Source organism: Pongo abelii, chromosome 3 (genome assembly GCF_028885655.2).
Source record: "Pongo abelii isolate AG06213 chromosome 3, NHGRI_mPonAbe1-v2.0_pri, whole genome shotgun sequence".
Taxonomy (NCBI): Eukaryota; Metazoa; Chordata; class Mammalia; order Primates; family Hominidae; genus Pongo; species Pongo abelii.
Genome location: NC_071988.2, coordinates 129,279,709 through 129,403,726, shown reverse-complemented (window position 1 = coordinate 129,403,726; position 124,018 = coordinate 129,279,709). Strand labels below are relative to the sequence as shown.

General features: G+C 39.5%; 1 protein-coding gene across 4 annotated transcripts; it reads left to right on the top strand.

The window, feature by feature from the left end:
* Nucleotides 1-4,256: 4,256 nt before the first annotated feature.
* On the top strand, nucleotides 4,257-119,490 carry PAPSS1 (3'-phosphoadenosine 5'-phosphosulfate synthase 1). Of its 4 annotated transcripts, none has more exons than XM_054554239.1 (13): nucleotides 4,257-4,383; nucleotides 5,457-5,720; nucleotides 24,473-24,587; nucleotides 31,750-31,985; nucleotides 38,612-38,750; nucleotides 43,672-43,790; nucleotides 67,927-68,040; nucleotides 70,991-71,102; nucleotides 73,101-73,306; nucleotides 74,383-74,518; nucleotides 83,395-83,663; nucleotides 97,685-97,914; nucleotides 118,769-119,490. In XM_054554239.1, exons 2-13 carry the CDS (start codon nucleotides 5,661-5,663, stop codon nucleotides 118,905-118,907), a joined length of 1,875 nt encoding a protein of 624 aa, XP_054410214.1. In that variant the 5' UTR covers nucleotides 4,257-4,383; nucleotides 5,457-5,660; the 3' UTR covers nucleotides 118,908-119,490. The 4 variants fall into 4 exon arrangements, with proteins under 4 accessions (XP_054410214.1, XP_009238518.2, XP_002815085.1 ...); XM_009240243.4 differs by having other exon boundaries at nucleotides 5,457-5,993; XM_009240242.4 differs by lacking the exon at nucleotides 4,257-4,383 and adding an exon at nucleotides 7,437-7,491 and having other exon boundaries at nucleotides 5,610-5,720.
* The last annotated feature ends 4,528 nt before the right edge of the window (nucleotides 119,491-124,018 follow it).

The following is a 124,018-nucleotide window of genomic DNA, read 5'->3' as shown; positions in this document are numbered from 1 at the left end:
CCGAAAGGCTGCCAGTTTTCGGTGGCGTCCAGAATAGAAGAAGGCTTTGCAACAGGTCCAGGCTGCTGTGCAAGCTGCTCTGCCACTTGGGCCATATGACCCGGCAGGTCCAATGGTACTTGAGATGGCAGTGGCAGATACAGAGGCTGTTTGGGGCCATTGGTAGGTCTCATAGGTGAATCACAGTGGAGGCCTCTAGGATTTTGGAGCAAAGCCCTGACATCTTCTCCAGATAACTACTCTTCTTTTGAGAGACAGCTTGTGGCCTGTTACTGGGCTTTGGTGGAAACTGAATGTTTGACTATGGGTCATTAAGTCATTATGTGACCTGAACTGCCTATCATGAACTGTGTGCTTTCTGACCCATCTAGCCATAAAGTGGGTCATGCACAGCAGCATTCCATCAACAAATGGAAGTGGTGTATTTGTCATCGGGCTTGAGCAGGTCCTGAAGGCACAAGTAAGTTTCATGAGGAAGTGGCTCAAATGCCCATGGTCCCTACTCCTGCCACCCTGCCTTCTCTCCCCCAGCCTGCACCAATGGCCTCATGGGGTGTTCCCTATGATCAGTTGACAGAGGAAGAGAAAATCAGGGCCTGGTTCATAGATGGTTCTGCATGATATGCAGGCACCACCTGAAAGTGGACAGCTGCAGCACTACAGCCCATTTCTAGGACATCCCTGAAGGACAGCAGTGAAGGAAAATCTTCCCAGTGGGCAGAACTTTGAGCAGCGCACCTGGCTGCGCACTTTGCATGGAAGGAGAAATGGCCAGATGTGCAATAATATACTGATTCATGGGCTGTAGCCAATGGTTTGGCTTGATGGTCAGGGACTTGGAAGAAGCATGATTGGAAAATTGGTGACAAAGAAATCTGGGGAAGAGGTATGTGGATAGACCTCTCTGAGTGGTCAAAAACTGTGAAGATACTTATATCCCATGTGAGTGCTCACCAACAGGTGACCTCAGTGGAGGGGGATTTTAATAATCAAGGGGATAGGATGACCCATTCTGTTAACAGCACTCAGCCTCTTTCCCCAGTCACCCCTGTCATTGTCCAATGGGCCCATGAACAAAGCAGCCATGATGGCAGGGATGGAGGCTATGCATGGGATCAGCAACATGGACTTCCACTCATGAAGGCTGACCTGGCTATGGCCACCAATGAGTGCCCAACTTGCCAGCAGCAGAGACCAATACTGAGCCCACGATATGGCACCATTCCTCAGGAGATCAGCCAGCTACCTGGTGGCAGGTTGATTATATTGGACCTCTTGCATCATGGAAAGGGCAGAGGTTTGTCCTCACTGGAATCGACACTTACTCTGGATATGGGTTTGCCTATCCTGCATGCAATGCTTCTGCCAAGACCACCATCTGTGGACTCACGGAATGCCTTATCCACCATTATGGTATTCCACACAGCATTGCCTCTGACCAAGGCACTCACTTTACCACTAAAGAAGTGTGGCAGTGGGTTCATGCTCATGGAATTCACTGGTCTTACCACATTCCTCATCATCCTGAAGCAGCCGGGTTGACAGAACGGTGGAACGACCTTTTGAAATCACAACTACAATGCCAACTAGGTGACAATAGTGTGCAGGGCTGGGGCAAAGATCTCCAGAAGACCGTGTATGCTCTGAATCAGCATCCAATATATGGTACTGTTTCTCCCGTAGCCAGGATTCACGGGTCAAGGAATCAAGGGGTGGAAGTGGAAGCGGCACCACTCACCATCACCCCTAGTGATCCACTAGCAACATTTTTGCTTCCTGTTCCTATGGCATTACATTCTGCTGGCCTAGAGGTCTTAGTTCCAGAGGGAGAAACGCTGTCACCAGGAGACAAAACAATTCCATTAAACTATAAGTTAAGATTGCCACCTCGACACTTTGGGCTCCTCCTACCTCTAAGTTAACAGACTAAGAAGGGAGTTACAATGTTAGCTGGGGTGACTGACCCAGACTATCAAGACGAAATCAGTCTACTACTCCACAGTGGAGGCAAGGAAGAGTACACATGGAACACAGGAGATCCCTTAGGTCGTCTCTTAGTATCACCCTGTGATTAAGGTCAATGGGAAACTACAACAGCCCAATCCAGGCAGGACTACAAATGGCCCAGACCCTTCAGAAATGGAGGTTTGGGTCACTCCACCAGGAAAAAAAACCCCACCACCTGTTCAGGGACTTGCTGAAGGCAAAGGGAATACAGAATGGGTAGTAGAAAAAGGTAGTCATCGATACCAGCTATGAGCACATGACCAGCTGCAGAAACAAGGACTGTAATTGTCATGAGTATTTCCTCCTTCTTTTGTTAAAAACATGTTTGTGCATGTATACACTTGTACTAAGAAAATATCTTCATTTTATTTCCTTTTCCTTTATCATGTGATATAAGATTCACTGACTTCATATCAGCATTTAAGTATTGTTAACTTTATGTAATAGTATGTGAGTTGGGGACTGCATTTCCAGTTGTACAAAGGACAGTTCAGTTATGTTAGACATAATTATGACCTTATTATTGTCTTATTTGAAGATTATGAATGATCTCAGGAGATGTGTATGGGTTCAAGTTATCAAGGGGTGGACTTGTGATGGTTAATACTGAGTGTCAACTTGATTGGATTGAAGGATGCAATATTGATCATGGGAGTGTCTGTCAGGTTGTTACCCAAGGAGATTAACATTTGAGTCAGGGGGCTGGGGAAGGCAGATCCACCCTTAATTGAGTGAGCACCATCTAAACCGCTAACAGGGAATATAAAGCAGGCAGAAAAACGTGAAGAGGCAAGATAGGCCTAGCCTCCCAGCCTACATCTTTCTCTCGTGCTGGATGCTCCCTGCCCTTGAACATCGGACTCCAAGTTGTTCAGTTTTGGGACTTAGACTGGCTCTCCTTGCTCCTCAGCTTGGAGGCAGCCTATTGTAGGACCTTGTGATTGTGTAAGTTGATACTTAATAAACTCCCATTCATATGTATATATCCTATTAGTTCTGTCCCTCTAAGGGAACCCTGACTAATACAGAGGATCAGTGTCTTTATCCATTATTTCAGTAGAAAATGAAAAGTGGTGATATTAAAATTATATCATTTCTTCTTTATTTATTAATGGTACTTCTATAAAGGGAAACTTCTCCTTGTCAACTTTTTGGGTCCCAGACAGTCCAGGGAAAGCAGAGTAAATGCTTAATTCATCCCCTTTATTTACCAGTTTTCAAAATAATGAGTTGGTTTCCTAGCATTCTCTAAGAGGGACAATAAATTTTTTAAAAATCATCATCATTACAAACACCTAGATTTAAACATATTTGATATGTTTTAATATTTTGTAGTTCTAGTCCATTTAGTGCTTTAACTCTCCCATCTTTGACATGGAAAAATTTCTTTAAATTGGTATCTGAGTCCTTTTGACATAATCCAAGTAGCTTTTGATAGTTTTTTGTTATGTTTCCCGTTAGATGTTTCTGGCTCATTTGCATGACCCATATCTGGAATCATGAATTTGGATGGACAGTATCAATGTAAACTTATGATATATTTTACCTTAAAAAAAAGTCTTTTACTAGAAATAAGGTCGAACTCACAGCAGTGAGCACTCCTAGAGCCAGAGCGTTATATCTAAATACCATTTCCCTCTAATAAGAACCAGAACTCAGAGAAATGGCTAACTTCAGATGTGGCCCTATTTTCTCATATGACGCTTGAGATCTTCTTCCAAGCTCATTCTTGTTATTGGCAGAATTTGGAATTATATTGAAATTCAGTTCTATGTATGAACCCCAGATTGAAAATTCCCTAGAAGAAGCTGAAGGGAACCATTCACATTTTAAGTAGTCGAGTAACAAGATCAGATTTCTGTTTCAGAAATACCGCTCTGACAGCAGGTGCAAGAATGGGGTGTGTGGCAGGGGTGTGGAGAGTGGCTGCACAGCTGGGAGGATGTCCAGTGAAAGGGCTTAGTGATAACTCAGGCTGGATATAGGGGAGGCCTAATTTAAGACAGTAGCAGTGGGGTAAATAGATGGAGGGCTGATTTGCTAGTCACTAACAGGCAGCAGCCTCAGGTCTTGGTGATGGGGGCTGATTTGCTAGTCACTGACAGGCAGCAGCAGCAGCCTCAGATCTTGGTGATGGGGGCTGATTTGCTAGGCACTAACAGGCAGCAGACTCAGGTCTTGGTGATGGGCGGGGTCGGGGGCGGAAGGCGGCTGTGTCACAGAGGGGCAGAGCTGCAAGCAACTCTCTTGGTGCCAGGGGCAAGCTGCGGAAAAGAGAACTCAAGAGTTATGGGGAGTGTGGGGAAGATAACTCCTGGAGGAAACTGTGTCATGCCCCCAGCCCATCCTCCTACGAACTAGCCCTGGAATAATTAGGTGAATTTGAAAATATCCTCCGTAGGCGGGAGTTCTATTCGGGGTTACCTGCGGCCTCCCCGGTCCTGGATTTCAGTCCTCTATGTATTTCCTGAGTAGCTCTCAATAATACAGAAGCCCCTTTCCGGTGTAGGTCGGTAAGAAGCACTGCACAGAAATCTGATGCGAAGTGAGGTCTCCTAGCGGAGAGGGAGGCACCTTATAAGTAATCACTAATCCAGGTTGAGATATTAATTATTGATGTAAATTGATATTAATGATATAAAAATCGAGCTTTTATATCTTTTTAAAAACTGTGTCTTGAGGCCAGGCGCTGTCGCTCACGTCTGTAATCCCAGCACTTTGGGAAGCTGAGGCGGGTGGATCATGAGGTCAGGAATTCGAGACCAGCCTGGCCAACATAGTGAAACCCCGTCTCTACGAAAAATACAAAAATTAGCTGGGCGTGGTGGCACACGCCTGTAGTCCCAGCTACTCGGGAGGCTGAGGCAGGAGAATCGCTTGAACCCGGGAGGCAGAGGTTGCGGTAAGCCGAGATCCTATCGCTGCACTCCAGCCTGGGCGACAGAGCAAGACTCCGTCTCAAAAAAAAAAAAAAAAAAATTGTGTCTTGAGTAGAATTTTAATGTGGTGAATGAGCTGTTCAGTAAATCAATTCTTCCCTTTGCAAAGCTGTAAAACATTTAAAACATTTGGCCAGGGTGACATGGGCATAGAAGGGGCAGACAGAAGGCCGGCAGCCAGGTCTGTGGAGGAGTAGCCAGAGGTGCAGGAGGCCGCATCAGCGTCCTCCCAATCAGCCTCTGCTGAGGGAGTGCCGCGCGCGGCGAGCCGCGCACTCCCCTTGCCTCTCTCCCGGCGGCTGGTACTCGCTCTTAGAGATCTGCGATAGCTCAGAGCTAGGCTCGGTGCCGCAGAGGCACGTGAGGTTCCACGACTGCATTCCAGGCCCCGCCCCTTCATCGGTATCCGGAAGGAGGAGCGCCGTGCGCGCTCGCGCCCGCGCGAGCGCTGAAGCTCCGCCCCCAGCTCCTACCTCCGGTTCTATCCCGGCGTTTCGCCCTTCCCCACAGACCTCTGCCCCGGACGCATTTCCGAGGCGCGCCGCATGCGCCGCGCAACCCAGGCCACGAGCACGGGCGCGTGCGCAAGTCAGCGCGCGCCCGCCCCGACGCGAGGAGGCCCCGCCCTCCAGCCCCGCCCCGCTCGCTGGCCTGCCCTCCTCCTGCTACCCTCCCGGCGCAGAGAACGCCGGCTCCTCAGCGCGTTCTGCGGTCATGGAGATCCCCGGGAGCCTGTGCAAGAAAGTCAAGCTGAGCAATAACGCGCAGAACTGGGTAAGCTGGGAAGGAAGGCGAGACGGCGAGGAGCGGAGGGGCTGTGGGAGCAGCTGGTTCCGGAGCCGCCGCCTCTCTCCCGCCTCCTCCGCATCCTTCCAGGAGCGCGGAGGTGGGTTCCGGGGCCGCGGCGCCTCCTGGCTGGGGCCGTGGGTGGTTGCGAGGCAGAGGGGCGCGGCGCAGGGTGGGGGTCTCGCCCTAGCTTGGCGCAGCGTGCGGACCGAGCCACCGTTCGTGGGAAGAACGCGCCCCCTCCCCAGCGCCTCCGCTCAGGTAAGACCCCCAGGAAAATCCTTCAAACGTGAGCTGGCGCCCGCTGAAACCTCCGGGTGCTGAAACCTGCGGCTGCAGAAACAGGAGCTTCCTGCATCCCTTGGAGTGGCCTGAAGATCTGCAGAGGAGGCGGAGGCGGGCGCCTTCGACGCGTTCTTGGTTTTTCTTGGCTCTGCCAGTGCGGTTGGCCCAGGTTTGGGTCCATCTCCCTGTCTTTCCATTTCTGAGTTTCAGTGTGAAGGGAGAGTACCCAACAATGTGGTCATTCATGAGTTGAGACTGCCCTGAACTGAGGTTCTTTGTGTCTCTGTGTTAAATCGGAATGTTTAACAAGTAGGAGTTTGAAAGACTCCATTCCTGGTGACAGTCAGGTATGGGACCAGTCCTTTATAACGTTTAGTAACGACTGCCAGTTGACTTTGTAAAGTGCTGTGTCCTCATAATGTTGCTTAGTTCCTTAATTTCTCTGTGATGAGAAAGAGCCTTATGTTCCTTTGTAAGTGTGTAGCAGGGAAGGGCCCACCTTTGGAGTCTGGAAAGGCACTGGTTTTAAGTTTAGATGGAAATGTTATTGCACAGTCCAATGGAATAATAAGGTTTAAATGCAGTGTCTCCCAAAACGTTACTTGCCCTAGATGAATCAAAGAAAAAAAAAAAAACGAGCTATTTCAGGCAAATGTTCTTTGGAAGTCATTAATTTACCACATCTGTTATTGTTATCATGAATTGTTTACCGATTCCTCTCTCCTTTTATTTAACTCTATAGATGGTAAGGAGGGGAAGGAAATTTAAAAGATGAATTAGAACAGTGGAAAGAGCACTGGACTCCTGGCCTGGTCTCTCATCCCAGCTTTGCCACTTACTAGCTGTGTGATCTTGAGGAGAGTCACTTTACTTATTCGAACCTCAGTTGACTTAAGGGTATAATAGTATGTACTTCACGAGATTGTTCTGATGAACAAAGACGACAGATCATGAATTTGAATGTGCGGTGAAACCACTGCCTTGAAACTCAGACTCAGTTTCGCTTCTGTTACCTTAAGGTATTTCATGGTTAGAGAAATAAGGTTGGCTTACTTGAGGTATTTACAGATAATTTCTGTTACATTGTCCATTTATTTACTCATTTATTTATTGACATTTGCCACATGGTGCGTATTCTATGTAGAGACTTGTGCTAGATATGGTGGTGAAAAATGTGGGACTTACTGCTTGCCTTCTGGTAGTTCATGGTTTGTGTTGGGGTTGTGACATTTGCCAAGTGGTGAATATGTCTTTGTGGTCCACAGTGAGTGGCGTAAGACAGAAGTTTTATTGCAATTTAGAGAGATTAGTTTCGCCTGGGCGTTTTGGGAGGGTTTATGGAGGTTTTCAGATTTCAGAGTCAGAGGGGAACTGCGTGGATAAGTGTTGGGAATAAAAATTACTATTTTTTTACTCCAGGAACATTGACGAAACTTGTTTGACTGCTCTGGAGAGTTTTTGTTGGGAAGTGGAGGTAAGGTTCAATAGGGAGGCTGGGGCTTCGTGATGCTCTTGTGTTTGGCTGCAGAGAAGACTTGATTCTATGGGGGATTTTTGATGGGGCTAGAATTTTAAATTTTCTGATCCTTGTAAATTTTTTCTCTCCCTCATGGAACACCCATCATCTCTTCTCTCTCATATTTAAATCATCTTAATAGGCACAAGTGTGAAGAACCCATATTCCTTTAAAATTCCTATCACAGGATAAAATTGGTAATCCAGGAAGAATGTTCCGCTGAAAAAATGTAGACCCTGGTAGGACCCAGATGGGGAAGCCCTGGAGACCAGACAAGGTTATAGTAAGGTTTAAATGAATTAATAGATTTGAAGCCTGCCTGGCACATGAGCACTATTTATGTTCTTGTTAATTCATCCAGTGTGAGGGGCTGAAGGGCTGGGGTAAGGTGGCAGTGGGACTAGAGGAGTAGCTGCATTAAAAACATTTAAGGAAGAGTAGAGAGGACCGACTAGATTTAGGGGATGAAAAAGGGAGAAATGTTAAAAGATGATCCTGAAGTTTTGGTCTGGGAAGTGAGGAGAAAGGTTGTTACCTGTGTGGAAATTGGGAAGTAGGTTGGGCACGGGGGTAAGGGTGATATTAGTTAAACACAAAGGAGAGTTTAGTGTGTGCTAGGAACAGTTTGAAATGTTTTACCTATATTAGCCCATTGAGTTTTTGTTACATTTCTGAGGGTGAATATCATGAGAGACAGTAGTTAAAAGCAGGACCCTGGAGCTGACTGCCTGGGCTGAAATCTGGACTCCACTATTTATTAACTATGTAACTTTTGGTTGGTCACTTAATTTCTCTATGCCTCTATCTGCTTATCTATAAAATGAGAATGATAGCCTCACAGGGATATTGTGACAATTAGAGTTAGCTCTTACTGTTATCATCCTCTATTACCATTAGCATTTCCATTTTATAGATGACAAAACTGAGGCACAGAGATGTCATGGAGCTTGTTAGTGCTGGACCCATTTTAAACCTGTTGCATTTGAGGGACAGGCTTAGTAGAGATAGTCTGTAGAGGAAATATGAGCCATGTATATAATTCAACATTTACTAGATACCACATTAAAAAGTAAAAAGTAACAGTGAAATAAATTTCAATCATATATTTAACCGACTATATTCCAAATACTATCATTTCAGTATGTTTTTCAATGTTAATATAAGTTCAACACTATCATAATTAATAAAGAGTTATAAAAATCTGGAGTTTTTTTTTTACAGTTAGTACACATTTCACTTCATACTATCCACTTTTCAAATAGTAGGGCATGTGGATAACATAGTTACAGAAATTGAGTTGTGCTGAGGTTAGAAGTAAAGGTTTCATGGTTAAATTTGAGTTAAAGAATATAAGGAAAGTAAATGTGAGACCAGATACTAAGCTTTGGGTAATAGCTCCTGTTAAGGATTAGGTAAAGGAAGTGTACTCGTGGGAGACAATAGGCAAAGAGATGGGAAAATGTAGTCTTACAGCTCTGGGAAATGGTTAGAATTACAGGAAGTTAAAGTTGTCCATATACCTGTGGGAATAGTAAAGAAAAACCAAGAAATTGACTTGCTGTTGGAGCTGCCTCTTACTTCAGTCTGATAAAGCATCAGATATAATGAATATCATTTTCTATCCAATTGAGTCTTTCTCCAATGGGACCAGTTTTCATCTGGCCTTGGGGATGTGTTAGTTGGGCTGAGGGAAATTTGGGACACTCAGTTCAGGCCCAGGTGTCATTCACCCATTTTGTAGAATCATATTGGGCTGAATCCCTTGTTGGACCTGCCTTACAGTGGAGTAGTGTTCTAAAAGAAGCGTTTGAAACCGGGCGTGACATTAAGAAGCATATGCAGTCTCTGGTTTGCTTTTCCATTTACCTTTCACAACTCCCTAAATTTCCATAGCTCCAGCGCAACTTTCCATCCATATCATACATCCTCATGGTTTTACACAAGCCTTTCCTTTACACATCCCTCCCTGGGATGCCTGTTACCCTTTGTCAGGGGCTGAAATGTTCAGAGCCTTGGACGGTTTTACTTTTAACAAATGTGTGGCCCTCATAGGTACATATGTTCACTTGCTCCTGGGCTGAATTGTTTGTGCTCTTCTGCATTATGTTGCATTCTCTCTGCTATTATGTATCTTGTAATCATATTTCATTGTAGATGTTTTGTATCTACACCGAGCTTTTCCTGATATAACAATTGGGGATAAGGGGCAGGATGCAAAGTAGCTCGGTAGCTCTGATACTGAAATCCTTAGATAATTCATTAGTATCTTACAAAAGCTTAAGTAACGGAATAAGCTCCATATATATGTGGGAGGATTCAGATTTCGGTTTTGTCACTTACCATCTGGGTGATCTTGGGAACATTATTTAACCCCTTCATCTCTCAGTATCCTCATCTGTAATGAGATAATAAAACATGCCTCATAGTGAGGCTAATGGTGCATATCATATGCGGTTATAGTGAGGTTTAAAGAAGTTAATATATTTATAAAACTATGGTTCCTGGCACATAAGTACTATTCTTGTTCTTATTATTTATTAGCTCCTCAAATATTTAACACTTACTTTGTATGGGCCTTTGTTCCAGGTCCTGAGGATGCAGTGGTAAAAAGACAGAAAAGTGTCCTGTTTCATGGATATTACATTCTACCTGGGAGACAGTTAATTAAACCAAATAAATGAATGAAATAATTCTCCCTTTTACCAATTCTGTCTTTCCCAAACAGCTTGTCTCCTTATATGTGGATGTTTTTCGTAGAAGGCCAGCAGCACATTCTGGATTTAGCTGAATACTCAGATGATACAAAAATGAAATAAGAACACAGAAGTGGAACACATAGCCAAACAAGAGGCCAGTGTACTTGTCCTTCAGAGGATTGGCCTCGGTGTGGTCAGGGGCAGGCATTGGTCTTTTATTTCCCCCACCCTCAGGTTTAACAGAATTGATCTTTCTACCCTGGGAAGATGATACTAAAAAAATTGCCTGATGAAAAGGGAAACTTAAACTTCTACCAATAACAGCAATAAGACGAACGATAGCGAGGTCTAGATCTGTGTTGTCCAGTTCACGATTCACTTGTGGCAACTGAAATTTAATGAACATTAAGAAAGTAAAAAATTCCGTTTGTTAGTTGCAGTAACCACATTTCAAGAGCTGCGTATGTGGTTAGTGGCCACAGGAATTGGACAGCACAGTATAGAACATTTTCATCATCTCGGGAAGCTCTGTTGGACAGTGCAGATCTAGATGAAGCTTTGTGATGGCTGCCATTTTTTTTTTTCCTACTTATCTGTGTGTTTATGTATTCGGGTATTTTTACTCTGTTCCCAAGAACAGGAAATTTCCAGAGTCAGTGGATACTTTGAAATTTTAGTTTTGGGCAGTTTTGCACCCTGGCTTCTGGTAGCGTGTCCAGCAGTATTAGCCTCCCCTTAGTGTAGTTACTTCTTCAGATTTGAAGTGTCAATATGCTTCCCAGCCTGAGTGTGTTACATTGAATTTTGAGGAGTAGTTCTCTACTCCAGTGGTTCTCAATCATGTGAGATTTTACCAGCCCTAGGGGGCATTTGGCAATTCTGGAGACATTTTTGGCTATTCTGCTTGTGTATGGAGGGGGATAATTCTTCTAACATCTATTGGAAAAGATTTCTTGAAAAACCTAAATTTCTAAAAAAAACACTTAAATCTGAAATGCAAATGTAAAATCCAATTGAAAAATCCAATTGATGTGGCATTTTTTTCCCCCATCAGCCTGGAAGTTGCCATTTCTTACTCTGAGATGGATCAGTTACTCATAGCATACCAATAACAAGACAGGAAAACCCCAATCCTGAATTGTTTTGAAATCAGGTTAAGTAATTAGTTCAAATGGAGGGAGTGATTTTTCTTTTTGGTATTAAGCAGTAGTAAAGAGAATGTTCTCAGGGAGACTATTGCAGTGGCTATAGAGACTTCTGCAATGGAGTTTTGCCGTATGGGAGAGAGATTGGGCTCAGTTCCAAATACACTAAGGAAAAGTGGGAATTTATGGTGAGGGAGCAGAGTGGGGGTCGGTGGATGGAAAATTACTAAGAGGAAACATTAAGAATTAGGGAGTATTCTGACTAAAACGATTTAACAGGGTTCTTGCTGAAGGCAGGCCGGCCAAGGTGATCAGACATCATCGGGGGATGGTGCAGCTTGAAGAGTTTGGTCAGCTATCGAGGATGGGGGATTTCTGCTAAAATTGGACTCTTGAAGACGTGCCAAGGATAGGGCCCAGTTGAAAAAGGGTTCAGAAGGAGCCTGCCTGGTTTGATCAAGGAGAGAAATCTTGTCGGTGGTAATCGTTTCTGTGACATATCTTTTCCTAAAGACACAGTTGTTAAATTTTAACTGAATAATGATAGTGGAAATACCAGACATTATGTAGAGAAATTCAGTGTCTGTCTTTGGATGAATGCAGCCATTGTGCAGGCTGTTTTCTCATTGTTCTTGCTAGTTACTTCGGTGCTTGCATACCTTCCCTCTGCCTTTGTCTTTCATATTTTTTTTCTTTTTTTTTTTTTGTTTGAGACAGAGTCTTGCTCTGTTGCCAGACTAGAGTGCAGTGGTACGACCTTGGCTCACTGCACCCTCCACCTCACTGGCTCAGGTGATTCTTCTGCCTCAGCCTCCTGAGTAGCTGGGACTACAGGTGTGCACCACCATGCCCAGCTAATTTTTGTATTTTTGGTAGAGACGAGATTTTACCATGTTGGTCAGGATAGTCTCGATCTCTTGACCTCGTGATCTGCCCACCTCGACCTCCCAAAGTGCTGGGATTACAGGCGTGAGTCACCATGCCCGGCCTGTCTTTCATATTTTTAAGTGTACAATTCAGTGGTTTTTAGTATAGCCAGAGTTGTACAGCCATCACCAGAATCTAATTTTAGAACATTTACATGTCCCCAGAAAGAAACCTTATACCCATTAGTAGTCATTCCCCAGGCTCTACATTTTCTCCTAGCCCCGACAACCAATAATGTACTTTCTGTCTCTATGGATTATGCTATTGTGGGCTTTCCTAGAAATGAAATTATATAATCTATGGCCTTTTGTATCTGGCTTTTGTCACCTAGGATAATGTTTTCAAGCTTCATCCGTGTTACAACATGTATCAACTAGCCTGGCCAACATGGTGAAACCTCGTCTCTACTAAAAATACAAAAAAAAATTAGCCATGCATGGTGGCATGTGCCTGTAATCCCAGCTACTCAGGAGGCTGAGGCAGGAGAATCGCTTGAACCAGGAGGCAAAGGTTGCAGTGAGCTGAGATCATGCCACTGCACTCCAGCCTGGGCAACAGAGCAAGACTCTGTTTTGTATTTTTTTTTTAATAGTTCGTTCATTATATGGTTGAAGAAAATCCCATTGTATGGATAATAACACATCTTTTTTTTTTTTTTCTTTCCTGAGACGGAGTTTCGCTCTGTCGCCTGGCTGGAGTGCAGTGGCGCAATCTTGGCTCACTGCAACCTCCACATCCCTGGTTCAAGCTATTCTCCTGCCTCAACCTCGCGAGTAGCTGGGAATACAGGCACGTGTCACCATGCCCAGCTAATTTTTGCGTTTTGAGCAGAGATGGGGTTTCGCAATGTTGGCCAGGATAGTCTCAATCTCTTGACCTCGTGATCCACCCGCCTCCGCCTCCCAAAGTGCTGGGATTACAGGGATGAGCCACCACGCCCGGCCACATCTTCTTTATTCATCAGTTGGTAGACATTTAGGTTGTTCCTACTTTTTGGCTATCATGAATAAATGCTATGAACATTTGTGCATAAGTTTTTGTGGTTAGTCTTATGTGGTTTTAATAGTTAATTTCAACCTTTGAGGTGGACATTAGTGTATTTTGGCTGCCCAGTCTCTGAACCTCCCTTGTATGTGTGGTGAATGTCTCACTGTGTTTGTGTTAGGAGACAGGGTTTGTTACAGATTAATGATTTCTTTATTTACCTATGTATAACTAGTTCTTTTTATGAAATGTTTTTGTTTTTATTGTGTCCTGAGTGTCTAGAAAGGATCAAACAACAAATAATGAATGAACAGATAGTCCCAGGCCCATTCTGACTTCTAGGAGTGTCTTAGGGCCGGAATTCGCAGCTGGAGGTAATGGAATGGAGGGCCCTTCTGTTAAAGGTACTGATATAAAAACCTGTTAAATATTGAAAAGTTCTTTAATCTTTAACAGAATAGTTGGAGAGCTGTAATGTGTATGCAGAGTGTATGCATGACAGATGGTAGTGATGAGATAAGCATGCTGGTAACTTAGTCCTGATTCAGGACGTCTGTGGTAGGGCCTGAGATTTCCTTCCTAACAAGCAGCCAGGCCATGCCAGTGTTGCCACACAGCATATTTTGTAGTAGCAAAGTTTTAAGAGTAGCCTTTTCAAGTTGTTTTCTCAACATCCTCCAGGGATGTATGATCTTCACTTGCTTTTTATCATTGACTTATTAATATTTAAAATATTAATTTCAGTTATCAGTTAACTCTGTGAACTAAAGGTTTTAATTATCAAGAACTCTGTGAACTAAAGATTTCTTTTCATTTTATTCTACAGTCTCTCATTTATCCATATTGTTACGATCTCTACAGTTTTATCCATATTGTGTCTAGGGACATAAAAGAAATGTGCCTGTTACCATTTCAGGGATTTCTCATTGGAGGAATACACTGTTTATCAGTTTAGGGTGGGTGGTAGGATGGATGAAAGATGTTGAAGTCCAGAATTATGCTTAGTATTTGGTATATGCTTTGTGTCTTTATACATTTCACTTAAAAATGCACAATTCTTTATAAAATGATGAAAAGTTCACAAAATCTGAAATTCTCTAAGTAGCGTCACAGAGAAGTTGATTTTCCTTATAGGCAAGTGGATAAAATAACAAAATGGCCATGTGGAAATTAAGATGGGTCAAAAAGGGCCACTTGTGTTGTTGATGAGGATGGAAGTTTGTAGTATGTATAGAAAATGCATACCACAAATATCAGAGGACATGCAATATTAGCCTAGTGACAGGATTGTTAGTCATTTAGTTCTAAATGTAGTAAGTATTAAATGGCCTTGCAATGAATTGTTCCATTTCTGCTAGATTTAAGATTTCCAAATATCAGTCATCATTTCATTTGCAAGTTACACAGAGAGAACAAACCATACTTTAAAATAAATGTCTTGTATCTAACTTTTATGAGTACTGACTAGTAACAAAGGAGGTTGGGCATTGTGGAAAATATGGATAATTGTAATTCATTGTAAAGAACATGGCTGTGCTTGGGTCAAGGATAGGCCGAGGCAAACGTCCAGAATGACTCAGCGAGTTTACAGCGCAGGTATATAACTCCACTTGTTATCACAGCCATGTAGCCATAACATAAGAAGGCTCATCATTTGGCTCTAAGCCACTATTGTCTGTAAAAGGTGTAATTGCCCTGCTGACATTGTCTGGGTGCGCTTGCACCCAGAGGAGAGAGAGAGCCAGAGCTGTCCATCTTTGCAGATGGACAGGAGTGAGCCAGGACACAGCTCGGCTTGCTCACACCCAGAGAGAGAGAGAGAGAGATTTAAGCTGCTGACCCTGAAGGGAGAGCTGGCCGCGTAGCTATGTGTGGGAGCTGCTGGACTAAGCAGTCAAGACAAGGCAAGCAGTGTGAGAGAGCTAATGTGAGTGAGCTGCTGATGAGAGAGCTGCTGAGTAAAACTACCTTTCACCTGCCTGTGCCCCTGAGTGTTCTTTTAGCTATCTGCTGATCCACTTACTCCCTTCGGACCCCAGCATGAGCTGGAACCTGACCCCAAGCAGGACACTCATAGTCCTTGACCTACTTTCCTAAGGAAATAATATATAGGCACAAGAAGACACCTAAATGTGTTAATGGTACATAAATAACAAAAGAATGATATGGGCAGTAAATGTTATAGGGACTTCCTAGGTACACATACTTACACTGAGCCAGATATATATATATATATATATTTTTTTTTTTTTCTACAAAGCACCCAGACTATTAAGTAAGAAGCAGTAAGCTTGGTTTCTCTCTCCTGTGTATGGAAACTAGGGCACAGAAGACTCAGTATAGAAATGTACTTTAAAAAAAAATTCCAACCCAGAAAGCCAAGAATAGAAATTTAGAGGTGGAAGGAAGTAACTCATTCTCAACCCTTAATGAGTCATTAATGTCATGTTTCCTCAGCAGAATTATAGAAAGGATTTGACTGAAGTGGGTGCAGAAGGAAGGAAAGGGGAAGTAGAAGAATATTACATGTATAAGTGGCTGTGGAGTCTAAAAATTCAGGCATAAGTCTACCACTTTGCAATTCTGTAACCACCCAATGCGTTCATTTTGCCTGCTGCCCAGAGGCAAATTTATCAAGACAGAGTAATTGCAATAGAGAAAGAGTTTAATTCATGCAGAGCCAGCTGAACAGGAGACTTTTATTATTGAACAAATCAGCCTTCCTCAAAATTTAGAGGCCAGGGCTTTTTAAGGATAGTTTGGTTGGCAAGGCAATGGGTGCAGCCAGTTCGTTGGGGATGTAATCATAGGGGTGTGGAAGATAGTCCTAGTGTGTTAAGTCTGCTTCTGGTTGGGAGCACACAGGTGGTTGGTGGGTCCAGGTGGAGCCATTGAGAGTCAGAAATGCAAAAACCTGAAAAGACATCTCAAAAGGCCAATCTTAGGTTCTGCAATAGCGATGTCATCTGCAGGAGTAACTGGGGAAGTTGAAAATCTTGTGACTTCTGGAACAGTGGCTGGTAATCATTTATGTTTATACCTTGGGAGAATTCAGGCTCCTCTCGTCTCCTAACCTGGTGGTCTTTTATTAGCTTTAAAAGATGGTTTACTTTTGGGGAAGTACTGTTATCATTTAAACTAAAAACTAAATTTCTCCCAAAGTTAGCTTGACCCAAACCCAGCAATACCTAAGGGCAATTTGGAGGTTAAAGGCAAGATGGGAGTTGGTTAGAGCAGAACTTTTTCACTGTTAACAATTTTCTCACTTATAATTTTTGCAAAGGCTGTTTCAATTTCAGTAGTTTTATAAAAGTGCTCTTTGATTTACTTTGAAAAACTGGGAGGTAGGACAGTGTGGCAATTTTTTTAAGTTTATTTTTTAATATGAAAAATATTGTTAAAAACTTTAGCTGAATTAAATTTAAAAGAGTTTGAGCAAAGAACAATTCGTGAATCAGGCAGCCTCCTAAGCCAGAGTAGGCTCAGAGGCTCCAGTGCAGCTGTGTGATGGAAGATTTATGGACAGAAAAAGGAAAGTGGCGTACAGAAAATGGAAGTGAGATCCAGAAACAACTGGATTGGTTATAGCTCAGCATTTGGCTTATTTGAACATGGTTTGAACAGTTGGCCACATTTGATTGGCCAAAACTCAGTCATTGGCACAAGGGTGGCTACAGTCTGTTTATGTCTCCAGCTAGGTTACAGTTTACTACATATGGAGAAACCTTTAGGCTGAACTTAAAATATATAAAAGAGGTAGCTGTAGGCTTAACTTGATTTAACAACATACATAAACCAAAAAAATCTCCTTATATCCAGAGTACTATGTTTGCTGCCAGAATCTTTTTAAATGTAGGAGGCAAGAAACTGAGGGAGCATTCTTTTTAGAGATTAAAACAGACGGTCTCTACTTATCCTGTCTGTATCTTTTCTCAACCATATTCTCAGCAGTTGATAGCTTGACAGATAATTTTTATGCATTCTAGCTTGATTTGATAAGAAAAGCGGAAGATATTTACAGAGCCCAAATCAATTAAAATTCATTAGATATATGTTTCTTCTTGTCTATAAAGAGTGAAGTAACTTGGAAAAATCCTCAAACAAAATGACCAAGCCAAACAGGTTCTACCAGTATAGGCAGCAAAATGTGTATAGCACCCTCGCAATTCCCTTTTAGCAGAGACTTTAGCTCCCTTTTCCTCCTTAGCCAGTATCGATGGGAGCTAAAGCTAAAGAGGTGCCACTGCTTCTCAAGATATACAAATGTCTACTTCTGAAGCCCTCTTTTTTAAGTTCTTGGAAACGTAGAGCTGGTAAGTTGTATTTGCTTCATCAGTTTATTGAAAAGAAATGAATCTAGAGACTCATTACAATTTTTTGTAAGTGATTATTAAATATATAAAAGTATTTTATTGGAAATAAAGTATTAATAATTATTGTGTAAATAATTATTGTTAATGAGATGAGTAGATGGGAAGGGGTGCAGCTTTTGTGGCATACCTATTAAAAAGAATTGTCAAATTGTCCCTTTGGTCCCAGAGGATTTTTCAGGTAATGGTAATGATGATAATAAGATTCAGATGTGTGGGAGATGGCATTTCTACTGTACAGGATTGTGAAGGGGAAGGTAGGAAAAGAGATCCTTAATCTCATGGAAGTTGAAGATTTGGATAGAAATCTAATTCCTTAAAAATCAAATCTGTGTCTTGGTGGAGGTCAGCAAAATGACAGAATGGGACTTCCCAGTGCTTGTCTTCCCACAGAAACATTAATTGAACAACTATTCTTGCACAAAAATACTTTAATAAGAGCTAAGGAAACCAGGTGAGAGATGATCGCACCTGGATGTAGCAGAGAAATCAGAAAAAACACATTGAAGAGAGTAGAAAGAACAGTTTTACATGACCTATATCACTGCCCCCAGCCTGCAACCTCAGGCAGCACAATGTGGAGAAAGATACCCTTTGCTTAGGGGAGGGAGAGGGCAGTGAGCATAAGATTTTGCCTCGGAACCCAACACCAGGCCCCCCCCCCCCCCAGTGAAACCCAGTGCCAGGCAGGCCCCCATAGCCCCAGACTCCAGGATGGTACCCATGGATTGAGCCTCCAAGCCTACCCTGGTACTAAGCAGGATTCTGCAGCCCAAGGTTCCAGCTCCTTCAACCCCCACCACCAGGCCAGACCCAATTGATTCAAGTTTTAGACTTGTCTTAGGGCCAGGCTGGCCCCAGTGGCCCTGGGCTCAGAGCTACCTTTAGTACCAGGCTGGCTCCCACAGGCAGGCACCTGTGGATACAGGCTTCAAGCAGTCCCAGCTTCAGGCCCTCTCCAGGTTTCAGACCAGCTGAGAGCCAGGTTGGCCCACACAGCCCTGGGCTTCAGGTCTGCCCCAGTACAAGGCCATTCCCTGTGGCCTTACCCTCCAGGCTGGCTACTGCAACCCCATATTTAAGAGACCCAAGGTTTCAGGACCATCCCAATACATCCCAGCACTGTACCAGCTCCCATTGACCCAGGCTGTAGGACCATTTCTGTGGACCCAGGTTCCAGGCTAGCACCCATATGCTGAGCATCTAGGTCAGCCCCCATGGCTTCAGGGCAGGTCCTGTGATTCTAGGTAGGCTTCAGACCAACCACTGTAGACCTAGGCCTCCACATCCACTCCAGCACCAGCTGAGCTCTGCCTACCTGCTGACCCAGATACCAGGCCAGCCTCCCTGAGGACTCCAGCAGCAAGTCTGCCTGTGCACCATGCCAGATGGCCTCCCCAAATTCTGTGGACAGGCTGACTGGTGAAGTGCTTCCCAAATGAAGCCAGTCTACAAAGACTGGAATAAGTCCCTACCTCTTCATTGTACAGATATTGATATAAGACAACAAGAAATGTGAAAAAACAAGGAGACTTAATACTACCAAAAGTATCACAATAACCTTCCAGTAGCTGATTCAAAAGAAATGGAGATACATGAACTGCCTGAAAAAGAATTAAAAAATAATTGTTTAAGGAAGCTCAGCAAACCTCAGTAAAATAGAAATAATTCAGTGTATTCTGGAAGACAATAAATGACCAACATGAGAAATTTAACAGATTGAAATTATTAAAAAAATCAAAAATTCTAGAGCTGAAAAATTTAATGAATAAAATGAAAAATGCAATAGAGAGCATCCATAGAAGCACTGATCAAGCAAAATAATTGTACTTGAAGACAGATTTCTTCCATAGTTACAGGAGGAAAAAGAAGAATGAAAAGTAATGGAGAAAGCTTACAGGATTTATAGGACAGCATCAAAAGTACAAAAAGTCGAGGTATAGGAGTTCAAGGAGAAGAGAAAGACAAAGGGTTACAAAGCTTATTTAAATAACAACAGAAAACTTTCCAAATTTGGGGAAAGGTATAAATAAGTACAGGAAGATCAAAAGTTCTAATCAGATTCAATCCAAACAAGACTACATCAAGACGTATAGTTAAACTGTCAAAAATAAAAGAGGATTCTGAAAGCAGCTAGAGAAAAGCAAATCACATACAAGGGAGTTCCAAAAATCCTAGCAGCAGACTTTTCAGCAGAAGCTTTATAGTCCAGGAGAGACTGGGGTGACATGTTCAAAGTGTTGAAGGTGAAAAACCCTGCCAACCAAGAATACTGTATTCAACAATGCTGTAATTCACAAACACAAACATGCAGACTTGCCCAGACAAAGCTAAGGGAGTTCATCACTACCAGACATGTCTTAAAAGAAACACTAAAGGGAGTTCTCCAAGCTGAAATAAAAGGATGCTAATTAGTAACATGAAAGTATAAAACTCACTGGTAAAAGTAAGTCCACAGTCAAGTTCCGAATTAATACTGTAATTGTCATGTGTCAATAATGTATATCTCTGATATGAATGTTAAAAGACAATTAACAATAGTGACAATAATTTGTTAAGCGATGTCTTCACTGTTGAGTTCTACCAAACATTTAAAGAAAGATTAATGCCAGTCTGTATTAGTCCATTTTCACACTGGTATAAAGAACTCTCTGAGACCGGGTAAACTATAAAGAAAAGAGGTTTAATTGACTCACAGTTCTGCATGACTGGGGATACCCCAGGAAACTTATAATCATGGCGGAAGGTGAAGAGGAAGCAGGGCACATCTTACATGGTGGCAGGAGAGAGAGAACAAGGGGGGGAAGTGCCACACTTTTGAACTATCAGATCTTGTGAGAACTCACTATCATGAGAGCAGCATGGGAGAAAGCACCCCCATGCTCCAATCACCTCCTACCATTTCGCTCCCTCCACACATGGAGATTACAGTTCGAGATGAGATTTGTGTGGGGACGCATAGCCAAACCATATCACGATTTTTTCTCAAACTCTTCCAGAAAATTAAAGAGGGAATACTTCCAAATTTATTTTATGAGGCCATCATTACCTTGATACCAAAGCCACAAAAGGACACTTGAAGAAAAGAAAATCACAGACCAGTGTCCCTGATGAACATAGATGTGAAAATCCTGAACACGTAGTAGCAGACTGAATTATATAGCACATTAAAGGATCATTCATCCTTATCAAGTGGGGTTTGTTACAGGGATGCAAGGATGGTTCAACATAGGCAATTTTTTCTTTTTTTTTTTTTTGAGGTGGAGTTTTGCTCTTGTCACCCAGGCTGGAGTGCAATGGCATGATCTTGGCCCACTGCAACCTCCGCCTCCTGGGTTCAAGCAATTCTCCTGCCTCAGCCTTCTGAGTAGCTAGGACTACAGGTGCATGGCTAATTTTTGTATTTTTAATAGAGACGGGGTTTCTCCACATTGGCCTGGCTGGTCTCAAACTCCTGACCTCAGGTGATCTGCCTGCCTCGGCCTCCAAAGTGCTGGGATTAGTGGTGTGAGCCACCATGCCCGGCTAACATATGCAAATTAATGAAGATGATGCACCACATGAACAGAATGTAGGGCGAAAAACCTATGATCATCTCAATAGATGCAGAAAAATTATTTGAAAGAATTCATTAACCTTATGATAAAAACTCTCAACAAATTGGGAAAAGAAGGAATGTACTTCAATGCAATAAGGGCTACATATTTCAAGCCCACAACTGACATCATACTCAATGGTAAAACAGGAAAAGTTGAAAGCTTTCCCTCTAAGATCAGGAACACAACAAGGGTGCCCACTCTTACCACTTCTATTCAGTGTAGGAGGTCCTAGACAGAGCACTTAGACGAGAAATAAATAAAAGGCATCCAAATTGGAAAAGTAGAAGTTAAATTGTTCCTGTTTGCAGATGACATGGTTTTAAATAATAATGGAAAACCCTAAAGATTTCACCAAAAGACTGTTAGAATAAATAAATTTAGTAAAGTTGCAGAATACAAACTGAACATTAGAAAACCAGTAGTGTTTTTATATACTAACAATGAAGTACCTGTAAAAGAAATAAGAAAACAATCTCATTTATAGTAGCTACCAGAAAAATAAAATACTTGGGAATACATTTAACCAAGGAAGTAAGAGACCTGTATACTGAAAACTGTAAAACATTGATGAAAAAAATAGAAGACAGAAATAAATGGAAACATTAAATGTATTCATGGATTGAAAGAATTAATATTGTTAAAATGTCCATACTACTTAAAGTGATCTACAGATTCAATGCAATCCCTATAAGAATTCCAAGGATTCTTCACAGAAATAGAAAAAGCAGTTCTAAAATTTGTATGGAACCACAAAAGACCCCAGATAACCAAAGCAATCTTGAGCAAAGATAACAAAGCGGGAGGTATTATATTACTTGACTTTAAAACATACACTGAAGCTATAGTAATCAAAACAGCATGATACAGAAACAAACATATAAACCATAGAACAGAGCAGAAAGCCCAGATATAAATACATGTGTTTATATTTAATTGATTTTTGATAAAGGTGCCAATAATACATGATGGGGAGAGGACAGTCTTCAATAAATGGTGTCGGGCAAACTGGATATCTGCGTGAAGAAGAATGAAGTCAGACCCTTATCTCACCTCATATAAAAAAAAAAAAGTGAATTAAAGATTTACATGTAAGACCAGAAAGTCTAAAACTGCTAGAGAAAAATAGGGAAAAAGTTTTATGACACTAGTTTAGGCAGTGATTTTTTTTTTTTTTTTTGGTTATGACTCCAAAAGTACAGGCAACAAACATGAAAATAGACAAATGGGAGTACATCAAATAAAAATCATCTCCACAGCAAAGGAAGCAATCAACAGAGTGAAGAGACAACCTACAGAATGGGAGAATATATTTGCAAACCATACATCTGATAAGGGGTTAATATCCAAAATAGGAAGCCAAACAACTCAATGGCAAGAAAACAATGCAATTAAAAAATGGGCAAAGGATCTGAATAGACATTCCTAAAAGGAAGATAGACAAATAGCCAACAGGTATATGAAAAAAGGCTCAACTTCTCTAATCATCAGGGAAATGCAATTAAAACCACAATGAGCTATCACCTCAACACCTGTTAGAATGGCTGTTATAAAAAAGACAAAAGTGTTGGTGAGGATGTGAGAAAAGAAAATCCTAGTATGCTATTGTGGGAATATTAGTATAGCCATTATGGAAATCAATATGGAGGTTCCTCAAAAAGTTAGAAGTAGAACTGCCATATGATCCAGCAATCCCACTGCTAAGTGTATAATGAAAGGATGTGAAATCAGTATGTAGAGTAGATATTGGCATTCTCATGTTAATTGTAAAAAGTGGTATATTTACACAGTGGAATACTATTCAGTCTTAAAAATGATACAAATCCTTTTGTTTGTCACCACATGGATGATAAAATGTTAAGTGAAATAAGCCAGGCACAGAAAGAGAAATACCATATGATCTCACTTACATGTGGAATGTAAAAAAGTTGCACCTGTAGAAGTAGAGAGTGAATGGTGTTTATCCGGGACTGCGAGGTTTGGGGTTGAGTGGGGGTCAAGGAGGATGGTTGGAGGAGACGTTGGTCAAAGGGTACAAAATTTTATTTAGATACAAGGAATAAGTTCAAAAGATCTATTGTACAACATGGTGATGATAATAACAATGTATTTCTGAAAATGCTGCTATGGACATATGTATGTACAAGTTTTATGTGATCATGTGTTTTCATTTCTTGTGAGTATAATGTAGGCATAGGATTGTTTGGTCATGTGATAACTCTGTATTGAATATTTTGAGGGGCTGCTGTTTTCTAAAATGACCGTACTATTTTATATTCACAACAACAAATATATGAGGATTCCAATATTTACATATCCTCCCCAGTACTTGTTATTATCTGTCTTTATTAAGCTATCCTAGTGGGTGCGAAGTGATACCTTATTGTGGTTTTGATTTGCATTTCCCTGGTGGCTAATGATGTTGAATATTATTTAAATAATGTAGCTTATTGACCATTTGTATATCTTCTTTGAAGGAAAGCCTGTCCAGATACTTTGAGGCCTATGTAATTTTATGCTTTTTTTTTTTTTTGAAGCAGCTTTGGGAGAACATGAAGTTATAACCAGTACATTCCACTTTTTTCATTTCAGAAGTAGCTATCTCATGATACCCACAGGCATCTCTTTCACACTTTCTTTGGGAGTCTACTCACATGTCACCTTCTTAGCGTTTCTTGATTATCCTCTCTAAAGAGGCACTCTGTTTCCTTTTTTACCCTATGTTATTTTTCTACAGTGCACTTATCACTCTCTGATGTTGTAGTTAAGTTTTATTGGTTTACATTGTTCCGCAGTGGGATGTAAGCTAATTGAGGGTAGTGACCTTGTTTTCCTCACTTGGCATACTAGTAGGGCCTCAGTAGATACTGTCTGAATGGATGAATGAATAAATAAATGTGTGAAAGGACTAGGCTCTGGAGTCTGCCACTCACTAGTTTTGGGATCTCTGGCAAGTTACTTACCGTTTTTCAGATTTAAAATCTTCATCTGTAAAACCTTAGTAGTAAGAGTATCTATGTCATTGGGTTGCTGTGAGGATTAAATCAGTTGGCATGTGGAAAGCAGTAAACACCATGCCAGTACCCTAAGGAAAAAAAAACTGTTTTATCTTTTTCTTTGCTTTTGGCATGTTACATAGACTTGTGTGTGTTTGCAAGGAATATGTGTTTGCCTTTTAAAGGACTCATGTAAACTAGAATCTTTTTTTCTTTTTCTTCTAGGGAATGCAGAGAGCAACCAATGTCACCTACCAAGCCCATCATGTCAGCAGGAACAAGAGAGGTCAGGTGGTGGGGACCAGAGGTGGCTTTCGTGGTTGCACAGTTTGGCTAACAGGTATGGTCAGGAGAGAGAAAGCAGTTTATTTTAAAAGCAGTGCATATAGGTAACCTTGGACTAGGCGTAAGCATATTTAAATTTTGAGCTCTGTTCTTGTATTTGGAGCATCACGACATATAACTGACATAGTTGCTTAATAATATTTCTTGTAATTTTTTTTTGTTCTTTTATAGGATTGCTGTTAAATAAAGGTAAAAACCACAATGAACCTTAAAACTACTTTTTCGTAGATACCACGTTAAATTCTACACACTTCTGAGTGCAAATAAGATCTGGATTCTGCTCTAAGAAGCTAACAGTGAAAACCATACGTCTTAGTCTATTTTATGCTGTTATAACAGAATACCAGAGACTGGGTAATTTATATGAATAGAAATTTATTTCTCATAGTTCTGGAGGCTGGGAAGTCCAAGATTGAGGGACTAGCATCTTCTTGCTATGTTTGTAATACGGCAGAAGGCATCACATGCTGAGAAAGAGCAAAAGATTGAACTCACAGCTTCAATCCCTTTTATAGATGGATTGTTCCATTAATGAGGGTGGAGCTCTCATGACTTAAACACCTCCATTAGACTGCATCATTCAACACTGTTGCATTGAGGATTAAGTTTCCAACACATGAACTTTGAGAGACACATTCAAACCATAGCGTGATATAACCAGAAAGAATGAGTGGTAAGAATTTTCACAAAGTGAATTTCTATTATTCAGCTTTTGCTATGGCCTTTGATTGTCTCCCTAGAGTCTGTCTTTTGGCTTAGTCATAGCAGGCTGGTGAGTGACTGAATTGATACAGATTTTGAAGTAGCTTTAAAAATGATGGATGCTTTCACTTCTATGAATTATATTTAAAATTTTGATACATTTTGCCCCATTTCCCACTAAAATTTTATCCCAATTTACTCTCCTACCAGCAGTATGGGAGGGTGTTTATTTCCCAGTGTCTTTGTCAACAGTGGTTGTTACCAGTTCTTAAAAATTTGTGCTGATTGGCAAAAAAGTTACTCTTTTGTTTTTTTAATTATGTTTCATTTTTAGACAGGTCTGTTTGTTTTTGTGTGAAAGAAGATACACTCTCACATTCTTCCCATTTCCTCATTCTTAATTCCAGACAGTTGTTAAATTGTTACATTTTTATTGCCCAGGTTTATAGCACTTAATGGGTCAATAGTTGGTAGCTCACCGTCAGTTCTTCTGCTATGACATGTTCACTCATGAGCTCTTTATTTGAATGGTCTTAATTATCTGCATTTCATTGTTAAATAATTTTTGCAAGATGGCCTTCCATTAGGTTCTGAACTCCTGGAGGTTTTATGTTTGAGAATGACTATCTTTTATGCCAACTTGGCTGGGTAAATATATATATTTGGTTCATACTTTCTTGGTCTTGGAATTTTAAAAACAGTACTCTATTGTCTTCTGGCATTAAATGTTTTGAAGAAGTGTGAGCCTAATCAGCTTTTTCTTTTTAGGAGCGTTCCTTTTTTCCTCTGGATGACTAAGGAATTACTTATTTCCCTGTAAAAATACAGGGAAATAGAGGCTTTTGTCTTTCTCAATTAGGTCCTTATCTGCAGTTGATTTTTGCATATAGTGTGAGGGACAGATCCATTTTCATTTTTTTCATGTGGATAATCACTTGTCCCAAGAACATAGATTTATGAGGGTGTCTTTTTTCTCTGATCTGCAGTGTCTGCTCTGTTTTATATCAGGCCCACTTATGTGTGGGCCCTCTGCTCTGTACCACTGATATATGTCTGTTCCTCTGTTAATGCCATATTTCTTAGTTACTGTATTTTTATAAATCTTGAAGGACAGTGGAGTAAGTCCTCTTACCTTGTTCTTCATCAGCAGCGTTGCCTTTTTTTTTTTCATTGTGACTTCCTTTTTTTTTTTTTTTTTGGCTCTTAGTGCTGTCTAAATCTTGTAATAGATTTAATCAATTCCCCTGAACTCTGTTGTTATTTAGTTTGGGATTGCATTGTATCTAAGATTAATTTTGGGGGAAAATTGATCTTTAGAATATTTGGTACTCTTTTTCTTGAACGTGGTATTTTCCATTTATTTCATCACTAATGATACTTATAAATAAAGCTTATCTGATTTTTTGGTACTTGCTCTGTGGTCTAGTATGTAATAAGTTTTCAGTCATCACCTTGCCCCCACCCTATGCCTTCCTCAATTGGGACAGGATGGCTAGAGTTGGCTGGAGTTGGTATTTCCCTTCCCCCAGGTCAGTTAGGTTCCAATAAAACCTCAGCAGGTTAGGCTTTGGTTAAATAGTTTCTCTTGAGTTCAGTCCTTGCTAAAAAAAAATCTGGTGCTCTGGTATATTTCAGAATGGAAGCACTTGGGGATTTTTCTCCAATATTTACTGTGAGAACCTGATTGAGCTCCTGGAGGTGAAACTCACAATGTTGTGGGGACCTCCCTATAACTAGATTCCTTTGAATTTTTGACTCTCAGACATGTCAAGAGCCTTAATTAATTCATCAATTACAGTTTAGGTTTTTCTGTGTGACACTGGTTCCCACAGTACTTTTCCCCACAGTGAGTCTCAGCTCCAGTCAATAGTTACTCCCTGCATTTGCCTGTCTCCACATTCATGGGGGCAGTGGTTTGCCCACTGTTCTCCCCTCACGGATCCAAGAAGAGTTATTCTGTTCAGGTTTTTACTTGTTCGGATGTAGTGGTGACTTTCAAGCTCCTCCCATGTGGACCTGGAAAACTTGTAGTTTTCATAAACGTGTATTTGAAAAGAATATGTATTCCCCTGATGTGTGCAGTATTCTGTATAATAGATTAAGCTTGTCAGTTGTGTCAAATCTTCTGTAGCCTTCATATATATATGTTTTTTGATAATGATGTTGGACATGGAAGTCAAGATTTGTTTTTTTCTTGCAATTCGGATGCTTAACCTGGATCTGCCCAAGCTATTGAGTGATTTTTGTATACTATTTTGCTAGACATGTTTCACTTTTTATCAGATTTTATTTTAGGGGAATTTTGTTGTTTTGTGTTTCTACATTGGTTGGTATATTAACTTCCCAGGGCTGCCATAACAAATTAACCACAAAATAGGTGGAAGAAATTTATTCTCCCACAGTTCTGGAGGCTAAAAGTTTGAAATTAAGTTTGTAGTGAGGTTGGTTCCTCTTGTAAGTGCTGAGGGAGAATTTCTTCTGTTTCCCCCTTAGCTTCTACTGGTGGCTGGCAGTCCTTGGTGTGTGGACGATCACTCCAATCTCTTTTTGTTTTATAGCCTTGTAAGAACACCAGCTGTTGGATCACCCTAATCCAGTATGACCTCCTCTTAATTTGATTGTGTTTGTAAAGACTCTATTTCCAGATAAGGTCACCTTCTGAGGTTCTGGGTGGACATGAATATTTGGGGAACACTATTCAACCCAGTAGAGCTGGTTTCTATTCTTCAGGTATACCAGTTATCCGTATCTTAGATTTGGATTGCTTATCTTGTATTATCAGTTTCCTGTGACTCCTCTGTTGACTGTAATTATCTAAATGAAACTGTTTATATCAGTAATTCAATTTTCAGCAGTGCTTATTTGTTTCAAATTAAATATGCACTTAAAACATATAAATACACATGTATGTATGAACAGACACTTTTATTATAATTTAGGTTGTTTTTGTTGTGTAAAAGTTTAGAGTTTCAAACTTTTTTTTTCCCTGATACTTGATACTCAATTGGTGGTTAAAAACAACAATTCAAAAGAAATAAAGAACAGCCTTTTTCACCCTAGCCACCGTCCCTTTGTTCCACGTACTGTTACTGTGTAACAATTTGCCTAAAACCCACTGTTGTAAAACAATTGCCATTTAACTTTGCTTACCATTTTGAAGGTGAGGGATTTAAAAAGGCTCAGATAGGCAGCTATGCTTAGGGCTTGCTTGGTTGTTGTCATGCTGGCCTGGGCCACAGTCATCTGAAGTTTCAGCTGGGCTGGATGTCCAAGATGACTTACTCAGATGCTGCTGGTTGTCAGCTGGGAGCTTAGCGGTCTGAGAGTGGCTGGTACACCTGCTTGGGATCACGTTAGCATGGTGGTCTCAAGGGATTTAGTCTCTGGCTTCTGCCAAATTAAGTGACCAAAGAAAAGCTGCATAGCATTTTCTGACCTAGCCTTGGTAGTCACACATCATCGTGTCACTATTTCACTGCATTCTTTTGGCTGCAGGTAAGTCCTAAGGCCAGCCCACATTTTAGGGCAGGGAATTAGTACCTCTTGATGTGACAGTAGTAAAGTCACATTGTAGACACTCGTAGGATGGGATATTCAGTTGCAGCCATCTTTGGAAAATGCAGCTGGCTACAGTCATTAATATCGGTTTTTAATGTAGAAAGCAACTGACCCTGTATCGATGCTCTCAACATATCCTCCTATTCTTTTTTTTTTTAAATTTTACTTTAAGGTCTGGGATACATGTGTAGAACGTGCAGTTTGTTACATGTGTGTGGCATGGTGGTTTGCTGCACCTGTTAACCCATCATCTGGGTTTTAAGCCCCACATGCATTAGCTATTTATCCTGATGCTTTCCCTCTCCTACCCACCCCCAGTGGGAGGCCTCCACCTCCCCGCCGATAGGCCCTAGTGTATGTTGTTCCCCTCCCTGTGTCCATGTGTTCAGCTCCCACTTATGAGAGAGATCATGCAATGTTTGGTTTTCTGTTCCTGTGTTAGTTTGCCGAGGATGATGGCTTCCAGCTCTGTCCGTGTCCCTGCAGAGGACATGATCTCATTCCTTTTTATGGCTGCATAGTATTCCATGGTGTATATGTACCACATTTTCTTTATCCAGTCTATCATTGATGGCATTTGGGTTGGTTTCATGTTTTTGCTATTGTAAATAGTGCCGCAGTAAACATACATGTGCTTTTATCTTTATAGTAGAATGATTTATATTCCTTTGGGTATATAGCCAATAATGGGATTGCTGGGTCAAATGGTATTTCTGGTACTAGGTCCTTGAGGAATCACCACACTGTCTTCCACAATGGTTGAACTAATTTACATTGCCTACCAATAGTGTAAAAGCGTTTCTATTTCTCCACAGCCTCTCCAGCATCTGTTGTTTCTTGACTTTTTAGTAATAGCCATTCTGACTGGCGTGAGATGGTATCTCATTGTGGTTTTGATTTGCATTTCTCTAATGATCAGTGATGTTGAGCTTTTTTTCATGTTTGTTGGCCACCTAAGTGTCTTCTTTTGAGAAGTGTCTGTTCATATCCTTTGCCCACTTTTTGATGGGGTTGTTTATTTCTTGTGTATAAAGTTCCTTGTAGATTCTGGATATCAGACCTTTGTCAGATGGGTAGATTGCAAAAATTTTCTCCACATACGCAAATCAGTAAATGTAATCCATCACATAAACAGAACCATTAACAAAAACCACATGATTATCTCAATAGACACAGGAAGGGCCTTTGATAAAGTTCAACATCTATGTTAAAAACTCTCAATAAACTAGGTATTGATGGAACATATCTCAAAATAATAAGAGCTATTTATGACAAACCCATAGCCAATATCATACTGAATGGACAAAAGCCGGAAGCATCTCCTTTGAAAAGCAGCACAAGACAAGGATGCCCTCTCTCACCACTCCTAGTCAACATAGTATTGGAAGTTCTGGCCAGGGCGATCAGGCAAGAAAAAGAAATAAAGGGTATTCAAATAGAAAGAGAGGAAGTCAAATTGTCCCTGTTTGCAGATGACATGATTCTATATTTAGAAAGCCCCATAGTCTCAGCCCCAAAACTCCTTAAGCTGGTAAATAATTTCAGCAAAGTCTTAGGATACAAAATCAATGTGCAAAAGTCAAGCATTCTTCTACGCCAACAATAGACAAGCAGAGAGCCAAATCATGAATAAAATCCCATTCACAACTGCTACAAAGAGAGTAAAATACCTGGGAATACAACTTGCAAGGTACGTGAAGGACCTCTTCAAGGAGAATTACAAACCACTGCTGAAGGAAATAATAGAGGACACAAACAAATGGAAAAACATTCCAGCCTCTTGGATAGGAAGAATCAGTATCGTGAAAATGGCCATACTGCCCAAAGTAATCTATGTATTCAATGCTATTCCCATCGGACTACCATTTGATATTCTTACAGAATTAGAAAAAAACTACTTTAAATTTCATATGGAACCAAAAAAGAGCCCTCTCTTCTATTTTTTTTTATTCCAGTTAGCTTTCTGTACTACCATGAATTCTTTCAAGAGCATTGGTACATTAGACTTTAGTATTTTATCTCTTGCTTTAGAACTATCTTGGTTATGACACTCGCCAAGTTGGCAAGTAATAGTGCATAAATGTACTCTTTCCTTCTCTTTGTTTACTGAGTAAATACTGTTGGTATAGGAAGGTGAGTTGAAATGAGGGTGTTCTATTAAGATTAATTGTATTATAAATTGGACTCCCAGATAATTGTATCAAGGTGGTTTGTGAGTGCTGAAGATCTAGGAAAATGGAGGTACCTTTGTAACATTTCTTACTTTTGTCCTTTCTTTTTCTTCCCTCACCAGAAATAATTTGGGCATATGACTTTGTTTTAAAATTTGGCATGCAGCTTTAGAAAAGTGGTAATGAGAGGACAAAGTGAATTCCCAACCATGTCTGCTAATAAAATTAGTTAAGCCTTTCTGAAGTTTATCAGTGATTTCTGATACTTTTGCTCATAGATACTTCATTAAAACAAACCCTTATTATGTTTAAACTGTAGGTGTTTTCCTAGGCAAGAGGTAAATCTTAAAGAGAAATATTAGATAAGAACATTACTGAGAGATTGCTTTGCATAATGAATGTATTTAATCCTGTGACTACAATTTTTTATATCTCTTGAGGCCAGGAGTTTGAGACCAGCTGGAGCAACATATTGAGAATTCTGTCTCTACAAATAATAAAATAAGTTGGATGTGGTGGCATGTTCCTGTTGTCCTAGCTATTTGGAAGGCTGAGGCATGATCTCTTGAGTCCAGGAGTTTGAGGCTGCAGTGAGCTATGCAGCCTCTGCACTCCAGCCTGGGTGGCAGAGCAAGACCCTGTTTCTGGGGAAAAAAAAAAAAGTATTACTACATAGTTATCCTTCTAACTTTACACATGGAATCTGTTTTGACTGTTTAATTTTAGGCTTGTCTGGGGCAGGAAAGACTACTGTGAGCATGGCCTTGGAGGAGTACCTGGTTTGTCATGGTATTCCATGCTACACTCTGGATGGTGACAATATTCGTCAAGGTCTCAATAAAAATCTTGGCTTTAGTCCTGAAGACAGAGAAGAAAATGTTCGACGCATCGCAGAAGTTGCTAAACTGTTTGCAGATGCTGGCTTAGTGTGCATCACAAGTTTCATATCACCTTATACTCAGGTATGTGGTTTTTGTGCCATTGCCTTTTTGATTACATTTATTGAGAATATGGTATCAGGCAAAGCACATACTTTAAACATTGATATGTGCTCTGAGGCTAACTCTACTCCTCCCCAGCTACCATCTCTTTGTTCCTGTAACATAGGATTAAAATAACCTAAAACATTTCTATGCTGTGACTTTCTAAGTAAATCCGGTTTTGATAACACCTGCTTTTAAAAAAGCCCTGAAGTATGACACAGTCATTGAATTCAAGCCAATGGCCAAATTATTTCAAGCGCAACTTTTCAACTTAATAAACCTATAGTGAATACTTGACAGATGTCAAACTCCGGAGAAAATCTAACTTTCTTAACATGTGCCCTACCATGGCTTCTTTGCTCGGAATTCGTTGTTCTTAGCTTGCATCATAGTTCCTCTTATTTTAGAGACTGCAGCAACAACAAACCATGTTTGTGTATTTCTCTGAAAAAATTATGTAATTTCTTATCTCAGGATTTTTGTTTCCTCCCTGCCTGGAAAGCACTCTTCTCCCTCCTGTTCCTCTTTTCACAGTGTCAGCTGACTTCTAGTCATAGATTGAGGCTTAGGTTAGGTACCTTAACACATTATTTTATTTTCTTCAACTTTTATTTTAAGTTCAGGACTACATGTGCAGGTTTGTTAAATTGGTAAATGTGTACCATGGTGATTTGCTACACAGATCATCCCATCACCTGGGTATTAAGCCTAGCATCCATTAGCTATTCTTCCTGATGTTCTCCCTCCCCACCCACAACAGTCACCAGTGTGTGTTGTTTCCCCTCATGTGTCCATGTGTTCTCATTATTCAGCTCCCACTTATAAGTGAGAACATATAGTGTTTGATTTTCTGTTTCTGTGTTAGTTTGCTGAGGATAATGGCTTCCAACTCCATCCATGTCCCTGCAAAGGACATGGTATCATTCCTTTTTTAGCTACGTAGTATTCCATGATATATATATATATATACCACATTTTCTTTATCCAGTCTATCATTGATGGGCATTTAGGTTGATTGTATGTCTTTACTATTGTGAATAGTGTTGCAGTGAACATACTCATGCATGTATCTTTGTAATAGAGTGACTTACACTCATTTGGGTATATACTCAGTACTGGGATTGCTGGGTCAAATGGTATTTCTGCCTCTAGATCTTTGAGGATTCACTACACTGTCTTCCACAATGGTTGAACTAACTTACATTCTCACCTACAATGTAAAAGCATTTCCTTTTCTCCACGAGCTCATCAGCGTCTGTTGTTTCTTGACTTTCTAATAATAGCCATTCTAACTAGTGTGAGATGGTATCTCATTGTGGTTTTCATTTGCATTTATCTAATGATCAGTGATGTTGAGCTTTTTTTCATGTTTGTTGGCTGCATGTATGTCTTCTTAAGAGAAGTGTCTGTTCATACCCTTTGCCCACTTTTTAATGTTTTTTTTTCTTGTAAATTTGCTTAAGTTCCTTGTTGATCCCATTCTGTAGGTTGTCTGTTCACTGTGATGATAGTTTCTTTTTCTGTGCAGAAGCTCTTTAGTTTAATTAGATCCCATTTTTCGAGTTCTGCTTTTATTGCAATTACTTTTGATGTTTTTGTCATGAAATCTTTTGCCTGTGCCTATGTCCTGAATGGTATTGCCTAGATTTTCGTCTAGGGTTTTTATAGTTTTGAGTTTCACATTTAAGCCTTTAATCCATCTTGAGTTAATTTTTGCCTATGGTGTAAGGAAGGGGTCCAGTTTCAATTTTCTGCATATGGCAAGCCAGTTCTCCTAGCACCATTTATTAAATAGGGAATCCTTTCCCACTGCTTGTTTTTGTCAGGTTTGTCAAAGATAAGATGGTTGTAGGTATGCATATGTTATTTTTAAAAACTCAATTCATTGACTGGTGGTATTGATAGTAGCTGTAGTGGTAATAATATTAACATTTATTGAACACTTAACTGTGTTCTGGTAACTGCTAGAGTGCTTTTATGTGAATTAACTCAAGTAATTCTTGTCTCCTAGTGGGGAGACAAGGAAACAAAGGTGTGCATTGCCCAAGGTCACACACTATACTTGTAGAAGAGCATGGGTTTGCACCCAGACAGTGTGTCTCCTGGGCTTAGATGGCTATGCTGCCTCCAAACCCCACTGGCTCCTTGACAGCTGGGACCGTGTCTTATTTGCCTTTGTAATCTCGATGCCAAGCCCGGCTCTTGGACCATATTATATGATTAGTGTTTGTTGAACAATAGCATACTCCCTTGGGAAGCCCTGATATCAGTGAATAAGCGAGTTAGTATAGAGGTGAGAGGCAGGGTCTCTGGAGTTGGAAACAAAGGGGCTGAAATCTCAGCTCTGCCAGTTATTGCTGCTGTGGCCTTGGCCAGCACACTTAACCTCCTGCAGTTCAAGTAATGCCTAAAACATAGGGTTGCTCTGAAGATTACGTAAGTCATGTATTTAAAGCCTCAGCACAGTGCCTGGCATGTAATAACTATTCAATAAATGGAATAAATTATATTAGCACAATTCTAGTACTGTGTCATACATTTTGATGGTTACTTGGACTTTTTTTTTTTTTAAACAAGATTTGATCTGTAAGAATTATGGATAAGTGTTATATTGAGTATTATTTACACAGGTTCGCTTAATTGAACCGTGGCAGGAGTCCTAAAACATTCTTTAAAACCATTTCTTGAAACCCCTGGGTCATTGCCAATATATCAGTTTAAAAATGTATAAATAATAGGAGCATAGTAAGAGTTAGAGTTCCTGAATCCTTGGATATACACAGTTTTCATAAAAATATGATATTGGCATTCTTATACCTTCTGGTGGGAATCTTGTAGCTCTCGGAAAAGGGGGAGGTCTATAATACCTGTTATGGAGAGCTATCAGCTGACACCTGGGTATCTAAGAGTATGTGCTGATCTGCTTTGTGGCCCCCTTGTTTGTGTAGTGTGGAGCAAAATCTTTGTTGACCTCATCTATAAAAGCACTAATAATGAGGTTTGGACTATGTTTAGGGCATCTGAAAATCCATGAAAATATTTGGATTGGAACATGTAATACAGGACATGTGTATTTTTCTGTATAGTCATGATTATATTTGTTCATTCAAGAGATGTTTATTGGGAATTTCCATGTCAACCACTGAACTGGGCATATTGGTTCTAAAAATTAACCTGATAGTTCCTATTCTTAAGGAGTTGGTAGTCTGGTGGGAATGCAGAGATGTGAAGAGTTACAATATCTTGAGGCAAGTGATGAAGTAGATATATATGAAAGGTGTTATGGAAGATTCACAGAGGAGCTGCTGCTTGAAATGAGTCACGAAGGTATGAATCAGAGTATACTAGTTAGACCAGAGGGAGAAAGCTATTTCACACAGAGGAGACAGTACAGTATGCTCAATGGAATGTGAGAATTTGGTTTTTTGGGGAACTGTAGGTAGGTTGGTGTGACTGCTATGAAGGATTATTGTGAGGGGAGATGGAGCTGATCAATTTGCAGAGGCTAGGTGGTGACTTCTGGACTGCTCAGAAAGGATTTTGCCCCAAAAGGAGTTAATAGTTTGAGATTGTAACAGAGATTGGTGTCATTGGGTTTGCATTTGAGTGAGGTCATCCTTGAAGCCTGGAATGAGAATGGTCTGGAGATAAGAGACTAGCCAGGAGGCTTGCCGTAGCACCAGCTCCTTCGGGAAGAGGATGTGAACTTGAGCAGCAGCAATGGGACTAATAAAGATGGGGGCATATTTAAGGTCTCTTGAAGCTTGAGTAGCATCAGTAAGACCTGGTGCCTGCTTGACTGCTGATTTTGTGGGGGAGCAGAATGAAGCATGGTGCTTTCTGAATAAAGGTTGGTGTGATTGAGTTATGAAGTACAGGATAGGAGGGGAGGACATGCGTATTTCATTTTTGGTGGGTTACGTTTGAAGTGCTAGTGGAGTTAGTCTAAATGGAGATTATCACTGGGCCATTTAGGAAACTGGTTTTAGAATTTAGGAAAGTTGCATAGGATTGAGATCTAGATTTAGGAATCATTAACTTTATTAGTTGAAACCTAGATGAGGACGATTAGATACGGAAGTGTATATAATAAGATGAGAGCCAGGGATAGAAACTTGGTGACACTTTCCTTTAAAAGGATAGTTAGAATAGTAAGATCATAGCTTAATTGCTATTCCGGACACCAAACTTGTAAAGCTAATGAGATGATTGTAATATACTGGAATAAGATCTATGATCATATATAGTGAGTATTCAGAGAACCCTGAGAAAGCAAGAGGCCTCATCAGCCTGAGCATGCAGTGAAGACTTCCTGGAGGAGGTCACCATGGAGATGTGCTGTGAGGAAGCACATTGGTTTATCCAGAAGAGAGGGGTTGAGTGTTGCTGGTAGGAGTTGGGTTATGGCGTGGGGGAGGCCTGAGGTAGAAACAGCCTGACCAGGCAGGTATTATTAATAGAGCATCAAGTGCAAGACTGAGAATGGTGGGGCCAGGTGTAGGGGTGATGCCTCATATTAAGAAACTTGGATTTTACCCCAGTAGTGGCAGGGAGTCTCTGAAGAGTTTAGTAAGATGGTCAGATTTGCATCCTTGCCACAGTGTAGATTATGGCTTTGAGCAGATCCGAGTTAGAAGCCAGAAGATCTGTAATATGTTGAGGTTGTTGAGACAAGAGAAGTGAGGTTGAACTAAGGAATAGGGAAAGATTGCAAACTGGGTTGGTGTAATATTTAGAAGTAACATCCGAAGGACTTTGTGACTGAATTAATGTATGGGAAAGGGAAGGAACCACTCTTAGGATTGTGGGTGTGTAGTGTGGTCTTCCTTGATTTGGGAAGCATATGAGAGAATGCAAACTTGAGAGAAAAGGGACTGGATTTAGTTTTGGACGTGCTTAGTTTTTGGCACCTGTGATATATCCAGGTGGACATAGGAAGAATTTGGACATGTGTGTTTAATTTCAGGACAGAGGTCAGGGTTCAAGCTTCAGTGTTGATATATGTGTTGTAGTTTATATTGTGAAGGCACTTGAGAGAAACGCTCAAGAACTATGTAAGGTGAGCAGTGGGCTGTGACGGGAGTGTGGGCAACTCCAGCGTTAAGGGATGGGTGAAATAGAAGGAGCCCAGGTGGAGTCTGCCTAGGAAAGATCTGGGAATAACATTATAGGCATCCATAGGCATAGCAGTGGGAAAGCAGCAACGAGGCCTGGTGTTTTAAATACTGAAAAGTACCTATGGTTAAGGGAAAGTTTTTATATGATTTGTTAGTTCATTACGCTAAAAAATTTTTTTAGAGACAAGATCTCACTCTGTCACTCAGCCTGGAGTGTAGTGACTATTCATAGGCACAATCGTAGTATGTTACAGCCTGGAACCCCTGGGCTCAAGTGATCCTCCTGCCTCAGCCTCCCCAAGTAGCTGGGACTGTAAGCGTGCTACACCACTGCCCTTAGCAGTTCTTTTGTTTTAAATGGATGAACTTCCCTTAGCAGTTCATTTGTTTTAAATGGACTTGTACTTGTTTGTTGCTGGGGGTCAGGGAACCCAGCAAAGGGGGAATGCTGAAGATTTCAGGTGGAGTAGAGAGAATGGGTTGAACAAGGTCCTGTAGGAGGCCGTGAAAGGGGAGGGAATTCCTAGTATGTGAAGGTAGGAGTGGCAGGGAGAAAAAGATCATTAGTATGTAGATAAATTTGTATGACAGAGAAGAGATTTTATATGACAGAGAAGAGATTTTGCTTGAAAGAGAAGAGATTGAGAGCTTATGCTTGGAGATTTGTTTTGTTTTGTTTTGTTTTGTTTTGAAACATGAAGTGTGGTAATCTGGTCAGAGTGGAAGTAGGTGAGGATTGTCAGAGGGACTATAAGGAAGATGGCAAATGCTGAAATGAGCTGTGTGGAAAAAGGATGGTAGAAATTGCAGGGACCAGCTTTGAAAATATTGGCAACTGCACTTTGATTAATGGAGTATAAATGTGGAGCAAAGGGAGAATCAGGTTTTGAAGACCATAAAGAAGAAAAGGTTGACTTACAGAGGAAACATTGTTCCAAAGGACGGAGTGGAGAGGACTTAGAGGGAGCTGCAAGGGTGGTTACTAGAGAGTTGGGAGTTAGGAGCAGAAAAGTTAAGTTTGGGGAGTGTTAGAGAGGAGAAGTGGCTGCAGGGGGCTTGCATTTGGCAAAGAAGTAAACTAGCCTCAGGATTCTGGATGGATCTTTTTTGTGAAATTGCTTTCATGCCAGCTCAGGCTGGGTTTGAATGTGATATTAGAGAGAAGCCTGATGACACCTGCATTCAAGCTGGGCTTTGGCTCAGGATCCACGTAGAATTTGAGTGAAAGAGTTTGTGGTGCATTCATGGTTTTCCTTCTGTAACTCCCCAATATCCTGGGTTAGTAGAACAGTATGCCTTTTAAAATTGTCATGAATAATAGGAATTAACCTAATAATTTCTTGGATTTTTGTTTCAGTTTATATTCAAAAACATAAATTTTGTCTATTTCCCACTAAATTGGGTGAGAAGCACTTTTTACTCATCTTTAATATTAATATAATACCTTTGTGATTTGTGTGATCACTTTTTATTGTTTTTTTTTTTAAGGATCGCAACAATGCAAGGCAAATTCATGAGGGTGCAAGTTTACCGTTTTTTGAAGTATTTGTTGATGCTCCTCTGCATGTTTGTGAACAGAGAGATGTCAAAGGACTCTACAAAAAAGCCCGGGCAGGAGAAATTAAAGGTCAGTAATATTTTCTTCCAGGTTTCACTTTGCTTAGATATTTTATGTTCCCATATCTAGGATTGATATTTTCTAAGAGATTGGAAGTGTTAAAGTGACTTGGAGCTCCTTGAGGAGAGAATTTAGTCTTATTACACTGTTCTATCCCTCAGGCATAGCAGCAGTGCCTGGTGCTTGGCTAAATGAGTCTTGTTGATCCTGTTGGAATCCTGTTCACTAGCCAGCGTTGGGGCTCGGGAGTTGGCGAAAACCTACTTGATAAAATTAGGTGCTTAACGTTAAGTTGGACATCAGTTGCCTGCTGCCACCAATTCTACTTTCTTTGTTCCAGGGAAAATGGAGGAAATCCCATAGTTATTGGAAAAAATGCCTGAATTATAAGCATCTTGATGACAAGGATAATGCCTTGTACTTTATTACAATCCTTGGAATGGTCCCTTCTTCTCATGTACTATTGTTGAATTAGATTGAATTAACATATCACTGATTCTATTAAAATATATACAGCTGACCCTCCACATCTGTGGGTTCCACATGCGTGGTTTCAACCAATCGTGAATTGCAAATATTCCAGAAGAAACAATATAAAATAATACAGCAATTAAAAAATAGTATAAATAACAAATATAGTATAACATCTATTTATATAACATTTACATTGTACTAGGTATTATAAGTAATCTAGAGATGATTTAAAGCATATAAGAGAATTAACATAGGTTATATGCAAATAGTACACCATTTTATGTAAGGGACTTGCACATCCTCACATTTTGGTATTCACAGGGAGTCCTGGAACAAATCTGTATGATTACCAAGGGACAGCTCTACACCTTGCTTTTTAGGTTTTATAATCTGCTTCCCAGAGTTTCAACTGTGATGGACATTTAGACATTGAGGGAGAAATTTAGAACCCAACTCTGCTCTGGCCTTTGATATTAATCATACTATTTATCTTGTAGACATCCCTTGACTTGTCCTGTTCTATAATTGTTAACAGAAACAAAGGACTTGCTGGCAAAGACAAAACAAAACAGAAAAAGAAACAAAACAACAACAAAAAAAACAAAACTAACTAAAGATACCGCTGTTTAGGGATCAGTGAGTCATGCAGGTAACTTTTAAGTTTGCCTTCCCATCAGGGAATGTGATAGGCTGAGACTGTCACAGGAACTCCCAGGAGCTCTCTCAGTGATAGATTTTGGCATTCAGTTTCTGGCCCTGAAAAGAAAAAGATAGAGTGGGAAGGAAAATGGTAGTTATTCTGGGTTCTTCTGTATTTGGACCTGGGAATGCTTTGGCAATTGGGTCAGGTTCCATCTGCTGTGGTAACATTAGTTCCATGGGCAAGGCTGACCTCTGGTAATGCCACTATGGAGAATCACCTCCTTGATGAGGACTGCTGCCTGTCAACCCTCTACCCCATTAAGCTGTTACTTTCTTGACTCAGAAAGATCAGGCTGCTTGACCAGACTAATTTGTGACAATTGGAGGAAAACCTGTTTAGCCCTTCAGCTCCCATATTACTCTCTCAATGGCCAGTTTTCACTTCAGTCTTTGGGTAGAAATTTGGCACAGAAAAGCAAAATGGTGTGTCCAGGATCCTAAATAAAGTCTAAACCTTTTACTTACTTTAATTGTAGTTGATTTTGTTGTTTTTGAAAGAATGGATTGGTGAGGGAGGAAGGTTTGTCATCCTGGCTGGAGTAAGCTACTTGTGAGCAGGGAGATCATAGTGAACATTTTTGTGTGATTAGAATTTAGCACAGTACATTGCCCAAAGCATATACCTGTCACACACATAGTTAATACTTGTTGGATGGATGAGAAGGTTGAGTGGTAGTGGAATGTTCAACACACATTTGCCAATGCTTTGGCGACAAAAATAGTTGAACTCTTGTAAAATATTTAAAGAGAATCGAGACCATCTTGGCTATCACGGTGAAACCCCGTCTCTACTAAAAATACAAAAAATTAGCCGGCATGGTGGCGGGTGCCTGTAGTCCCAGCTACTCGGGAGGCTGAGGCAGGAGAATGGCGTGAACACAGGAGGCAGAGCTTGCAGTGAGCTGAGATCGCGCCACTGCATTCTAGCCTGGGCGACAGAGCGAGACTCCGTCTAAAAAAAAAAAAAAAAATTGAAGAGATTTATTCTGAACTAAATACGATTGACCATGGCCCGTGACACAGCCCTCAGGAGGTCCTGAGAACATGTGCCCAAGGTGGTTGGGGTGCAGCTTGGTTTTATACATTTTAGAGAGGCATGAGACATCGATCAAATACATTTAAGAAATACATTGGTTTGGTCCAGAAAGGTGGGACAACTCAAAGCCAGGTGGTGGGGGGAGCTTCTAGGCTATAGGTGAATTTAAACGTTTTCTGGTTGACAATTGGTTGAGTTTGTCTAAAGAACTGGGATTGATAGGAAGGGAATGTTCAGGTTAAGATAAAGATTGTGGAGACCAAGGTTCTTCTGAGGTCTTACAGTGGCTACCCTTAGAGACAATAGATGACAAATGTTTCCCATTCAGATCTTAATCTCTTTAGGATTGGGAGGATCTGGAAGAAAAAAATATAGTTTTGTTAATAAAGATTCTTTAAAGATGCAAATTTTCCCCCACAAAGAACAGCTTTGCAGGGTCATTTCAAAATATGGCAAAGAAACATGTTTTGAGGAAAATATTTTGATTTTCTTCTTGTCTTGCAATGTTATGCCAGAGTCAGGTTGGAAAAGAAGTCATGATATATAGGGTTAAATAAAACCTATCTGATGAAAATTTATGGTTTGTAGGGCATGACTCCCCAGACCCCTTAGATAGGAATTTGGGCAAGAGAAAAAATCAGAGTTTAGTCCTCAGCTTTCTATTTGCAAGGTATATGTTTGGTGCCAGGTATTCAAAGATGAGTAAGACCTTGTCCACAATGCTCTTGGGTCTCTTACAGTTTGTACTCTGTAACTGGGAGTGTGTTTGTATTAGTCCAGTTTCTTGTTTACTTTCTCAATTGTTGACTACATTCCCCTGAGTAGAGGTTGATAAAATGTTCCTTAGGGTAATGTGTGTGTGTGTGTGTCTGTATGCATACACTGATATTTAGGTTTGCCATGGTGCTGGAGTTCCTGATTGTAGAGTTGCTTATTTTTTTAAAAAGCTTTTACTTGTAAATGATGCTTAGCAAGTTCCCTATCAACTCTATTTCAAGGCTGTAATGGCATACATTCCAGGACAGACAAGATTGTGTATATTCAGGGGGCCTCAGGCTTTTATAGACCTTTACATGACATTTATTGGACAGTCAGTATATCCTTGTGTCAACCATTCTGTTATCTCAATTATTTTCGTGATGACTACCTAAGGTAGTTTTTATTATCTACTTAAATATGTTTTTTCTCACAATTTACATTTATTATTGTAATCACTTATGGATAAGTTATCTAGTAGGAGAACTCCAGGGCTTCTAAAATGTTAAGCCACCTCTTCTAACCCAGTGCTTGTCAAGCTTTGCTGCATGTAAGCATTTCCTTGGGAACTTTTAAAAATCCAGTGCCAAGGCTGTCTGTACCCCAGACCAGTGAAATCAGAATCTCACGGGGTGGTACCTGGTGATTCCAGTATATCACCGCATTTGAGAATCAGAGCTTAACAGTTAGTGTTCTCTTAATCAGAATTATTAATTTTTTCCCAGCCATTTTCTTGTGACCCACTGCTAAATGGGAGTACCGGTAATGCAGAAATTTTTCTTGAGTTCAGGGCTGCAGGGGATGCTTAGAAATAGGAAATAGAAAAAAATGAAATAAGTGGGCTGTAGGTTTGTAATATATATTTTTGAACTCTTTTGCTAGCTGTATTTCTTAATATTAATGGTAATGATTTTAAATTCATGTGTACCATTCTAACCTAAGAATGACCTAAGCTTTCCAAGATAGACAAGCCTTGAATGACTTATGTGTGGGGTAAGGTCAGGGGTATAAGATAGGAATAGCATATCTTTAACTCGGCTAACCCTCTCTGGGAAATTGTCGTCTATTTGCTCTTTTCTTAGCAGTTATATGGTAACACATATACTGTAGGAAAAATCTAGATAGTGGTTAATACTAAAATTATATTTGATTGTGTAATTTATTTTGTGATCTATTTACTAGTTTACTAAATTAAACTAAATTATGTTTAGTTTAAGTAAATAGTAGTTCATTTGTCTTAACACTTGTTATCTGATGGCAGAAGAAGCCGCAGAGCTTCAATTTGGCCACAGATAATTCTTGTGAATGTACTGGACAGATTGACTTAGTGTTAGTTTTTGCATTGGGAAAAAAATAATCTTTTCAGGTTTGGTTTTATGTCCATGTCCTGTAGAGAACTTGAGATGCCTTGGATCACCTGGTATTAATTCCGTACATCTTCACAGGCAGCTTGGGCATTTTCTTAAGACAGAAAAGAAGAAAGGTGACAAAAGTAGTAGAATTGATTCTTACTATTTGTGGATTCGATATTTATGAATTTGCCTACTTGACAAAATTTATTTGTAATCTCCACATCAATACTCCTGGCACTTTCATGGTCAGTGTGACACATCTGACACACCTGACACAGTTCCCAGCGAAAATAAACAAGACAGCACTTTGCCTTCTGGTTTTAGTTCTCAAACCATAAACAATTATTCTTTTTGCAGCCTATTTGGTGTCACATTTTTTACATTTTTGTGGTATTTTGGGTAGTTTTACAGTTTAAAATGGCCCCCAGTGCAGGAAAAAAAAAAAGTTTAATTAGAAATCTCCCAAGAAAGATGCTTCATTACTATAGCCCTGTGGTTTGGGGGACAGCGCAGATACTAACTTCAACGTAGCAGAGATCTGCACTGAAAAAATCAACTATTTTAATTTTATTTTCCACCCTACTCTATTATAATCTGGTACCTTTTGCAGGTTTCACTGGGATCGATTCTGAATATGAAAAGCCAGAGGCCCCTGAGTTGGTGCTGAAAACAGACTCCTGTGATGTAAATGACTGTGTCCAGCAAGTTGTGGAACTTCTACAGGAACGGGTAAGAGAGGATGAAAGAAGGAATCATCAGAGAAAAATTATATCTGTCTCATAATCTATCCCCTTCAAAAAAAATGGTGGTGTTAATGTTGAGTAACATTTATATTTTAAATGCTTCAAACTGCCAACAGTGTTCTGTGTCTGTATGTCAGTGTGTGAGGTGTTGTGGGCAGCACCGTGAATGTACAGTATGTGAACTATCCCCATCAGTATAAACCTCAGGAGGCTTAGGAGTCAAACAGTCTTGTACTTTACCAGTAATTTTACCACAGAAAAATACCTAACAGAAAATCCAGCCGTGATTGTTCAGTCCTGTAACTTGATAGTATTATATTTTTCAATTTGAGGTATACAAAGTAGTTAACTTTTCTTAGACATTTAGAGCGCCCACATTTTCCTTGTGATAACATGATGATTTCCTTATGGGTGGATTCTAGAGAGGGACCTGTGGAGGATGTAAGTTTCTAGGACATAAGGACCTTTGGGTGCCTGCGCATATGGAGGCATGAAGAGGCTTGGGGTTCTCCAGGGTACTCAGGCCCACTAACAAGTGCAGGGTTCCTTCAGACTTTAGTCTGGGTTTTTAGAAGTTTTCTTTCCCTTGTGCTTTGTTCATACTACCCTCAATCCTCTTTCCCCATTTCATTGGAGGGTCACATAGTTCACTGTAGTTGAAGAGGATCTGACCTCTATGTGGATGGAGGTCTTGGGTCAGTGATTACCCTGTCACCTTGTCATGCATTCCCACCTTTGCTGTTCAGTCCTGACCTAGGGGTACACAGAAAATGAGACATCATCTTTCCTCATTCTGTCCTAACTGTGGGTTTTGGAGTTTGAACCCCCTCTTAATCTACAAAATCCTGTAATAAACCTCTTTCATCTAGTGTATCTTATAAACCTCTTTCATCTAGTGTATCTTACTGGATATATTAAAAAAATTTCTTTGTCTGAATGTGTTATAAATGTTTAGCCTTTGAGTTTTTCCACATTGTAAAATATCTACCAGGTAGATAATGTGGGACTTTCCTTCCTAATTTATTTATTTTATCCAAACATTGTAGCTGAATATATAGAAATAATGTAAATTGATACTGCTCTGATGTTTTTCTTTGTATTTACTGATCAGATATCATTATTTGCAGGTCAGTGAGACATCCCAGCAGGTTTTATGCTTCACAATCTCTTCTTCTAGGTTTCTTTTTAACTGACTTCTGCACTCTTTTTCTAATCTTATTGTTCTACTTGTAGCTTCCTTCTTATCTCTCCAAAGCTGTCCCAGCATCCATTCTTTCATCATCCATCATCAACCACACATTGATTAAAAGCCCACCACTGTAGTTACAGCCCTAGGCACTAGTAATGCAAAGATTTATCATCTGTGCCTCCATCCTTGAGGGATTTACATTATAAGTGATAGAAACAGACATGAGTGTTTAACTCCTAGGAAGTGTGTTAGAAATCATGATTTCAGTTATGTCTATGGCATACTGGGAGGCACAGGGGCCTTCTCATCTGTTTGTTCATTTTTAGAAAATACTTACACTGGGCATAGAATTCTGCATTGACAGATTTTTTTTTCTTTTAGTGCTTTAAAGATGTTCCTTTTTTTTTTTATTTGCTTCATTTCTGATGAGAAGTCTAATGTAATTCTTTTCTTTGTTCCTCTATGTGATTTTTTTTTTCATGTCTGAATTTAAGATTTTCTGTTACTCCTTGGATTTTAGTGGGTTTAATATCATGTGTCTAGGTCTTGTAGTAGATTAAGGTCTTTTTTCTTACTGTTTAGAATTCCCCAACCTGCTTGGGTAGATATATATTTTTTTCATTAGTTTTTGAAAATTCTTGGCCATTATCATGTTAAATATTTCTTTTGCCTTTTTCACTCTTCTTCTGGGACTCTAGTTACACATATGTTAAATAATATATTGTCCCACAGTTTTTAGATGCTCTGTTTCTTGCATCACTTTTCTGTTAACATTTTAGCTTTGATAATTTCTAACTGATTTTTAAGTTTGCTGATTCCTTAGCTGTATCCAATATATTGATAGGCTCATAGAAAGAATTTTTGAACTCTGATAATCATTAAAAAACAATTCTGTCATTATTTGACTTTTTTTTTGATAGCATTCATGTTTCTGTTGAAATTCTTCATATCTTCATGCATGCTGTCCACTTTTTCATTAGATCCTTTAACTTAATCCCAGTTAAAAAGTCCTATCTTGAGGATTGCTTGAATCTGGGAGGTGGAAGTTGCAGTGAGCCAAGATTGTGCCACTGCTCTCCAGCCTGGGTGACAGAGTGAGATTCTGTCTCAAAAAAAAAAGTCCTGCCTCATGGTTTGAACATGTGTGTTATTTCTGAATCTCGTTTTGTTGAGATTTCTTTGTCATATCTCTTGACAGTGGGTAGTTTTTCTTGCTTTTTTGGTGTATCTTGTAATTTTTTGTGAATGCTGGACACTGTGTCTAGATGTACAATAGAGATTGAGGTACTGTTTATGTCATGGGCATGTTTCATTTTCTGTCATACTGTTACTGTAGTAGGTTGATTTAGCCCTCAGCTGGATTTGGCTGTCCTTATTCCTTATGAAGTTATTCTTAATGCACCAGAGGCTTCAAATTTCTGTAGTGGTGGGCTCTTTTACCTTGTACTTAGCATGGAGACTGGCCTGCTCATGAGTTTTTCTTAGTGTTCCTGCTTCATCCTCAGTGTTCCCTGTATGCCTATACCACAGAAGGAGTCTTCCTCCTGCTTGTCTTTCAGCAGCGTACTGCTGTGGCTTATCACTTGATGCTAGGCTCATGACTGGGAAGTGGTGATGATTCTCAGTTTCCTGGCCCACCTTCAGTCTTAGGCATGACCTGTGCTCCTGAGTCTTGAGGTGGGTTTTTCTCAGTGCTCCTTCCCCTCCCTGCGTAACAGCTAATCTCTGCTTTCACCCTGGGAGACTTGGAGGGGAGTTTTCTTTTTCTCACATGCATTAGCATGTTTTGTATCTGTTTTGTACTGGCTACCTGGTTTGTATGAGTGCAGGATCTTGGGCCCAAAAGGGTTTCCTTCATCTCCTCCTTTGTGGCAGACCATATTTGCTTCTACCCCTCGCCCAGAAACAGAGGACCCTGGGAAGGTTTGAGGGTTTCCTTTCCTTTTTCATTAGCTTAAGACTTTTGTGGATATGAAAGAAGGGTCTGGTGAGTGAACATAGTTTTTTGCCTGTGCCCCACTGAGGAAGACTCTTTTTAGTCTCTAGACCTGCTCCTGATTTATGTTTTGAGCACCTGACATAGGCGTGCTTGTGAGTGAGTGCAGGACCCCTTGTGTCTGGTACCCCCCGGTCCCCCATTGTACTAAGCCTGTCACACTAGTCTACACTCAGCCTTAGAAGTTTTAAGGACATTTTAGCTGTTTTCCTCTTACCTGCCTTTATTGCAGCCACCTCTTCCTTCCGTGTTCTGCTGAAGGTAAGCAGTTCATGTGCCTCGTCTTTTCGTGGTGAGACTTGTCACTCTTTGGAAGCAATTCATCTCACTGCTTTTTTTCACCTCTGCTCTGCAATGGGCTCAAGAAAGTTTATGATTCTAGATTGGCTGGACTTTTCACTTGTTAGGTGATGCTGTCTTTTGGAATCTCTGTGTTTTGTTTTCAATGCATTGTCTATCCTTTCTCTTCACTTTTACTCTGTTGCTGTTGTGTATCGTTTTCTTAGAAATTTGCATAAAATTCTAGTTCTAGACATAGATATTAATTCATACCTTTTTAAAATTATTTTTTATTTTTTTACATTCAGCTAATACTTAAATGGCAACTTGATGTGTTTTCTTTTCTTTTTTTTTTTATACTTTAAGTTTTAGGGTACATGTGCACAACGTGCTGGTTAGTTACATATGTGCTATGTTGGTGTGCTGTACCCATTAACTCGTCATTTAACATTAGGTATATCTCCTAAAGCTATCCCTCCCCCCTCCCCCAACCTCACAACAGGCCCTGGTGTGTGATGTTCCCCTTCCTGTGTCCATGTGTTCTCATTGTTCAATTCCCACCTATGAGTGAGAACATGCGGTGTTTGGTTTTTTGTCCTTGTGATAGTTTGCTGAGAATGATGGTTTCCAGCTTCATCCATGTCCCTACAAAGGACATGAACTCATCATCTTTTATGGCTGCATAGTATTCCATGGTGTATATGTGCCACATTTTCTTAATCCAGTCTATCGTTGTCGGACATTTGGCTTGGTTCCAAGTCTTTGCTATTGTGAATAGTGCTGCAGTAAACATACGTGTACATGTATCTTTATAGCAGCATGATTTACAATCCTTTGGGTATATACCCAGTAATGGGATTGCTGGGTCCAATGCTATTTCTAGTTCTAGATCCCTGAGGAATCGCCACACTGACTTCCACAATGGTTGAACTAGTTTACAGTCCCACCAACAGTGTAAAAGTGTTCCTGTTTGTCCACATCCTCTCTAGCACCTGTTGTTTCCTGACTTTGTAATGATCGCCATTCTAACTGGTGTGAGATGGTATCTCATTGTGGTTTTGATTTGCATTTCTCTGATGGCCAGTGATGATGAGCATTTTTTCATGTGTCTTTTGGCTGCATAAATGTCTTCTTTTGAGAAGTGCCTGTTCATATCCTTTGCCCACTTTTTGATGGGGTTGTTTGTTTTTTTCTTGTAAATTTGTTTGAGTTCATTGTAGATTCTGGATATTAGCCCTTTGTCAGATGAGTAGATTGCAAAAGTGTTTTCCCATTCTGTAGGTTGCCTGTTCACTCTGATGGTAGTTTCTTTTGCTGTGCAGAAGCTCTTGAGTTTAATTAGATCCCATTTGTCAATTTTGGCTTTTGTTGCCATTGCTTTTGGTGTTTTAGACATGAAGTCCTTGCCCATGCCTATGTCCTGAATGGTATTGCCTAGGTTTTCTTCTAGGGTTTTTATGGTTTCAGGTCTAACATTTAAGTCTTTAATCCATCTTGAATTAATTTTTGTATAAGGTGTAAGGAAGGGATCCAGTTTCAGCTTTCTCCATATGGCTAGCCAGTTTTCCCAGCACCATTTATTAAATAGGGAATCCTTTCCCCATTGCTTGTTTTTCTCAGGTTTGTCAAAGATCAGATGGTTGTAGATATGTGGCATTATTTCTGAGGGCTCTGTTCTGTTCCATTGGTCTATATCTCTGTTTTGGTACCAGTACCATGCTGTTTTTGTTACTGTAGCCTTGTAGTATAGTTTGAAGTCAGGTAGCATGATGCCTCCAGCTTTGTTCTTTTGGCTTACGATTGACTTGGCGATGCGGACTCTTTGTTGGTTCCATATGGACTTTAAAGTAGTTTTTTCCAATTCTGTGAGGAAAGTCATTGGTAGTTTGATGGGGATGGCATTGAATCTATAAATTACCTTGGGCAGTATGGCCATTTTCATGATATTGATTCTTCCTACCCATGAACATGGAATGTTCTTCCATTTGTTCGTATCCTCTTTTATTTCCTTGAGCAGTGGTTTATAGTTCTCCTTGAAGAGGTCCTTCACATCCCTTGTAAGTTGGATTCCTAGGTATTTTATTCTCTTTGAAGCCATTGTGAATGGGAGTTCACTCATGATTTGGCTCTCTGTCTGTTATTGGTGTATAAGAATGCTTGTGATTTTTGTACATTGATTTTGTATCCTGAGACTTTGCTGAAGGTGCCTATAAGCTTAAGGAGATTTTGGGCTGAGACGATGGGGTTTTCTAGATATACAATCATGTCATCTGCAAACAGGGACAATTTGACTTCCTCTTTTCCTAATTGAATGCCCTTTATTTCCTTCTCCTGCCTGATTGCCCTGTCCAGAACTTCCAACACTATGTTGAATAGGAGTGGTGAGAGAGGGCATCCCTGTTTTGTGCCAGTTTTCAAAGGGAATGCTTCCAGTTTTTGCCCATTCAGTATGATATTGGCTGTGGGTTTGTCATAGATAGCTCTTATTATTTTGAGGTATGTCCCATCAATACCTAATTTGTTGAGAGTTTTTAGCATGAAGGGTTGTTGAATTTTGTCAAATGCCTTTTCTGTGTCTATTGAGATAATCATGTGGTTTTTGTCTTTGGTTCTGTTTATATGCTGGATTACGTTTATTGATTTGCGTATATTGAACCAGCCTTGCATCCCAGGGATGAAGCCCACTTGATCATGGTGGATAAGCTTTTTGATGTGCTGCTGGATTCAGTTTGCCAGTATTTATTGAGGATTTTTTCATCGATGTTCATCAGGGATATTGGTCTAAAATTCTCTTTTTTTTTGCTGTGTCTCTGCCAGGCTTTGGTATCAGGATGATGCTGGCTTCATAAAATGAGTTAGGGAGGATTCCCTCTTTTTCTATTGATTGGAATAGTTTCAGAAGGAATGGTAGTACCAGCTCCTCCTTGTACCTCTGTTAGAATTCGGCTGTGAATCCATCTGGTGCTGGACTTTTTTTGGTTGGTAAGCTATTAGTTATTGCTTCAATTTCAGAGCCTGTTATTGGTCTATTCAGAGATTCACCTTCTTCCTGGTTTAGTCTTGGGAGGATGTGTGTGTCAAGGAATTTATCCATTTCTTCTAGATTTTCTAGTTTACTTGTGTAGAGGTGTTGATAGTATTCTCTGATGGTAGTTTGTATTTCTGTGGGATCGGTGGTGATATCCCCTTTATCATTTTTAATTGCGTCTATTTGATTCTTCTGTCTTTTCTTCTTTATTAGTCTTGTTAGTGGTCTATCAATTTTGTTGATCTTTTCAAAAAACCAGTTCCGGGATTCATTGATTTTTTTGAAGGGTTTTTTGTGTCTCCTTCAGTTCTGCTCTGATCTTTGTTATTTCTTGCCTTCTGCTAGCTTTTGAATGTGTTTGCTCTTGCTTCTCTAGTTCTTTTAATTGAGATGTTAGGGTGTCAATTTTGGATCTTTCCTGCTTTCTCTTGTGGGCATTTAGTGCTATAAATTTCCCTCTACACACTGCTTTGAATGTGTCCCAGAGATTCTGGTATGTTGTGTCTTTGTTCTCATTGGTTTCAAAGAACATCTTTATTTCTGCCTTCATTTTGTTATGTACCCAGTAGTCATTCAGGAGCAGGTTGTTCAGTTTCCATGTAGTTGAGTGGTTTTGAGTGAGTTTCTTAATCCTGAGTTCTAGTTTGATTGCACTGTGGTCTGAGAGACAGTTTGTTATAATTTCTGTTCTTTTACATTTGCCGAGGAGTGCTTTACTTCCAACTATGTGGTCAATTTTGGAATAAGTGCGGTGTGGTGCTGAGAAGAATGTATATTCTGTTGATTTGGGTTGGAGAGTTCTGTAGATATCTATTAGGTCCGCTTGGTGCAGAGCTGAGTTCAATTCCTGGATATCCTTGTTAACTTTCTGTCTCATTGATCTGTCTAATATTGACAGTGGGGTGTTAAAGTCTCCCATTATTATTGTGTGGGAGTCTAAGTCTCTTTGTAGGTCTCTAAGGACTTGCTTTATGAATCTGGGTGCTCCTGTATTGTGTGCATATATATTTAGGTTAGTTAGCTCTTCTTGTTGAATTGATCCCTTTCCCATTATGTAATGGCCTTCTTTGTCTCTTTTGATCTTTGTTGGTTTAAAGTCTGTTTTATCAGAGACTAGGATTGCAACACCTGCCTTTTTTGTTTCCCGTTTGCTTGGTAGATCTTCCTCCATCCCTTTATTTTGAGCCTATGTGTGTCTCTGCACGTGAGATGGGTTTCCTGAATACAGCACACTGATGGGTCTTGACTCTTTATCCAATTTGCCAGTCTGTGTCTTTTAATTGGAGCATTTAGCCCCTTTACATTTAAGGTTAATATTGTTATGTGTGAATTTGATCCTGTCATTATGTTAGCAGCTGGTTATTTTGCTCATTAGTTGATAAGTTTCTTCCTAGCATCCATGGTCTTTACAATTTGGCATGATTTTGCAGTGGCTGGTACCGGTTGTTCCTTTCCATGTTTAGTGCTTCCTTCAGGAGCTCTTTTAGGGCAGACCTGGTGGTGACAAAATCTCTCAGCATTTGCTTGTCTGTAAAGTATTTTATTTCTCCTTCACTTATGAAGCTTAGTTTGGCAGGATATGAAATTCTGGGTTGAAAATTCTTTTCTTTAAGAATGTTGAATATTGGCCCCCACTCTCTTCTGGCTTGTAGAGCTTCTGCCAAGATCATGTGTTAGTCTGATGGGCTTCCCTTTGTGGGTAACCCGACCTTTCTCTCTGGCTGTCCTTAACATTTTTTCCTTCATTTCAACTTTGGTGAATCTGACAATTATGTGTCTTGGAGCTGCTCTTCTTGAGGAGTATCTTGGTGGCATTCTCTGTATTTCCTGAAAGTGAATGTTGGCCTGCCTTGCTAGATTGGGGAAGTTCTCCTGGATAATATCCTGCAGAGTGTTTTCCAACTGGTTCCATTCTCCCCGTCACTTTCAGCTACACCAATCAGAAGTAGATTTGGTCTTTTCACATAGTCCCATATTTCTTGGAGGCTTTGTTCGTTTCTTTTTATTCTTTTTTCTCTAAACTTCTCTTCTTGCTTCATTTCATTCATTTGATCTTCCATCACTGATACCCTTTCTTCCAGTTGATCGAATCGGCTACTGAGGCTTGTGCATTCATCACGTAATTCTTGTGCCTTGGTTTTCAGCTCCATCAGGTCCTTTAAGGACTTCTCTGCATTGGTTATTCTAGTTAGCCATTCGTCTGATTTTTTTTCAAGGTTTTTAACTTCTTTGCCATGGGTTCGAACTTCCTCCTTTAGCTTGGAGTAGTTTGATCATCTGAAGCCTTCTTCTCTCAACTCATCAAAGTCATTCTCCATCCAGCTTTGTTCCATTGCTGGTGAGGAGCTGCGTTCCTTTGGAGGAGGAGAGGTGCTCTGATTTTTAGAGTTTCCAGTTTTTCTGCTCTGTTTTTTCCCCATCTTTGTGGTTTTATCTACCTTTGGTCTTTGATGATGGTGACGTACAGATGGGGTTTTGGTGTGGATGTCCTTTCTGTTTGTTAGTTGTCCTTCTAACAGTCAGGACCCTCAGCTGCAGGTCTGTTGGAGTTTGCTGGAGGTCCACTCCAGACCCTGTTTGCCTGGGTATCAGCAGCAGAGGCTGCAGAACAGTGGATATTGGTGAGCAGTAAATGTTGCTGCTTGATCGTTCCTCTGAAAGTTTTTTCTCAGAGGAGTACCCGGCTGTGTGAGGTGTCAGTCTGCCCCTACTGGGGGGTGCCTCCCAGTTAGGCTCAGGGGTCAGGGACCCACTTGAGGCAGTCTGTCAGTTCTCAGATCTCCAGCTGCGTGCTGGGACAACCACTATTCTCTTCAAAGCTGTCAGACGGGGACATTTAAGTCTGCAGAGCATTCTGCTGCCTTTTGTTTGGCTATGCCCTGCCCACAGAGGTGGAGTCTACAGAGGCAGGCAGGCCTCCTTGAGCTGTGGTGGGCTCCACCCAGTTCGAGCTTCTGGGCTGCTTTGTTTGCCTAAGCGAGCCTGGGCAATGGCGGGCGCCTCTCCCCCAGCCTCGCTGCCACCTTGCAGTTTGATCTCAGACTGCTGTGCTAGCAATGAGTGAGGCTCCGTGGGCGTATGACCCTCCGAGCCAGGCGCAGGATATAATCTCCTGGTGTGCTGTTTGATAAGACCGTTGGAAAAGTGCAGTATTAGGGTGGGAGTGACCTGATTTTCCAGGTGCCGTGTGTCACCCCTTTCTTTGACTAGAAAAGGGAATTCCCTGACCCCTTGCGCATCCCGGTTGAGGTGATGCCTCGCCCTGCTTCATCTCACGCTTGGTGCGCTGCACCCACTCTCCTGTACCCACTTTCCAACACTCCCCAGTGAGATGCGCCCAGTACCTCAGTTGGAAATGCAGAAATCACCTGTCTTCTGCGTCGCTCACGCTGGGAGCTGTAGACTGGAGCTGTTCCTATTTGGCCATCTTGGCGCCACCCCCCCTCCATCTCATTTTTATTGGAACTATAGTTCTAGTATTTTTCCTTTTCGTTTTGATTGTAGTTTTGTTTGAGTTTTTTGTATACTGAATCTATCTTTTTTTTAACTTGAAATTTGCCATATCAACGTTAGAAAGTTGACCCTCTGTATCTGGGGTTCTATATCTGTGGGTACCACATTTGTGGATACAAACAACCATGGATTGAGAATATTCAGGAAAATTAATACAACAATGAAAAAGAATACAGTTTTAAAAAGAATACAATTATATACTTATATAACATTTACATTGTATGAGGTATTATATGTAATCCAGAGATGATATAAGTGTATGGGAAGATGTGTGTAGATTGTATGCAAATGCTATGCCATTTTATATCACTTGAGCATCTATGGATTTTGGTGTCCTCAAGGAGTCCTGGAACCAATTCCTCTCAGATACTGAGGGATGATTCTACAGTTTTATTATTTGTTTTGATTTTTTTATATCTAGTTAGTGATTCATAAGTGTTTTATAAAATCAGAAAAATGTACATATTTAATAGATACCGTTTTATATAATTTTATGGGGCTTATTAATCTTTGACTATAAATTCCAAATAGTTCAGACATGTATATGGGATTATTAAGGTTAATTTGCTTTGGGTGCCACAGGTTTCTCCCACCTTCTTCCTGTCTTTCTCTCTTTAGTTCATAATCACTTCTTTGGGGCCCTGTTTAGAATAGTGTCCTTTGAGTTTGACACTTTTCCTACGTGTAGGCTCTTTTTTTTTCTTCAGGGAGGAAGATAATTTTAAGTTTTTCTTGAACAAAAAAAAAACCTTGATTTTGAGAAAATTTTGCAGCTCTTCACTTATTTTTTCACTAACATTCTTCCTGTTCCAGGATTCAATCCAGGATTCCACATTGTATTCAGGGTTCAGTTGATTTTTAACCATAATTCTGTATAATGAAAATGCAGATTCCTGTGGTATTTGTGATGCACAGGACTTTGCATCTTGCTTTTATTCCGTGATGGTTAAAAACTGAAGGTAAATTGACACTGTATGATTTTAGGATCACACCATCTCATATTCCCCTAACTGGTTACCACACCTCCAGTTCTGTGTGCCTTTTAGTCCATCCTATAATATTCACAAAGTCATCTTTCTAAAGTGTAGTCTAAGCATTTCCCTTTTTTCACTCTAAAACACTTACTGATTTTCCCATTGTTTATAGAATTGAGATGATTTATATGCCAGGTATGGTGGTTCACACTTGTAATCCCAGCACTTTGGGAAACTGAAGCAGGAAGATTGCTTGAGGCCAGGAGTTCAAGACCAGCCTGGGCAACATAGTGAGATCCTGTCCCTGTCTCCAAAAAAATTTTTAAAAAAGTACCAGGTGTGGTGGAACATCCCAGATACTCAGGAGGCTGGGGCATGAGGATCTCTTGAGCCCAGGAGTTTGAGGCTGCAGAGAGCTATGATTGTGCCACTGCCCTCCAGCCTGGATGACAGAGTGAGACCCTGTCTGAAAAAATAAAATAAAATAAAATAAAATGCGTCAATAAAAATAAGATAAAATAAAGAGGAAAGATGATTTGTGTTCACAGTTCTTCATAGTTTGGTTCCATGCTGCATATTTTCTTATTTATTGTCCCTATGAAGTTCACTGTAGTATTTTCTTTCTTTCTTTGGTGCTATTGCTTGTCTTATCTCTGTAGTCTTAGTTAATGCCTTCCTCCTAATTTATTTATACCTAATTAATGATTGCGCTAATTGCTCTTCCTTGTATATGGATACTAATCTATATTATGCCTGCTAGACAATCTGATAATTGGACAGTTTCATTCAAGGAGATTATCCTTGAAAAAGAAGGATAGATAAGAAATTAACATTTGCTGAGTCCTTATTATAAGGGACATATCTATAGTATGTTGTCTTTTAAAATAACTTGTTCTGTTTATTTCATTTGGGGGAAAGTGAACTTTTTTCCTAATTTAGCTTCCAACTATCTCTCACCTGAATTACTGTGGTAGTTTTCCAAGTCGTCTTTGTGCTAAGCTCTTTTCATATGTTGTCCCCAATTTTATTCATATAGTAAACCTTTGAAGTATTTCAGAGAAATGAAGAAACTTGTTCAGGGACATGTTGGATTCTGCATCTAGAATTTCAGTAATTTTCTTATACCTCTGGCTTTTACTTTCAGGAGTGTTCTCCTTACACTTAAGTGAGATGTAATTAAATCTACATCCAGAAAGGGATTCTGGTTATGTTCATTTAGGAGAGAGAAATTTTCTTTTGAAAAACTGTTAATTTTTATCTTACAGGTGGGTGGTGACAAAAGAAGAAATGCAAATGCCTCCTTAATTTGATAGCTTTCTTTTGGTATCACCCTCCTTTTCAATATTTGTTACATGCTTTTCTGAATAAATGACTTCACTTCCCAATGAAAGCATGCATATTTCTCTGTTGTACTTAGTTGATCTTTTTAGTTAATTTAACAGATAGTTAGTGCTATATGTGGTAGGCACTTTTGTGAACACTGGGGATGTGGCAGTGAATTAAACAATAAACATTCCGGCCTCATGGACCTTAATTTTTGGTCTTCACCACTGTTATTTTGTTTATAGTGTATAGACTAAAATGAGCATATATAGATTCATTTATTTCTTTTCTTTTATACTATGATGTAGAATTTAAAAATGCAATTGAGGAAGAAATACACATATACACACAACTATATCTGGCTTTTTTTTTTTTTTTTCCCCAAATGCCTTTCTTTTTTTATTAAGTATTTATTGATCATTCTTGGGTGTTTCTCGGAGAGGGGGATATGGCAGGGTCATAGGATGATAGTGGAGAGAAGGTCAGGAGATAAACACATGAACAAAGGTCTCTGGTTTTCCTAGGCAGAGGTCCCTGCGGCCTTCTGCAGTGTTTGTGCCCCTGGGTACTTGAGATTAGGGAGTGGTGATGACTCTTAAAGAGCATGCTGCCTTCAAGCATCTGTTTAACAAAGCACATCTTGCACCGCCCTTAATCCATTTAACCCTGAGTTGACACAGCACATGTTTCAGAGAGCACGGGGCTGGGGGAAAGGCCGTAGATCAACAGCATCCCAAGGCAGAAGAATTTCTCCTAGTTAGAACAAAATGGAGTCTCCTATGCCCACCTCTTTCTACACAGACACAGCAACAATCTGATCTCTCTTTTCTTTTTCCCACACTTCCCCCCCTTCTTTTCAGCAAAACTGCCATCGTCCTCATGGCCCACTCCCGATGGTTGCTGTCTCTTTGGAGCTGTTGGGTACACCTCCCAGACAGGGCGGCCGGGCAGAGGCGCTCCTCACCTCCCAGACAGGGCGGCTGGGCAGAGGCGCTCCTCACTTCCCAGACGGGGCAGCCGGGCAGAGGCGCTCCTCATCTCCCAGACGGGGCGGCCGGGCAGAGGCGCTCCTCACCTCCCAGACGGGGCAGCCGGGCAGAGGCGCTCCTCACTTCCCAGATGGGGCGGCCGGGCAGAGCGCTTCCTCCCAGACGGGGTGGCAGCCGGGCAGAGGCGCTCTTCACCTCCCAGATGGGGCGGCCGGGCAGAGGCGCTCCTCACTTCCCAGACGGGGTGGCGGCCGGGCAGAGGCGCTCCTCACCTCCCAGACGGGGTGGCGGCCGGGCAGAGGCGCTCCTCACCTCCCAGACGGGGTGGCGGCCGGGCAGAGGCGCCTCTCACTTCCCAGATGGGGCGACCGGGCAGAGGCGCTTCTCACTTCCTCCCAGACGGGGTGGCGGCCAGGCAGAGGTGCTCCTCACCTTCCAGACGGGGCGGCCGGGCAGAGGTGCTCCTCATCTCCCAGACGGGGCGGCCAGGCAGAGGTGCTCCTCACTTCCTCCCAGACGGGGTGGCGGCCGGGCAGAGGCACTCCTCACCTCCCAGACGGGGCGGCCGGGCAGAGGCGCTCCTCACTTCCCAGACGCTGGGCAGCCGGGCAGAGGCGCTCCTCATCTCCCAGACGGGGCGGCCAGGCAGAGGCGCTCCTCACTTCCCAGACGGGGCAGCCGGGCAGAGGCGCTCCTCACCTCCCAGACGGGGCGGCCAGGTAGAGGCGCTCCTCACTTCCCAGACGGGGCGGCTGGGCAGAGGCGCTCCTCACTTCCTCCCAGACGGGGTGGCGGCCGGGCAGAGGCGCTCCTCACCTCCCAGACGGGGCGGCTGGGCAGAGGTGCTCCTCACCTGTCAGACGTAGCGACCGGGCAGAGGCGCTCCTCACTTCCCAGACGGGGCGACTGGGCAGAGGCACTCCTCACATCCCAGACGATGGGCGGCCGGGCAGAGACGCTCCTCACTTCCTATACGGGATGGCGGCCAGGCAGAGGCACTCCTCACTTCCCAGACGGGGCGGCCGGGCAGAGGGGCTCCTCACATCCCAGACGATGGGTGGCCAGGCACAGATGCTCCTCACTTCCTAGACGGGGTGGCGGTGGGGTAGAGGCTGTAATCTTAGCACTTTAGGAGGCCAAGGCAGGCGGTTGGGAGGTGAAGGTTGTAGTGAGCCGAGATCACGCCACTGCACTCCAGCCTGAGCAACATTGAGCACTGAGCGAGCGAGACTCCGTCTGCAATCCCAGCACCTCGGGAGGCCGAGGCAGGCAGATCACTCGAGGCCAGGAGCTGGAGACCAGCCCAGTCAACAGGGCGAAACCCCGTCTCCACCAAAAACACAAAAACCAGTCAGGTGTGGCGGCGGGCGCCTGCAATCCCAGGCACTCGGCAGGCCGAGGCAGGAGAATCACAGGAGCCCGAGGCAGGGAGGTTGCAGCGAGCTGAGATCACCGCAGTACAGTCCAGCTTCGGCAACAGAGGGAGACCGAAAAAAGAAGGAGACGGAAGAAGGGAGAGGGAGACGGAAGAAGGGAGAGGGAGAGGGAGAGCCATTTATTTTCTTTTGGTTGTTTTTCTCACTAAGTTGAATCCCAGTAGGCATTAGGGCACATGGAGAAACCAGTGAATACCTGACATTCAGCTCAAAGTTCATCCTTAGAGATGCCAGTTGTGCATTTGCCCACTGTACTTCATTGCATAGTGACTTGCTATAATCTGTACTTTTCATATCAAACTCCCTCTATCCAGGGGTAGCAAATTCAGTTCATTTAACTTCATTGTTATCACAAAGACATTTGTTAGGTTTTCCAAAGGTGGGCTGTGGGAGGACACATAGTACAATCTAAATATAGATTGGGAGGTGAAGGGGATGAATATATCAAGTACCATGTTGCTTTAAAGCAAGGAATAATAGCCAAATTTATGTAGCTTTAGAGTATGTGTTTGGAGTAGGGAGGTGAAGGTTAGGGGTCCTACATTAACCAGCATTATGTAAAAGAATATATAAATGTGTGTGCTGAAAGCGAATGCCATGGGCAGTATATTAGGGTTCTCTAGAGGGACAGAACTAATGGAATATACATATGTGTGTGTGTGTGTGTGTGTGTGTGTGTATATGAGTTTATTAAGTATTAACTTGCATGATCACAAGGTCCCACAGTTGGCCATCTGTAGGCTGAGGAGCAAGGAGAGCCAATCTGAGTTCCAAAACTGAAGAACTTGGAGTCTGATGTTCGAGGGAAGGAAGCATCCAGCACAGGAGAAAGATGTAGGCTGGGAGGCTAGGCCAGTCTCTCTTTTCACATTCTCCTGCCTGCTTATATTCTAGCGATGCTTGTAGTTGATTAGATGGTGCCTACCCAGATCAAGAATGGGTCTGGGTTTCCTAGCCCACTGACTCAAATGTTAATCTTCTTTGGCAACGCCCTCACAGACGCACCCAGGATCAATACTTTGTATCCTTTCCATCCAATCAACCATTGGATGGTTAACCAGTATTAACCATCACAGGCAGAGATGGAGACCATCAACAGTAACTTACCAGTTGAACTCTTACTATGTGTTAGGCCCTGTGTTAGTTACTGCAGTGGCATTATTGCATCTAATTTACATTGAAACTGAGAAGTATTTATAATTATCTTCATTTTGCTAATGAGGAAACAGATTCCAGAGTTGAAGTTATTTGTCCCAGATGGTTCAGTTAGGGAGAGGTTTGCACACAGTTCTGATTGATTCTGCAACCTATACACTCGTGTTTCTACTACTCTGCCTTTACTAGTATTTAGATTCTTTCCATTTCTAGTTTATTTCTGAAATATGAATCTTTTCTCTGACTCTCTTTCACATTCCTTGAGCAGTTGTTCCCTAACTGTAGTTGGGATTAAGAAATGGGAGAGGCATGGGCATTTCGTTGACCTTAGAAAGATTTATTATTTCTTGAATACTTTTAAAATACTTGAGCAGATCAAAGACAACACTATCTGGGTTGGAAAGAATGTTTATTAAAGAAACTGCTCATACCTGTGCCCAGCTAGTGTGAAATGCTTGTTCTATGTAAGTGCAATAAGAGAAGTGTTTGTAGGTTATCTAATTTACCTTGGAAAGAGGCACATTTTGCCTAATGAATTATGATTTATGTAAGTCCTAAAACCTGAATCTAAGTGGTAAAGGGTTATACTATATATAATGACAACTTTATTTCTAAAATAAGCTAAGTAAATTTTATCCCCTCTTCAAATTTAGTTTTGTAAGACTTTTGAAGACTTTTTTTCTCACAATAACCAGTTTTGTGTTTGATCTCTGATATCATCTGGTATCCAGTGATTCAATTTAATTTTGACCCTAGCTATCTGGAGTTAGTTCAGACCTCACAGGTTAAGGGCTCACTCCTATACACTGCCCTATTTTAGACGCCAGCCCAAATGGGGTGCCCAGGCTACCCACTTTCTTGCCTGGCTGATTATAAATCCAAGGTTTCCCACCTCCCTACCCTGTCCCCACACCAGGTTTGGTCATTGGCTAGGACAACTCATAGAACTCAGTAAAGTGCTTTATTTGCTACTCCCAGTTTCTTATAGACTCAGTAACAGCCAGATGGAAGAGATGTGCAGGGAAGGGGTGGCAGAGCTTCCATGCTTTCTCCATGAACTTCAACCTCCACCCCCCAGTACCTCTGTGTGCTCACCAACTGGGAAGCTCTCTGAACCCCATCATTTAGAAGTTTTTATGTAGGCTTTACATCGCACGTTTGATTAAATCATTGGCCATTGGTGATTGAGCTCAATCTCTCTAATGCCTTTCTGCTCCCCAGAGGTCAGGGGAGAAGAGTGAGGCTGAAAGTTTCAACCCTGTGATGGTGACTTGGACTTTCTGGTCCCAGTTCCCATCATGAAGCTGTCTAGGAGCCCTTCAGCCAAGAGTCCTCTCCTCAGCTCTCCAAAGACACATTGATCACTTAGGGGATTTCAAGGGGTTTAGGAGCTCTGTGCCAAGAACTGAGGACAAAGACCAAACACTGTATGTATTTCCAATTGTATACCACTTTTTATTAGAGAGAAGAAAGTACTATGGTCTGGGACTTCCCAGAGAGTGAAGGTGTTTGAAAAGCACTGTCTTCATGGAAAAATAGTGGTAAGTAGAGTTTGCTTTTATGTGTTCCTCTGTATTCCTTTGGAGAGACTCTTCTGAAGTGAATCGTACCTGGAATTGTTTAATGGTCTTCGGTAAGATACAGTATTTATTTCATTGTCCAAGAAAAATGTATTTAGTATGCTGTACAATGGGTAATATAGGATGATGGGTCCTTTGGTTACCATGGGTACTTTACATAAAGTTAAGAATTCTCTGTCATTTTCTGGGTTGCCTTCTGTTTCACCGTGGCTATGTAATATAATCGGGATAGATAAAGTGGTCATTCATATAAAGACTGCATTTCTCAGCGTTTTCTCACAGCATCTTCATTTTCTTTGTTTGGTATGTATTTATTTAAGAAAATAGAAGACACTAACAAATCAGGATTTTTTAATTTTCCTAGACCCTAAATTGGTCACTAGATGGCCTGCTAGTATTGCATTGTAACTTGGCTTGTTATGACATAAGGAAGTAGACTTCTTGCTGCTGGTTTTAATCTAAAGTGATATTTTAAATACTGTTTTAAAATCTACCAGGAACTCTTGATTTACTAGTGCTATAAATTATTTAAAGGTTTGTCTTTTTAAGAAATGGTGGTTTAGTGCTCTAAATGGGTTTTATGCTAAATGGGTTTTAAAAGCCAGACTTTGCAGCTCAGTTTTAAAGTGTTGCCAGAATGTCGTTTGGTGTTCATGCTTTGGATGCATGTAGTTTAGATAATAGAAATTTAATAGTTACATAAAAATATGAATGTGCCCTTGTGTTCAAATCTGTTGAGCAGATTTGGCTCAAGAAAAAAGTACAGAAAGTATTTAAAGGAAAACTTAAAATGTGGAATCATTGTATTAACATGTTCAGAGTTCTTTAGAAAGATTAAAATGAGAGGCGAGAGCTACCGCTTTCATGTAGCACATGTTGTTTGCCCTGCCTGCCAGTTTCCAGGTAAAAACAAAAACAGTTGTCTGTTTTTGGATACAACATATGTTAGATCTTAGACTGTCAAAGTTCAAACAACGTTCTGGGTACCCCGTGTTACATGTTAAAATTAAATTAATACTTATAAATTTATAGTATCTCTAGACTTACAGGTTACAGAATTCACCTCTCATTAATAGTAGAGTGTGGGTCGTTTACTGATCCCCTGCTCAGGAGGACTCCTAGGACCTCCCTGAGCCCCCTTTACCCTTCAGTGCTGGGTGACTGGAGCCTTTCAGATTGGAGGTGAGGTGTCTGGGTATGTGCAGACTTTTTCCTGGCCTGGCTTGTGATCTATTTGTGTTTTAAAGGACATTTCATGAAACAAAGGGTGTTATATGTACAAATTGAAGAAGAGCACGTTGTTTCTAATAGCTGTGTCTGTGGAAATCCTAATGAATCCCAAATAAAGTGGATAGCTCATGTGGCAGGGACCAACTTTCTGTTGTCCAGATATCTTGCCTTACTTTGAGGTGGTTTTGCTCCTTTCAGATGTTTAGTAGTGGTTTTGGAAACTGAGATTTGTCACTGGAATGTGCTAGAAGCTGGCAGCATCTGCATGTTTAAGATTCTTTCTATATTCCTGTTAGAGACTGAGTCCTTTTGTCTTTACACATAGAATCTGTGTATAACTCATTTCCACAGACTGAGCAGATGCTCCCAGTTCCTCTTGATTCATGCTATTTTTGCATTAATTCCCAAAACATTCACTCTGTGTATCTTTTTTAGAAGAGAAAAACAGTAGCAACCTTTTGAATGATTATTTTGGCATTGGTTAGGTATCAGAAGAATTTTGTATTGAAGTTGTGAGGCTAAAATCCATTTAAAAATATTGTTGGGTGTGAATTTTGAAAAGGGAAGAGTTTTATGAAATGCTTCTAATGAAAAAGTTATTATGACTCAAAAAAACAAAATATGAAAAAATTTCCCTTCTTGAAAAGAAAGTGGTTATAGCCTTTGTTAATACATGTAAAGTAGCACATTAATACATTTATGCTCAATTATGAATAACTTTATTAGTGCACAAAAGATTTCAGTAATTTGATGGGGCTTACAGTATAGATATTGCCCTTTTCATGTTCAAACTAGTTACCTTGGAGACAGATTTGATTATTTGTACTTTTTTTTTTTTTTAACTTGGGGGTATGGTTGGAAGGAAATGGTAGACATCATCTATAGAAACATTCGTTAGTGCAGAGTTCTTATTTGGAACATCTCTTCAGAGGAAGCAGAGATACACCTGAGTGTGCCCTCGGTGTTGTGGGGGCTTCCAGGGTGGAGGGAAGAGAACAGCCCCAGCCCTGTGCCTGGAGCATTGCAGTGGACTGTGCACACTGCTGTTGGTCTTCAGTCTTTGTGAGCTGAACTAGGGATGCTGGTTTAGGAAACCAGCTAAACATGGCTTGCTGTAGCCAGTAAAAATCAGAAGATGTGTCTGCTGCATGCTTTCTTCTGCTTCTCTAGGATTGTGACAATTTTCAGCAGTAAACCTGGGGGAGAGTTGTCAAGCCCCATCACAGCATACAAAAAGATATCCCATCCTTACAATAATATACATTTCAAAGATGGCAAAGAAAGCTTTATATAGAGTTTTTCTTACCATTGAAGTTGAGAATGAGATTCTTCTCTTCTCTGGAGTCCTTTGTCATTTATTCCCAGACTGCATATCCTGCTAAGGGATCCTCAGCAGTGGAAATGGAGGTTCTTGATTTATTCACAGTGGCAGGGTTTGGAACAATCGGTTGCAAATTGCTTACTTGTCTTTAATAGAACTATTTAGGCCCAGCTGAAATGCTGAATATCTTTTATTTTTCTCTAGAACCTTACCAACGCATTGGAAGATCACATGCTGACTAAAAACTTGGGAATTATGTTTAATAAAATCATGAAAATAAAAAAAATTTGTGTGACAAAATACTTAATACCTTAGTTTTCAATGCTTCTCAACTATATGACCTTGGAGGATATAGTCTAATTTCTTGGACTTCAGTTCGCTCATCTATGAAATGGGAAATAATTAAAGTGCCTGCCTCAGGATTGTGCAGAGGATTCTATGAGTTGATACGTGCAGAGTGCTTAAACAGTTCCTGGCATGTAGCAAGCGTACTCTGATTATTGAGTATTCTTTTTGTGTTAAGTCCATTGAAAGACAGTGTTGCAGGGATTTGGGTCAAGTTGTTGACCTCTCTTAGGCCTCGATTTCCTCTGTAAAGAGGGGATAGCAGTAGTTTCTTCTGCCTTCCTTAGTAGGACTGTGTGAAGATTAATGGATTAAAATTCACATGAAGCCCTTAGAACAATGTGTGGTGTTGTAGGCAGTTCTCACTAATGTTATCCTCCACTCTTCTGGTAGTTTAAGTCACCAGTTTGTCACAACAGCCCTGTAACATATATGTGTGTATCTTTTTTGTGTTTTTTTTAAACAACTGGGGAGACATGTTGTAAGATGCTCAAGATTACACTGTTAGAATTGGAACTCAGATCTTAAATATAAAAAGCCTTTGCCCTCTTTTTTTACTTCACATTCTCAGTAATAAGAACACTGGAAATAACTGACCTATAGACCCCTGTTGCTTTTTGTATCTTGTTGGTTTTGAAGATGTTATGCCCCTAAAGCTTTGTGATTATGTAAATATTTAATTTTAAGTGTCTCGTGAAAGTGTATCATACTCTTCCTCACAAAGTCCTAATGAGTGCCTGACTTTTTGTGTAACTTGTTATGTTTAGTGTTTTCTCCCCCTAGTATAGAGCATTTCAGTTCTTTACTTTGTAGCTGAAAAGAATCTGTATGCCTCAAGGCATCTTTGGAGGCTTTACATATCGAAGAAGCTAATTGAACATACACAATGTGTGTGTTGTTCACTTAATGCACATCGTATTGTCCTTCCAGGAAAAATTGACTCTGAATTTTTATTTTCTACTTGATGAAGTAATAGGCTTTGTACAGACTGCTAAACTATCATTTGTCGTGTGATGTACCTATGGATGGAGACCAGATCAAAGGGAAGACAGAAAAATAACAGTGATAACCATATCTGGGATACAGGGTGATTTGTTTTTCTCATAAAGAGAATCTCCCAGATTCTCTTTACTGCTATTTTATAATTTAAAATAAATATATTAAAATAATTCTGGAGTTGGAAGATAAGCTATATCTCATGCTAGATTTAAGGAAGAGTCCTTTTTTTTTTTCTATATGTGGTTTCCCCTCCTGGTATTATGTATAAACTATGTATATTTACTTGTCACTGCTTTGAACTCCTTGGCAAAATTTAAGACATGCCCTCTTTAGTGTGGGTTCATTAGAAATAATCTGCCCCATTAGTGCATCTACAAAGAGAACACAGAAGCAGCTGGTGGAGCTTTCTTCCTTCACCATTATTTTTTAATGCCCTCCTGTATTATTCACCCTCAGTAAACACAATAGATAGCTTTCGGCTTATGGGTACCTGCTGGAAGCTTAATTGCAGAAGATTTGGAAGGTATACGAAGTGTATAATGCTGTGCCGGGTTTGTGCCTCACACACTTTTCTGCTTTCCTCCTATGAACAGTGAGACCCTAGAGGGACAAGGGGCCTCCAGAAAGTGCCGTTCATGTCTACACCCCAGGAGCAGCGCAGCTGGCTAAATTTGCTGTTGTAGCTAGCAGTGTTTATTTCTTGTCTGTCTTTTCATTTTTAACATTACTTTTACTTTTCCTTGATGTTTATTCTTCTTGTTTATTTATTTATTTTTAATTATTGGAAAGGTCAGAGACTTTGAATTTACCAGTAGGAGGAGCCTGATTTCGGCACATATTTAGCCATTGCTGAACTGTCTCTTGTTCCATCTTTGAGGAAACAGGGTGTGTGAGAAAGTAGGAGAAATGTAAGAGAATAGTTCTTAGATTTTCAGAACCCATAGTTGTTGATTGATTGAGTGGTAGCACCTAGGTCTTCCATGAAGTCTTCTGGCTTTGATTGACGTATCTGCCTTTTTTTTTCTACTGAACATGTCATGTAAGACCAAATATAAATTGAAGTTTCTTTCTAAAGGACATCTATTCCTCAGGAAAAATAGTGGAGAGTGTCCTTAAAAATCCAGTTCTTTCATCTTGAATTACATTTTTTGTTGTTTTGTATTGTTTTAAAAAAGCAGACTTTTTTTAGAAAAGTTTCAGATTCACAGCAAAATTGACGTCGTGTAGTTGGAATCATATAGTCTGTACCCTTTTCAGATTGGCTGCTTTCACTTAGCAGTTCTCACTTAAGGTTCTTCCATGTTTTCATGGAGCTCATTTCTTCTTAGAGTTGACTAATATAGCATTGTCTAGATGTTCTGCAGTTTGTTTATTCACCTACTAAAGACACGTTGTTGCTGTCAACTTTTGGCAATTCTGAATAGAGCTGCTTTAAACATCCTGTGCAGGTTTTTGAGTGGAGGTACGTTTTCAACTCATTTGGGTAATATGGAGTGAAATTGCTGGTAAGAGTATGTTTAGTTTTGTAACAAACTGGCAAAATGTTTTCCAAAGTGGCTGTACCATTTTGCATCCCCACCAGCTATGAATGAGGGTTCCTATTGCTCCACATCTTTGGCAACATTAGATGTTGTCAGTGTTTTGGATTTTGGCTATTCTGATAGGTATGTTGTGCTATCTTGTTTTGATTTGCAATTTCCTAATGACATATGATGTTGAACATCTTTTCATATGCTTGTTTATAATCTGTGTGTCTTCTTTGATGAGATGTCTATTCAGGTCTTTTGCCTATTTTTAAAATTGGGTTGTTCATTTTCTTATTGGCGAGTTTTAATTGTTTATTTTGTATATTTTTAGATAACAGTCATTTATCTAAAGATGTAACTTTTGAGTGTATTTTTCTCCCAGTCTGGCGTATCTTCTCATTCTTTTGAGAATTACTTTATTTTGAATAACAAAGTGTTGGACACATCTATGTAAGGCCCTCCATCAGTGCCAATTTTGCATGGTTGTAGAGGTTACCTGACAGATTTGGCTTAAAACAAATTAAAGTGATTAAATACATTTAGTAATTATTCTTAGGGATATGTCAAGTGTTGTGAACAAGCCTTGTAAAGAGCTCCTAATGAGCAGTATGTAAATGGTTATGTTGTTATCACAAATATGTACTTGTAGTATAAATGGGGAAAAACACCATCCCAGTGTTTTATAAATGAGTATGTGGAGCTTGGATAAAAATTCCAGGCTGCATTTCATGTGGGATCAAAAAGTTCTGATTTTCAAACCACAGTGGTGGAAGTAAAGCTGACATTCTAGAATACTGTGTTGCTTGGGTAAAAGGTGGCTTTCCTGACAGTGGTGATAAAGGTATATATAAAAGCTGGAATAAAATGGTTTCGTGATATGGTAATATCACAAAATAATAAGGATGATGGTTCAGGTGGTTTTTGTTTGCTTGTTTCCGAATTCTTTTTGTTGTTACCTCTTATTTGAGGCCACCTCTCATTTGTAGTTGCCTGACTTTGACATATGTAGTATATTTTAGGAATTTATTCTTTCCCACTAGATAATGGGACGTTGTGCCTAATTACTTCTTATATGTGGGATACTATCTGCTTGAGAGTATTGGTTGAGGGGAACATAGCACTCACAGCCTTCTTTTATGCTACTTTTTGGTTTTGAGAGATTTTTTTCATTAAGATACCCTTTGGTGAACTCTAAATTCTTGACTCAAACATTTAAATTTTACTCGTGTTGTTATATAGGATATTGTACCTGTGGATGCATCTTATGAAGTAAAAGAACTATATGTGCCAGAAAATAAACTTCATTTGGCAAAAACAGATGCGGAAACATTACCAGCACTGAAAATTAATAAAGTAAGTTCTTTGTTGCTTTTCACACTAAGTGATACAGCCCTATATACAGTAGTTTGTTAAATTTGTGACTTATAGCAGTATTTGAGGCTGGGGTGGTATTAGCTGGGGGGCAAAGATGTTGTGGTATATGTCACAATTTCTAAGGATGGGGAATGTGTTTAATTTGTGCAACCATGTTCCCAAATTACCATGGCTTTGATTTGCTTTCAGTAATAATATTTATTTATTTTGAACTATCAAAGAACAAATATTATATGCGATCTTTAGGCTTATCAGAAATAATGGGTTCTAAAAGGTCAAGGAATACTAATCCATGGTAATTAAGTAAACCTTCTCCCCTTCAGACATGTTTTCTAATCCCTTGCCAAAACTTGACTCTGTCTTATATTGTTAAGAATAATTTTATTGTGTATCTTAGCTCTGATGATATCATTAGCTGTCTTTCCCAATACAACTGCTTAGTTAAGCATGATAAGAATGGAAACTGTAATTTATCATTTTCAAATCTTAGAGAATTTTAAGTTGTATCATTTATGTATACTTTAAAAAAAGGGAAATTAAAAATAAGTATTTGGACTAGAAGTTAGATTCCCCATCCTTTCTTTTAATATAGTAAAAATCCAAAATACCCAAGGAAGTGCCACATCTGAAAGTAAGGAGAAAGGAAAACAAAACAAAACTTCTAGGCTTGGAGAAAGACCCTTTAAGTTGTTACCAAAATCCCTGATGGGAGTAAATTATATTGGTGCACTTTGTGTGCGTGATTGGGTCTCTGACCAGAAACCAAGACATGCCAGGGAGTGACTAGAAGGGAGAACTACAGAGCAGAGCAGCTCAGGAAGTGAACTGTTGCAAAAGAACAACAGAATTTGTTGCTTACAGACTGCATGGAGTGAATACACGCAGACAAAGGCGGAGAGAAGAAGAATGAGAATGAATGACTGTGAATTTACATGTCAGATTCTTGAATCCAGAAAGACAGTAGCTTTTTCTAAATGGAATGTTTTGTCAATTCATTGGTTCTCAAATTTCTTCAGTTGGCAGAGCATCTGGTAGGCACACTGCTATTCTTTGCACCTCCTCACATGCCTATTTCTAAGTATGGTAGCATTGGGGTTAGGCCTTCAATATAGGAATTTTGAGAGGACACAGATGTTCAATCCGTAACAGATACCATCTAGAATTGAATTCCAGTAGAGACAAGTAGTAGCCACCATGAAAGGTTTTGGGAAAAAAAAATTTCTTCATGAATACAATTTTTTTTCCTGTGAATTGATTTTGCAGTGGAACACATTGGCAAACATACTCTGGGAATAAATAGTAGGCTGCATTTTACTGCACTCCACTCGGCCAGGTGCTTTAGCTTTCTCATTGGAGAGCCACTGCTGTATGCTCAGTTAAAAAATGAGCATATCCAGCTTACGTTAACGATAAGTACGATAAGTACATTGTTCATTGGTCCTTTGACGTTCTGATGGGATATGCTAGAAATCTTAAAGTTCAAGAAATAATAGTCTTTGTAAAATGAAGAGTACTCTGTCAAGGGTAAGAGACTTTTCTTGGAAAATATTTTATTTAAAGTTTCTTTTTTTTTTTTTTTTTTTCACGGAGTCTCACTGTGTTGCCCAGGCTGGAGTGCAGTAGCTTCCTTTTTTTTTTTTTCCCCTAACAAGACCACAGAACAGAAGGTACTTAATTCTATACACCTTTTTTTTTTTTAGAATACAGTACTTTATGGTCACTTTTTTGTGAGTCACTTGATGGACCAAGGCTCTTCTTATTTATTGTATATCAAGTGACCTCAGCCAGTATTTTCCTTTTGAAGTTTAAATGGTCTTAGCTGGCCAGTGGGGTGATTCCTGTGTCTTTCCAACAAGATTTTGTTAATCTTGGAAATATTCCTTGCTTCCTGGCTCGGCAAGATGTTCCAGGCTCACCTTGTACCTTCTAGCCCTATAATTGGACTCAGCCTTTTCTCCAGCCAGCCCTAGTTCCTTTTGGAGCGTGTAAGCTGTGTGCTTCGGTGCACTGTAAAGGTACCAAACTGTCAAATAAAATGCAGCTTTACAGATAAAGGTGAAGTCTTCTCTATGAAATGATCATGCCATCATTTTACATTTCCCTGATGATTTATGAGAATAACCGTTTTTTCAATACATTTATTGGTCATTTGAACATCCTTGTCTCCCAATGACCTCTTTTTTTTTTTTTGAACCATGGTCTCACTCTACTGCCCAGGCTGCCAGGCTGGAGTGCAGTGGTGTGATCTCAGCTCACTGCAACCTCTGCCTCCTGCGCTTAAACAATTCCCGGCCTAAGCAATCCTCATGCCTCAGCCTCCCAAGTAGCTGGTACTACAGGAATGCGCCACCACACCTGGCTAATTTTTTGTATTTTTAGTAGAGACTGGGTTTCACCATGTTGGCCAGGCTGGTCTTGAGCTCCTGATGTCAGGTGATCTGCCTGCTTTGTTTGGCCTCCAAAGTGCTGGAATTTCAGGCATGAGCTACCTCTTCTGGCTGTAAAGTTTCTCTTGGTTAAGGAGAATGGTTATCAAAGTGTTAGATCATCACTGTTATCATTTTCTGGGAACATTTTAGAAATACAGATTCATGGGCCCCACAGCAAACTGACTGAATTAGGAACTCTGCAGATGAAGCAGTCATCATTTTAGCAAGCTTTCCAGGGGTTTGAGGTAAAGTTTGAGAACCACTGGTTTAGGAGAGGCTGTCCTTGTTAGAAATACTTGGAGGCCTAATGTTATTTAAATTTAATAAGAGAAGGAAATATTTTCCTAGTGCCCTTATTCTTTGTTAGTTTGGTATAATCTATATTCATCCTTACACTGTTTGTTTCCATTGCTTTCAAAATTAAATTCCTAAAGATCATCACTGCTTTTGCTCATATATACATACAATAGAAAATTTTGCTTTACTTTCAAATTTACTAGGTGGATATGCAGTGGGTGCAGGTTTTGGCAGAAGGTTGGGCAACCCCATTGAATGGCTTTATGAGAGAGAGGGAGTACTTGCAGTGCCTTCATTTTGATTGTCTTCTGGATGGTAAGACATTTTACATTCAAAATTATATATGGAAGAGAAATTACATAGTTGCAGAGATTTGTCACTGTTTACAAAAAGTAGTAGTAGGGTAACATCTTAATAGAGGTAGCATTATAAGGCTAAGTTATATCAGTACCGAACACTTTATTTAAGTGAATCATGAGATCTCATTTTCGTTTTTCCATTTCCTGACTCTTATTTGTTGCAGAGAGAGAGGGAAAATCTGGGGATCAGGGCTGAGGATGGATTGTAAAACACATACAGTTATTCTATGCTGTTTTTGCCTGATCACTGTGGAAAGCTGCTTCCCACCCAGGGCATGCCCGTGCTGTGTTTTGCGGTACTGAAGCCCATTCTTGAGCCTTCTAATGAGGAATTGTGGAATCCTAGTTAAGGAATTCTGAAATATGTGGCTTAAAATGTGGTCCTTCCTATTCTTTTAAAACATTAACAAAAAATTGTCAAATAAATTGATGTCGGCCAGGCATGGTGGCTCACGCCTGTAATCTCAGCACTTTGGGAGGCTGAGGGGAGTGGATCACCTGAGGTCAGGAGTTCAAGACCAACTTGGCCAATGTGGTGAAACCTCTTCTCTACTAAAAATACAAAACTTAGCTAGGTGTGGTGGTGTGTGCCTCTAATCCCAGCTACTTGGGAGGCTGAGGCAGGAGAATCGCTTGAACCTAGGAAGTGGAGGGTGTGGTGAGCCAAGATCATGGCACCACTGTACTCCAGCCTGGGCGAAAGGATGAGACTGTCTCAAAAAAAAAAAAAAAAAAATGATATCCAACATATTATCATAATCCAGCAGCCTTTAATTTTGTGTTGTATACTGTTGGTAAGATTAATTTACTACCTTATGAAAATATTTTTAAATGTCCCAGAACCCTACTATAATTGCTACCAAGTTTTTTGTTTTGTGACTTCTTTTAACTGGGTGGTGAAATAGATATTAGAAAACATAATTTCTAATCATTCTTCTCAAGAAACTTTATCACAAGAACATAAGGATTAAATAATGCATTTTGATTTAAATAATGCATTTTGATTTTCTTCCTTGGAACTAATTGCAAAGTCTTGTGGACTACCTCCTTTATAATGATTTAGTCTTGGGCTTGGTGCAAATCTACCTATTCATTTTCCATGTTACACTTTACCTAGTGGTAGTAATTTAAAAAGCAGCCAAGCAGTTATCATTACTCTCCTTGACATCTTTTGTTCAAAGAAGATATGCCATAATGTCCAAAAAAAATGATTTCTTTAGTATATAAATAGTCCAAATATGAATGTGAGAGCACACTTTATTTTTCTAACCCATAGATGATGAGTAGAAAAAAGATTTTTACAGCTTGCAAGGTTCCATGCTGAGACTGTGCCTTTAGTTTCACTGACAACACATTTTGGTTTAAATGCAGCCATTACTGTCTTTATTTCTTGGTTAGTGATAGCTGATATCAGTTTGAATTTGACTGTATTAAGAAAAGAACTTTTTGGGTAGTTCTGTCTTCCTATCTCAAGGATACTCAAGTATACTTAATCAACTTGCCACATAAATTGTGGTTATTATGTCATCCTATTATCAACAAGGATTTAAGTTTTTCCTGAAAAGGCCCAGAAACGTAGTTCTGTGTCTCTTTCATATATTGGAAGTGCACAATATATATTTGGTGATGTTAGTCTTAACCAGCTGATTATTTCTTGTTAAACAGTTTGTTTTACTTATGTAATTCTATACCAAAATGTTGTACCCAAAGACAGTTTGATTTTTTTAATTTTTGCTTTTTTTTTTTTTTTAACTTGGGAGGTCATTGCTCATTCTCCCTGACCTTGTAGCTTGTTCTGTCTTTCGTTTTTCTGTGCCAGGTACCAGTTGAATACTGTCACTGGACCCACAGCCTTTTATTATTTGAAAAGTGTCCCCTGAAGTGAAAGGTGGATGTAAGTAAAGCCTGTTGAGTAATCCAAGCTGTGTGCTTCATATTCTTTTGTGCTCTGCAGGGGGTGTCATTAACTTGTCAGTACCTATAGTTCTGACTGCAACTCATGAAGATAAAGAGAGGCTGGATGGCTGTACAGCATTTGCTCTGATGTATGAGGGCCGCCGTGTGGCCATTCTTCGCAATCCAGAGTTTTTTGAGCACAGGAAAGAGGAGCGCTGTGCCAGACAGTGGGGAACAACATGCAAGAACCACCCCTATATTAAGGTGCTGAAAAAACCTCGCTGCATTTTATCTTGATTTGCCATTGATGTTTGTGCTGAAATGTGGGCATTTTCTGTGTATTGACTTTTCATTGGAATTGTTAATATTTTGCAGAATGGAGATTGGACCTTATGTGTGATAAGAGTTTATGCTCTTGTCATTTTGGTCCAGATAAATATTTATTCAACAAACATATTTTAAATCTCTATTGTATACATGGCACTGAGGTAGGTGCTGATACTGGGAATGCAGGGCCAGGGACACCACCGGCACAGTGTTTCAGCTCTTGGAGTATACAGTCTTGCTGTGTGCTTAGGCATGTACTTATAATGAGCGTGTGAGGTAGAGGCTAAGGGAGCCCTCACCAGGGTGGTTTGATGTGAAAGCAGTGAAATATAATTTCTCTTCAAAGTACCTCATTTATTACATATATATGTTGTATGTGGAATGTTATTGAAGTCAAATTTCTGTCAGTTGTTAGGTGTGTTAAGGTAGACTGAGAAAGAAGCTGGGTGCGTTGTTGGCCCATAAGCCAAAGCCTCATGGGGAAAAGGAGGACTGGAGCTGCCTTGTGAAGATGAACAGGTCCTGGAGGGTAATAGCTCCTCCTTTCAGATGCAGAGAAAGAAAGTAGTAAAATTATAAGACGTTTGAGGTGGTGTGGAGATTGGAAGGCATGAATTTGTATCTAACTCAATGATCATTAATTCTTCAAAAGGTAAGGATTGGAGAACACAGTGTGGGGTGACCCGGGGCTACAAATTGTTCTGTTAATCAATGTACGATAATAATGAAAAGAATGTTTTTGTTACTTAAAAAGGTATAATTATTCACATTGCTTTTGTTTGCCTTTCATATGCAAAGATTATTTCATATGTATGATTATTTCACAAGTTTTCTGGGAAATCACAAAATCGATTCTAATTTTATAGCATCTCATGTCAATTTAGTTGATAAGTCAGATTTACCTCATTTAAGATGAGAGTAGCTTACAACGACTGTATTTAGCTTATATGAGAGAAATGTTTTTACTTATTTTGATCTTATTTTCCATTAAAAAAATTTTTTTTTCCTATTAGATGGTTATGGAACAGGGAGATTGGCTGATTGGAGGAGATCTTCAAGTTTTGGATCGAGTTTATTGGAATGATGGTCTTGATCAGTATCGTCTTACTCCTGCTGAGCTAAAGCAGAAATTTAAAGATATGAATGCTGGTAAGACATGGATTTAATTTCCTAATATAGGTCGGTTTGGAGAGAAAGTTCTAGAAGATTTTTTCCAGTGCTCACTAAAATGTAAAACAATGATGAGTACAGGTAAATATAGCAGTGGAATATGTAAAGAAATGTAGTCAATCAAAACTAGCCTGTGTAGTTTCATTATATTGGTATAATTTGATTTGACATTATTTTTAATACTCTGGAAGCTAGATGCTAATACAGAATTTACCTTTCATTTATTATAAAACTCGCATGTTAAAGCTGAATGGAACTATAGAATATTATTTGAATAATTCACTCATATAAATATGCTTTATATGTCAGAGTGTTTTACATGATATATATATATATGAGATATATATATATGAATGTCATGTATCTCAATGTTTTACTTGACATTCATATATTGGAAGTGCACAGTATATATTTGGTGATGTGTCACAGCAAATAATGATATATCACCATTGTATCATACCATTGTACCAATGATACACGACCATGATTTAAACAATAGAGAAAGCTGTTTAAAGCAAAAATTAAAAGAAACAACACTGTGCATAGAAATACTTCTCAAAACAATTCATCAGACTGTCTTTGGGTACAATTTTTGGTATAGAATTACAGAAATAAAAGAAACTTAACAAGGAAGAATCAGCTGGTTAAGCCTAACATCACCAAATATATACTGTGTACTTCCAATATATGAATGTCATGTGTTGCAGCAAATAATGGAACAATGGAACTTTTATCATGTTCACTTCATGTAAAAAATGTTTGTGGATCTTTATATGCCAATATGCCATGTGCTGAGGATCCATAAATAAATACTCTAGGAGCTTATGGTATAGAAGAGAGAGACATTAAACAATAACAGAAAAAGTTAATTAAGAGCAGAATAGAGAAGCTACATATGCTGTTCTTTATAATACTGCTTTCTATATTATAAAGCACTCCGGGACAGGATTTTTATATCAAACTTCCTGCTATTAGGTGTTTGACACAGAGGTGGGTAAATGATGTGCTTACCTTGGTGCACCCATACTCTTTCTACACCTGCAAATTCAAGGTTCTGTATCAGGGAACAGCATTCACTGTAGATTTGGGGAGGCTTTTTTAAGCCTTAAAATTGGAAGCATCCTGCAGTTGTGCTCCTAATTAATTCCCACCCACTGCAGAGATGATTTGGCCCTAAGCACTGGTGCTGCTCTCTTTCATATTTTCTGTGTAGAAATCAGATGGATGTGGCTGAGAAAGGGCAGGTGAATGTGTTTGCCTTTTTGGGGTATATAGCTGGACACCAAACCATGTTTGTGAACCAGAGGCCCTTGTTCCAAGCAACCACAGAACAACTGGGAAAGAGCAGGCATTTCATTTGTGTTTGTGTTAGTGTCAGTGAACTCCAGAATGCTCCTGGTAGGCATTCAGAGTTCTGTGTTCAGACTCTGCCTCACCACCTAGCAGTTATGTGTTTGTGGGGAAATTACTTTTCTCTCTAAGGCTCATGGACAATTGATGAGGATATTGATGGTACCTAAAGCATAACATTTTACTTTAAAAAATGAAATGAGATAAGATGTGTGAGGCACTTTAAACTGTACTGGTATGTAGTAAGAGATTAAGTTGTTGATATGGTTTGGCTGTGTCCTCCAAAATCTCATCTTGAATTGTAGTTCCCATAATCCCCACCTGTCATGGGAAGGACCCAGTGGGAGGTAATCGAATCATGGGGGTGGTTTCCCCCGTGCTATTCTCGTGACAGTAAGTTCTCACAAGGTCTGATGGTTTTATAAGGGGCTTCCTCTTTTGCTTGGTTCTCATTCTCTCTTCTGCCACCATGTGAAGAAGGATGTGTTTGCTTCCCCTTCCACCATGATTGTAAGTTTCCTGAGGCCTCCCCAGCTGTGTGGAACTGTGAGTCAATTAAACCTCTTTTCTGTACAAATTACCTGGTCTCGGGCATTTCTTCATAGCAACATGGTAATACAGGTGCCTTAATTTTTGTTGTGTGAACTGAAGCTAGACTTTATTCATGTGAAGGTTAGAGCAAGAATTATCTGTTTATACCTAAGTTCTGCTGTAGACTGCTGAAATTTGAAGTGTTATGAACTTAATAAAATGGGTTAAGAACTGGAGGCCTCATATGGGCCACCCAGTCTTCAGTGCTCCATAGCTCCTACCTAGTCTGCTTAACTCATTCACATTTCTTTCTTGGCTCCTTTAGGGTTTTTGAGTGTAGGATCCCTTTTCCCCTTTTATACTTTACTCCTGAATTTGAAGCAAATATTTGGCTTAAATTACTGATACAGAAGCTTCTTTGAGTGCTATACTTGGTACTGCCTGTATAACAGCTCATTTCTCTTCTTTTTTGCTAACATGTTTTAGGCCCAGTATACAGGAATGAATAATGATTGATACAAGTTAATAATGATGCCCCACTCTTTTTTGTCAGTATGTGATTTAAGGGTCAGTGCATTAAGTCATTTCTGGCCGTTGAGATCTAAGGAAGAGGGTTTTCAGGAAAGATTTTCTTTCCGACAGTTTGGCTTATGCCAGACAAATTCTGTTTTTTTTCACCCTTCTCTTTCTTTCTATTTTGGATGTTTGGAGTTCCTGCAACCATTTTGTATTCATGAAAATTCCAAATATGCTAACTTTTGTCCTTATACTGTGAGTTTCTCATCCAGCCATGGAGTCATTTATCTCCAGATTTCTTATTCAAAGAGATAACATATATTCAAATTATTTAAGATGCTTTTAGTTGGGTTTTCTGTGATTTGCAACCAGAAGCATCTGGTAGTTTATTATATGTACACTTCCCTTTTCTGCTGGTGAACAGAAACATGTTTAATGGAGGACTTGCTGTGACCATGTTGTTTAAATTTTTGCCAAAATTTGAATTCATATCTGGAACTGATGTTAGTAAATTAATTGTTGGCACTGTTGAAAGGGTCTTATCAAGGAATTATTCATAATTAGGGACTTTCATATTACATCTGTTTTGCACTCTTCTTTGTGAGCCAAACATTTTAAGTCATTTAGAGAATGTGTTGCATAATGAATGATTGCAACTTTGTTTAAAGTAGCTGAGAGCCAGTTATTAGCCTTACATGAAACAACAAAAATTGGAGTGTTATTTTATTTTTTCTATTTTTATACTGAGGCAAATAAGCAACAGACCGAGGAGTTTACTTTGTAGTTCTTGTTCACTCTTTCAGGAAGCCAATAACAAGTCAGTTCTGATGTGTTCAGGGGAGAGAAAGCAGGGAATTTATTTACTTATTTTCTTAATCTAGGATTTCTTTTTTTACCTCTTCCCTCCTTCTCCTCCCCTCATCTTAGAAGTACTTTGATTACCCCATGTGGGCTATTGTCCTGTGCACAGCACTGTCAGTTTGGCTGTTCTTAGACCATTCTGTAGCTAGGAAGGATTGAGAAGTCTTTAATACCCACATTGGTGATTGCAAGGTGGTAGATTTCCAGATGGCAAGTTCTTTGAATTACCGATGATTGACCAATATCCTGGAGGGGAAGAATGCATTTCACTTAAGCCAAGTGAGAGCCTGTTAGTGTTTATTAAACATAGAATATTGGTGTCCTGCTGATTGCAAAGGGAAGAGTTGACATAATTTCTTTCAGACTAGTGTGTGGTAATACAGTGTTGAATAAATCTGAGAAAGCTTTATAGTGTTGCTGAATTACAAACTACATTTTAAGTGAGTAAATGGAGACATCAGAACAATGTTTTAAGTAAAGTTGAGGATGGTACATGAGAAAGCTGAGGCAGAAGCAGATCTGTGTTTGGTTCTGAAGTGGATAGTGGATCTCGATGATAAGTGGCAGCAAGCCAGAGAGCTGAGATTGGGTGAGGGGAACCTGTGTCAGTCAGCTCCCAGCAGGAAGCAGAAGGCACACTCAGATGAGGCTTTGAGCATAATTCAGTGAAGCGAGTATTTAAAGAAAGGTGGTCAGAGTTAAGGGAACCTACAAGGAATTGCTGAGGTGTCCAGGGACTAGTGGCATTGGGTAGTGTTAGCCAGTCCCAAAGGGGTGAGAGCAGGAAACAGTGTTTCTGAAGCCAGGTGGGAGCTGCAGCTGTGGGAGGGCCACTGGGCAGAAGCTGGTTGCAGGGTCACTGGCACAGCCAGAATCACAGCACTGAGGCAGATGATAGTGGGGAGAAGAGCTCCCCGAAAACTTTCCTCCGTCCATCCTCTGGTTGCCTGCTAATGTCTCCACCCTCAAGGCAGGAGGACAACAGCCCTTTATAGGGGAAGCCCTGAGGGACACCTGTGCTCCCTGCCCCAGGACATCAGAGAATAGATGGGGAGGGAAATGGCAAATAAACGGCACAGAACCCAGTTGGCACAAAAAAAAAAGCTTTATAGTCAACATCTTACTTTAATTTGGAAGTGTTTTTAGTCATGAGAATACAAAGTAGTTCATTGCTGCCATACTTTAGAATACGAATTTACCAGCTTGTGAAAAATTCTAATATCTTTGTATTTGTTCAAGGGGCCCATCTCTTTTATTTATTTATTTATTTATTTATTTATTTATTTATTTTATTATTATTATTATTATACTTTAGATTTTATGGTACATGTGCGCAATGTGCAGGTAAGTTACATATGTATACCTGTGCCATGCTGGTGTGCTGCACCCACTAACTCGTCATCTAGCATTAGGTATATCTCCCAATGCTATCCCTCCCCCTTCCCCCCACCCCACAACAGTCCCCGAAGTGTGATGTTCCGCTTCCTGTGTCCATGTGTTCTCATCGTTCAGTTCCCACCTGTGAGTGAGAATATGCGATGTTTGGTTTTTTGTTCTTGCGATAGTTTACTGAGAATGATGATTTCCAGTTTCATCCATGTCCCTACAAAGGACATGAACTCATCATTTTTTATGGCTGCATAGTATTCCATGGTGTATATGTGCCACGTTTTCTTAATCCAGTCTATCATTGTTGGACATTTGGGTTGGTTCCAAGTCTTTGCTATTGTGAATAATGCCGCAATAAACATACGTGTGCCTGTGTCTTTATAGTAGCATGATTATTTCTCCCCCGTCTTAAGCAGTTTGAGTAAAAGAAAGACTGTTAGTTTATGATAATCCCTAGGGAGGAGGGGAGATCCAATTGCTTTGTTATTCCAGGTCCCTTCACAAAAACTCCCACAAAAACAAACATTAAGCACACGCACAATTCTAGCAACCCTAGAACCATTGTCTTGTTTAGCTACTATATTGATTTTGGGAAAATCAGAAATGTCTGTTCTTGGAGCTTTAGGGTAGAGAGGCAGATAGAAACCTTGGGTGGGAGGGAAGAAAGGAATTATTAATTACTGCTCTATGTAGCTCAGTCTTACAGTGAAGTTAAGAGGAAAGAAGCAAGAAGATGTTGTAATTCTGTGTTCAGTGGTTGGGGTGGATACTGGGGCTCTGGCTGTGGGCTGGGATGTGAAGCACAGTTCTGGGAAGTCTGAGGAAGGGTGACTAGGATTTAGGAGCACTGCCCTGCTCATCACCGCATTCATTTATTTGCTGAGTTGCAGTTGTCTTTTGATACTCAGCTTGGAAAGAGTAGAGTCTGGGTCGCTCTGCACTGTGCGATGACAGTCCTTGCTGGCAACGCCTCTAGGTGAAGCGGCCTGTGGCTTGTCCTACATGTGTTCAGGGAATGCTGATTATCTTCATTTCCTTCCTTGTCACACATATATGCTCAGAAAAACTTTCTTCACTTTCTTCTTCCTCTTCTACCTGCTGGAAGGAAAGAGATCAGACTTTACTTGTTTCCTTAGTATATTGGCTCCTGGACTAGATGATAGGAAATCCAGAGGAAAGGGAGAGAACTTGCTCTGCTGGGAAGTTCCTTCACATAGACATGCGGTACAGCAGAAGGAATAGGCTTTGGGGGCCAGACCCAAATTTGGCTTGAGGTGTGACAGTAATAGGAAAGGTAGAAGAATTGAGGGAAAGAGGTAGGTAATGAGCAATGTATATTGAAATAGTTTTTGTAATGCATCTGTCTGGTAAACTGGAAGAAAGGGCTTAGAGATGTGGCTAAGAGAAGCCATCTATGTGTGTGCAGTAATTGAACCCAGGTGTAGGGGTAAGCTTCCAGTGAGTCTGTCAAGAAGGAATTTCATAGGGCCCAGCAGTAAGCCTTGTGGCTCCAAGAGGACCACAAGATGTCAGAAACAGGTGGTTAGACCAGAATGGCCTAGCGGAATAGAAATGTCATATGTTTGATTATAGCTGTGTAAAAATGTATGCAACAAAGAGAAAAACTGGAAGATTGCACAAAACAAAACAAAAGACCGTGCTTTCAGGACAGCGTGTTTATGGATGATTTTCTCATCAAATTTTATTGGGTTTCATGGTTTTTACTTTAAAAAAAAGCATAGAGAGGCAGATGACATATAAAAGTTTGATGCCACGGTTAGAAGGCCTTAAGTGGTGTAGATTTTTATGTCAGTCAGTAGAGAGGTAAGGACCACTTAAATCAGGAAAGTGCCGTTTGAATTTGGCTCGCATTTCATCCTCACTGTTGATGGAACAGGAAGGAATTGGTTGAATCAATGAATCCAGTCCAGCAGTGTCATGTATAGGTGAAGACGCCCATTCTTTCCTTCCCTCACTCTGTCCTCCACACTGTGGTAGTGCTGTCACCAGTCTTGTGGTAATAGTGCAGAGGAGTAAGTGAAGGAATATTGTCATGTCCTGCCGGAGTTGAAGGAACTATATTCCTTTTAACGTGTATTTATTCTCTTAGGGAACGTCTTTGCTCCCCTGCTCTGACTAGACTGCAAGCCCCTGGAGGGCAGGCCAGTTTCACTACTCCCTCAGGCTCAGCATGTCTCCAACTGCATTTGCATCCTGTCCCTGGCGGGTTTCTTCCCTGTCACTGGCTGTCGTGTAGGGTAGGGGAAGAAGACGTATTTGAAGACAGATCTCGTGAAGAGATGATGAAGGCTGAGTGTGCTGGTAATTAGTGTGCTGCAAATGAGATGTAGGGAACAGAAGGGACACATTACACGTGGAGGACAGGACTAGAAAGGAAGCTGAGCCTCTGAGGTAGGTAATGGTGAATTGCTGGTGAGGCGCCTGTGGAGCACTAAGAGGCAGCTGGGGAGACAGTAGTCTGAGCTTGGGTAGAGTTCTGGTCAGAAGACACAGGTTTGTAAATCACTAGTACCTAGGGCTCTGCTCAGTGACCTCAGGCACCTGAGAGCAGGGTTGGGAGGGGCTTGACGGGGAGGGCGGCACCTGGTCTTGCTGTTGTCATAGTGTGGCTTTATTCACCAGTGTGTAGACTGTGGTCTGTCAGATGAGCCTTCATCAGATGTCCCCATTATTCTTTGAGCACTTCCCTTCTTAATGGTGCAAAAAGGTGTTACAGCTCATGTTGTACTTTTCTTGCCCCAGCTCTAAAAGCTGCCATTTGCCAAGGAGCTCTGGTTTATTTAAGTGGGGAATGGTATTTAGAATGTATGGGCTTTTGTTTTGCTTCTTGCCCCTGGGTAGTCATTGTTTGTAGGACCAAACAATGGTCCTACAAAAAAAAAAAAAGTCGACAAAACTAAGAGATGTGTGTGTGTGTATGTGTGTGTGTGTGTGTGTGTGTGTATGTATGTATGTATATATATGTATCTGTAGTTCTAGTGGTCAAAAGGGATATTTTGGCATCTTTTATGTCCATATGTAAAACAAAATTTGAAGTACATTGAGAAGGATAGAAAAATGTTAGGTCTATTTCCCTCCTCCCATCCCAAAGCAAAATAATTTTAAATGCTTGTATGTCAAGACTTTTCTGTTTTTTGTACCTAATGTCATATCAGCTATTTCCTTTGTGAAAACCAGCCCTGTTCTGTTCATGTATAAAGGTAACGTAAGGAACTTCCAAGAGTAATGATCATGCTGTAAATCTTGGATTTTACATGATGTGGCAAAACAAAAACAAAAAATCCCAGTTAAGTAGGATGCCACAGTCTTCCTGTGATACCTTTTGTTATGGTGATAGAAGAGGGTCAGAATTGAGAATAGATTAGAGAAGATGTACTATTTGGCTTACAGATTGTTAGAAGAAAGAGGCTGTTCCTCTCCCTGAGTCGAGCTTGGATCAGCATGGCATGATGCTTTGTCAGGTATTGTGAGGGTGGCGAAATGCAGAGCTCCTCTAACTGGATTGGAAAGGTCTCCTGCTAGCAACCACCACGTAGGAATGAACCCAGGGTTGTAAGCAGGAGATAAGGAGTTAGCCAATTTCATCTGTCTAGCAGTTTTCATTGTTTTAAGGGATATTGTTGTTGCTAAACTATAATCCAAAATTCAGACCTTTGATCATAAAACAAAATATGGTTCTAGTCGAACAAAGTAATCGTTAAGTGAGCATATTTGGACAGTAAGTAAAATTTTGAAACTACAAATATATTTCTCTACCTTTCTGTCTCCCTTAGTAAAGCATTATCTTAGGTTGTTTGGAGGGATTGATCTGGTGGGTACCTGAGGCACACACCAAGAATGTTTATCTGTGGTAAGCAGTGGATCCATGATGTTAGGACCAGAAAGTCTGATGATTGCTCTCATTTCCCATGAATGCAAGAAAGTAATTCTTATAAATCCATGATTGTTATATTACATATCCTCAGATAAGTATGATTTACTTAATATTGTATAGTAGAAGTATAGGTCATGTTATCCTAAATGGTCAAAGCAGTACATTTTTTTTTTTTTTTTACCAGTTTTCTGATTTCTGAGTTTGCATATGTTTGCTTAATCCTAAGTATCCAGTTTTAAGAAAAATTGCGTATCGTTTGGAAAGTAATCTGTTAGAAACATGCTATTCTTAACTCTGGAAATTCTCTTTTCAGATGCTGTCTTTGCATTTCAACTACGCAATCCAGTGCACAATGGACATGCCCTGTTAATGCAGGATACCCATAAGCAACTTCTAGAGAGGGGCTACCGGCGCCCCGTCCTCCTCCTCCACCCTCTGGGTGGCTGGACAAAGGATGACGATGTTCCTTTGATGTGGCGTATGAAGCAGCATGCTGCAGTGTTGGAGGAAGGAGTTCTGAATCCGGAGACGACAGTGGTGGCCATCTTCCCATCTCCCATGATGTATGCCGGACCAACTGAGGTAGACTGCTTGTAAGATTTTCACTGCAGCAGTGTTAAAGCCACTCTTACTAACACAGCTAGTGTCACCATCGGATTGCTTTTTCTCTGCTCTGTAGGCCTGTTCCAAACATTTAGCATACATGACATCCTCTCCTGCTCGTTAGGGATGTTCCCTGGATGTTAGGGGCAGCCTTGAGAAAGGAAAGGTGGGGAGAGGTTTCACTTGCTCTTGTGGGTCTTGGTCCCAGTTGTGAAGGAGGGGATGTTCCCTGCAGACAGGGCTGGGCGTGGTTGGGAAGGTATGCCACAAGCTCCTCTTGTAACTGCTGGCCACATTGCAGACACAACAACACTGATCTTGTCCCGTTACCAGAGTTCTAGGTATTCGTTAAAGAGGGGAGCTGGGCAAAGCCTGTTTGTTTAAATTCTTCTCTGCGTCCTTGTGTTTTCAGAGATAAGCACATTCCTTTCCTCTAGGTATAGGGAGGGCACCTCTCGAATGAGAGTCTTTTGACCTACTTCAGGGGAAGATCTGCTAGGTTTTATGACTGCCTTAGGGGAAGGTGAGAGTGGCTTGCTTTCTTCTGCTGTTTTCTCAAATGCCAAGGTACCATATTTTGGAGTAGTGTGTCCTGAACCATATCAATATGCTAGCTGCAGCAAGTCCTTTCCTGGCCTCAGATTCAACTCTGCTCACTACCCCCACAAGAGCATGGTCTAGTGGAAATAATACAAGACTGTAGACGAGGAGTCCAGGCACAGTTCGGGGTCTGGGTTGCCACCAGCTGGTTTGCAATCTCACAATAGACTTCTTGAGACCTCTCTAGACTGTGTTTGAGTGCACAGTAAGTGGTGTAGGTAGGACTAAGTGTTCTTTAAGATTCTGTCCCATTCTGATCGTTTCCTAATTTGCCTTATTTTCTTTTAACTTCACATTGAAATATAATATATATATGAGAAAGTATATATGAAAAAGTACATATTATTTGAGTTACAGAAGCATTAAAAGAAAAAGCACATCTTTCATAGATGCAAGTAAATGAATTTTTCCCATTGGAACAGAGACAATCAGCTTCCAGATTAAAAAAAAATTTTTATCATCACCCAGAAGTTTTTCTTCTTGCCCCTTTCTGTTCACTACTTGTTCTCCCCCTAGGAGTCATCAGTACCCTCACATTAACATCATAGGCCCAGTTAGCTTGTGTTTAAGATTGGATACCCTGAGAGCAGACTCTGAGTGAGGTGAGGGTTCAGGAAGTCTCTTAGGGAGAACTCTTGGGATCAACACCTCTGGAAGGGAAGAGAAAGGAAGGGAGCAGGATTCTGTAGAGGGGGAGGTCGAGCTACAGTTCATTCTCAGTGGAGGCTTTAGTTGAGTCCATGGGGAGCTCTGAAAAGGCCCTTCAGAGATGTCCAAAGTTGCATGGGAAATAGGCATTATACTTCCGTGTTCCCAGGGGTTGGCTGCCCATGGGAGGGGGCATACCTTTGGGTGCTGCTGCTCCTTTCAACAGAAGCAGTTTCTGAGCAGGGTGACAGCTGCTGGGTGTCTGCTGGCAGCTGAGAACCTGGAGAGCCCACTCCCTTCCTGCAGGAGGCCTGAGTATTGCATCACAGCATTAAATCCAGCTGGTTTTTAGTATTTCTGTAATTCAAATCATACCACATATACTCTTTTGTGTCTGGCTTCTTTCACTTTACATTGTGCTTGTGAAATTCACCTTTATTGTTATGTAATTAGTGGCAGATTGTTCATTCTTGGTGCTGTGTGGTGTTTCGTTGTGTGATTTTGCCCAATATTGTTGATGGACATTTGGGCACTTTACAGATTTTTGCTCTTAAGAATAGCGCTGGCGTGAAGGTTTTAGTGCATGTCTTTTTGTGGACATTTCTGTTGGTTATACCAGGGAGGAGAATTGCTGGGTCCTGGGATATGTATTTGTTCAGCGTTAGTAGATTCTACCAGTCAGTTTTTTGATGTGATTGTACCATTTTACACTACCATCAGCAGTGTATTGCCTCACCAGTACTTGAGTGTCCTTTTCATTTGAGCCGTTTTGGTCCTTTAGTCCTGATTACTTAGCCAAGCAATTTGTAATACTTTTCCTATTTTTTAGCCAGCCTCAAAAAATCTCCTCATTGAACCAGTTTCACTGAAATGGAGTCTTAGTAAATGAGTTATAGTTATAAAGGATTGAGAAATAGAATATAATAGTCCATATTTTATTGATTTCTTACTGTATTTTTCAGACAATATTCTGAATGCTTTACATATGTTAACTAAATCCTTATAAAGATTGCTAGTTAATGTATAACTTACGTTATAAGTTATTTCTTATAAGTTTTATGTTAGGTTTTATAACTTATAAGGATTAATCCTTGTAATACTAAGAGGGTAGGTACTATTGTTATTCACAGTTCACAGGTGAGGAACCTGAAGTAGGGAGGTTAAACTGTGTTCAAGATTACATAGTAGTAGTAAATGGTAGAGATAAAATCTGAACCTAAGTAATCTGGCTCCAGAGCTATGTACTATAATTTCACATAATTTTTAATATTATATAACATTAAAATATTTTTAAAAATATGTAGCCATATCTTTTTTGAAAAGACTAGAAATAAATTCTTACAATATCCTATAAGAGTTCCAAAATAGTGAGTTAGGATGGCCCTGGCAACATTCGTTAGAGGTGGAATCTCCAAATAAACTTATTTTTTTTTCAGAGCCTAGAGTTGTGGGTTGTGATATTCTTTGTATAATATGTATTGTTAATCTTTGTATTCTTACAATACCTGACTCATGATATTGGTAATATCTGCCTATGTTTCTATTGTTGAGAGGAGCAAATAGGATCAATGTAAATCATTTAACACATTGCCTGGCTCATGACAATATGTGGTAATTAATATAATTACCTTTAAAAAACTGCTTTGCTGCAAATTCTCAGCGGTTCTAGGATTCTGGCCCCACATCCAAGGAACTGTCTGTATCTCCAGGCTGCTTCATAAGTCTATGAAGTCCTAGAGTTTGATTATGGCAGGGAGCCTGGGATGACCTACTGCCTAACAGGCTTCATGTCAGAGCGTGTGTCCTAGCCCTGATTTGGGATATCCTCTGGTGTTTAATAATATATAAAGCTAATATAAAGAAATTGAAAATACCCATTTTATGAGTGCCTATGCGTGTGTCACTCACTGAATAGCTGCTTTGCATGCATGCATTAGGTTACCCCACAACTTGGTGAGGAAGGTTTTATTCTTGTTTTACCAGTGAGATTACTGAAGCTCAGAGAGGCTAAGTGACTTAACTGTAGTCTGTCAAAGAAGACCAGAGCTGTACAGTGATTAAAGTAATAAAAACATAACTTTATTCAGGAAATATTGCAACAGGAGAATAAAGACCTCAGTATAGAACTGGGCTCAACTCTGAATACAGCATGGACAGGTGGGGATTGATAGCAAAGGACAGGGTGGAGGTAAGTGGATGGAAAATTACTGAGAGGAAACATTGGAAGTAGGGGATTCTGGGATAAACGGGATTCTTGATGAAGGCAGGCCAGGATCATCAGATACCTGGGAAGTGGGTGGAAGATAAGGAATTTGATCAGATAATGAGGGTGAGCAGATACTGAGAATAGAGGATTCTCAATAAACAAACTTAGCAAGATTTTTCCTCAGTTGGGCAATGCAGGCCTGATAAGGATGGACACTGAAGGTCAAGGCTTAGAGGGCTCAGAGGAGCCTGACTAGTTAGTGTTCTGTCTAGGAGAGACACAGAACTGGGACTGAAACTTGGGCCTGTTTTTTTTCCTTCTAGGGCTCCTTGCTGCCAAGAAGCCTCAAAGTAGCTTTGTGCTTTGGCATTTGGAGGGAATTCCAAGAAGTTAGTTGTTCTGGGTGCCTACAGAGCTCCCAGGTTTTTCTAGGGAGACTAAGAGGCACGTTAAAGCTGTGTCTGCCTCTACATCTCTGGTGTGTGAATTGTGAGTGTAAGAGATGTGGTTCTTTTCAGGAAGGCCCAGCTCTGATGCCTGAGCAAAAGGCGGTTTTTTAACTTCTGAACTTGTAAAGAAAAAGCTTTAGAAATTCTAGTAAACATCTTAATATTTCAGACCATGAAGTATTTTAATGTTTTTGGCCTGACAGTATTTAGGCTGTTGGATTGAGCTGCTTAGTAAAAGTATCTTTCTCGAGGACCTAACTTATGTGTTTGACTTATCTGGCTTATTTGCAGCCATAAGTGAAGAATTTTTTTGTAATGAAAAAAAAACACGCTCTCATTTTTGTAGCTTTTCCAGTGACATCAGGAAAAAGTCTGTCAGTAACGCTTATTTGCCAACTAGTAATAATAAAATAAAAACAACGACTCTTCCTTTAATCATTTTCTGTAGGTTATTTAGAAGGCATTGGTACCAGATTTGTTTCCTTAGCACAAATGCTTTTCAGAACCATGGGCAGCTGTTAAGCCTATTTGGTTATCAACAGGATGTTCCTGATTTTACAGTCTATAAAGATTTTATGGCTTGAATCCTAAATTCCATTTCAGGAATGGAGGAGGCGAGGATGTGGAGGGAGTGTTAACTTTCTAATGCTAAAATGGTGTTATAGATACATATTTTGTCTTTGTGAGGTATTAATTGACTGTGTAGGAAATTCTATTTGTCTCATCTCAGTAAATACTAAATCCATTTTTGTGAAGAATAAGTAATGCTTTCTAAGACCTGTGACATGAAAGTGTCAAAGGTAAGATGTTTTTGAGAATGTGGATATATGTTACTAACAGCTATACCCTCGGTTTATGAAGTTTTAATGAGGATTATCAGTTGAATTTGGGGGAAAATGCAGTTGGAGGTAGAGACTATCCTTTGCTATGAAAATTACCCAGGCACTGTTAATTGACTCGTTAAAAGAAACTGATTCTGTGTAAGCGAGTGGATACCCTTCACCAGGGACAGTAGAACATACTATGACATGGATGCCAGTGTGGTTGTTTAATTAGTCCATGCGTTATGCCAGTATCTGGAGCAGTGAGTAGGGTGTCTGTTAGCATATAAACTTGTTCTTCCCTCTACACACCTCCATGAGCTCTAGCAACTGATGTTACTTCTTAAGATCTGAGCCTAATTATACAAGCTATAGACACCTAAGTTTCACTTGTACCTTTGACTCTCTTTGGGGGTCTTTGATAATTTTGTCTTCTCATTTATCTTGTTCCAAAGTTTATTGAGTAGTATGACACAGTTCAGTCTCTTTTCCAAAATCTTTAGGATTATGTATTACTTCTCCTGATGGGTCTGGGATGGTACCCCCATATTAAAGTACATTAATATTCCTGTAGCAAAGTAAATGATTTTTCTCACAAATAGGATCGGCAAAAAGGCTGGTAGAAACTTCCTCAGTTTTGATCAGGTTTGGCTACCAAGTGAGTTACAAAACTGAGTTTTAGATTTCAGAATTTTAGATAAGCAATTGTGGACCTGTACCACAAATGCATTTAGAGTGTGTTGATTTACTTTGAAAGTAATTTTGGGGATCCCTGTAGTCTATTTTATATACTTTTAGCTTATATATGTCTTGAGAACTGAACTTATTTCATTAGGAAGCATCAGATTTTGCAGGTGTTATAGGTTGCTTTTCATAGGGAAAAAATGTCATTTTTTTTTCTCTTAATAGAGTTTCAGTTCAGAATTTGTTTTTGCTTGTTTCTTACTAAAGCAGTATCAAATTCAGATTTGTCTGTTAGTCTGATTTTTCAGGTTTTCCTGATTTCCCAGCTAGGTAATCTATACAGTTTCCTCCCTAAATGTCTTTGACACAGCGTCAGTAGCTCAGTATGAATAGGGATGTGTGGGTTTTGGGGTCGCACAGACCCAGGTCCAAAGACTTGATCCTTCACTAGTTCATTTTGCAGCTAGGATATGTTATTTGAATTCTCCAAGTCCCTGTTTTCTTATTTGTAAAACAGGAATAATAACTATCTTATTGATTTGCTGTAAACATTAACTAATATTTATAAAACATTTTTTACAGTGAGTGGCATATTAAGAAGAGCTTGGTAATTGTTACCTATTTTAATTTCTTCTTCTCACCCTAATGAAAGACCTCATGAAATACTTTCCAGTGCCTTATCACCATGGTTGCCTTCCTCTGTTTTCTTAGAATAATAATCAGTGGGAGGGCAGAGAGCCTCTTGAGGGTCCCTGGGTTTGGGAGGCAGGAAGAGGAGGCAGAGGCTGAGCGTTTCCGGGCTTGCTGTCTCCACTCTGAGCCCCCACTCTGGGAGGGCTGATACAGTTCTCACCTGACTGGGGGTCTGGGCTCAGCCAGGGCAAGGTCACTTCCAAGAATAAAATTAGTTTGGTTGCTGATTGTTCTGAAAAAAATGCAGCTCTTACATTTGAGGTATATCTTTTTGGAGATTGAGAGATTATCCTTAAAGGAAATTTTGGGGAAATTCTGTATATCTTGTATTGGGCCTCATATACGAAATGAAGAATTCAGACTCCATGATCTAGACTCCCTTTCAGCTCTTAAAATTGTGTGAGAGTTTTTGTAAGGTATGTTTAATTCGCTCCTACAAGATGAATGAAATGTCCAAGTAAATTTCATAATTTTTGCATTGCAAACTAGAAATATGACTCTCATGAGACTACTGTTCAGTACCAGTACAGAGTAATAGAACTTAATTGAAACGCTTAGAATATCAGTTTTATTAATACAAAGAAGACCAAAAGCCACAGTATCAGGAATCTGTATGATGGGAGGATGAGCCTCGCCTTTCACTTGCCTGTCTAGATTCTTCCAGTCAGCTTGAAGAGTTTAAAATAATTCCTATCTCTGGAAAATCAAGAGACAGGCCACTATGATTTGGGAATTTCAAGAAAACATATTAATGCTAGATAATGTACAACCAAGATTAGGGATATTTTAATATGGAACTCATGAGATTAATTAAGGTATAGATTTTTTACACAGCAAAATTAGGTAATGCACTTGACTTCCTAAATAATTTTTACAGCATTAACACAAACAACGTTTTTGACAGTCTAGAAAATAATATTCAAACATTTACTAAAAAAATAGTTTCTGTGCCTGATGTTCTTTTATAAACACTTTGAGTATATAAAGTTGGCTTTATAGAATGTTGACTTTAATAAAATTTATTACACTTAAATAAATGCAGATTTTGGTGTGAAGATATAAAGAAATAAGCCACTTAAGTGGGACTTAAATTTTAATTGTTCAATTCATTATTCTCAGTATTTTTAATTCAGAAAAATTGAAAATATCGTATATCTAATCTGCCGGATTTCTGGAACAGTGAAATTTCTCAACCGTCAGGTGTGGGGAGAGAATGGTTTAGTGGTAGTGGTATTATATGTAAGCGGTATAGTCCATTTTATAATTTTATAATGTAACCTTAAATTTGAAAAGTAGGTTTTTAATTTGTTTTTGTTTTAGAAACTACCGAAAATAAAATTTACCAAAGTCTTTGCCAGGTTTGGAAGTGGGGAGATAAGTGATAGACACTATTTTCAAATGGATTTGGAACAAATGAGACTTTCAGGTTTATAAAAAGGGGCATGAATTAAAAGGTTAAGAAACTCTTCTCAATAACATGCCATATTTGGATGAATCTAGAACAGTTCTAACTCTGAAGGATTTTATATTATAAAAGTTGTATGTGGAGATATGTAACTGAGGTTCTTATCCATCAGTGATCATTGACTTATTAGTCATATGGTATCTTAACCTATGATGGATGGCAAGGAGAAGCCATTATAGAATTAAAATTTTCATAGATAAATTTTTTTAAAGCAGTGGCTATAATTTGGATCCGAAACTACTTTCCTATTCTCACTATTGGATAGTAAACTAATTCTTACTTGTTTGATTAACACTATGGAGATTAAGTAAAAATTTGAGTAAACCTTAGCTCCACAAATGTCTTTGGGAAGGAAATTTTGAAACAAATATCTGTTTATTTTAATTACAGTTATTTATTTTTAGTAGCCCATGTTCTGCCTTCCATTTTGATAAGACAATTCTGAAACCCTATCTAATGGTGAAATGAGATAATTGTGGAACCTAAGTATTATTTATTTGAATTTAGTCCTCCTGTCCTCCCCTCCTTTTTCATTTTCTCGAACAAGGCGGTGTGGAAATTTTTTACCACATAGTGAATCAGGTGCACACTAGGGATTTCATTATTCTGTTTCTGGAATATTAAGCCCTGCCTTACACTCCAGAGTGTTACCCTCTTTGGTTTCTTAGAATTCATACTTCTCATCACTCTCATTCCTCCTCTTCCTTGAGTTGCACGCTTCTGCTGTTGTTTCACTACTAATCGATTTCAGCGAGTGATTTTCCAAAATCAGATTCTTTAGGGCATGATGATTGTGTTAGAGATCAAGGCCTAGAACGTTTGTTTCGTTTCTCCCCAACATTTCTATTATGTATTTTGTATCGTAAAACTGCTTCTTAACCTTCCTATATTATAAATATCTTCTTATGTTAATTTAAATATTGATCTTTTTTTAAATGATGGCACAGTTCCCTGCTGTTTAGGAATTTAATTCAATAACAACACCCAATTGAAGGATCTTTGAGTTAGTGTCTGTCTTTCGACAACCCGTAATGAATCCTGAAATGAACCTTTTTGCATATTTGCCTCACAATATTTCTGGAATTGAAATTGCTTGGGTTTTTTGACATGTTATCAAAATCTTGCCTTACGGATATCTTATACCCAGTTTTCTTTCGCATAAGCAGAGCAAAGTAGTATAATACTGTTTAAAAAGGTAATCACTGCGCACTCACATGCCTGCTTTGTCACTGACTTTGAAATGCTGGAAGCTTGAATGTTTGTGACTGCACTTACTAAGCCAGGGTCTCTGTATACCTATGTCACCAAGTCCATGAAACACCACAGCTTCCAGGAAATGCAACTGTTGTGCTATTTCGGGTGATAAGAATATTTTAAAGTCTTATAAAGTAATGTTTATTACGTAATTTTTTAGTTTCATGGTCCCGGCATGTGGATTATTCTTTCTGTAAGGTTATTTATTACCAGCATATAAATTTATGTTAGTAGTTTTATTTATTTATTTATTTTTTAAGTGGTTTTATTTTTAAAATGTTAACTCACGGGCCACATCCTATTGTTTCTTCTTTTTGTTTCCTATAATTGCCTCACTTTATCATAAAAACTGTTTGTAGGAGATTGGAAGTATGTAGAGGAAAGCAGTCCTTATTTGCTCCACCTATTTCCTTTAATTATTGGCCTGCTTTTAAATGCAGAGGTCATTGAATTGACATGTTGGATGAGCATCTTCTTGGCTTTGTTGATGACAAAAAGAATATTTGTGGAAATATTTTTCCCTTTAATTCTTTTAGTTTATTTTAAGCTGTACCCTAGTGAAAAAAGATCACCAAATGTATACCTTATTAATGCTTGGGAATAAAATACAGTATAAAAGTTAAGATTTTTTTTCCCTCGAGTTTTTTCTCTCACTTTTTGTTTTTAGGAGTCATCTTTAGGGAACTTGTCTTTTTCAGACAGTAGGTTTCTTTGGTCAGGGAACTGGAAATTGATGACGTCTATCTAAAATGTGTATTCATGTTTTAGTCAAGGCGAATAGAATATGAAAAATAAGGAAAAATAAAACATTTTAGAAAAACTTTAAAAATATGTCTAGAATAGGCCGGGCGCGGTGGCTCACACCTGTAATCCCAGCACTTTGGAAGGCCGAGGTGGGCGGATCACAAGGTCAGGAGATCGAGACCATCCTGGCTAACACAGTAAAACCCCGTCTCTACTAAAAATACAAAAAAATTAGCTGGGCATGGTGGTGGGCGCCTGTAGTCCCAGCTACTCGGGAGGCTGAGGCAGGAGAATGGTGTGAACCCAGGAGGCAGAGCTTGCAGTGAGCTGAGATCGTGCCGCTGCACTCCAGCCTGGGCGACAGAGCGAGACTCTGTCTCAAAAAAAAAAAAAAAAAAAAATGTCTAGAATATTGTAGAAATTTTAGATCTTGTGAATATTTTTTGTAAAATTTAGTCACCTTTTAATTCTTTTTCCAATTTATGTAATGTATACAAAATCTTATGGTTCATATACTTTGGAATACATTTAACCATTGTGAGTTAGGAACCCTATGAACCAAATTAGGTAAAATATGAGCTACATTTTAAGAAATGTATTTCTTTCTTTGGGTTTATTTTAAATGATGTGTAGATAACATATCTTGTTAATTTTGTCAGTAAATTTGAACCTTAATAAAATATTCCACCATTTACTTGGAAAAAGTAAAACATGGTGGGAATGTAAATTAATATTACTTCCTAAAAATATCTTGCATGGACCTCAGATGCACAGAATTGGATTAATCATTATCTGTGGTACGTGATGCCTTGTCATTAGCCCTTGAATTAATTGCTCTTTTTAATCTTGATTATGTATGTGTTATTTTTATTTATTTATTTATTTATTTAATTAATTAATTTATTTTTATTTTATTATTATTATACTTTAAGTTTTAGGGTACATGTGCACAATGTGCAGGTTAGTTACATATGTATACATGTGCCATGCTGGTGTGCTGCACCCATTAACTCGTCATTTAGCATTAGGTATATCTCCTAAAGCTATCCCTCCCCCCTGCCCCCACCCCACAACAGTCCCCAGAGTGTGATGTTCCCCTTCCTGTCTCCATGTGTTCTCATTGTTCAAGTCCCACCTATGAGTGAGAATATGTGGTGTTTGGTTTTTTGTTCTTGCGATAGTTTACTGAGAATGATGATTTCCAGTTTCATCCATGTCCCTACAAAGGACATGAACTCATCATTTTTTATGGCTGCATAGTATTCCATGGTGTATATGTGCCACATTTTCTTAATCCAGTCTATCATTGTTGGACATTTGAGTTGGTTCCAAGTCTTTGCCATTGTGAGTAGTGCCGCAGTAAACATACGTGTGCATGTGTCTTTATAGCAGCATGATTTACAGTCCTTTGGGTATATACCCAGTAATGGGATGGCTGGGTCAAACGGTATTTCTAGTTCTAGATCCCTGAGGAATCGCCACACTGACTTCCACAATGGTTGAACTAGTTTACAGTCCCACCAACAGTGTAAAAGTGTTCCTATTTGTCCACATCCTCTCCAGCACCTTTTGTTTCCTGAGTTTTTAATGATTGCCATTCTAACTGATGTGAGATGGTATCTCATTGTGGTTTTGATTTGCATGTCTCTGATGGCCACTGATGATGAGCATTTTTTCATGTGTCTTTTGGCTGCATAAATGTCTTCTTTTGAGAAGTGTCTGTTCATATCCTTCACCCACTTTTTGATGGGGTTGTTTGTTTTTCTCTTGTAAATTTGTTGGAGTTCATTGTAGATTCTGGATACTAGCCCTTTGTCAGATGAGTAGGTTGCGAAAATTTTCTCCCAATTTGTAGGTTGCCTGTTCACTCTGATGGTAGTTTCTTTTGCTGTGCAGAAGCTCTTTAGTTTAATTAGATCCCATTTGTCAATTTTGGCTTTTGTTGCCATTGTTTTTGGTGTTTTAAACATGAAGTCTTTTTAAAAACTATTTAATGGCCAGGCATGGTGGCTCACACCTGTAATCCCAGCACTTTGGGAGGCTGAGGTGGGAGGGTCATTTCAGCACAGGAGTTCGAGACTAGCCTGAGGAACATGGCAAGACCTTGTCTCTACAAAAAATAAAAAATAGCCAGGCATGGTGGCACATCTCTGTGGTCCCAGCTATTTGGGAGGCTGAGATGGGAGGATTGCCTGAGCCCAGGAGGCTGAACCTGTAGTAAACCATTTTTGCACCACTGCACTCCAGCCTGAGTGACAGAGTGAGACCCTGTCTCAAAACCAATAAACAGACTATTTAATGAACAACATCGAATTGCTGCTAACTTGATAGGTATGACTTATAATCTAGCAGGTACTCCTACGAATCCCATTCTTTTTTTTTTTTTTTTTTTGAGATGGAGTCTCGCTCTTTCGTCCAGGCTGGACTGCAGTGGTGCTATCTCAGCTCACTGCAAGCTCCGCCTCCTGGGTTCACGCCATTCTCCTGCCTCAGCCTCCCGAGTAGCTGGGACTACAGGCACCCGCCACTGCGCCTGGCTAATTTTTTGTATTTTTAGTAGAGACGGGGTTTCACTGTGTTAGCCAGGATGGTCTCAATCTCCTGACCTCGTGATCTGCCTGCCTCAGCCTCCCAAAGTGCTGGGATTACAGGCATGAGCCACTGCGCCCAGCCACCAATCCCATTCTTACGCTGCCATTTCCATCATCCACCACCCCCTGCCCTAGATAATCTCTGTCCTGAATTTTGTATTTTTTCCCTTATCTTTACACAAATACACACACAGTTTTATTATTGTGTTAAACTGTGTGCTCATGAAGCAGGTTAGAGCAAGGTACACAGAAACCTGGGAAAACAACGCAAGTGGAAAAAAATCAAGGCAATCATTAACTCTAGGAAAAACAGTTGTACAAAAAGGGGATTAAAATAGAGATAATAGTGGCTAACATTTATTGTATATTTACTCTGTGCCAGGTATTATTCTAAGTCCTCACATGTTTCATTTATTAATTTTCTTAAAACTTCTATGAGATAAATACCATTATAATCCTCACTTCACAGATGAATATTGATTTCACCAAAAATGTTGATATCACTGTACCTGTTGGGGAATAAGAACCTCATTAAATACTCGAATATGGTAGGAAGTTCTAAGTGATGTGGAAATAAGGTCTGTGTTATATACTATGTAAAATTAAACAGTCATAACAAAGTGTAAGCATGCTGTTTGAAAACATGTAGGCAAACATCAGTAGAAACAACTTAAAAAGTTGAAACCCCTCAGGGTGAACAATTCAAGTGTGAGGTATGGAATTGCCCTCTTACTATTGCACTTTCTAAACTAATTTCCTGGTATGCAGGAAATTACCAAGAGAGAGAAAATGAAAACAAAACAATAAAAGATGATTTGGTTATTTATGTGTAGTGGTTATCATTTATACCTTATTTTAATATGGAACAGTGATGGTTTTATAAATTATTAAATAATGGAGCCTTACACTGAAAGGAGCTAAGACCAAATTTCTAGGCCTGAGTTTATCCTAAACTTTATTGGCCAGTCACTTAACCTTTCGGGGGCTTTACTTTCTTCAAATTTTAAGGAGAATGTTGAACTAGAGATGATCTTTTACTGTCACTTTAAATTCTAAAGTTTCATTATTCTAGGTGTTAGACCAATTTTTGTTTTTTAATAATAGGTCTTACTAGGTCTGAAACTAGAGGCTTCAAGGCTAGTTTTGGATGCAGCATGGCCGTTTACTCACAACCAATCTTTTTTTTTTTTTTAACTAGTATTGGGCATATGTTATAAGATTAGTTATATATTAGTTATACGATTTTCTCAGTACGAGTTTATATAAGTACTTACATGTCATTTTTATCCAAAAGGGTTTTTTTTTAACCTGTTAAAGTATAATATACAGAAAAGTTCATAAATTATAAGTATGTATGTTTTTCAATGAACTTTTACAGTGAGCACACCCTAATTACCAGCACCCAGATACTGGATCAAGAAACAGAGCATTACCATGATTCCAGAAGCTCCTTGCAGTTGCCTGCCTCTAGGGATCAGCCATTATCCTGACTTCTAACCTCATATATTAGATTTTGAGCTGTATAAATGGCATCTGGTAGTTGTGTAAAATCAAACATCTAGACACATGTATGTTTACATATATCTTATAAGTAATACATAAATATATATACATATATATCCATAAATATTTATGGATATATGCTTTTAATCTTTTGGTTTGGGGGAGGTTTGTTTTTGTTTTTTGTTAGTTTTGTTCTGGCTTCCCAGGATGATATATCTAAATTTGTTGAGATTTCCTACTGATAATGATTATATAAAAAGCATATGCATTTATTATCCACTTACTATTTCTAAGTGCGTAGTCATAAAAGCAAAGTTATCTAAAATGAAACTTTTATTCTAGGTCCAGTGGCATTGCAGAGCACGGATGGTTGCAGGAGCCAACTTTTACATTGTTGGACGAGACCCTGCTGGCATGCCTCATCCAGAAACAGGGAAGGATCTTTATGAGCCAAGTCATGGTGCCAAAGTGCTGACGATGGCCCCTGGTTTAATCACTTTAGAAATAGTTCCCTTTCGAGTTGCAGCTTACAACAAGAAGAAGAAGCGTATGGACTACTATGACTCTGAACAGTAAGTCTTACATTCTCTGTACAAATCTTTGAAGTACTTTGTGGTCTAGCTGCTCCCAGGGTTTTAGCTTATTGTCTGATCTTTACTGATGACAGGTTTTGTGGTACCCATGTCAGAGAAAGGTAAACCCAGAAAACTAATTTCTCAACATTCTGGAAGTTAGAAGTAGAAATAAAACTTGAATCTAGTTTCATGGTTTCAGGAATTTTGTTTTGAAGTCTGTGAGGACAATATTGTTATTTCTCTGCCTACTGTGTCTGCTGTAGCTTACTGAGCATAAGTAGTTTGAGGACTTAGTGATGTTTACTCTGGTAAGTTCCATGAACCTTTTGGAGTTTCCATGAACCTTTTGGAGTTTCCATGAACCTTTTGGAGGCCCTTGTATCTGTCTCTCTTTGACTGACAGAATTGTATTAACTTTCATCTATAGGTAGTACACTCTGTAAGTTTAAAGTGGTAGTGTGAAGCTCTGGTAAGCCCAGGGAGTCTATGTGTGGAGAGAGAGTTTAGCTAATATTTGTGCAATCACTACGTGACAGGCAATGTCCTAATTATTTACAAGTATTAAATTATTTACAGGTTGTGTATCCCTTGTATGAAATGCTTGGGGCCAGAAGTGTTTTTGATTTTGGATTCCTTCAGATTTTGGAATATTTGAATATTTGAATGAGGTACCTTGGGGATGGGACTCAATTCTAAACATGAAATTCATTTATGTTTCAAATATACCTTATATGTATAGCCTGGAGGTAACTGTATACAATATTTTACATAATTTTGTGCATGAAACAATTTGTGTACATTGAGCCCTCAGAAAGCAAAGGTGTCAGAGATGGAATTTTCTACTTTTGTCATGTTGGTGCTCAAAAATTTTCAGATTTTGAGGTATTTTGGATTGTGGATTGGGGTGCTCAACTTGTATTTTCCACAACAATCTCTAAAGTAGGTGCTGTTACCTCCATTTTATAGGTGAGTATCTAGAGGCATACAAAGGCCAAGTAGCTTGTATAAGGTTACAGGACTAGTAAATGGCAGCTCAGCAAATGAACCCAGGCAGTCTGGTTGTAGAGTCTGTGGTCTTAATCATTAACAGCACAACTTCTGTCTTCAAAGACAGAAGAGCAAAAAAACCCAAGCTTTTAGTACAAATTATTGGTAGTATTGAACATTGTATTTGTCCGTTTTCACAGTGCTATAAAAAACTACATGAGACTGGATAATTTATAAACAAAAGAGGTTTAATTGACTCACAGTTCTGCATGGCTGGGGAGTGAAGGGGAAGCAAAGCACGATTTACATGCCACAGGGAAGAGAACAAAGTGGGGAAGTGCCACACTTTTAAACCGTCAGATCTATGAGAACTCACTATCTTGAGAACAGCATGGGGGAAACTGCACCCATGATCTGATCACCTTCCACCAGGTTCCTCCCCTGACATGTGGGGATTATAATTCAAGATGGAATTTGTGTGGGGACACAGAGCCAAACTATATCAAACATATGTGAGGGGACTTCAAAAAGTTTGTGGAAAATGGAATTAAAACATAAAAATAAAAAATGTAAACTTTACTTCTCAACATAAGCTCCATCAAGATCAGGACACTTTTGTGAGTGACACCAGTCATTTAATCCATTCCTGAAGGATGAGGGTATCTGGAGATCTGGAGACTAGGGATAAAAAAGAACCAAGGGTCCTGGAAATTTAACCATGTCAATGTAGTCTTTTTTTGACTGAAGAAAAATGGGTGCCCCTTAAAGATTTTTTAAGATTAGGAAATGAAGCCAGAAAGAGCCAAATTAGGACCTTAGAGGTGGATGCCTAATAATGTCCCATTGAAATTCCTGTAAAATTGCCCTTGTTTGATGAGAGGAATGAGCAGGAGCATTGCCATGGTGGAGAAGGACTCTCTGGTGAAGCTTTCCTGGGCATTTTTCCACTAAAGATTTGGCTAACTTTCTCAAAACATTCTCATAATAAGTAGATGTTATTGTTCTTTGGCCCTCCAGAAAGTCAACAAGCAAAATGCCTTGAGCATCCTGAAAAACTGTTTCCACGACCTTTGCTCTTGACTGGTTCACTTTTGCTTTGACTGGACCACTTCTGCCTCTTAGTAGTCATTGCTTGGTTGTGCTTTATTTTCAGGATTGTGCTCATAAAGCCACATTTGATCTCCTCCCTCAATTCTTACCAGGATCTTGATCCCACTTGTTTAAAACGTCCATTGAAAGCTTTGCTCTTGTCTGCAGCTGATCTGGGTGTAGTGGTTTTGGCACCAGTCAAGTGGAAAATTTGCTCAACTTTAATTTTACAGTCAGAATCGTTAAGCCAAACCAATTGAGCTGTCTATGATGTTGGCTTTTGTTTCTGCTATCAAAATTGTTGGTCTTGGGCATGGACAAAATTAATTTCTTCCTTGAAAATTTGTGTGGTCTGCCACTATGGGCATCATCTCCAACATCATTTTGTCCCTTCTTAAAATGTAAACTGCTGATTTCTTTGGGACATTATCCCCATAAACTTTTCCTGAAGCATCAGTGATTTCACCATTCTTTTACCCAAGCTTCACCATAAAGTTGATGTTTGTTCTTCAGTTTTAGCAGAACTCATATTTCCCTGATAGGGGCTCTTTTCAAACTGATGTCTTACCCTTCTTAGTGCCTCAAACTAGATCCTGTTCAGACATGTTATAATCAGTTAGTGTGAGTTTATTTTGGTGAAAAATTGAAATCCATGCATAGTTGTTTTTGATAATGAACATTTTCCATGAACCTTTTGGAGGCCCCTTGTATCTGTCTCTCTTTGACTGACAGAATTGTATTAACTTTCATCTATAGGTAGTACACTGTAAGTTTAAAGTGGTAGTGTGAAGCTGTAAACTCTGAAGTTGTGGGTTCTAGCCCTGTCCTTGCTATATGACTTGAGAGTCCTGTCTTCTCTGCCCTGCTTCCTTGTCTCTGGAATAAAGGCAGTGGACAGGGTGATTCCCTCTTAGCCGAAAATGTGTAGCTCTATGGCACCTAGTTATTTTTACACCTTAGTAGAACTTGTACATATGAATTGTTTTGTGCTTAACCTTTATTTAGTATACCTTCTCTTTTAGTACAAATCACAATCCACATTCAGCAAACAAACAGATAATACAACAAGCAAAACAGATAATTTTTTTAATTTACATTTTTATCATTGTCAGCTCTACTGACATGTACTAATTGGAAATTGACTATGGCCTAGTAACCATTAGTCTGAAAGCTGCCATCCTTTCCCATGATACTTCATAGTTGGTTCCCCATTTAGGAATAATGTAGCCCTGACCCTGTGTCCTCATTTTTGTGGCTCATTTTGTAATAGTGGGGACAGAAGAGAAAAAGAAACCTTTAAAAAATTAAAACAACATTCTCTTGTTTCTAAAATGGTTGTAAAGTTTGTTGTCATTTGATTTAGTTGAAATAAATGATAAGTTGTCTGGAGAAAGAAATACTATTATTACCAGTGGAGATTGGGGGATGTTAGGTTTCTCATTAATGACAGAAATAATTCTGGAGACAATGCATACTTTTAGATGACAGCAGACTTTTCTGAGCGATGAACTGTAGCTAAAATACAGGAAAGTCTTATGAGAGTGAATGAACAGAAAAGGCAAGTGTAAAAGGACTCCTGACTATTCCCTATATAATTCAAGACAGAAGATATTCTAGTTTATATTTTCTGAAGATCTGAAATGTGGCCCAGATTCTAGTATACTTCTGAACCACACCAAAAGAAAAATTTGCAACAAACTAGAACATTTTTACCTTTGTACAAAATTAGGTTTGTAAACATTTAGAAATAGTTCTAAATCATGTGGGATTTTTTTTGCCTTTAAAAGAAATATGTATCTATATGTATGTGTATATATACTATATATGTACACCTAGTACGATTTCACTGTCTAAAAAGTGCAACTGTAAAAGTGGTATGCTGAGAGTTACAAAAGGATTTTTTCTACCAATGGACCTTTTCTACCAAAAGGATGCCTTAAAATTTTTTTAAGAAAAAAAAAAAAAAAAAGAATAAAAAGAAATTATAGTAAACTTTGAACTGTTTTACCACAAAAGGTGATTAAAACTTTAAAATATAAATTGATTATTAAGGGAAGTAAAAAAGTTTTGGGTACAGTTCTGCCCCTTTATGGTAGGCCATTGTCAAAAATTCTAATTTACTTAGTCTGGGGAGAGGCCCTGTAATTTGTAGTTCTTTTAAGAACTCCCCACTCTAAAACCACTAAAAAAGGGTAGCAGTGCCCTCCTACAGATCTATAAAACATACAACGTCAGGTGAAGTGCTGGGCCCAGAAACCTTTTGCTTCTCACCTAGCATGAGATTTATTTAGTTTGTGTATAAGGGATTATGAACACAATCTTGTTCTGAGAGTTAGGATTAACTTCCTTAAGTTGCTAATATAGTGGCAAGGGAGAGCAAGGAGAGGGAAATAAAATTATTCTGCTAGTGGCTACATGCTTAAAACTTAGGTGAATTTCCATTTTGATGAGTTATGAAAACCAAACTAAAAAGAGTTGAGCTTTTCTTTTACACTTCTTGTGCCGAAATGTTTCATTACTGTGGTCTCTTTGCATGATCAGTTGGTTTAATCACACGCAGGACCCTAAACCCCATCTGTATGTAGTTGACTGATGTGCTGGTAAGCCTTTGATAACTTTGATGTTTGGTTAAATAACTGTGTAGTATTGCTTTAAGTCTCTCTTTTAATCATTCAAAAGCTAAATAATTACATCAGTTCTCTTAAGATTTTCCAAAGATGAATTCTATATTAGTTGCATGAGTGGCTCATTTTCTTGGAATTTTTTGGGGGTTACCAAATCTTAATAAGTAATAACTGGGGAAGCTTTAAAACTGCCTTAGTTTTCTAACTTTTTGTGTTTGTGTTCAAAAGTAATTAAGTTGATGGTAATACATTGGAAAGTGATTAAAATTTTGTGGAAAGGTGATAGCGTTTGATGTAGTGAGAAAACAGTTATTAATTATGCACAGATGAGGTTGTCTTTTGTTTGATTAATGGATGTTACTCGGCTCCAGCTTTTATGTAATTAATGAATTTGTTTTGTTTTTTATTTGATTAAATACCAATGTAAGACAATGCTTAGGAGAAAAGAAACAAACTTTATGAAGATTTCAGGCAAAACATTGTTGATAAGAATTATGATAAAAATCATCTGTTTATATTTAGAAAGTTAAGGAGGTTCAAATTAGTTATAATAGGCACTAAAGGAAATTTAATAAGATTAAAGTCCATTTTTTCAGAAATTGCAAATAAACTTTTAGAGGTAATTCAGTTATCTTATTTGTATTTTTTTCCCTCTATTATAAAGTAAGTCTTTGTATTAGGGCAGATAGATACAGAATTATTCAGATTAGTGAAATAGTTATTTCCACATTTTCAATAGAGTATTTCTTTCATGTTTTTGATGCCAGAGTATACTTTTTTTTTTTTTTTTTGAGACGGAGTCTCACTCTTTTGCCCAGGCTGGAGTGCAGTGGTGCTATCTCGGCTCACTGCAAGCTCTGCCTCCCTGTTTCACACCATTCTCCTGCCTCAGCCTCCCAAGTAGCTGGGACTACAGGCTCCTGCCACCGCGCCTGGCTAATTTTTTGTATTTTTAGTAGAGATGGGGTTTCACTGTGTTAGCCAGGATGGTCTCTATCTGACCTCATGATCCGCCCGCCTCAGCCTCCCAAAGTGCTGGGATTACAGGCATGAGCCACCGCGCCCAGCCCAGAGTATACTTTAAATAATGTACTGTTAGTGTCATTTTTAAAAAACACTCTAACTGTAGGCGTCCTTCAAGGGTTTTTCAGGTGTACTTTCCATGGGAGAGCTCATCTGTTCCTGTGGTTTCTGTGGAGGTGATTTTTAAACTTGTACATCAGTGTTTCCCAGTTGTATTAGTTTTTTGTTGTTGCATAACAAAGCACCACTTAAAGTAACACCCATTTATTACCTCATGCATGGTTCTTTCGGTCAGAAGACTGGGTGTGCTTGACAGGGTTCTCTGGCCAGGTTGGGTTCTTATCTGAAGGCTCTGAAAAGAATCCACTGTCAGGTTGAACCTTTTTATTAGCCGAGTTCAGTTCCTTCTAGTTACAGAACTGAAGTCCTTGTCTTCTTACTGGCTATTGGCTGAGCATTGCTGTCTGCTCTTAGAGGCCACTTTTGGTCTTTTTTTGTGGGCCGCTTCATCTCAGCAGTAGAACCTCCCTCATGTTGCATCCCTGTCATGCCTCAGATCTCTGTGACTTCCCTTCTGCTACAAGACAGGAAAATTTGAGTGATTAGCTTAGGGCCACGCAGATAATTTTGCTGTTTTAAGGTCAACTGATTAGTAACTTTAATTGTATCTGCAAAATCTCTTTTGCCATGCAATAACCTAGGATGGTAATAACACTGGGGGCAAAGGTCATTGGGGCCATGTTGGAATTCTGCCTGCCACACTAGTGAACATTTCTACTTAGATTTCTTGTTTCTTTGATTTCTTTTTAAATTTATTTCTTCTTCGGCCATTTCTTAAAATGGCCAAAACCAGCTTTACCTTTACCCTCATAATATCCCCAAATCCTACATTTCTTTAGTTACTTCTTATTCACACTATATAGAACCTTAAAGTCCTTTATCCTTTTCCCTCACTCTTCATAGCCGAGTCTTATCAAGTTGACCACTGAAATGTTTCTTGTGTGAATTCTTTCCTTTCCCTGTCTTGCCACAGTATTGCAAGTAATACTTGCAATACACAAGTATTTCTGTTAGAGTATCGGGAAACTGTATTTTCTGTTAATTCATAAAATGCCTTGTTTTTATTAATTTTGATGTTTCTTCTGAATACATGTAGAGTCTGAATATAACTGTGTGAATTTACCAATGAGTCTCATCCTGTATTTGTTAATTTTGCACATACTTTATAGTGGGGAGTTGCTTCATGATCATTAATAGATAAGACCTAATTTAAACTCTATCATATTGTCTTCTAGTATGCATTTGAATTATAATTAGGTATAGTATAGCTCTGTATATTTTTGAAAATCAAATTATATATTTTATATATACTGGATCTTGTATTGAGGTCAATATATTCTATTGAAATTAGTACACAACTTTCACTTTACTTTGCATTATTCATTTATTAATTTCTTATGGCGCCTTTACTATTTGCAAGCCATTGCTAGGTTGTAGGTACTATAGTTGGAAACAGGCAGATATTGTCATTGCCCTTATGGAACTTAAATTCTAGGAAAGAAGATAGATAGTAAACCACTGACCATGCAATTAAGGATGGTAAGTACTTGGCAGAAGACTGTGGGAAACTCAGTTAGCACTTGTTTGACCAAATCTGAGGTACCGGGGATAGGTTCCTGGAGTAAGTGATGTTTGCACTGAGCTCCAAAAGATGAGTTGGCACTCCTTTGATGAAGAAGGGAATAATAGTATTCTGGACAAAAGGATCTGTGCATGTCAAGGTCTTGGGTGAGAAGGATCATAGAGGGTTAAACAGAGTGAGGTAGAACAGGGTCAAAGGAGGATGATGAGATATTCGGGGGCCAGATAAGGCAGTTCTTGAAAGGTAGGAGCTGGAGTTGATAAGAATTTTTAAAAGATGGTGGTGTGACTGTATGGATTGGTTATAAAAAATTTGGGTTTATGGTAAAGAGGTAGGTTAGATTTAACAGATTGCCTTTCTGAAGAAATTAAAAATGCTGGATTAAATGGAACATTTTCATAAAAGTATTGTGGATCTGACAAGATGATGATAGGAACTGTGAGGCCAAAACCGGTAAGTGAATGCTGAAAATTCACATAAGCTGAGCATTGAAGCTGCTTTTGCCCTGGTAAACCTAACAAACTTGACAGTATTGATTTTCAATGCCTCATAGTGTAGATGGGGATGGAAAATACAACTCTGCTCATGATCAAGGTGGAGAGCCCAACAGGAGACACTCCCATTCAGTTGAGACTCCCTCCCACCTTAATTAAGTGTAAAGGAGAACCTGAAATGAACCCGGTTTCTTCTTCTGTTCTAGGAGACTGTGAGCAGGACATTCTGCTTTAAGCTCGAAAGCTGAAAGCTCTGCTCAAATGGGCCAAACTTAAATTACCTGGGTGATATTAAAATAAACAAACAAAAAACCCTCAAGTCATGAAATTAGTTTTTTGTGGTTCTCGAGTAGGCAGGCCTCTAAGCATTCAGCAGAAGCAAACATAAACTCTTCCTAGGGGAGCACATCAGCGTCCTAGGTCTCAACTTACTCCTATCAATATTTATATATACTTAATGAACAGTTTTAGTCAAAAATGACAAAGGATACAAGGAAACAAGCACCATAAGCAAGAAAAAAATGGAAACTATAGTCAGCAGAAGCAGACCTGCAGAGACTTCACATGTTAGAATTACCAGATATAGATTACAAAGTCAATATACTTGTAGTGTTTGTAAAACCAAGGACAAGTGTAAAAGTATCCACATGGAACATAAAAGTTATAAAAGTGACCTAGAAGTTTAGAAAAGAGAAAGAAAGACAGGGAGGTCAGTGTGTAGGCATGTATCACTATCATACGGGTGGGTTGCAATGGGCAGACTGGAGGAATTGGCTTGACTTTAAAGCATCTTCAGGATGCACAGTCAGTAGGACTTGTAGTATAATTGTTATATTAAATGAAGGCTGTTTTGCTTTTTCTTATCAAATACATAAATCTACTCAACCTCCCCCATTTCAAAACAAAACCAATTTAGTTCAGTATCCTCTTTTGTAATTCCACAGGTAATGGGCAGAGAGTTTTAATGGAAAGAACTGTAGGTATAAAAGTGTGATGGAATTAGTGAAGGGTTCGTGTTTCACACACCATCATTATTGTGTACAATTTTAAGTTTTCTGTAACAGCAAATATTTTGATTCCAAAAGTGTTCTGATGACAAGAGTCTGCTTCTACATTTCGTAAAGCAGTTAATAAAAGATTTTGTGTATTTTGCTCCCTTTAGACTATTATCCAACAATAGAAGATGATACATTCCTACCTAGTTTTTATGGCAAACTTTATTTAATCAGGAATAAACAGATGACATGGAAATACGCATTATTTGTTTTATCTTTTCATAAGCCCCTCTTTTGACACCATTGTAGAGAGGTGAGAAGCTTACATTTTCTGGAAATAAAATAGAAGTGATTTTTTTCCCTTAGTGGTTGATACTAGGAATGATAGATAAGACACCATTAAAGAGATGTTATTATGGTATTTTTGGTATAAAACCCAGCAATACCCATATGCTGCTTTTAATCAACTATAGTATCTGGGAGAAAGAAGGGAGGGGGAAGGGGAGATATGCATGGAGCAGTAAACAGCAGTTGAAGACAGAGCAGTACTCTTGGGCTTTGCCCCCAGTGTAGAATTCTAGTGAGCTGGAATCAACTCCGTTGAAGACATTTTTTTTTAATGCCAGGAAGCCAAAGTAGCTTTGAACACAAAGCAGGACAAAGGTCATTTTCTCTTTCTCTAAAGCCCTGACCAGGTTTGACCACTCTTGTAAAGTATCAGTACCAGAGAAAAAGTAAAAAGAGCAAATGAGACAGTTCCTGAAAGAGTATTTTCTCTAGTGCATATGTAGAGCAGTCCAGGTCTTCCCATACAAGTGCCCTTGATGTCCTCCAGTGGAAGGAAAATAGGTCCCAGCCATTTGTGCTCACTCTTAAAAACCTGTCTTCTGGCCGGGCGCGGTGGCTCACGCCTGTAATCCCAGCACTTTGGGAGGCTGAGGCGGGTGGATTACGAGGTCAGGAGATCGAGACCATCCTGGCTAACGTGGTGAAACCCCGTCTCTACTAAAAAAAAAAATACAAAAAAAAAATTAGCCGGGCGTGGTGGCAGGCGCCTGTAGTCCCAGCTACTGGGGAGGCTGAGGCGGGAGAATGACGTGAACCTGGGAGGCGGAGCTTGCAGTGAGCTGATATGGTGCCACTGCACTCCAGCCTGGGTGACAGAGCAAGACTCCTCAAAAAAAAAAAAAAAAAAAAGATAAAAAACCTGTCTTCCTAGAAAGTTTCTTCTTTGTGGCTAAGTAGGGTGCCCTGATTTCGATGCATTCTTGGGTGAATAAGGGGTAAATGGAGTAAGTGCCCCCTAAGAGGTCAACCAATTGAAAATATGTTTGAGAAAAATTACGAGAGCATTTAAAAAGAGAAAATTAACACCTATGTCACCAATACTTTTTGTGTGGTTTGCTTTTATTCTCTTTATACATTCGTCTAACACAGTTGTACATAGTTGAGTTTATAATATAATCAAGTTTTGTGTCCTGCTTTTTAATTTACTTTTCATGAGCATCATTCCATGCTACTAGAAGTTCTTTGTTATCATTTTAATGGCTCTTTGTCAGTATCTGGTACCATACTATGCCATAAGTCTCATTGGTTGTAGCTGAATAAAGAAGTTTATGAAGGCTCCCCCCTACTCTGGAAGAGGCTTCCTTACAGCACACTCATGTCCTTAGGTATCATTGGGGGCAGGTAGCATCCATCTCCTTGTCCCATTTCTTCCCACTCCTCTTAAAAACACAGAGTATGGTTTTTCTGTATCTGTACCATCAGATGCCACTGAGATCTGGCCATGATGTTGCCTTAGGCTGTAGACCTGAGCTGTGTCCAGTCATTGACCTTTCTTACTGTAAAGAGGTCTAGGAGGAAATAACTATAAAGCTATATGTCTTATATAGTGATGTTTTGTTCTGTTACCTGCTTTTCTTTTTTCCTGTGACTTTGAGATCTCTTTTTTCTTTTCTGCCCCTTTAGGGTGAGAGTGAAATTTACATTTTATAAAACTATCAACTCAATCTTTCTTTCTTTCTTATTATACCCATTAGCAGGGTTTCTCAATCTCAGGAGTATTGGCCTTTTGGGCCAGATAATTCTTTGTTCTGGAGAGGCTGTCCTATGCATTATAGGATGTTTGCCCTGGGGAGGGGGAAGAGGATGGCAAAAATCATCTCTGTTGAGAAATTGAGTTGATTTTGCAGTACACTTTAGGACAGCCCTGGAAGTCCATTATTTGGCTGAATATTTAATAGGTGCCACACTCTAGCCTTTATTTAAAAGACTGGAGTGCTGGGAGGAAAACATGACAAATGAATGGCTTTTATTAATTAGATTTTAGATAATTCAATTTTTCATGTCTTTCAATTGGTCTTTGGTTTGAAAATAAAAATTGTTGTTTGTCATGTATGATGTCAAACAGTGCTTAAATTCCTAAAAAGAAAGCCATAAATGTTTATCTGATTTTGAAGAGAATTTTTAACCCCAGTCTTAAGAATGCTTAATGTTTTGATGTATACTATGTTTGATGTAACCCGCTTTCAAGTTAGATTAAAAAGTTAGTTAGACTCAAAACAGATTCACTTATAAGTTACCACTATTATTTTTTGTCCTATCAAAGAAGAAATTCCCTTTTGCTTCTCTGAATTGCTTGTTGCCTAGTTAGCACTTTTAAAAAGCTGGTCTAATCGAATATGAACCTTCAAAAGATACACTTGAAGGGCCATCTGCTGACCCCAGCTCTTGTCCATGTGAGCAACTTGTAATGGTGGCTCTGATGGCCATGTATGTGGAGTAAGAAACAGCAGATGGTTGTAAAGATTTGAAATCTTCAACAAGTGGCCGAGAGTCATTTCTACTTTGGAGTTAGTCAAGATGCTGGCCACATGTGGTTAGTATGTTATGAAGGGTTTCACATATTCTGCTTATTTCGGGTTTTTTTCCCCTCCTTGCTGTTCTAACCTCTTCTCTTTTGTTTTAAGAGCTAGCATTCTGTCTGCTGTAGATTATAAGAATCTGTAACCAAGTGGTTTGAGAAGGAAAAAAAGCAAACATACTTGTATTTCTTTTTCCAGGTGCCATAGAAGATTGGTTAACTAATGTAATGAAATGGCCCAAATTAGAATTTATTTGTAGTGAAAACTTAAGGTCCCTTATTTAGTAGCCTGTCCTGCTACTGGCAGATTCCTGATTACTCACAGGTGAAGTTCAGAGATAATTTTAGCCCATTCCAGAAATTCTTCAGTTTTTTTTAAAATTTAGTTATTTCTGTAGAATAATGTCCATTTGAAGATGTACTTGTGAAAAATATGATTTGATTATGGTGGCTCTTGTGTCCACTCCTTGAACCTACATTCTGATAAAAAGTTAAAATCCTTATGTGACAGAGATAGAAATATAAGTATGAGGTGGAGGAAAATGTGTTTTCCATAGCCAGGGTGGAGTGGAACGACCACCATGTGGAAGCGGAAACTCCCATTCCGTGTGATGAAGAAATGCCTGTGGCATGCAGGGCAGATGGAGTGTGAAATAGCTACAGGACAAGAGGTACCCAGGGACCTTGGTTTAAAATTGCAATTTCAGAAGGAATACAAGCAAACTTCTGGATTTCAGACAGTTTGGCATTCTGGGGAGAGAAAGGACTTTAATTGGTCTGGCTTTTTTCCAAAAAGTTAGGCAGAGTCATCCAGCAAGCTGCTCTCTTCTTTTTCATTGCCTTCAACAACAAGCACTCTATAAAGCAAGTGACAAGTTTTTCTTTTTTGAAACCAGAGTTTAAAATTTACATGACCAGAAAGCTCTAGTATCATAATTTTTCAAAATGAAGCTTATTTAGGGAGCCGATAAGTGGACCTCCTAAGGAACTGAAACACATTCAGTCAGTATTTTGTCAAATTATTATTGACCAAACCAGTTTTTAATTTTACATCTGGTTAGAGCAAGCATTTTTGGATATAGTTGGAAAGCTATCTGCACCCCCTCCATAACTAGTCAACTCCCTTAGCTTCCTGTCTAGGCTCTGCTTGCTAAGTCTTGTCCTGAGATGTAACCTCTCTGGCCTGGAGATAAAGTTAACTAACTGCATTGATGGATTATTTTATATATTCATTCACATGCAGATTCTCCACACCCTCAGAAGGCAACCTGACATCTTTATTGAGAAAATTAAGACCATCTTGCATTAACCACCACATCTTTTTCTAACACCAAATCATTTCTCTCTCTCTCTCCACTCCCCTGCCACCTTCTCTTTCCTCTTTTCATCACTCCTGGCCCTCCTCCTTGTCAAAGCCCCTCTCCCTGTGTCTTCATCCTGGGCTTCCTTCTCCATCTTATGTTTCTCTTGTTTCTTCTCCTGGCACTCATCCTCCTCCCCTTTCTCATTCTTGCCACTTATTTTCTCCTGCCTATATAACTTGGTAAGCCTTCTCTCATTTCCTTAAAAAAAAAAAAAAAAAAAAGTCACGTCTGAACTCCATTGTGTATCTCTGCCATTTCACTGCTCCATCTCTTTTTTTTTTTTTTGTCATCTATTAAAACTCTTCTATTAAGTAAGATTTAAATTCTGATTTGTAAATTCAGTGTTTTGTTTCCTCTGTGGCCTTTCCATTTTTAAGTTTCCCTTCTTCCATGACTACATATAATCATCTTGGTTCTCTTTCTACCTTTTTATTTATTTATTTATGTATTTTTTATTATTATACTTTAAGTTTTAGGGTACATGTGCACAATGTGCAGGTTAGTTACATATGTATACATGTGCCATGCTGGTGTGCTGCACCCATTAACTTGCCATTTAGCATTAGGTATATCTCCTAATGCTATCCCTCCCCCCCTGCCCCCACCCCACAACAGTCCCCAGAGTGTGATGTTCCCCTTCCTGTGTCCATGTGTTCTCATTGTTCAATTCTCATCTATGAGTGAGAACATGCGGTGTTTGGTTTTTTGTCCTTGCCATAGTTTACTGAGAATGATGATTTCCAATTTCATCCATGTCCCTACAAAGGACATGAACTCATCATTTTTTATGGCTGCATAGTATTCCATGGTGTATATGTGCCACATTTTCTTAATCCAGTCTATCATTGTTGGACATCTGGGTTGGTTCCAAGTCTTTGCTGTTGTGAATAGTGCCGCAATAAACATGCGTGTACATGTGTCTTTATAACAGCATGATTTATGGTCCTTTGGGTATATACCCAGTGATGGGATGGCTGGGTCAAATGGTATTTCTAGTTCTAGATCCCTGAGGAATCGCCACACTGACTTCCACAAGGGTTGAACTAGTTTACAGTCCCACCAACAGTGTAAAAGTGTTCCTATTTGTCCACATCCTCTCCAGCACCTGTTGTTTCCTGACTTTTTAATGATTGCCATTCTAACTGGTGTGAGATGGTATCTCATTGTGGTTTTGATTTGCATGTCTCTGATGGCCACTGATGATGAGCATTTTTTCATGTGTCTTTTGGCTGCATAAATGTCTTCTTTTGAGAAGTGTCTGTTCATATCCTTCGCCCACTTTTTGATGGGGTTGTTTGTTTTTCTCTTGTAAATTTGTTTGAGTTCATTGTAGATTCTGGATACTAGCCCTTTGTCAGATGAGTAGGTTGCGAAAATTTTCTCCCAATTTGTAGGTTGCCTGTTCACTCTGATGGTAGTTTCTTTTGCTGTGCAGAAGCTCTTGAGTTTAATTAGATCCCATTTGTCAATTTTGGCTTTTGTTGCCATTGCTTTTGGTGTTTTAGACATGAAGTCCTTGCCCATGCCTATGTCCTGAATGGTAATGCCTAGGTTTTCTTCTAGGGTTTTTATGGTTTTAGGTCTAACGTTTAGGTCTTTAATCCATCTTGAATTAATTTTTGTATAACGTGTAAGGAAGGGATCCAGTTTCAGCTTTCTCCATATGGCTAGCCAGTTTTCCTAGCACCATTTATTAAATAGGGAATCCTTTCCCCATTGCTTGTTTTTGTCAGGTTTGTCAAAGATCAGATAGTTGTAGATATGTGGCATTATTTCTGAGGGCTCTGTTCTGTTCCATTGATGTATATCTCTGTTTTGGTACCAGTACCATGCTGTTTTGGTTTCTGTAGTCTTGTAGTATAGTTTGAAGTCAGGTAGCGTGATGCCTCCAGCTTTGTTCTTTTGGCTTAGGATTGACTTGGCGATGCGGGCTCTTTTTTGGTTCCATACGAACTTTAAGGTAGTTTTTTCCAATTCTGTGAAGAAAGTCATTGGTAGCTTGATGGGGATGGCATTGAATGTATAAATTACCTTGGGCAGTATGGCCATTTTCACGATATTGATTCTTTCTACCCATGAGCATGGAATGTTCTTCCATTTGTTTGTATCCTTTTTTATTTCCTTGAGCAGTGGTTTGTAGTTCTCCTTGAAGAGGTCCTTCACGTCCCTTGTATGTTGGATTCCTAAGTATTTTATTTTCTTTGAAACAATTGTGAATGGGAGTTCACTCATGATTTGGCTCTCTGTCCGTTATTGGTGTATAAGAATGCTTGTGATTTTTGTACATTGATTTTGTATCCTGAGACTTTGCTGAAGTTGCTTATCAGCTTAAGGAGATTTTGGGCTGAGACGATGGGGTTTTCTAGATATAGAATCATGTCATCTGCAAACAGGGACAATTTGACTTCCTCTTTTCCTAATTGAATACCCATTATTTCCTTCTCCTGCCTAATTGCCCTGGCCAGAACTTCCAACCCTGTGTTGAATAGGAGTGGTGAGAGAGGGCATCCCTGTCTTGTGCCAGTTTTCAAAGGGAATGCTTCCAGTTTTTGCCCATTCAGTATGATATTGGCTGTGGGTTTGTCATAGATAGCTCTTATTATTTTGAGATATGTCCCATCAATACCTAATTTATTGAGAGTTTTTAGCATGAAGGGTTGTTGAAGTTTGTCAAAGGCCTTTTCTGCATTTATTGAGATAATGATGTAGTTTTTGTCTTTGGTTCTGTTTATATGCTGGATTACATTCATTGATTTGCATATATTGAACCAGCCTTGCATCCCAGGGATGAAGCCCACTTGATCATGGTGGATAAGCTTTTTGATGTGCTGCTGGATTCGGTTTGCCAGTATTTTATTGAGGATTTTTGCATCAATGTTCATCAAGGATATTGGTCTAAAATTCTCTTTTTTGGTTGTGTCTCTGCCAGGCTTTGGTATCAGGATGATGGTGGCCTCATAAAATGAGTTAGGGAGGATTCCCTCTTTTTCTATTGATTGGAATAGTTTCAGAAGGAATGGTACCAGTACCTCCTTGTACCTCTGGTAGATTTCAGCTGTGAATCCATCTGGTCCTGGACTCTTTTTGGTTGGTAAGCTATTGATTATTGCCACAATTTCAGCTCCTGTTATTGTTTTATTCAGAGATTCAACTTCTTCCTGGTTTAGTCTTGGGAGAGTGTATGTGTTGAGGAATTTATCCATTTCCTCTAGATTTTCTAGTTTATTTGCGTAGAGGTGTTTGTAGTATTCTCTGATGGTAGTTTGTATTTCTGTGGGATCGGTGGCGATATCCCCTTTATCATTTTTTATTGCGCCTATTTGATTCTTCTCTTTTTTTCTTTATTAGTCTTGTTAGCGGTCTATCAATTTTGTTGATCCTTTCAAAAAACCAGCTCCTGGATTCATTAATTTTTTGAAGGGTTTTTCTTGTCTGTATTTCCTTCAGTTCTGCTCTGATTTTAGTTACTTCTTGCCTTCTGCTAGCTTTTGAATGTGTTTGCTCTTGCTTTTCTAGTTCTTTTAATTATGATGTTAGGGTGTCAATTTGGGATCTTTCCTGCTTTCTCTTGTGGGCATTTAGTGCTATAAATTTCCCTCTACACACTGCTTTGAATGTGTCCCAGAGATTCTGGTACGTTGTGTCTTGGTTCTCATTGGTTTCAAAGAACATCTTTATTTCTGCCTTCATTTCATTATGTACCCAGTAGTCATTCAGGAGCAGGTTGTTCAGCTTCCATGTAGTTGAGTGGTTTTGAGTGAGTTTCTTAATCCTGAGTTCTAGTTTGATTGCACTGTGGTCTGAGAGACAGTTTGTTATAATTTCTGTTCTTTTACATTTGCTGAGGAGAGCTTTACTTCCAACTATGTGGTCAATTTTGGAATAGGTGTGGTGTGGTGCTGAAAAAAATGTATATTCTGTTGATTCGGGGTGGAGAGTTCTGTAGATATCTATTAGGTCCGCTTGGTGCAGAGCTGAGTTCAATTTGACAAATGTTTTGCCTTTTGGTGAGTTTTCTTTCTTTGGAGAGCTTCTCCATTTTCTCAAACTCAGTTTTTATTTTAGTTTTGATAAACTTACAAAGTGTTTCTAACTCCAGCTCTCCTGATTGTTTTTGAAATCTCTTCTCTCGTAGCCTTGATTATTTTTCTAGGCTCATTTCACATGCAGTAACTTTGTTTTTCTCCCCTTAAGTCATAGTCCTTTATGTAATATAAAGATGATAGTTTGCTTTATTTTGAGCTATAGTAACCAGCTCATCTGCATGGACCCGTATATCATGGTCGACTTGGCATTTCTTGCACATTGAATATGATAGAGGTGGGAGGTACTCCCCACATTTATAAACTCTCTGAATCAAACCATCTTATTTTGAAGCAATATCTGTTAATCTTTCCTTTTTCCATCATCTTTAATAATTTGGTGTAGACATGTAAAATGTGTTTTACCTAAGAAGATGAGAGTTGAAATACTGAGTTGAATATGTATGTCTATCTTCATGGTAATGCAGGGAATAGGAAGAATAGACAGGATGACTAGGGGAGGATGTCACATATCTGAATTAAAGTAGTAGTACCTTTCTGCTTAATAGTTAGATTATAAAACACTGACATTGATTTTTCTTGTGACTGATTAAATGAGTCACACTAGTTTATATTCATATCATATATGTATAGCATTCCAGAGTAAAACTCTTAGACATGTTTCAAAGGGGAGTGGAACATTTGTTAGAATCCTGGTTCCTCAGTGGGAAGTTGGAAAGGCCAGAATTGGAGCCAACAGTGAATCTAAGAGGTAGAACTAGACCGGGTGTCAAGTTGATTCTAAGAACTGACAGCAGTGGTCAGGCAGAGCGGTAGGTCAGGTACAGGAGATGCTTGGAGGCCGGTGATTAAAAAAAAAAAAAAAAAAAAAAAAAAAAAGCCCAAGTCTCATATAGACCCTGTGAGCAGTTGAGTCATTGAGCACACAGATAACAAACATCAAACAGAAGAAACCAGAAGCTTGATATACCACCTAGATCACTAAGGAAATCATAACACTTCTTTCTTGTTCTAGAGCCCACCCTAGTGAATGGATAGCCCACAAGCTCATAGCTAGACTCAGTGAACTGTGATAAGGAAAATGGTGGAAAGCTGACTAGTGTGGAGGTGAGTGAGGTCAGAGAGAAGACAGATCTGAAGAGGATTATTGATGAGATCATTATGAAGGGCATGCTGAAACTTCTGATATGAATAGTCCAGATTTAGATAAAAGGGAATGTAGAAGTAGCCCAAACTTCAGTAACTAACATTTCTTATATTATGTATTTATGTGTTCACTTATTTATATCAGCACTTCTATCCCATCTTAATGCATGTTAGTTTTTTGTCTTATGACCCTCTGCCACCCACTTCTAAGACCCATTCTTAATTTGTTACATTTGAATAAAACATTAATGTATTTCAAAAAACAAACAAAGTAGTAGCACAAATTGACCACATTATTCAGTAAAGCTAAATTCCCCTTTTTGCCACAGTGTAAAGTCACTCATTAAGGGCTATGAATGGTACTATATTGAACCAATACATTTTCCTTTACATGTACCTATTTATCCTTTCATATTTCACCAAATATTTACTGAGCTCCTAGTTAGATAATAAACCACCTTATCACTGGTCAGTTAATATTTATTGAATATATTTGGTGTCCCTAGCACCATTCAGATGTATTTTTTACTGCTAATGTCTGTCATTTACAGGTGTGTTAATAGCCATTATAATTGTTGTGAGGCCAGAATGATCACTTTGGATAGAGATTTTTAAAATAAGTTTTTACTCATTATAAAATTATAATAATTGACATTCTTATTTGATTTTGATAATATTGATAATTGATGAAATGATCATTGTAGAAAACTGCAGAAAACATGAACAAAATAAAAAGCACTTGTAAGACCACTTCCTAGAAATAACCACTGTTAACATTTGGGCATACTTCTTCTTTTTTTAAAACCCCAACAATGACTACATAGGGCATATTTCTTTATGTGTGCACTCTCTCTCTCTCTCTCTGTTTTCTAAAAATAGCAGTGATATTTGTCTGAGTTCAGGCTGCTATAAAAAATACCACAGCCTGGAAGGCTTAGATGACAAACATTTATTTCTCACAGTTCTAGAGGTTGGGAAGTCCAAGATCAAGGTGCCAGCAGGTGCGGTGTCTGGTGAGGACCCTTTTTCCTGGTTGTGGATGGCTGCCTTCTTGCTGTGTCCTTATGTAGAGGAAAGAGCAAGAATCTCCTGTCTCTTTCTTTTCTTATAAGGGGATTAATGCCATCATAGGGGGCCCACCCTTTTGGCCTCATTTAATTCTAATTACTTCCCTAAGGTTCCACCTATAAGTTCATAGCAATGTTTGTATATAGTTTTGTGTCCTGGTTATTTTGTTTATCATTAATCACATCATGAGCATCTTGTCCCATCCGTACTTTAATGACTATGTAATATTCTACTCAGGAGGACTATACTGTAACTTATTTAGGATCTTTCAGCCTTTAGGTTATTTATAGTATTTTGCTATCGTAAAATGACTTTCACATAGCTGTCTTAGGCATAATATTTGTCTGCTTCTAATTATTTCCTTCTAGGTTTGTAGAAGTGTGATTATTAGTTAAAACATACTTGGCATACCTCCAGAAGCCAGGGCCACTTGGTAGTTTATGATTGCACCAGGTTTTCAGGTTAAGTTTATAAATAATGAAGAGAGGAAGGAACGTAAAACTGCCAATTAGAAGTAAACAGGCTCGTGATCTGGTGACCTGAGCGACTCTAAATGCTTGCTGAGTCCTAGTTGGCCATCTAGGTTGGTTCCCATGTTTGAGAGACGAGGATGGATGAATTTAAGGTAAGCAATATATGCCATAGCTATATGTGCTCTGTGCTTAGTGGTTTGAGGGCTTTTGTGTGTTTTTGTATGTGTGAAGATGAGAAAAACTATCAGCACTACGTCTGTTGTGTCTTGTCAATTAAATAGTATTGATTATTGCTATTTGCTGTTCCAGAAAAAAAAAAAGAATTCAACTGTACTCTTAATATTCCAGTATTAATTTAGCCTTTCAGATTGAAACTTCTTTAAAAGTTTTCGATTTGTGCTAGCTAAATTAGATTTAGTGTTTTCTTGAAAAAAAAAAAAAAATCTAGTTCTAGATTAGTGGTTGCCAGGAGCTGCGAGGAGAGGGCAGAGGGGCAATGCGGGTATGATTATAAAAGGGCAACCCGTGAGATGGGTGTGGTTTTGGAAGTGTTCTGTCACTTCACTGTGGCAGCTACATGAACCTACACATGTGATAAAGTAGTACAGTATTAAGTGCATAAGAGAAATTAGTACAAGTAAAATTAGGAAAGTCTGAGTAAGATTGGTAGATTGTTTCCACACTGATATCCTGGCTGTGATATGCTATAATTTTGCAAGATGTTACCTTTGGGAGGAAACTGGATAAAGGGTACAATGGTGACTGGCTATATTATTTCTTACAATTTCATGTGACTCTACAATGGTCTCAATAAAAATTTAAATACTGATTTTTTTCTGGTTCTAAAAATTGGTAATATTCAATAGTGGTGTTTTTTGTTCAGTGACAAATTTGAAATGAGATTTATATTCACAAGTACTATGTTCAGTATTTTTTTTTCATTAAGCTTGTCTAATATGAACAGAAGGAACAAATGCTTTTTAAAAATCTAAGTTTCTAAAATTATGAAATAATTTTCTTTTTTTCCTCTCCTTTAGCCATGAAGACTTTGAATTTATTTCAGGAACACGAATGCGCAAACTTGCTCGAGAAGGCCAGAAACCACCTGAAGGTTTCATGGCTCCCAAGGCTTGGACTGTGCTGACGGAATACTACAAATCCTTGGAGAAAGCTTAGGCTGTTAACCCAGTCACTCCACCTTTGACATGTTACTAGTAACAAGAGGGGACCACACAGTCTCTGTTGGCATTTCTTTGTGGTGTCTGTCTGGACATGCTTCCTAAAAGCAGACCATTTTCCTTAACTTGCATCAGTTTTGGTCTGCCTTATGAGTTCTGTTTTGAACAAGTGTAACACACTGATGGTTTTAATGTATCTTTTCCACTTATTATAGTTATATTCCTACAATACAATTTTAAAATTTTGTCTTTTTATATTATATTTATGCTTCTGTCTCATGATTTTTTCAAGCTGTTATATTAGTTGTAACCAGTAGTATACACATTAAATCTTGCTTTTTTTCCCCTTAAAAAAAGAAAAAATTACCAAACAATAAACTTGGCTAGACCTTATTTTGAGGATTTTACAAGACATCTGTAGCAATTAGATTTTTTTCTACATTGAAAATAGAAACTGCTTCCTTTCTTCTTTCCAGTCAGCTATTGATCTTTCCAGCTGTTATAATCTAAAGTATTCTTATGATCTGTGTAAGCTCTGAATGAACTTCTTTACTCAATAAAATTAATTTTTTGGCTTCTTATTTATGTGATCTATTTTATATTGCTTTGTTTCCACATACCCTTTCCTCCTTGTGAAAAAGTTTCTGATGGAAGAGGGAAAATGCAGGCATCTTTTATTACTGGAATCCAATACTTAGTTTCTAATACTGTATTACAGTGAAATTTTTGATAGCAGGAGCCTGTGTTCCATTATTTTAAGTGGGAAAATAATAAGGCATTCTTAGTCCATCCAAAAAAAAGTTTCTTTGAATATTTCTCTAATATTCTTAAAACATCTATATAACAATTTCCAAGGATTTGGAACATAGATGGGTACATACTGCTTTAGTTAGGAAAAACTAGCTTATGCTGTAGAAACACATCTCTAAATTTGTGCCATTTGATCCATACAGGTTGACATTCTGTTCACCTTAGTCATTCAGGGTGAAGTTCTCCCACCTTATGTTCCCGTGTCAAAAAGAGGTTTTAGAGGGAAAGAGCATGAAAATTACACACCAACTCTTCAGTGTTTTGAATCAGAAGTAACACACATCACCTACTGGTTCATCGGGCAAAACAGGTCACACGGCCCCACTCACATGTAAGGAGGGTTAGGAAATGCAGACTTCTGTGGGTATAGGAAAGCAAGTAGACTGAGAATATTGGTGACCACGAGTTGTGAGTAAGTAGCAAAGTTGCCATTCTGTTCTCTGTATTTGGGAGTGGGGAGTAGGGATACGTTTCTTGTATTGGTCCGTTTTCATGCTGCTGATAAAGACATACCTGAGACTGGGAAGGAAAAAAGGTTTAATTGGACTTACAGTTCCACATGGCTGGGGAAGCCCCAGAATCATGATGGGAGGTGAAAGGCACTTCTTACACGGTTGGCAGCAAGAGAAAATTAGGAAGATGCAAAAGTGGAAACCCCTGATAAAACCGTCAGATCTCATGAGACTTATTCACTACCATGAGAACAGTATGGGGGAAACTGCCCCCATGATTTAAATTATTTCCCACCAGGTCCCTCCCACGACACATGGGAATTATGGGAGTACAATTCAAGATGAGATTTGGGTGGGGACACAGAGCCAAACCCTATCATTCTGCCCCTGGCCCCTCCAAATCTCATGTCCTCACATTTCAAAACCAATCATGCCTTCTCAACAGTCCCCCAAGTCTTAACTCATTTCAACATTAACCCAAAAGTCCACAGTCCAAAGTCTTATCTGAGACAAGGCAAGTTCCTTTCACCTATGAGCCTGGTAAAATAAAAAATAAGCTAGTTATTCCTAGGTACAATGAGGGTACAGGTATTGGGTAAATACAGCCATCCCAAATAGGATAAATTGGCCAAAACAAAGGGGTTACAGGGCCCATGCAAATCCGAAATCCAGTGGGGCAGTCAAATTTTAAAGCTCCAAAATGATCTTTTTTGACTCCAGGTCACGCTGATGCAAGAAGTAGTTTCCCATAATCTTGGGCAGATCTGCCCCTGTGACTTTGCAGGGTATAGCCCCCACCTGGCTTCTTTCACTGGCTGGCGTTAAGAGTGTGGCTTTTCCAGGTGGACAGTGCGGGCTGGCGGTGGATCTACCATTCTGGGATCTGGAGGACAGTGGCCCTCTACTCACAGCTCCACTAGGCAGTGCCCCAGTAGGGACTCGGTTGGGGGGTTCCCACCACACATTTTGCTTCCACACTGCCCTAGCAGAGGTTCTGCATGAGGACCCCACTTCTGCAGCAAACTTTTTCCTGGCCATCCAGGCGTTTCCATACATTTTCTGAAATCTAGGTGGAGGTTCCCATACCTCGATTCTTGACTACTGTGTACCCACAGGCTCAACACCATGTGGAAGCTGCCAAGGTTTGGGGCTTGCATCCTCTGAAACCATGGGCTGAGCTGTACCTTGGCCCCTTTTAGCAGTGGCTGGAGTGGCTGGGACACAAGACACCAAGTCCCTAGGCAGCACACAGCACAGGGACCCTATGCCTGGGCCACAAACCACTTCCTCCTGGGCCTCCAGGCCTGTGATGGGAGGTCCTGCCATGAAGGTTTCTGACATGGCTGGAGATATTTTCCCCATTGTCTTGGGGATGAACATTCGGCTCCTCATTACTTATGCAGATTTCTGCAGCCAGCTTGCATTTGTCCTCAAAAAATGCGTTTTTCTTTTCTACTGCATCATCAGGCTGCAAATTTTCCTAACTTTTATGCTGTTTTCCTTTTAAAATGAAATGCTCTTAACAGCACCCAAGTCATCTCTTGAATGCTTTGCTGCTTAGAAATTTCTTCCTCCAGATACCCTAAATCATCTCTCTCAAGTTCAAAGTTCCACAGATCTCTAGAGTAGGGGCAAAATGTCACTAGTCTCTTTGCTAAAACATAACAAGAGTTACCTTTGCTCCAGTTCCCACCAACAAGTTCCTCATCTCTATCTGAGACCACCTCAGCCTGGACCTTATCAGTATCAGCATTTTTGTCAAAGCCTTTCAACAAGTCTCTAAGAGGTTCTAAACTTTCCCACATTTTGGTGTCTTCTGAGCCATCCAAACTGTTCCAATCTCTGCCTGTTACCCAGTTCCAAAGTCGCATCCTCATTTTTGGATATCTTTTCAGCAACACCCACTCTTGGTACCAATTTACTGTATTAGTCTGTTTTCATGCTGCTGATAAAGATATACCCAAGACTGGGAAGAAAAAGGTTTAATGGGACTTACAGTTGCACATGGCTGGGGAGGCCTCAGAATCACGGTGGGATGCGAAAGGCACTTCTCACATGGTGGCGGTAAGAGAAAATGAGGAAGATGCAAAAACAGAAACCCCTGATAAAACCACTAGACCTCGTGAGACTTATTCACTACCATGAGAATAGTACAGGGGAAACTGCCCCCATGATTCAAATTATTTCCCACTGGGTCCTTCCCACAACACGTGGGAATTATGGAAGTACAATTCAAGATGAGGTTTGGGTGGGGGCACAGAGCCAAACCACATCATGTCTCAAGGAGCTTATAATCATACACACCAGCAATTATAGTTCAGTGTTAAGAGGGGTAATAGTAGATAGAATACTGTATGATTGAATAGTGATGGAACAGAGGAAGGAATAAACTAGATATTGGGGATGGCATTAGAGATAGGAGGTGAGAGGAGGTAAGAAATGCTTCACAGCAGAGGTGAACTCTGAGTTCAGTTTTGTATCATGAGCACTTGTTTTCTGAGTAGAAAAGGTAGGAAAACATATTCCTAGCAAACAGAAATACATAAAACAGTTGGACATATTTCAGAGACTGTTCCTTGGATACAGCTTGGGTGAAAAATGCCAAGTGTGGGAAGCAGTGAGAAATGAGGCAGAAGGAATAAGCAGGGCCCTTCACTTAAGATAAAATGAGAGCCTGACTTAGTCCAATGGCAGTAGGGACAGATGAGAGAACAGGGCAGAATCAAGAAATATTTATGTGGTAGAACTGACAGGGTTGTTTGATTCTCTGGATGTAGAGGTGGAGAAGAAAGGAGAACTTGCACAGACCTCCAAATTCCTGATTTGGATGAGACAAATGGATGGATGGTAGCACTGGTAATGGAGACAAGGTAGAAGGAGGTGGGAGGATTCCAGTTAGTCTGTTCTTGGGGGTGTGGAGGATGGGGCAGCCTATCAAGTTGGCTCTTACAGAATATTTGCATTTGTAGAATATCAAATAGGATCTTCAAGTAAAGATGCAGGAACTGGGTATAGAATTCTGGCTGAGATCAGCTTTTTATGATCATACTTTCTATGATGAAATAATCTTTTGTGATCTGGCCTTGAAGATTCAGCATTTATAAAGGGATAGCAGATTATACATGGAAGTTGTGTACTGGCATTCAGGCAAATGGAAACAAAATACCACTAGGAAAAGAAATAGAAGGAAAAATGCAAAAAAAGTGGATCATGGAATCATTAGTGAGAAATTGATACATAGAATAAATGGAGAATATGAGTAAGTGGATTGTGAATAAAAATATTCATTAGGAAGTGGTATAGAGTGGCATATGGATGTGTTGGGAAAAATTAGAGGTAGTAGTTGATATGCATATACACACATATTTTTTGCTCCACATTATTTAGATCTCACTATTTAGGAATAACTCCTTTATTTAAGTCTACAAAAACTGAAGGGTACCACAGATACTCCTCCAACCACAAACAGCTAGAGTGTGACATCACACCTTAACTCCACTAATTCAGAAACTCCCACCAGAATTGAACATGTAGAAAGAGATGCAAAGTTCTAGAGACAATGCATTGTGAGTTCGTGGTGGCAAGGACAGAGCTGGGATTCTGGAGGCAGCAACTGTCTAGTGGAGATGGTACCCATGGAGGTGGGGTCTCGTGTAGAAGTGCTGTCCTATCTAGAATATTCCAGGGACATAACCTTGGCTGGGTCCTCTACTACCAACTTACTTTCATTCTTGAACCACTTTCTAAACCTCATTCTTTTGCATTTTTCATCAATTCTGTAAAATACCCAGTAGCCCTCCCATAAATTCTCTACAAAGACTGAAGGGTATCACAGATACTCCTAAAT

Excerpts from the sequence above, each read along its gene's own strand:
- PAPSS1 (XM_009240243.4), top strand. The coding sequence starts at position 5,661 with ATGGAGATCCCCGGGAGCCTGTGCAAGAAAGTCAAGCTGAGCAATAAC. Across the intron at positions 24,588-31,749 it reads TTGCACAGTTTGGCTAACAG|GCTTGTCTGGGGCAGGAAAG; the intron begins GTATGGTCAGGA and ends GTTTAATTTTAG. Across the intron at positions 43,791-67,926 it reads TGGAACTTCTACAGGAACGG|GATATTGTACCTGTGGATGC; the intron begins GTAAGAGAGGAT and ends GTTGTTATATAG.